The sequence below is a fragment of the Hirundo rustica genome, chromosome 5 (assembly GCF_015227805.2).
Source record: "Hirundo rustica isolate bHirRus1 chromosome 5, bHirRus1.pri.v3, whole genome shotgun sequence".
Taxonomy (NCBI): Eukaryota; Metazoa; Chordata; class Aves; order Passeriformes; family Hirundinidae; genus Hirundo; species Hirundo rustica.
The window spans coordinates 18,340,121-18,484,299 of record NC_053454.1 but is presented as its reverse complement, the minus strand read 5'-3'; the positions used below and the strand labels follow the sequence as shown (position 1 = coordinate 18,484,299).

At 38.5% G+C, this 144,179-nt stretch overlaps 1 protein-coding gene across 3 annotated transcripts; it reads right to left on the bottom strand.

Annotated features, from left to right (window-relative positions):
- Window positions 1-59,174: 59,174 nt before the first annotated feature.
- On the bottom strand, window positions 59,175-127,060 carry STIM2 (stromal interaction molecule 2). Of its 3 annotated transcripts, XM_040065620.2 has the most exons (13): window positions 124,163-124,222; window positions 88,086-88,216; window positions 77,798-77,912; window positions 70,028-70,139; window positions 69,230-69,345; window positions 67,794-67,971; window positions 66,686-66,863; window positions 65,949-66,116; window positions 65,412-65,512; window positions 64,930-65,168; window positions 61,159-61,360; window positions 60,737-60,885; window positions 59,175-60,344 (listed from the first exon to the last, which is right to left on the bottom strand). In XM_040065620.2, the coding sequence occupies exons 2-13, from the start codon at window positions 88,146-88,148 to the stop codon at window positions 60,307-60,309; spliced, it is 1,659 nt and encodes a 552-aa protein (XP_039921554.1). In that variant the 5' UTR covers window positions 88,149-88,216; window positions 124,163-124,222; the 3' UTR covers window positions 59,175-60,306. The 3 variants fall into 3 exon arrangements, with proteins under 3 accessions (XP_039921554.1, XP_039921553.1, XP_039921552.1); XM_040065619.2 differs by lacking the exons at window positions 60,737-60,885; window positions 124,163-124,222 and adding an exon at window positions 126,936-127,060; XM_040065618.2 differs by lacking the exon at window positions 60,737-60,885.
- Window positions 127,061-144,179: the final 17,119 nt, after the last annotated feature.

Below are 144,179 nucleotides of genomic sequence, written 5' to 3'. Positions count from 1 at the left end.
ACAACCAAAGTGTAGGGTTACAAGGGTTACCTTGTGTTACATGTGGACTTGTGTTCACTTGATGGGAGCACTCATCTGTTTTAGCTACATTACAAGAATGCATTCATATCCATAACAGAAAAGGATCATGACCTATAAGCTCTGGAGTGCTGTAGGAACATGTGTATGCCACACTGCGCCGGAAACCTTGGGAACTGCTGATGGAGTAGATTCTTCTAGTTAAAAAGCCTAAGCAGAGACATTATAATTAGCTATGGACTCAAAGCCATATTTGTTGGCAGTAGAACTCCCAGGAAGAATTACTCTGATTTACAGTAATTTTCCACGGAGGATTTCAAACTTCACCCAAAAAAAAAATTTTTATGAGTTCATAATATAATAGCAGAGATGAGAAAACTCCCCAGGAAAGTTTTCTGTGCTGGAATATTTTTGTAACAGTTTTGCATCCTTTCTCCACTATGATTACATGCAAGACTGTATTTGCTAACAAAAGCATCAGGAAAACTGAAAAAATGTTGTCATACTCTCTAGAACCAGTGATGAAAAGAAATGGCTGCGTAGTTTGAAAAATATTTCTATTTGTCAGATTTTGTTTGTTTGTTTGTTTTGCAGTTTAAAAACTGGAAAGGGGAGGGAGAGGAAAAAAAGAAATTAAAAAAAAAAAACAGTCTATCCTGTTGACTCTGGCACCTGCAAATGAAAGTAGAGCTAGAGGTTCGCTCTTCTGCTCTGAATTAAACAAAGGGACTTGAGTCTCCAGTTAATGCCGTATGGGTTAATTTAGTGGACTGTGTTAGGCAAAAAAAAAAATGAAAGTCCATGGGGCTAATATGACTTTACTATGCCTTTACAATATCAAGCACTAAAATAAATAAAAAACTGGAACACTTCGGCTCCTTAGCAGAAAATAACAATTATATTTTTAAACATATTATGGAAAAGAGAAAAACAAGAGAAAAGATTAAAAAAAGCAAAAAAGAAGCTGAAACCTGAAAGGAGGTATTTCTAGATGGGAGGTTGTTTTACCAAGGAATCTTCTCTATCACCAAGCACATTGTACAGGATGATAACAGTGCTAACAGAAATCCTTTATAGAAGAGCAAACCATTCTGTGGGATGAACTAGGTTAATTTTAAGAACAAAAGAGAACAAGACAAAATAAGTACCAACATCAAAAAGGTAGAACATATAATACCAGTTCATGAATGTTACACCACATGGTACAGTTATATGATACACATACACATACCTGGATATAAGCACAGCCATGTCCTGCATCACTCCTGTTCCCACAGACACACCAAAACAAGTTTTAACTACATAGTTATTGCTGTCAGCATAATCACAGCATCTCAGTGCAGACTAGAACACCTACTGGGGAAATTTACTCAGGACCCATTGGTAATCTCTGCCAAGACCAATACTTCCAGGGCACTACTAATCACTATATTTGATATAGAACATTTAACTTTATATATTGGCACAAGACATATTTATTCAATACTACTGAAAGATATTCTCTAGCACATAATTCATCATAGACGAAGAAAAGGAGCAGATTATAAAGCTGACAAAGCAGCAACCTTGTACATTTATACTGCTTTTACCATCACCTAAGAAATATATCTGCATCTCCATTCAAAGGTTCCCTGCACAATATTTCAAGACAAGCAGTCTCACCTGTCTAGGAAACAGTCACAGCAGAGGTCAGGGAGCCTGTAAGAGTGAGACATTAATTTCAGACAACCAGACATCCTCCAGGATCCCTTTTTACTCAAACTGTCTGATCAGTCTCTGTCTCTGTCCCAAGTCCAAAATACTCAAAGCCTCAAATGCCGTGAGGTATCCCAGGACATGCCAAGAGCCATGAAATTCAAGCTCTTCAACCTAGCTTTCCCTCCAGAAAGGAGAGAGGCAAATGGATCGGCATCTAATTGTTTCAACCACTGTGTTGTTTAATCACCAATTAGACCCCATTTCTCATCTGTTAAGTTCAACCTATTGATTTCTAGTCACACACTCTTCTTGTTTACTGTAAAGACAAAAGCATGCCTCCTGTCTGCTCAGAGGAAGCAGTAACTGTGGCCCCATGTGTACCCCAGCAGCCCCATCAACGCACATCTCAGCCTGTGCTGTTCCCAGGTTCCCACATCAGGAGTAGGGCATTTTGTTGCAGGCATAGCTGCACAGTAACAGGTCTGAAAGCTTCAGGCTGAAGCTGGCTCAGAGCAAACATCTGACTATGCAGATACTTCAGTCAAAAGCTGCCCTGGGGTTGTGCCTGCAGAGCTCTCTGTTTGCATTAGTTTTCTGACTTTCTCAGACTTTTCTTAGAATAATTTTACATAACAGATTGGGATGGCACTTGGGGTAGGTGCAGCTACATAACCCTCTATCTAGGGATTGTATGGAGGCCTCTCTCCAGCAGTACCAAACTAAAAGCAACGCTCATCTTCAGTGTCTGGCTGTCAGCTGTTCTTGGGTGAACATATTTTTAGCATTTTGTCAGTATTCCTGATACTCAGGCACCTTCCTGAGAAAGATTTTAAATCATGGTTTTGACAATATGTTTCAGTTTCAACAAAATAGTAATTTCTGACCAAAAAAAAAAAAAAAAAAAAAAAAAAGTGCATTAATTGATGCTGAACACTTCTATCAGTTTTTTAAAATAAAATTTTTAAAAAGTAACTATTAGAATGAATGAACTGCAGTCATATGCATAGCAGAAGCAGGAAAAAAGGCAAAAAGTGACAATGGAGCCAGCAAACTCCAAAAAAGGTTTGCATTTATTTCCTATTTTATATGCTGGCCAGTATAAACCTCCTGTTTTTGCAAGACATCAATTCATCTCAGCTATACACTGTACATTCTCTTGTTGCTGTGATCTGAATGGGTCATTCTTATCTATCGTTTCACACTTTATGCATCTTATTGATACCACAAAATCAAATTCTTAGCAAAAGGATGGTCTGTCATTTTGTGGAAAGTAATCTATACTAAGCTATGTTTCTGTTAGCTTATCTGTACCTATCAAATTAATCTGATTACTTCTAAGCTTCCCTAAACTATTCAGAAGGAGAAGATTCTGTTAGAATTAGAAGTTATGATTTTTATGTCATTCTAATGTGCTTAACAAGATAAATCATTGCAGAATTCAAACACTTTGGCAACACATATCCCTGGCAGGAGAATGGACATTAAAATGGCAACAAAACCAGTTTCTCATGCTCAGGAGACACCCTAGAGGGCTGTCCTGGAACAGAACTGCAGTTCTGCATGGGCTTAAGTCAGATAAAACCAGTTGAAGGAAATAAAACAATGTTGGAGAACAGACATTTCAGCAGTTCCTATGAAGAAATGTAAAAATTGCAAACCTACCATCACAGATAGCTGTTGAGACACAGGCTGATCAATGAAAAAATGTAGCACCTGATCCTGTGTTTGGCTAGATGCTGAGAAGCGAAGTCCATTTATTTAGACGAACAAGATGACAAAGATACAATCACTTTAGAACAAGAATGTAATTTTCAGTTGCATGTCCACTTTCAGCAAGTGCAGTTGCTGCGGGAAAAACAGAAATCGAATCGCACTTGCTGCTAAATACATATTTAATTGCTTATGTTTTTTTTATATTTTGTTTTGCACCAGACTGTTTACTCTGCTGATGATGTGGAATTAGTGTTGGTAAGTTTTCTCCTTCCTTTAACCAGTCTTAAAGTGCCACCTAGTGCACATTTAGGGCAACATCCCTGCCTAAGACAGCAGTGCCAGGGCTGAGCATGCAGAACATTCTGGCAGATTTTATTTCATGTAAAAACATTTCGTTATCTCCCTCCAGTCAATTTCATCAAATTTTAGGTGCTGAAGTGGATTCTGCATGTCTGGGAACGTGTATTAGTAGGAGCTAATCCAGTAAAACCCTGGATTGATGTAACATAAGAAGTTGTACTAGTGCTGTCTATCCTTCCAATCTGCACAGCTGTGGTGGAGGAGGGAGAGCTTGCCAGGGAGTCTGGAGCACGCTGGGACCAGCTCTCGGCACCAGCTCCCACCAGGATTCTTGCAGTAACATCAGCCTAACCCAGCAGGTTGGGCCCTGCCCAGGGCCATCAGCCCCACAGAGAGCATCCAGGCCCCAGACCTTCTGTCCTCTACTCGGCAAGAAAGGATGAGCCCTATGGCTCTGTTTGGACTTAGGAAAACAAACCTTAAGGAGTGGACTGATCTCTTCTGAGGCTTTGGAAGAGGGTGCCAGGGCCTGGTACCCTCCCTAGAGTCACAGCTGGCTGCATCAAATTAAGCGGCTACAGCAACAGACATTGCTGAAAACTGCAGTTATTTAACCACACACAGACATAGCATTGTACATCATCCTAACTGCTCGTGTTTTCCTCAGGAGTGAACAAATCACCAGAGCTCTGTGACACAGTGAAGGAAAAGAAAAGAGGGATTGTTCCCCTTTTTCTTAATCACAAAGATATGGAGCTGTGACTTACTTAGAATCCTGTCAAGAATTACATGGAAAAATCTGAAATTGCCTGAGCTTTTAGCTACCTGAAATTTGCTTGATCCACGGACTTCCTTCTCCCTTACAAAACCATGTATACTCAAAATGAGGTCTGCTTTTCCTTCACTAATAATCTTAACACTGCAGTGGTATGAAAGAACTTGTTTCTCAAATGCTAAATATTACTCTTGATGTATAGGGATCTACCTGTCTTTTGTGATATGTTGTGATAAGCTAATTTCTTCTGCAGAGCTTTTCTGCCAATAAATTGTACTGCAGGAAATCACAGAATCGCATAAGCTCAGTTGGAAGAGAACCACGAGGATCCCTAAATTCAACACCCAGCCCTTCACAGCATCATCCTCAAGAGTCACACAAAGTGCCTGAGAACATTGTCCAAACTCTTCTTGAAGTCTGTCAACTTGGTGTTGTGACCACTTCCCTGGGGAGACTGTTCCAGTGCCCAACCGTTCTCTGGGTGGAGAACTTTTTTCTAACATCCAAACGAAACCTCCCTGGACACAATTTCAGGCCATTCCCTTGGATCCTGGCACTTGTCACCACAGAGAAGAGATCAGTGTCTGCCCCTCCTCTTCCCCTCACAAGAAAGTTGTGACTGCAGTGGGGGCTCCCTTCAATCTCCTCTTCCCCAGGCTGAGCAAGCCAAGTGACCTCAGCCATTCCTCATACCACTTGACCTCAAGGCCTTTCACCATCTTTGTTGTCCTCCTCTGGACACTCTCTAATACCTTCCTATCTTTCTTACATTGTGGTGCCCAGAACTGCCCCAGCACTGGAGGTGAGGCTGCCCCAGCTCAGAGCAGAGCAGGACAATCCCCTCCCTCGCCTGGCTGGTGATGCTGTGCCTGATGCCCCCCAGGACACACTTGGCTCTCCTCACTGCCAGGGCACTGCTGACCCATATTCAACTTTCCACTGATCAGGACTCTCACATCCCTTCCTACTGCACTGTTTTCCAGCATCTTATTCCCCAGTCTGAACCTACATCCAGCCTTGTCCCATCCCCAGTGCAGAATCTGGCACTTTTCCTTGTTGAAATTCATATTGTTGGTGATTTCTCAGCCCTCTGATTTGTCAAGGTCTCTCTGCAGAGCCTCCTTGCCTTTGAGGGAGTCAACAGCTCCTCCCAGTATCAACATTTGTATCATCTGCAAACTTGCTCAGTCCTGTGTCCAAGCCATTCATGAAGGTCTTGAAGAGAACAGGGCCAAGGATGGAGCCCTGTGGAACCCCATCAGTGACAGGTCACAAGCCTGATGTCACCCCATTCACTGTTAACCCTCTGTTCCTGACCTGTGAGCCAGTTGCTCACCCATTACATGAAGTGTTTATCCAGCTGTGTGCTGGAAATTTGGTAAACTGTTACCACATTTTTACCTGGATTTATAATTATATAAAAAATATTAAGAGAGTCCTTTCGTCACCACTATCACAAATAAACCCAAAAGCAATTGAGGATCAATAAATACATCCAGCTGGCAAATCTCAGTGACAAGATGTCCTTATAATTAGAACAGCAGCATCTACTTTCCCGATCCTGCCTCACAGAAATCACTTCGATCTTGCCTGTTTAAATATTTAGCATTTACATTGACAAGATGAATCTAAATTCCCAGGTAGAAGTCACTGTACATATACATCAAGAATAGTTTAACTCCTCTTAGTTTTCTCTTCTCTTTGGGATGAAATCAGAGTTCATAATATGCCTCTGCCTTTTGTGGTTTTATTAATTTGTGCCTAATTACTTATAGAGCTATTTTGGTTTGACATTATTCCTACTTGGCTTCTGTTAAAAGATTTTCAACAGCTGTTCCAGATCAGTGTAAGCATTATTTCACATCCGTTTTATCAACACAATTAATGAAGAGAAAGAAGCACCTCACTTACTGTGTAGCCCACAGCAAGTGTTTTTTCTCTCTGCTTACTTTCTACATCAGTACCACCTTCACAAAGACTTATGAAGAATCTTTTTTTTCCATACATACAGCACTAATCACACCCAAAAAAATGCCAAGAAAATAACCAGCACACTTATATGATGTACACACTTCTAATGGTGTATTTAAAATTGGGGTACTGCAGACCCCAAATATTTTAAAGTGTCATTACACTAGAGTTAACAGGACCCAAAAGATCATTAGTCCATCTGGTCAAACCAAGACAATAAGACTTTGTACTACAAGATTTGAAAACATCCTATAATGTCACAGCAAGAACTGCTATGCAGTAATGAATTAATTTATTTATATTTGCCACAAGCAGCTTGTTCTCTCATTTTCTTCCCAGTAACCAAATTACATATGCAAAGTAGGATCTGGTAGGATTGTTTTTTCCTGCATAAATATATACATGCTGCTGTGTGCCTGTTTTAGAGAAGTCAAGGTCAAAAAAGTATACTTTCCATTTGAAGCAGCAACTCCCACTGTGGTTCCTATAGAAGATTATTTAGAAATCTCTACTGAAATAGAGCTGACTTGCGTGAAGAGTGACATTGTCTGAAGGCTTTCTTCTGAAACTTGTGCTTGGTGGAGTGCTGAATGGACCCAGCCTTTAAACACCTTCAAGCTCTTAGGGGTTCAAATTTGGTTAAGGAAGCTGAGAACAATATCACTGAAGGGTTGCTTGCAAGAGACCTCTGAAGCTGTCCAGTCCAGTCTCACCCTCCAAGCAGGATTATCAGCAGAGCTGAATTGGCTCATCAATAGAAAAAACCCCAAAGGTAGTCACCTGTCTGGGTGCTGCACTGCACTCCTGGGAAGAAGGGTTGGCTAACTTGACCATCCCCATGCAGAAATCATGGTCATTGCCTCCTGATACATCATCTGTAACATCTGAGGAATTTTGGTTCTCGCATTTTCATAACTCCCCATATTGAAGTACTTATAAATATCTGCTAGATCATGCCTCAGTCTCTACGTGACTGTATACAAGCGCACCTCCCTCAAAGAGCACATATCCTGCAGTCCATCTTGATGGCCCACTGACGGACTATCAGTAAATAATTTATGTATTTACTTAATTGAAACATGGCTGTGTTCTGAATAAAACATCCTAAGTCACTGGGATTTATGTTCAAACCTGCTGTAATGCTGTAGACTCCAAAGCTGCATCATCTGCTGGGCAGGACAGTACAGAGAATGACAGAGGGTCTTTCAGACGCTATTACGCAAGAACACACACAGAGAATTCATCTTCCCCACAGAGGAGGGAAATTACTTCAACATACACTTCAGGTCTAAACTAAAACTCTTGCATGCATCTTGTCAACATTCCGTATGGTTGTGGTTTGGTCCCCATCCATATGATTAGAGTCATATCACCTTATATGACTAAACAATGCACTATACCATGCATTACATTGCTCATATGTTAGCTCAGCTCTCTCTAGGTATCGTCAGGTTGCATAATGTCACAGTCAACTACACCATCCTAATGGATCCTAATGGATTTGTAATGACTCCAGGTAAAATTTCAGTAGAAGAAAGAGGATTGACCCTCTTGAGAGGCTGGAGCCATATGAAAGATCAGTTAGCAGCATTCTTCTCTTGATACTGTTGTTTGTCTTGGACCAAATATTTGCAATTTCAGGATTTACAACTATAATCTAAATTGAACACATCAGCAGAATAACCACAGCCACAGTTTCATTAACAAACTGAAAGACTAGAAATTAGAATGTGGAATGCATTTTCAATATACAATCTAGTGTTTAGCTCAGAGCAAGAGCAGCAGAATCTGGCCTGCAAAGTAACCCTTGAATACCACCTAATGCTTAGGCCAACACAGGACGTGCTTCTTACAGCTCTTGTGTCAGTCACTTTCTTTCCAGTCACTGGTCTAAAAATTGCCTTTTTATCTCAGAACATATTGACTTCAGAAAACCACTTAAGTAGCTTTAGTTCAGGACTGTGTCAGCTCCACTGTAGCCTGAGCTATATCATATTTTCCTCAGTCAGACCTTTTTGATCCAATGCATCCAGTTCACTGCTTGTTTTGACATCTACCTTCTGAGAGCCTTGCTATTCCAAAATGGCAACAAATAAACAAACAAAAAACAAGCCAGACCTCTGACAAATAAACATAGCGCTAGAAACTGAGATAATCTGAAACAAGACTGATGATAGACACGACACCTCAATATTTCATGTCAAGCATTGAAAGATGGAATTCTATTTGTAGGTTGTATGGTCCAATTTCTAGTTGCTGCTCTGTAATTTTGCACATGCATGCAAACAACTGAGAAAACAGTATTTTTCTTTTCTTTCCCAAAAGAAAAACATTTTAATCCTGGATCTGAAGGCACCAATGTACAAAGGCTGCTTAAAAGCACTGATAAAACCCTCATGCCTACCCTACCTGCCAATATCTGTGTGCAGATAACTCAGCTAGAATCATCCAGGGTTTGGCTTAGTTTTAATCTAGCAACTGTTTCAAAGTATTTCCATTACTTTTACACAAATGTGAATGTTTTCCATGCATCACTGCATACCAGCAACATTTTCCAAAGTCTTTCTTCAATAAATTTTTACAGAAGACCACAGCAGGAAATTCTGCATGCCCCATTGGGCTAGCAATCATTAAATATACAACATCCTACTGAAAGGCGGTTTAGAGTACCAGCAAAGAACTTTTCACACATTGACAACCAGTTTCTCAGCCTTTGAAAGCTTCATAAAAAGGCTTCCAGCTGCCATATAGTATTTGCAACCAAACAAAAACTAATCCTTGGCAAATGTCTTTGCAAAAAATAACTATAGAGGATAATAAAGTGGTTAAAAATGGAGTCACACCAAGAGTGAAAACAAACACTAAACCAATCCTTTTTAGACTTCATTCCTATTTCAAATTGATATGACTCACTCTTCCATATCATTCTCCCACCTGTGCAAACTTGGAGGCAATATACCAATTTTCAGTCCTTCAGCACAGACAAATATGATAACAACGGTCCTGTACTCAGCCAAATTTCACACATCTCAGCATTCAATAGTACAGAACCCAAATTTAGTTCAGCTAAAGCCTAGTACAGACTGACACAGTAGTATTTTGACATTCAACTATGTTTTCCATAAATTTATGATCAATTCATGAGTAAATCTCATTTCATAAATAAGACAAGGGAGTGCAGTTTCTCAAGACTCTTGCCTTCCCTTTCCACTTGACTGCACAGGGACCTGTGACAGCCCTCAGGGTAGCAGGGCCATGATTACGGTCTGGACACCAGCAATAGAGAGCAGAAACCTTTTACGAGGGCTTGCATTTCACTGTTTTTCGATTCCAGGAGCCAGTCAGCAAGGCACACAGCAGTATTAACCCCCTCCAGCACAGCCAGAGGGGGAGCACCAAGGGACAAGCGAGGCCAGGGAAGTTGAACGGAGAGCGTTTGGAGTTGTTATGGGCTGGGCACCAGCAAGGCAGCTGGGGCCATGCTTGGCAATGCACCAATGTACAAATCCAGCCTGGCAGGAGTAACAAAAGAGTCAGATGATTTGAATTGGCATCAAAGGCTTTATCACAATCCCCCATCCAAATCCTACCCAAAAAGTATCTTGGCATTTGGGAAGGAAACTTGAGATGATACTTGTGGCAGAAGGCCTTGTGTGCGCTGGACTACCATGCTGCACTCTCAGTAAAGATCAATCCTTCCCCCAGCCCAAGCCTGTGTTCCCAGACAGCAAGCTGCAGCTTTCTCTGAGAAGACAGTGGGTTTGTAGCTATGTGATATGACTCTATACACACCCAAAGGCAATGACATGTATCTGACCTATTTCAAACCACAAAATGTGGAAACAACTCTCAGCAAGAGAATATGAGCTTTACTTTCAAGAGCAGGGAGTCCAAAGTAGTCCAATTATTTACTACCCAAGATGCTAAGGAGGAAAATAAGTCTCTTGCTTCCAGTGTTGTTACAGAATCTCAGAAATATTCATGTCTCTAATTACTAGATGGTGTTCTAATATTCTTCACTAATGCTCCCCTCTCATTTTTTTCCTGGTCACCAGCAAGGTGGAACTACAAGTATCTTGAACTGACCCCATTTAATATAGGATTTTTTTTTTCTAAATTGTTTTACATTATTTTCTTACTCACTTTGGAAGTAATATATTATTTAAACATAAACTAGTTTGGGTCAGAAAAATACAATGTTAGAAATATTAGAAAGACAAATGTATGTTTAACTTTGAGCTAATTTTTAATTTTGTAGTTCCACAAGAGAAAAACAGGATTTTTCTGCTCCCTATCAAAGCAAGCAAGAATATCACTAATCCAGAAACCCACAAGTAGAGCCTTGTTTTAAGCATTTTTTTTACTTAAACTTTTTCCATTTTGCATTTTTAAGTATAGGGAACAAAATTTTCCAAACAAAATTTTAAGGAACATGTGCAAGAATCACCTTTTTAGCATATCTGCTGACCTTATTGGCCTGGCCATTTAAAAAAAAAAAAAAAAAAAAAAAAAAAAAAAAAAAAAAAAAAAAGGCACAGATGTCTGCCACTATAACTACCTAAGGTAGTTCTCTAAGCAAGAGTCAGCCAGAAGCCTGCCTCCAGTGACATCTATGAAGATGTCCTTTCAAAAAAAGGAAATGTTTGCACCCTCTCATAACTGATTTTAATAAGATTCATTGGCTGAGACAGCTATTCATGCTCAGCAGTTAAGATCCCCTCAGACTTTCACTGACCTTCAGGGAATTATAAAAGGAGGAACTAATTTCCATTCCTGGAAAGGAGGAGGGAGAAAGGCAAGCCCCCTCTCAACACGTAAAGGTAAATACTTCAACAGAAAGAGATCTGATGTTATAAAAGAATTCCTAACAGCAGGAAAGAAAGCATCAAATCAACTGCTGTCATTTTAAGTATTTCCTACAAAGGAGAAAATACACTTTACTGCAATGAGATATCCAGCAGTGGATTTTTATGTAGCATGCTCAAGAATTAATCTCCATGTTCAACCTTGCACTACTACGGCTGAGTCAGCACCATTCTTTTAAATGACCTGATTCTGCAATCGCATTATTAATATCATGAAAATTACTTTCCTCTTTGCTGTTTTGTGCTATCAATGGAAAGCCACAGAAGCAAAATGCATTAGCTCTCACAGGTCTCCTCTAGGATTATTTGCATCAATACAAACTGAATTAATCATGGAGACATTTGAATAATCACCAGTCGTGTGATAGTGCCAGAGCTGTGTCAGGAGCTGTGGTTCACTTCTGTAAAATGTTGTATTTTATTTGTGTTATAGTCATCTGAACCGTGCATGTTTTATTATTCTCTATCAGGATGACATCTTGCAACCTACACTGTTATTCCTTTTTATTTCTTGGCATATTTTATATACACTGCCTGCTTTGTGTTCCCTAATGTTCAATCCTAAATTTTTAAGTGGCTTATACTTAAATTTATGCATCTGAAGAGGGGAATTCGTTACAAGAAATATCAGCATAACAGAGACTCCCTTTCTTCTGAAAGACATTGACTCAACCTTTGATTTGTAGTGTTTTGTATAACACTAGGCTTTAACTGCAAAGATGAGAGCAACTAGAGAACCAGAGGGTTGCTCTGATGGTCAGTAAAGTTTAGCTCTTATTTCTGAGCACTGCTATCATTCAAGCAGACTGCAAATGTTAAGAGTAAAGTACTTTGGAAAAACGCTCTTGACAAAATTGACCAGTTCTAGTCCTACCAGTGGTTACCAGTGTATTCAAGGCAATTTTTACAGCCTATTTAGCAACCTAAATTCTAACTTCAATATATTAGAAAACATTTTAAATTCAAAAGAGATTCAGATAGCCAAAATCAACATTCTGATAAAAGTGCTATAGGGTTTGTCAATATATTTTATCTGCAAAAGGAATTTTAAAAGATACTTCAGAAAAAAAAGCAACCAGACTTCTCATAAGGCAAAGAACATACTAGGAACTTTACAAACACTGTGATATACTGCTAAAAAAAATACATCTAACTCAAAAATAGTACATAAAAACATATGAAAGAGATCCAACAGGCATGAGAGTGACAGGCAGTGTTACACACACAAAAAAGCAGGAGTCAAACAAATTACTTGTACTAAAAATTATTGTAGAAATATACATTTATGTCCCTGTTAAACATGGTTCAAGCAAGTTTTAAACTATGAAAGAAAAATATCCTTATCAAAGGGAATTCAGAATAACCCAGTGCCACATGGTTGCCACAGGCTTTGGAAGAAGGACAGCCACAATCCTATCCATCTTGCCCACCACTTTTCTGAGTCCTTCCAGCTTCCAGGCCCCTGTTGCAGCAGTAGGGCAACATAAACACAGTTTCCCAGAGACATAAAATTTCATGATGCAAACACCCTCTAAGCAAAACTATGGAAACAGTATCACCATACCCACAATAATAAAACTGGAACAGCCAAAAGCAGCAATGTACTAAAAAGCATGCAATCAAAGCAAACATTGACTCTCAGTGCAGTAAATATATTCATCTCTGCCCAAAAGGAGACAAGACCTGTCATTTGGGAGGGTAAAGGCATTTCATGAAAGTACCAGAGCCAATTTATCCAAACATTCAACTGGGCTATTTTTCATTAATTTTATTCTGAAATGCCTTTTCTTTTTTGTATGTGGAAAACAATACTTCACAGAAGTCCACATGGGGAAAAAAATCAAGTATTTAATCCTACCCTGTTACTGGACAGCTCCAGTTACCATAACAACTTGCTGTAGCTCTTCTCATAATAGGCTTAGGGTAGTTTGTCCATAAAATCATTTTGTGACTGGAACTACAACTAGTACACTATTCTGCCTCCATGCAGCCCCTCTGTTGCCAAGAGTCAAATTTATTTTACGTGTAAATATAGTTCACAATATTCGAGATTTTATGGCCAGAAAAGCCAGACTATAGGAAAGATAGCAATCACATCACTTATCAATGTGGTGCTGCATTAATCATTAAAAAAAACCCCAAAATGCAGCCTACTGCTGTTCATCAAATGCTTTGGTATTTCACTATGCTTATAACATGAAATAAATAAATTTTAAATATGTGTGAATTTCTAGCTGTATTTTCAGTTACGTCACCAGTTCATTTACAACAAATATGTGGTTCTTTCATTCCTAGATTTGAAAATTAAATGTTGTTCAAACTTGCTCTATGTATCAACTCTTTCTCAGGTATCTTTTATCTCTGTTCTTTGAGAAAATTACTGTGAAATCTGTCAAAATTCTGTGGGTAAAACTGGAAATCTGGTACTAATGGTTTTTTCTTTCATAACATTTATTGTTAAAAATCAACTTCCCTTTAACATAATTTTGGTAGGAAGTGTTTGTACGAAGGCTAAGATGGAACTTGATATCAAAGTACTAGGTTGAAAGATCCTCAAAATATCTTTCAGCTGTTTTGAGTACTTATAATTCTTTAATGAAATTACACTATCTATTCAAGATAATTATTCACAGTGCTTCAACACAAGGGAAAATATGTACATGCATGTTGGTCTGCTATTTGGTGTTCCCAGTTCAGTACATTGGAGTAAAGGTGCCAGGCAAATGCAACTTTCAAACTTAGGAGTCTTCTAGACACCCTCTACTACCAGGCAGGTTAAAAGACTAAGTTTAAATCTCCAGATTTTTTTCTTTTGAAGGAGAGAACAAACCTTTTTTTCCTGATGACAAATTTAAATACAGACAGCTCCACATTTTTCACTCTGCAGAAAGCCTTAAAACCTCCTTTTAGGCTGGTCATAAATGGGAAGTCAGGTTTGCCCCTATAGCTGATGATCAAGATCCATCCACATCCTCAACAAAATTTTACTCCTCTGGCTCAGGGCCTTGGAGAAAGCTGCACTCTAATCCTGTATCTGGATTTAGTGCAACAAGTTTAGCAAATTCCTACCAATACCAGGAATCTGCCCATTAGACCAAAGACCCGGAGGCAAAGTACACAAGGAGTGGTGCCCTCTCTAATTCTACAGGGTAGCTTCCACAAGATTTGTGTGAATGTCTCTGCTCTGGTTGCTGTCTATTCCCTGTGTGAGAGGATTCTCTCAAAATGTGTGTGTAGATGGGAACCAGGATGAAGGTGAGCAGTTGTTTTACTTACAGATATGAAAAATCCTCACAGTTTCATTGGTTTTCCATGTAGTTTTCTGTGCTTTTCATAAGATGTTTTCTGTACCTTGTCAAATGTTACAACAAAATTAGAGTCCATTTGCTGTTATTTTTAATTTCTTTGTTTCCTTTTTAAATACATTTCCTAATTTAAATCCTCCCCAGCAGAAGTTTATTTCTATCCAAATCATTTATATCTGCAAAATTCTTCTCTGAGTTATTCAAATTAGAGATGTGTTATTTCATGAAGTTTGAACTTTAAAGCATTCCTTAATCAAAGCCAACCATGTGGCGTATTTGGACTTAATTTGATGTGTAAAGACTGTTATTATCTAGTTAGCAATCTCCTCTCAATTTTAAGTATTTTTAAAAGATCACTAAGGGAAAAATTCTGCAGTGCTTCAGTCAACACATACAAGTCATAAGCTAGCAGAATGTCTGACCTTAACTATGGATAGAATTTTGTCTGTTTAATTAATGAGTAATGAAGAGCAGACAGAATTTTTGCATGTAAGCATGCTAAGTAGCTCTAGTCCAATTGATTAGTATTTCCTGAGCTGAAGTGGCAGGCCAGCAAACACCATTTTGCAGATGTCAGCTCAGCTCTGGCATCAGTAAGGTCTTTACTAAAAACTTACAAAGGACACCTAAGTACAATAAGTAGGTCTTTATTTCAGACCCATTAGAATGCCATAAATCACACTGTCAGCAAAACCAGCAAAATGGATATGAAAAGCAATTATTTCTACCTTTTAATAAAAGTATACTTGAATCTTCCTTGGAAAAATAGCAGTATCAAATTCTTGGAAAATCCCTAATCTGTTCAACATGGTCCAATTTAATACTGCAAATTCCTCAATATGCAGCCTTCTGTGGAGGGAAATTCAAAGCAAAATATCAAGAAGAGCTGATGAAATGACATAGTACAACCTGAAGGTTACCACTGCCTTGCAATTATAGCTAATTCTATGGTCAAGTTAACAGATTTTTACTGTATTCAAATTAATGCCCCGTTTCTATTTTAAAAGATCCATGTCAATTACTGGCCGGTCCATTTAGATGAGGGAACAAATAAACATTCCTTTAGGAACACATTGCAAAATCCAAAGCTGTTGTCCAAGACACAGTCTGAGCACAACTTGTAGGCAGGGCGAGAATGAACTTGCTTAGAATTCTGTGCAAATGCAGGATTTGGAAAAATACATGGGAGCTGTGAGGTTCTGGCACAAGGAATGGTAGAAACTCAAAAGAATTTCAGTTAGCAATAGTCCTAGAAGGCCTGGAATATGCAAACACAGAAACTGCTTCCTGTGCAGTAAAGCTAGACTTTCATACATCTTCATACGCCTGTCATACATATGTAGAGGACAATGCCAGAGAAATGCTTTCCTCATCTCAATCTTCCTCTGAAGAATCCTCAGTGGGGGCACTCACTAAAAAACAAGAATGCCAGAGGCATTCATACCCTGAGATGCTGTAACAGCTATATAGCTACAAAAAACATTGAGAAGGAGGTGCAAAACCACATCCAAGTATACATGCAAAGTCTGCTCTGTTGTCCTAGCATGAACAGCGAGTTTGGCCAAGTGAGCTTATCCTTTATGCTCTTCTAAACACAGGCTTTTTTCTGTATGTCTTACCAAGCTGCTGGGTGTTGCACCAATTCATAATACCCTGAGTATTACCACTTGCAAATTACTTCCAAGGGAATGAGTACTCAGGAATTTGTCGGAGACCTGATTAGATGGTGAAATGAATCAGTGTTAGAACCACAGTAGACTTTGATCAGTTTAAAAATGGCTTGTTTGAACATCTGAAATCATTAGTGAGGTGCAAATGGGAGTGATTTAATATAGTGTTGAGAGCAATTAGATTGGAGTTCACTTTGTAGCATCTATTGAGAACATTATTTTTATCTGGTTTAGAAACATTATAATACTTGCATAATAAATGTGACACCCATTCTCCTTGAGCATTATTATAGATGTCTTTTCAGTAATATTCTTACATGTGAAAGCAGCAGTAAAAATAGTATTTGCTCTTGATCTTTTTCTTGTAGAAGGCTGAAGATTTTGGTGGATCAAATACTTATTCTGCCTTCCAAGCTCGTTAGACATTTATCCAAAGATCTGCTAAAGCAGTCAATGCAGATGGAAATGAAACTTTAAGATCTAGCTCTACAAGGTATTTATATTGAACTGCTTTAAAAAAATCCAACTACACATATTAAAAAAAAAAAAAAAAAAATGCACCTTCCTTACAAAATGCTAGTAATCTGGAAGCTATGCCTCCAGTTTCTCCCAAAATTTATGGCATTACAACCTCTAGAAAGATCCAGTCCAGAAAATATAGTGCTCAAAGTCCCAGAGTTTTCCATTATTTATCAAATTGATTTCTATGTGAAATTCGGTGGCTGCCTCCTCTCCTCTTCCCAGCAGTTCTGCCTTTGTCTCCAATAACAGAAATTTAAAGCTCTTTCTTACATCATTTTGCAGTAAAAAAAAAAAGCAGTTGGGAAATATAGCTGGTTTAATGGCAGTTTGTAGAAAAAAAAGTATATCTATTGACTGTAGTGGACTGAAAATCAAGATATATAGCAGAAGAAGTGATCTAATGATAGACAACAGGGTTTTAAAAGTATCATCATTCCACATAGTTTTATAACTTCTTGCATTAAAGTAGATCGCATTAAGGGCCTGAGCCAAACCCGTCCAAACTCAAGAAGTTATTTGTAAGCTTGGAAGTCTATACACATGGAACAAAAAGTGCCATTTAGAAACCTGCAGTAGGTCTGCCGCCATGTGATTTATGTGCAAAAGCAAAACCATGCAGTAATAGACAAGTAAATGAAGGGCTTTCGTTTTTTTTTATAGTGGCTGTGTTCACCATGGGTCATTTCTGACACACAACACTTACTAATAAATTGATCACTTCAGGCTTTCAAGCTGTTTTCCTCATAATACCTGCATGTGATGTATAGTATTAATTTTGTCTTCATTCATATACAAAAATTTAAGGCCTAAAATATGCTCATAAACAGAAATTCTATGACAGTAAAGGAAGCTACTATGCCAAAATATGAAGTTCATGTAACCAGCTTTTTCATTCCCATCTATTAAGTCTCTTGTTTACTCAGGCATTGCTGAGATATTTGTCTCTGTGCCATTCCTAAACAAAAAGCTACAGCTTTCTTCAGGGAAGCGTCAGTAGTTCATATCAGTGGCATGAGCATGTTCCACACTGATTCTGGATGGGGATTCATCCTGAATCAAAGCCCTGTTTCTCAAAGTCCTATTCCAGGTTCCACGAGTAATTTTGGATTTTCTAGGGCAGCATTGACATGGGAATCAGCTTTGGCACATTAATCTTCACTATTTAATGTTGCAAACACTCTTCGTCTGCCAAATAATTTATGCTTTTTACTGATGATAAATCCTTAGAACAAACATATTAACTATATACAGAATCAGTTTCAAATAAAATTACAATTTCTGCCCCAATGCCAGGTTTTCACTCGGGAGCTTACAATTTTTGCCAGGCAAAGCAAGAGTGCTCTTCCCCTCATAAGCACTCCGCAGTTATTGAAGGATTACTTCTCATTCAAATACTTCTTAAAAGCTCACTTTGCTGAAACATGTGAATGTGGGAGACTGAGTGCATGATCTTTCACTAAACTTCATTCATCCTGCATTTTCAATCACATATTTTATAGGAGCCACATAGCATAATCTTGTCATATGTTTTATAAAGCACAGAGTAGACTAATATCTGATCTAAAAAAATAATAAAAGATCAAGAAGCAGAGTAAAACTAATGAGGAAAAAAGAGGTTGTTCCAGTATCATAGGAATTTCCAATATTTATTCTTATTGGTTTTCTCTCCTGCAGGCCATGACGACATAGAAGAGAGAGCAAAACAAGGCAATTCAGCCCATGAGTTACATCTAGTTCCCATGAGGAAGCTGATAAGAACAAGATTAAATGGAATCATCCAAAAACATTTGAACTATGAATTATTTTTCTGAAGCAAAATGTTTCACTGTACCTGTGCAAAACACACAATTGTATATATTTTTAAAATTCTGTAGAAAACTGACCATGTTGAAAAAGTAATAAGAATTATATTCTTCTTCTGCAAATGGCCAGATGGAAAATTAACAAATTAGCTCTCAATGCATTTTGTCCCCACTAAAGAGTATAATTGGTTTTGGGAAAGAAAGGGCTGTGATATTATTTTATTTCAAACAATCAGTCCTTCAAAAACATCAAGTCCCTTAAAGCAGAACCATTAAAATAAAATCAAAAAGAAATGAAACTAATTTCTGCCCTTGTTGTAAGATGGGTAATTACACAAAACCCAACAACAGTGAAAGCAAGATTATTACAGAAAGAGGTAAATAGAGAGAGGCTCCCAGAGGAGCACATAATAGATGTGGATGGTATATTACACCATTGTTATCAGGCAAAACTATTCTCTTTGCTTGTAAATTAAGTTAAAGTGTTAGAATTAATACTTAGGGATTTGAAAAATAAACCAGATTTCAATTACTATCACATTTCTGTACGTGGTAAGAATCGAGTCCCCTGTGTCAGGATGCATCCTGCAGAGTATTAGCTACTTAGAAGTGATTTCTCCAGGTTTTTACCTCCACTGCTTGCAGGATAACAGGGCGAGAGCATGGGAGGGAGGGAAGGCTGACATGGCGTGGCAGCAACAAAAATTCTGACTGGCCCCTCACTGAGACCCCACATAGGCTCCCAACACTACCCATCCATCAACCCAAGAGGGCTAAAGAAAAGCAGAATTAGGGCAGGCCTTAGAGCAGTCTGTTCAAAATATCCCTAGGACTGATCTGAACAGACAGTGCAGAGCTAAGGGCTGTGGCATGTGCAAGAGTAGGGAGAAGCAGCACCCAAGGGCCCCAAGTCTGACCCAGTCAAGAGAGGGAATAGAAACATTTCCTCACCTCCCCTGCTGCAGTCTCACAGCTCATTTGTGTTCTCCAGTTTGACCTCCCCATGGGCCTTGCCAGGAGAATCTCTTTGCACTTGGACAAAGACCCTGAGCCTTTGTATCCATCCCTCCCTGCACAACTTCACAGACCCCTCTTGTGCCAGATCCAAGTGATACAAACCAGGGCAGAAGGTTCCTCAGTAGCATAAGGAGCCCTTCTCCCACCTCTGCAGCAAGAAAAAGGAAACTTGCATAATTAGTTAATTTAGACCCTGTAATGAGCATTGTTTTATGTTCTGACATTAAAGAATGTAGGAATCATTTAAAACCTGGAAGGCAAACTCACTGTTGGTGCAAACAGCTGACTCCAGTGACATTCAGCTTGTTTATGCAAGCAGCAAATTTGGCCTGCGTGTACTTTTTGCTCAATGCTTCTGTCAGACAATGCAGAACAAACAATATTTGGCTTCATCTCACTCTGGGCAGATCAACTATTTGCACCCAGGACTTTTTTCTTTGCCTGCCAGTTTGAATTTTCCCCCAGCCCAGGCTTTGATGTACCTTTATAACAGCTGCAAAACACATTTCATGCCAAGGAGCAATTTGCAGGCACAGCACTAGACATTTCAGAGCATTGCTAGTTATTCATACAGTATTTTTTTGGCAGCTTTTCGAAATATAATACCATGGAGCTGTCGTCTCTCACAGTAACAAGTATTTTCATGCATTAGTCTTTTCTGTGAAAATAATTTATAATTTTTTGCCGCAACAGAGAACTCATCCTAGCAACACAGAAATTTCAAATTCAATAGTTTATTTTAATAGTGCTAATTCTAAAGCAGTCCAAAGTTATGTTGACATATGTGTACAAAACATCTCGAGTAACAGAAAGGAGGAAAAAAAGAGGCAAACCCATAAAAAACACCTTACATCCCCCACTGCATGCTTTAGCTGACCTATCTTTCCCCAGGGAAAGAATGCAATGCCTGATAAATCATATACATGCTGTGAAAGCAAAGGTTCATTTCTCTGTTCCTGATTTTTCTGTATAAAATGTACATAGAAATACTTTTAATTTGGGTAATAATTCCCCATAAGAAAAGATTTCTGTTAGGCAGATGTCTTATATACCTCATTTACTTGAAACTCCTAAAACTAGGCTAGGTAGGCCTTGCATTCTGTCTGAATTTATGAGTGATTATATAGCAAAGATACGGTAAATAGTATTTGTTTTAAAAAAACCCAAATGTATCTTGCCCTCATATTTTACTATCAGCAAAAATAAAGCTGCTCATATTAGCTTTGCTCAATGAAAACAGTTTCCATCACAGATTGGATTCTGGAATAGGAGAGGATGACTTGTTCTTCATTTAGTTGCCTCTTAAGACCCAAATGTATCAGCTACAAAGTCGTCCAAGGACAGTTTCATCGCAGAATTTAAATTCCATTGATATTCAAGTACTAGTAATCCACTCCTACAGGCCAAGAGCCCCAGGGCACCATTTCTAGCCTTCTATTTTTCTCAGCTCAGCAGGCACATCACTGTTTTCTTACTTTGTGTTTCACATCACAGGCAGACTGAGCCATCACCTTGAGCTACATTTTCTATGTAGAAATCAGACATTCAATGTAGAAATCAGACATTCAAATCTCATATTCTGGAAGACCTCCATCCCTGCTCACCAAATCGTCCTGTCTCGTTCACCTTGTCAAGAAGTCATCTCATCAGACTTAAAGGCATCGTGATATTCTGGCTTTTAGGAGAGTACTAATTCATCCCCAGGATCTGGGCTGCAGGCACTTCAAAGAGAACCTCCAGCGAAGAGCCACCTGCAGCAAGTTTCAGCTCACCAGCGCAGGTCCCCTCTGTCCTGGAAGGCAGGTCAGCCCTGCTTCTGCAGGAAGGAGTGTCTTTCTCCCGGCTGCTCCAGGCCCAGCCCCTCTTCGGGAAAGAGAGAAAAGGATAACCGCTGCCAATTCACCACTCTGCTCCTGCCCCCTCATGCACCATCCCCAGCTGCCAGGCAATTTGATGTTTAGCTGGCAGCAAAGCATCTTGTTCTCTCAGAGAAAGTAAACTAATTGCCTTCATTATTACTGCTGTTTCTCATCCCATTTCTGCTTTGTGCCACTTGGTTCTTTTGATCATTCATCTTAAATATACACAGACTTAAATCCATTTAGATTTATCAGTGTTATGTTCTGCAGGTTATTACTCTCTCAGAAGGCAAGTTTTCTCATAGTGTGATAGCATTCAGATAAGTAAGGAGTCAGTGTCTCCCTTTGCATCTTATTTACTTTTCCCCTCCCTTCACATGTCAGTTAATAAAAAAATATGGATGCGAAGTATAAGAAAATCTTATGAGATAAGAGCTCCTGCCCAAATATACAGAGAAATTAAACATTATCACCTAGGAAATCAATAGCAAAGTCAGAAGATCCAATCTCTTGATCCAAATCCAAGTCTCAGAAAAGTACTTTATGTACCAACATCATGTTGGTTTCATTTATGACATATTTATCATTGCTGTTGCTTGAAATACTTCAACGGGGAAAGAAAAAATAAAGGAGAGCTCTGATGAGTTCTCCTTTATTTTCCTGGTTTAGTTTTAAATTTAAAAGAACCTTGCATCATCCCTAATTCCTATATTTCAAAATTTAAATTTGCTTGAAGAAGAAAAGATCAAATGAACAGCAGGAATCGTGGATGTTTTTGCTTTAAAAAGAGGATTTTTGATTTAAAAAGAAAGGAAGATTATCTACAAGTATTTCTCAACTGTAACTTGCTAGGCATAGATACAAAATACAAGTATTTTAGTCCAATTTAGTTGACAGAATATGAAGTACATCAGAAAAACAGTCAAACCCTAAAGACTGATTTTCTAATATTTAAAACTTAGGAGCATTTTTGGCTATTTGGTAAGTGAAAGAGATACACAATCCAAAATGATCAGAGCACGTAGCGCACCAGCCAGGTAGCTTTCAAGTTGTCATTTAAGAGACCCAGACAGCAAAATACACAGCCAGCAAGGCAGCTGGATGCACAATTTATTTCCAGTCCCTTTTCTCATAATAAAGACTACTTTTCTGTCATAGCAGCAACATTCATTATATCTGAAGTAGTGAAACAATGAAAACATCATCACACTGTAATTGGCCCGAGGGATGCAGGCACATCGGTTCTTTCAGTCAGAGGAACATTGTGGCTCATTCCTCCAGTGATCCCCAAGCAGAAAGAGCTCTGCAGCTGAGAGCTCCCACACCTTTGTTATAGCTATTAGTCTGTCCCATCAGGGTTAGATATTCTAACCAGAGTAAGCAAACTCAAAACTAACAATCAGTCATCCCTACAGGATTCCACTCTGGCTTGTCATAAATTGTGGGGTTTACCAGCAAGTACAATTAAATCATTTTTTGATGAGACTGTTATTGAGAGATACAGCAGAAACAAAACCAGCAGCATAATTCAATTGGTTTTCTCACTAAAGATACATTGTTGATCAGCATTTTTCAAATCAAGGCCTTCTACCCTTGTGTCTTGTAAAAGACAGAGGACATTTCTCTAACCTCATTAAGTTCTCAACAAAGACCAGAAGGAATACTGCCTTCAGTTTTCAAAAGATGACATATGGTGTGTTCCACAGGATTGTCAGAACTAATCTCTGAAATCTTCACCTTAAATTGGCTGACAACTGTGCTAAGCTAAAGTTATTTTTGTATTAACCCTTAGGAATACAGATTGCCAGCAAATAGAAAAACTAGTAACCTTTACAATTCCTTTTCACTGTGGATCTGAAAGGCTCAAGGCATTACACATGTGCCAGCCCTCAAAACATCCAGTAGGAGAGACACTAAAGCCACTTTAAGGTAGAAGCATCGAGTAACAAATAGAATAAATAGATGGCAAGAGAAGATTGCAACTCAAGGACAGAGATAATTTCCCAGTCCTAGCTGCAGACAGTCTTGTCATTAAAGGAAGTTATTTCTTAAATGCTTTCCAGACCCACTACAATATCAGCACCAGCCAGTTTGAAAACTTCTGAAATCTAACATTTTTATATTCATAGGAAAACACACACAGAAGGCACTCGCTCCAGTTTTGCTGACTTTATGAAAGTTGTTCTGATCAAGACTCAGAAATATACTAATCCAACACTTCCACTGATCTAAATCAAGAATTTGATGAAACCTGGGAAACTTCTGCCTAAACAGAGGATTAAATTGCTATTGTCCTGAGCAAGGATCAACAGTGAGATGCTCAAAAATATCAAGTAACTTCCCTGCCCCGCCCCTCCCCCTCAAATCTATAAAACATCATTCTGCACTCCACAGATCCCATGGAGAAAGCTGATTAAACACTAACATGGTCAGTTATTACAGCCAGCAATCATGTAGGACAGGACTTTATTAAAAGGAAAGTTTTTTCCATAAAGTAGAGTCACCAGGTACAACTTCTCCCTCCATAATTTCAGATGGTCTCTTCTAGCTTTTGCTGAAGTCTGTATCTAGCATTACTCTGTACAGCATGTGAGGCTATCGAAAAAGATCAATAAGATCAGTGAACACTAGCAAAATCTGTTTTAACAACACATCCAGATTAATTTTTCTCAGAAACTAGACAATACAGGCATTCTTTATCTTAGTAGTAGAGAAAAGGAAAGCTCACTTCTCTAGAAATCATTTGTCTTTGATAATTTCTTGATCAGACACAAGATCTTCCCTCAACTCCATCCAGAGAAGTTGCCTTAAACCTTCCTAGATTTTCTTCGCACTAAGACATATTGCAGCATACTACTGCTCCAAGATTTGGTATTTTTCCCATAAAACATTTGACTAGAAGAAAAGAAAAGCCCTTTTGGAAACAAGGAATATCTATTGTCCCCAAGACATTTTTGTGTTAGATGCCTACATATTTTTATCTCTAAACCTTACTCCTCACAGCTTCTTCCTAACTGTATTTCCATAAACAGCTACAAGCCATACTTATTTTTGATCTGCATGTTCATTGTGCTTGACTGCAGTGTTAGAAATCACAGCCCATCTGGGTATGTCTTTTTTCTTTCTCTGACTACTGTTTACAAGAATTTGCCTCTGCATATTCCCCAAGCTGTGAATGTGGTTATCCAATCATGATACATAAAAATCATTTCAAAGATAATCTCAGATTCAACAAAAAGTTTAGGCAAAAAGATAGGCATTCCTTTCATGAACAACAAGAAAAAAATCTTCAGCTGGTTTTGTTCGGGCAACAACTTCATCTTAACACACAGTCTTTGGGAGACATCACTCAAATTCTTGTGAATAGAGAATCATCAGAGCCGGAGACTCTCTGGCATGCACCAAACATTAAGCTTGCAAGCTCCTCTAGGCAGAAAGAAAGAGACAAAGAAAGCATTCAAGTCCCTTTTATATCACATACACATAATACACCAGTGAAGGAGCAAAAAGAACACCAGTATAACCTCTTCATCTAGCAGCTCATCACCTCCATGGGAACTGCTATAGCAAAGATTTCGTGTCAGCTTCATATTGATCAGACGAAAATAAGTTAACCACTTTCTCCTCACAAAGATTCTCGTCATGAAACTGCAAGCATCTTAATGATATAGAAGTTTCTTTTTCGATAACAGAAGAGAAGCCTTAACTTCAACAGTCCTGAAAATTAGGCCAACAACTGCATTGTGTTGCCGGCTATTTTCAAAACTCACTGCATTCAAAGGAATTACAAATGTCTATCTGTCTTGGTTTGAAAGACAGGTATCTGCTAGGGAGAGGCGGGGACTCTCTAGGAATGGGGAAATCCAATCCTTTCCCTCCAAGTTATTATAATTTAGAAGATTAAAGAGTCTTTTCAGTCAGAGCTGTGGGGAAAGGAATAACAGTCTGTTATAAATGAGAGGACCAAATTCGATAAATCAAAATTTGGAATTTTATTAAGAGACAAAATAACAGTCTCGGACAGCCACAATTAAAAGGACAGCGTCGAGCCCGGGGTCAGCGCCGGGTGAACAACGATAACACACTCTGCCAGTCTGTTATCCCCAAGTTCACATCTGGGGTTTGTAGCAGTCTCTTTTTATACACTGGATCGCGGAGAGAGGCTCGAGATGTCGAAAGTCCTCCATACGAGGCAGGTTCATTAAACATGCAGGTTTCAGTTCTAAGAGTCTGAATGGATCAGCGGAGGAGGACAATGCTGTTAATGGTCGGTTCCAGGTGTGGTGTAGACATGTTAATTCCAGCCGGAGACCATCGAGATACAGATCTGAAACCATCATCGGGTTCTCCGGGCTATCATCTCTGTGTTCCGTTGCCTTTTGTTTCCTTTCAGCGATTCCTGGCAGTGACAGTCTTCTGTCCTCCTTTCTGGTAATTCCAATCAAGCTCTCTTCGTGTCCCTCCCAAACCTTTTCAGGCTAGGGACATTTTTGTATTCTATTAAATCCCCTTCTTCCCGAGTTAACCCACAAAATGCTAAAATAAAACTTAACTTCTAACATGCTAGTTTATACAGGACTTATAATCATACATTCAGTATTACATTTTATATTCTATTAACATGAAGTAACTTTAGAACAGATGTTACATTCCTTTTTAACGATTTGTAGCCAAGGCATGTTTGTTTCTATCTCCTGGTAGCCAAGGCATGTTTGTGTCTCCCTCCTGGTAATTCTTAATCATGTTGTGTCTCGTGCCTCCCCCTCCCTTGTCTTTTCAGGTGAGAGAAATTCCTGCACTTTTACTGAGCTGCTTTCTTCTGAGTTGACTCATAGTTTATTGGATTAAAACAAAACTTATATTTATAGGGATAATATTACACTTTTATCTTTTAACATGAATTAACTTTAGGACACATATCACAAGTCCTTTACTAGTAAATATAACAGGACAAACAAACAACAACAACTACAGCAGGAATAATAATAATAATAAACAGAACCAAGAACCCCGAGGGGCTTTGTCTCACAAGCCCCAGGCAGTCTGATCTCTTGGGACGCTGAGAGCACCAAGCTGAAGTGGTGGAAGCTCGGGGCTGATGGCTGGAAGCGGTGGGGTGTCCCGGTAGGCAAAGTGAGCAGCGCTGAAGAAGCCGCGGGGGCTGGACCTGGGCTGACCAAATCCAGCAGGGCAGGCGAGGGGCTCCGAATTCCTGGGTGCTCCAGCAGATGATAGAATTCCCAGGACCAGACCCTCGACCCTCCGTTAACGGTGGACTCCACGCAGCCGGCAGTCGCCCAATCGTCCTCTTCGATGCCGAGAGCAGGCGGAGGGCACCCTCAGCTCCCGGAGCCCCTGAGCCTTTCCTTCCCCCAAACTTACGTGATCTTCCCCCACCCTCGACGCTTCTTTTGTGTGGGTTAAGTACCCTTTAAGCATCAGTATTTAGTCTCTTAGCAACTTATGGGGGGGAATTCTGTAGGGAAAGAAAAAAAAAAAACTTAAACCTAACCCCCAACACTATCTATTGTTCAAACTTTTATCCTTTGATTTTATGAGGGTGGGGGTTTTTTTGTTTTTTGGTTTTGTGGGTTTTTTGTTTGTTTGTTTGCTTGTTTGCAGCTGTACAATTATAATAACATAATAACTTAGATTTTTGCAAACTTTATTTCAATTATTCCCTAAAAATTAATGTTGATCTTTTACAGTAGGCCAGTATAAGCTCAGAATCTGGAGACTCTCTTACAGAGGTCTGAGAAGCATTCTCAAAAGAAATACAGACATTACTGCAGAAATTCACATTATCAGAACACGTGAAGTGTTACACCTGAGAATACTATAAGATTCAGTCACAGTTGGCCTATAATTAATAGCACTGCACTGACAAGCATATGCATGTGCATATATATTGAAATTTTTATATGCATAAAACAGCTTTATCTTACATAATATTCATAGCATATAAATTAATATGTAATGTTATAAATGAGAAGACCAAATTCGATAAATCAAAATTTGGAATTTTATTAAGAGACAAAATAACAGTCTCGGACAGCCACAATTAAAAAGGACAGCATCGAGCCCGGGGTCGGTGCCGGGTGAACAACGATAACACACTCTGCCAGTCTGTTATCCCCAAGTTCACATCTGGGGTTTGCAGCAGCCTCTTTTTATACACTGGATCGCGGAGAGAGGCCTGAGATGATGTAAGTCCTCCATCCGAGGCAGCTTCATTAAGTACGCAAGTTTCAGTTCTAAGAGTCTGAATGGATCAGCGGAGGAGGACAATGCTGTCGATGGTCGGTTCCAGGTGTGGTGTAGACATGCTGATTTTGGCCGGAGACCATCTAGATACGGATCTGAAACCATCATCGGGTTCTCCAGGCTATCATCTCTGTGTTCCGTTGCCCTTTGTTTCTTTTCAGCGATTCCTGGCAGTGACAGTCTTTTGTCCTCCTTTCTGGTAATTCCAATCAAGCTCTTTCTGTGTCCCTCCCAAACCTTTTCAGGCTAGGGACATTTTTGTATTCTATTGAATCCCCTTCTTCCCAAGTTAACCTACAAAATGCTAAAACAAAACCTAACTTCTAACATGCTAGTTTATATAGGACTTATAATCATACATTCGGTATTACAATTTATATTCTATTAACATGAAGTAACTTCAGAGCAGATGTTACATTCCTTTTTAATGATTTGTAGCCAAAGCATGTTTGTGTCTCTCTCCTGGTAGCCAAGGCATGTTTGTGTCTCCCTCCTGGTAATTCTTAATCATGTTATGTCTCGTGCTTCCCCCTCCCTTGTCCTTTCAAGCGAGAGAAATTCCTGCACCTTTTCTGAGCTGCTTTCCTCTGAGTTAACTCATAGTTTGTTGGATTAAAACAAAACTTACATTTATTGAGATGATATTACATTTTTATCTATCAACACGAATTAACTTTAGAACATATATCACATGTAATATACATAATTCTCTCCTACAATGCTAAGGAGAAAGATTTCCAGTTAGACCTCATATACAGTAAAAGCTTACGCCTTTGCCAAACCACGTATCAGAACACACAACACTATCTGTGAAGCATTGGCAACCACCATGGCCTAGGTTTGCAAATATCTAGAAATCCAAGCCTATTTTACACCAGCTACATTGGTAAAAGTGTTTTGCTTTTAAACTGAAATCTTGAGCTTTCCAACGCAACACCACCTTCTACTCTGCACTGCCATTTTCAAATATAGGCAGAAATACTCCTTTCTGTAGTAGGTTTACAGGAAGGCATTCAGAGCATTTTCAAGTGAAATACAAATCTATTTTCCCAAGAAAGCAGTGAAATTCTAAGGTTAAGGGGAAATGGCTACTGCTGGCCTTCGGTAAGATGATGTCTGTTATGTGAAGACACATGGCTGACTGGGATCTAAGTGCCCCAAGGCGTGTTTGTTGGAATCTCCAAAAATCACAGAGTGATAAGATACTGTTTCAACAACATCTTCAGGTTCTAGCTCACACAACCTGTCCTACTGGTTTCAGTGGTCCGATAGGTTTTACCACGCCGGATTTGTGACCCCACTCTGGTGAGTTCAGACTCCCCAGGCGTGTCCAGCCCCGTCTCCTTAGGTGGGGAAGCAGCTCTGTAAAACAGCGGTGCACTCCTGCATGGACATGGAACTGCCATGAACACAGACAGCCCAGCACCAGGGGACACTCTCACTCCTCCCTCATCACAATTCTACACTTCAGTATTTTACCAAAATATTCATCTTTGCGACCATAGCATATTTAGAATTCCCCTAGCTGGCTACAGAAGAGCAGGACCCAACACATATCTGCTGCCTTCTCTCGACTTTTGATTCAGCAAAACTTTAATAAATCCTGTCCTTTAAATAATCATATTAACATAGCAGTTGCCACCACTATGTTGCTTCCTCTCCTTGTACCTCCATCAGGTCTTTATAACACATAGCATTTCTGAGATGAGGACCAAATATTGCTTTGTGTTTGCACTCCAACATAATTGAGCCCTACTTACAAGCATTTAAAATAATAATTGCATACTTTTTTAAATTGCCACACATAAAATTCAGGGACAACTATTTTTCTTCAGCGCATGTAAAAAAAAAGAAAAAAATCTCACTTTACAGTCATTTGGAAAACAAGATACAGCCCTGAAGACAATACAAAATGGCAATTTTGTATAGAGATATAGAGATAGATATACATTTAAATCCCTATCTAAAAACTTCAGGACCTAGGATGAACTTTTCATGCCTAAGTCTGTTCCCATCTCAACCACATTTCTAGTGAATAGAGAAAACAATTAAATAAAGGTCATGGAGGCATCCTTGAAATCTGGCTTTAAGACTAAATAATAAAAATTGCATGGAATTTCTTTTCCACTATTTGGGGTTTAATTATCTTAACGTTTGCAAGATATAACATCATTTAGTTTAAACTAGACACTACATCTGATCTGCCTCAAGTATCATAGACAAAACCAATTCCACAATATTTTTCCAGGGAAGCAGATTTTTGCCTGTAAAATAAGCTAAAGTGTTAGTAACTCCAGATTTACCCAATACATCATATAAATGATAGAGTATATTAATATGATATGAGCTTTCCAACAAGTTCATGAGAGAAACACCTCTGTGTTAATGCATCAGAGTGTCAAATTCCTTTCTAGTTGTAGCAACATTCATTGTTCTCTCCACCATACTATGAAGAGTTGTGCTGGGTTTGTTTGGGGTTCACAGAAAGCAAAGAACCTGAGAAAAAGTGGATGAATATCCACTATCTGTGATCTATGCAAATATTAAACTAAAGAAAATTATGATGAGACTGTTAAGGTGATACAGGTAATGACATTAACCCACCTCAGCAACTCATGAGGAATGAAAGCTGGGCCATGAAACTCAGCTGTAATTGCTTAATGTGGATGAAAACCAACAATTTAGAACTGATCACATAACTCAGTTAGTGCAGTGTTAACGTGCAACACCTATATGAGACAAAAAAGGCAAAAAATCTATTTTTTGATCTAACAATTTTTTAGAGAAATGGAATTTAAATCAGAATTTAGCATCTTAAAAATGCCAGCTCAGAATTTGAACAGGTTAGCATGTTATTGTACGTAATATCCCAGTATTTTCAGGGAACAGGAGTGTGTTTGCTTAATTTCCTGAGACATTATTAGGATATTAAAATTGCACAGGAAAGCGTTGTGGTGCCCACTTAGTAACATCATCATACAAAGATCTTGCACATGCGAGATCGTACCTCTCTGCCAGCTTAATTCTCAGTTTATGAAATGTTTCATAGAATTTAGTTAACTCTGGGAATAAGTCCATAACAAGTAGCACAAATGTGACAGATAAGAGGCAGCAAAGGGAGATGCACTGTAGGCCAGCCCTGCGTCTCTACCACTCATGAGCACTGTTTGCCCACAATACCCCGCAACACAGCTCACAGGCAGAGGAAATTAAAAACCTGAATTCAAGCTGAAGGGAAGAACACAGTACAATATGCCTGCAGCACATGACTCATTCAATATCACTTTCCCCAGGCCAGCAATGTTGGGGAACACGGCTACAGGCAGATTTAATGCCATCTTTAATATGCTTAGCATAAGCTTTTTTTTTTTTTTAATTGGCTATACTGAGTGATTTTTTTTTTTTAATTAACAACAATGGAGCACAGTCTCCAAAACTCCAAAGAGTTTTTCCAAATAAAAAAGTAGCTCTAATGCCAGTGTCTGAGCTTTGTTAATCTCAGAAATTGTCAGTGAAGTAAGTTAACTCCAGTGTCACTTGAAAATGACACTGGCTGCAGAATACTACCTGTCTACCTCTCAGAAAGAAGCTATGGAAAACCTTCAGGAAAACTTGTTCCCCATTCAGAGTCACATGATTAAACACTACTTAGATTAAGTCAAAACCAAAAGCTATTGATCCTCTCTGATTTTCAACAAGCTAGTTTTGAGGTGTCACATGGATAAACAGAGTACACAAGAGTCTGGCTGGATACAGCACTGGATTTGATTCCCTTCCTTCTCGCAAGTACTTAAAAAATATAGGATTTTCAATTAAGACAACGTATTTCAATTTCAGAAAATTATATGTCAAATAATAAGCAAAAGGAAAAACACATCAACAAGTTTTAGGAAGATTCCAATGTGTAGATTAGGAAATAAAATTTTTTGCTCCCTTCCTGTACTCACCAGAGTACTTATACTCTTTACACAATGTGACAGAGCAGTACTTTAATAGGTAGGATAACATTGCTTTAAAATATATTTCAGTACTGAATAGGTATGACTAGGATACAAACTCACCACAAGTGATGGTATCCAAATTCTCCACAGGAGAAAGGAGTCTTCATAGACGATTGCTTGACTTTCTTAGGAGGTTAAAGAATATTAGACCCCTTTCCTACCCACATATTCTGTTCTCCCTATTATTCTGTTTGGTTATCATAACTGATAAAAGCAAAGAACTTCAGGTTAAACAGCATTCCCAGTTATAGAAGTAACATTGCACATATTGGGATTAAGGCAATGAATACAGGCTTGTAGTCCCCAAAATCTTCAATGTACCTATAAATCATGAGAATGAGTGTGAGCAGATTCTCACATAGAGACATATGCACACAGAGAGAGAAGGTGATACCTAAAATACCACATGACTTTCAGAATTAATAGGATTTGACCCTTGAAAGAAAGAAAAAAAAAGGGGGGGTGGGGTGTGAGAGGGAAAGTACAATAGCCCACAGAAGCTGCTCTTGACAACTGTGACATTTTCTTCTCGGTGCAAATGACATGTAGAGTCTCTCCAGAGACACTCACCTCCCTGGAGAGGTGTAAGCTGTTCTCCAGACCGAACAGACACCCCTGCGCTCAGTGACCAACCATGGGTGCTGCTTCAGGAGCTTCATTTGAGACACATGGATTCAGAGAAACCAGAGATGACTGTGCCAGGTAAGCAGCTTTTGGCGCTTACACCAGGCTACTTTCAGTCTCCCCTGCTTTTACCTTCCCCATTCCGGCAACCATCACACAGGGAAGAATGTAAAAGGAGAAAATCCATGAAGACTACAAAAGAAATATTAACAAAATAGCAAATCTCTATCTGCAGTAAAGCAGGCAGAACCTCACTGCCAGAAAGGCAGGAGCCTGAGACAAGGTCAGCCATCCTCAGCATTAGGAAGGATAGGTTTCTTTGCTGTCTAAAATCCTTCCATTACAAGTACTATGAATAAATGTTGTATTTTAAGAATCTGTTCAGATGAAGTGCATGAAACTTATTTTTGTAATCAGATTCTGAAATGTTTGGGGTATTTTTTCCACAATGATTCAAGAACTAATATAGGCCTCTTCAAGTAAAACTTCAGGTATTCATATGTATTACTCAGCAGACATTAGAAAAGCAAAAAACTACCAAAATACAAGCAAATTTTTGTTGAGGTGCATCAAGAAACCCTTAAAAACCTATTTCAGCATGAGATGGAGAGAGTTTTATCATTTTGAACAAACTTTAAAATCCCATTCTTGTGCTGTTTGCAAAAACAACAACAACAACCACCAAAAAATCACAAAATATTCCCTGCAGCTAGAGCAGAGTCTGCTCTGATAAGAGTTTTATGAGACGAAGCATAATTTAAAATGGAATAGTCTTTTTTTTCTCTCCATATAATTCGCTGCTTCTCCCCATGCTCTATCCCATAACTTTATTTTTTAGAAGTAGTTTTCCTTTGAATTGGATCTTAAACTCTCAAAATTACAACTCTGTTAAGTAAGACTGCAAGCCCAAATGTTCCTTCCAGTCAGGAAAAATATCTTGTGACAAGTAAAATTTTGAAGTTGCTTAGTTCTCAGGTAGCATCTTTGCTTAGATTTTTTTAAAAAAATACAGAAAAAAAACCACCACCACTAAACAAAAATTCCGTAACTCCTAGAAAATCCAGCCTATAAATGGGTCCACTTTGTTCAAGGATCTCCAATCCCCTGCTGACACAATAATCCTTCATGAGCCTTCAGTTTCCAACCTGCCACCTATCCAATCTCAACTTTGCCATTTTTAATCATTAATAATGTTCTAGTAGTAATCATTCTCTGACAATAGATGAATGATGCATCTGCATGGATTTTGAAGAAGGTTGAATCTTTATTAGCTGCAAGGTTATTCCTCCTCTTCCAAAAAACTTGTCACCTTACTGTGCCTAGGCTGAGTTAGATGACCTCTTTCAACAGACAAGGAACCACAGCTAGCGCTGTGAACTAATGATCACTACTAAGAATCACTTCTAAAGCAAATCCCTTGGCATCTCTCCTTCTTATGAGGATAAGAATAAATCAGCTGTCCCCTGAGACTGTTCATTATTTGCCCCTGGAAGCTGTTTTTCTCAGCATACCATCCTTACAAAAGTTGTAAATTGCTAAATATATCCCTGTAACATGGCAAACCCTATTTGCACTTCCCTTTGAAACAAAACTCTCCCTTAAAATGGATGTAATGACATAAGCTGTTGCCTTTTCTTCCAGATAGTGGAAAACACTTCAGGCCAAAAATTCACAGGCAAACCTGGCATTAGGGTCTAGGCAATATCTCCATGGTATAGGAGAGGCAATGCTAGCAGAACCACTGTGATTCTCAGGATGCTCAAATGCAAAAAAGACTTGTCAGATTGCCAGTGGCTGCAGGAAAAAGACCAGGCCCACTCCTCCTTCAAAATATGAGGAGAGTTATATCTCATAAACAGTACATTTTAAGGGCAAGGATATAAGGTAACGTCAGCTAGGGACACATTTTAGGTAGCGATGAAATAGTGATGAAATATTACAATTAATACCTAAGCACAGCACATTGGTTTCAAGAAGGCAAGCAAATCTTTTCAATCACAGTTTGAGTAGTGAAATGCTGAAATTATATTGATGGAGGAAAATGAGGGGAACATTGATATAAGGGTCAAAGCATACAAACTGACAGCTCAGAGAGAAGCTAAGACACTTATACCTAATGCTATGTTAATAAGGGTGGAATAGATACCAATACTGTTTGCAACTCATGTAAATAAAATTGTGCACAGTACTTGGTAAAGTGGTGGGTGTTAAGGTTTCACTTACGCTTTCACCGGGAGAAAATGCAAAGTCAAAAACCTTTTGTATGATAGCTTCATAAAACACAGTCAAAACCCCTTTGTACGATAGCTTCATAAAACACAGCAAAAATCCTTTTGTAATATAGCTTCATTAACATTAAAAACATGTAAGAGTATGACATTCCTCTTGTACAGGGAACAGCTACAAAGGTAGCAACCCTCACCTCCTGAACATCACTTTATGTTACTTGATAGAAAACCCCTGTGGAAAGCACATTAAACAATATTAGCATAGAGCTTTCTGCTTCACAGAGAACAGAATCTCCTCACAGTGACTAGAGCAAGTAGAAGAAAAATGATGTCACAAAAGGTGACCTCTGAATAGTTTTATAGAGAGGTGATAATATAAACCTATTCTCCCAAAATAGAACAGCACAAGCATTGCAGTTACTACCTAAGGAGGATTAGTTCAATTCTCCTATAGCAAGGGGAAAGTATTTTGTTTAAATTTAAGAAACTACAAACTAAGAAATATGATTACACTGGGAAAAATTCAGTTTTGTATGACCTTTCCCATTGACAACAGGGTATGAGTAATCTATAGAAACACCAGTCTTGTCATATCAAGCAGTGCATAGCAGCATTAGTGCTGAAGACCTTCAAGAGTCCTTAATGATAAATGGTTGTATTGCAGTAGCACTTGTTAGTATGCAGAGTGCCAAAATCCCTCAAGAGTCGAAGTATTCCAGAAAATATATATCACAAATTTTGGAAAGTTTTGAAAAGTAAACACTAAGTCATTGAAAACGAATATAATCATGGACAAAGACCCTCTAACTAATTAAAGTTAGAAAGTGGTATGTTTATTCAGTGGCAGGCAGCATGGGAGTCATCTCCGAAAGGCCTGGCCACCCCAAACAAGGCTCTTTGCTCTCTATTTATTTTCCAAGCTCTTACATACAATACATATGCATAACCCCAGCACCTCCCATCCCCGCTCTCTATTAAAATGAGGCTATCAGTCCTTCACGCGTGCGCAGTTCTTCTCTTGAATTGGGTCGGTGGTCTCGAATTGGGTCAGTGCTCTCAAAGGATGAAGTCAGGAGAGTCTTCATCAGGTCTCTGTGACCCTCTGGCACTGTCCAAGGTCCCCTGCTTTGTGATTGATTGATACCAAGTCCAGGTGCTGGCCATTGTTCTTAGTGGTTTCAATCTGTTCTTATGACGGTTCACTTACTCCACTTTTTCTATAAACAAGCTCATAATACAACAGTTAGCTCTAGCTTGGGCATCTAATAATCATTAACCTACCATTTAATAATCTAACTTACATTTTAATCAATATAAATTGCTTCTAACCTTTAGCTAAAATCTTAACTATTTAAAGTCATGATTCAACACAACAGATTTCCTACAAATGAATGGAGCAATTGAAGGCAGTTTTCAATTTTATTTAGTAATGGGGTTGATTTTTTATTTTAGAAGCAGTAAGAGAGCAAATTAGGAAATTCATACAAGTTTTAGTGAATAAAATGCTGTTTTTATAGTTTATAGAAATGCTAAACTTATAAGCTTCGAGGATGTACACATAAATAAAGATGAAGCTCAGAAACAGGCACAGCATTGTTTCATTCCTGTTTAAAAATATTTAAGAGCCTTTGAGCCAAGCTGAACGATGGATTTTTCATAAATTCAAGTATTTATATTTTCCTGAAACTTTTACATTAAAGTCTTTAGTTATTTATACATACTTTTGCTTTTAACAGTTAAAAAATAAAAAGGCGGGAAACACCTCATCAGGATGGGTCTCCTGATATTCCCTTTAACAAAAAAGCTTTGTTAAGGGGTGCTGGGAGCAACAGTCACCTCCAGCTTCTCCGGCCCAGGACTCTGTCCTGGTCCCCGGGGCCCAGTCCAGTGCCTGGGAACTCGTGTCCATGCTCAGCCCAGGGATGTGGCTGCTTCTTTTCCAGTGGCAGGCTCAGCCACGGGCAAAGCTGCACACACATCCAGGCGCTGACATAGCTGGTCACACAGGCTGCCACAGACAAGGTGCTGCCTTCAACACCTCCACAAAACACAAACCAGACAGCCAAGTGCCCTCCTCCTCCTCATCTGCTGGCAGGGACAAGAGGTCACTGGTGAGAGCACACACACGCCTTCGTGCACCTCCAAGTACCGGCACAGCCCCTTGGCCACCCGACATCCCTGCCCACGTCCCCCACGTCCCGGGCTCTCCAGCCCTCCCCACGGGCCCCTCCTGGGCGGCTGGTGCTGCGCGGGGTCTGCAGTGAGCACAGCCGGGCGCTCCTGCTCGGGGTCACTCACACCAGCACCAGGGGCAGGTGCCAGGCACGGAGGCTCTGACCCTCCCTCCCCCTCCAGCTGTGGGGCTCCGACTCTTCCTCCCCCTCCAGCTGTGGGGCTCCGACTCTCCCTCCCTCTCCAGCTGTGGGGCTCTGACTCTCCCTCCCCCTCCAGCTGTGGGGCTCTGACCCTCCCTCCCCCTCCAGCTGTGGGGCTCTGACCCTCCCTCCCCCTCCAGCTGTGGGGCTCCGACTCTCCCTCCCTCTCCAGGTGTGGGGCTCTGACCCTCCCTCCCTCTCCAGCTGTGGGGCTCTGACTCTCCCTCCCTCTCCAGCTGTGGGGCTCTGACCCTCCCTCCCTCTCCAGCTGTGGGGCTCTGACCCTCCCTCCCTCTCCAGCTGTGGGGCTCCGACTCTCCCTCCCTCTCCAGGTGTGGGGCTCTGACCCTCCCTCCCTCTCCAGCTGTGGGGCTCTGACCCTCCCTCCCTCTCCAGCTGTGGGGCTCCGACTCTCCCTCCCTCTCCAGGTGTGGGGCTCTGACCCTCCCTCCCTCTCCAGCTGTGGGGCTCTGACCCTCCCTCCCTCTCCAGCTGTGGGGCTCTGACCCTCCCTCCCTCTCCAGCTGTGGGGCTCTGACCCTCCCTCCCCCTCCAGCTGTGGGGCTCCGACTCTCCCTCCCCCTCCAGCTGTGGGGCTCTGACCCTCCCTCCCTCTCCAGGTATGGGGCTCTGACTCTCCCTCTCTCTCCAGGTGTGGGGCTCTGACTCTCCCTGCCCCTCCAGCTGTGGGCACCGAGCCCCACTCGCTGCTCCTGCACAGTGGCGGGGACGAGGCCTCCCCGTGCACTCTCGTGGGTGGCACAGAGATGCCACTGGCTCCAGTGGGGGTATCACAGGCCAGGGCAGCCCACACCCCACTCTGACTCCAGCTGCTCCAAATCCACTCACACAGCACCCCAGCAGCTGGCACCTGGTCTTTGCAGCACTCCCACACAGGCATTTTACAGAGAATCTTTGAGACGCAATCTGATCAGCAGATCAGACAGACTGTGATCAGTATAGGGTTCAGTCAGGCAAACGTTCTGACCATCCTTGTTTTACAAGTGACCAATACCTTTTTAACCCTTTTCTGTCCACACCCACATTGTTCTGTTTTCACTCCCTTCCCCTGCACATTTCCCCATCAGTTTGGGCAGTACCAACAACCATTTACAAGATCCCAGACCCTCAGGTTTACAACCCGATTAGCTTTAAAGTGCCAGTTTGTTTGCTTCTTGTCTTTGCCCCATTATGTTTGTCTGCCAGGTCTGTCTCTGTGTTTCAGTTATTGCTTCCCTCTTTTCCTTTTCATCATGTTTGACAAGGTCCTTGACCAGATAATCTTATAGAAATAAGTGTTCTCATGTTCCCCGCACTATCAGTTAGTTTGACGTACCTCTAGATAGTCTTACAAACTGCTGATTGAAATCAAGAAAAAAATACACTTCAGAAATATCCAGGGATAAACTGCCATGGGAGCCTTCCACCTTCTTGCTTCTGGTGTGCTCAGGCAAAGACTGCATTCACACTCTTGTGGAGAACTTATGTTCCCTGCATTTACAAGCAGTTCCATTTTATTTCAATGGGTCCTCCAGGAAGGAAAGCTACACTCAGCATGAGTAAAGGGTGCTTTCAAAACAAAACACAAAGCAGATTATACTGCAACAAGGCAATCAAATAAAAGGGAAAAAAAAAAAAAAAAAGTCTAGATGGTCCGCAAACCAAAGACAAGCATGTAGTCAACAATTCTACTATGAGAAGGAGGAAAAAAAATTAAACTTTCTCCAGCTTCAAGGAGAGGCTTACAAGCCAACATTATAATTGATTTACTCTCCTTTTGTCACTGAAAATGTAGAAAGCTTTTGGTAAATCATAGTATAACTTTGAAAGAAAGGATACATTTTCTTTCCCTCATATTTCAGTATTGACATTTATGTGCCCAGCTAAACTGCCCACCATGCAAAAAAGGGCAACATCAGTCTTGGCAGTAGCACTACAAAATAGTGTTTTAAATCCCACAACACCAACCCTGCTACAAAATCCAGAACAACTGGTAAGCACTGAGAAGATTTTTTTCTAAATAGATTTCATTTAGGAGTAGCAATAACATACTCACTGCGGGTGGAGAGGAAACCTAACAACATGGGCAATGAAAGCACATACTAAACAGAAGAAGTAGTGTCACTAAAGCTGGGGAAGGAAGAATATGAGCATCCTTGGAATTCTCTATGCCCTCCACTGCTCCAGAATGATTTTCTAGACTTGAAATGTCTGACCTCCTAAAGAGTCTAATTTAAACCTCGCTCCTTCTGAAAGTTTTCACTCTCCCCCTTTTTTCCTCCTATAATATAAAGTTCAGAAAAAGTGTCAGGAGAACACAGGAATTTATGCTTAAAATAATATTACACTGGCCAACAAAGAAATTATATGCAACTTTTCAAAATTCTTGGAATTCGAATATCTAGGGTGGAGCTTTTGTCAAAGTGTTTATGTAGGTCACCATTAGAGGGGCTCAATCCTTCTAGGCTCTTACAATGCAGTTACACAGCAGTTTACACAAATGTATTTCAGCTTGAAAGGACAGCTTCCTTACAAACGTGTTTAAAGTGCCCCATCTCCCTGTTTAACTTGTGTTTTGTGTTACAATTTAATCCCTTCATATGCAAAGAATTTGACATAGCATTGCTGGAAAGATTAGCTCTTCCCCTAGCCTCAACCCCTCCTAGGAAATTATACACGTGCAGTAGTTCATACACATTACTTCAAAGTTGCTTCAAGTATCAGCATTACACAGCAATTATACTTTACAAAAAATTTTGCAGCTTCTAATTGAGACAGGCACTTTTCATATAAGAAAACATTTTATTATTTTTTCCCCTTTAAAAAACACAGCTTATGAATTCTACCTGCTTACTGATACATTTGACACTATTGGAAAAATAAGGCGGCTGATTTAGGAAACAGGAATTATTCACACTAGGGAGATCTATATCATTAACCATTTTTTGTTTCTTAATCTGTTCTTTGTGTGCTGTAGATAGACCAATTCTGCCACCTAGAGTAAAATCCAGGTCCAAGATAAAAAGATTTTGGTGAATGTATCTGCTTGACTAATTTGAAATGGAAGAGACACCTTCTCTGGCAGATAATTAAATGCAAATATTATGGGTTTATTCATTTATTTTTTAAAAGCATGCTACAAAATATTTATTTGACTGCTTGCTATCAAAATCAGCAGCATTGCCAGAGAACCAGGTGAAATACATAATAAATACAGTTGAGGTAATTTACATTTTTATTGGCCCCTTCATTACGCATTTCTCCAAATATTTCCACAAATTCACATAGAAGTTATATGTTTCTCCATATAAATAGAAGAGAATTCCCTTGGCCAGGTTTTTAAATTCGGAATGAATCTATTTGGGCAAATCAGAAAATTAAGAAAAATATAATCCAGCTGAACATAAAAATGGTTCCAGTTCATTCATATATATATGTGTGTGTATGTATGTATGTATATAGATGTATATGTGTGTGTATATATACATATATATGTGTGTGTATGTTATATTTCCAAATATTTCTATTTTGGAGCCCAAAAACTTCTGCCAGTTGATACATAGAACACTGTGTGTCAGCTGGGAGGGGAAAAGTGAGGCGATGGCAAGGCAAATTCTTTACATAGAGCTGATGATCTTTAGTTTAATTTATATAAAAGCCAGGATTTTAACATCTCATTAGTATGAACTAATACCTCTACATCCAGTTGTCTCACTCACAAGAATGAAAAATTTATGTCTCCTCAGATAGGAATCTGTGGTTTTAAAGATTCTGATAAATTTAAAGCAATAAATCATCCTTTTCTGGAGGCTGAAAGGATGTATGCTGAGCTCTTCCATGAGCAGTTATGTCGAAGTACCAAATAGCACCTTTTTACTCTAGTGCCTCAAATACATTTGTCATCCTGGTGGATGGAGATTTGCTTGCAACTAAAAAGACTAAAAATAGTATTTTTCTTCCTCTGTTTTCTCTCTTTCGGTCAGGGGAGAACACCCTATAGAGGGTATGAAAGGCTAATCCCTTGGCTCCAAGGGATTGGCTGAAAAGGCTGGGACAAGAATTCCCTTCAGGGGTAAGTGTTGGATGTAACCTTCAGATCAAAAAGTCTTTAAAAATTTGTTTCTAGAAGCCAGGAGAGTTTGCCAGATAAAGCCTCGGTCTTTTGTGCAGCTCTGTTCCTTAAACACCTGCTACTCCTGAAGCTGAGATAGTGAGATAACAGAACCTTGGCATGACCCTTTCTGGCCATCCTCATGTGGTTGGTCTTGTGATAAAAAAAGCACCAAAAATTAATTGTTCCTGAAATTAAAAATAGCCTCTGCTTACTGGCAATAATATGTTGCACCAAATGCACATAGCGAACTTCATCCGAGGATCTAAGTGTTTTGCAAACATTAATTAAGCTCTGCACTGCTATTATGATTCACAGAATGCCATTATCACACCCAAGGGAGGCAGGAAAGAAAGCCATTGAAGCAAAGTAGAGGGAAGCAAGCCCTTGAAAGCACAATGATTCTGGTTCCATTTCAGATCACATCAAACTACATACATCCTAGGACAAAGAAAATAAAGTCAAGGATTAGTTAGAACAGTGCCGTTGATTTTTATGTGATTTATGAAGCATAGATACTTTTAAAAGGTACTGGTTTCTTCTGACCTTTATTCCTTTTCTTGTCATTTGCAGGGTTATGTATTATTAGCATTTCCCAGTCATACTATTATTTCTGTATGTTCTGTTATCTTCCTAACCTTGAATACATTCACCTTTCTTTTCAAATCTGCTAGTCTTAACCTACTTCCAATCATTTGGCCTTTGAACATCACATTTTCTCCAAACACCCTATCCTTCAAGTTCTTTCACTTGACATTTCCCTCCTGAAGTCAGAGAACATTTTTTCTCTCACAACCTGTAGCACATTTTTCAATACTGCACTGATCATTGCTGCCTCCCTGGGGAGCAAATAATTTTCTGTTCTAGGAACCAGGAGTAAACAGGCAGACCCTGGGAGCCGAGAGCAGTAAGCTTTCATTGTCTACCACTACATCTTCTGGCTCATCTCCACTACGGCAGAAACGCACTGAAGGACGTGTTCTGAGGTTCAATAGCTGGTGTGTTCTGTGTTGTGATAGCTCTTTGTGGCACCAGTCATGCTATCAACAAGCAGCCGGGATGGCTGAGTGCCTCTCTGAAGTGCCTGTGCACCGACGCCCAGGGTGCAGACACGAGCACTTGGAGGCCTGCACACAGCTGGCAGGGCTACAGTCTCACTGGGACCATGGGTCATGGTGGGGTCACTTACACAGCTTCTGCATGGGATGGATATGATGGTGAGGAGCTGGAACTGCCCTTGAGGCAAGAACACTGCAGGGGGTGGACAAGAGTCCTACCTAGGGATGAATGAGGAGACGGCTGACAACTTATGGGCCCAGAATCACTGCTTAGACCAAAACTGCTAATGCCGTAGTGAATGTCTGCTACCAACCACCTGATTTAAAGTATTGGATTTTTGTGGACTTCTTCAGGCAATTGTAGAAGTCCCCCATGCACTGGCCCTGCTGCTCATGCAGGCTTTGACCACTCCAATATCTGGTGGAGGGACAATACAGCAGAGTACAAGTAACGGAAGTAACTGAGGATGTTTCAGGAGTGTCTTAATGATGACTTTCTGATGCATTAATGAGTGCATTAATGATGAAAAGTGATCAACCAAAAGCCAGCCGTAAAGGGCAGGTGCTCTGCTTGACTTCATCCTTGCAAAGAAAAAACAACTAGTCAGGGGTGTTGTGATTTAAATCCCACAGGCATCTCAGCCCCATACAGCTGCTCACTCACTAACCTCTGCAGAGAGCTGAGGGAAAGAATTAAAAGAGGAGGAAAAGTGAGAAAAATTGTAGACTGGGGGGGAGGGGGGGGGGGGGGAGTTGGGGAGAGAGGGGGGAAGGAAAGGGAGAACAACAAAACCAAAAAATTGGCAAAAGCAATTATTTAGCACCAGCCAACTAATGCCCAAGAAAATTCCTGAGCAAAAGCAACCCCTGGAAAATTCATTCCCAGTTTTATGGCTGAGGACAATGTTACGGAATCTCTTTTTGGTCAGGTGTAGTCAGCTGTCCCAGCCTTGTGCCTGTCTCCAACCTCCTCACTGCAGCAGAGTGAGAAACAGAGAAGGCCTTGATAGTGTATTAGCACTGTTCATCAGTAGTGAAAATACTGGTGTGTAATCAGCATCACTTTGGCCACCAGTCCAAAACATGACACTTAATGTGTATTTTCTGCACAGGTACAGAAATTTACTCTATCCCAGCCAGACTTCGTACAGGGAGTGTGAAGACTGGGGGCAATCATGAGTTGTGGAGTTCGAGATCCAGAAAGGAGGGGAAAAGGCAAATAACAAGACCCTGCACTCCAGGAAAGAGTACTTTTGGTTTCCTCAGGGGCCTGCTTGGAAGAGCCATGTAGGATACAGCTCTGGAGAAAAGAGGGGGACAGCTGTTGGATTTTTGTTCAAGGATCACCTCCTCCAGTCACAAGATTTGTGTCTCCCAATGTGCAGAAAGGGTTCCTGCACAGATGTACAGGGAGCTCCTGACAAAACTCATCTAAAAAGGAAAAAAATAAGACATGACAGCAGGGACAAGAGACTGGGAAGAATAGAGACACTGTCCAAGAATTTAGTAATGGAGTTAGATAGATCAAAGCCCATCTGAAGCTGAATCCAGTGAAGGACACAAAAGGTAATATAAAAGGCTTCCGCAGGCTTATTAGCAAGTTAGGGAAGATTAGGGGTAGTGTGGACCTGCTGAATGGGCTCTGTAGTAGCAGTCAACACAGATAAAGCTGAGGTACTCAATGCCTTTCATACTGTGGTTCTTCCTAGTAAGATCTGCCTTTCAGAACTCTCAGGTTCTTGAAATCAGTAAAAAAGTCTGGAGCAGGGAAAGAGGTGTCAGTAGAGAAGGGATACACCCACAAGTGCTGAGGGACCCAGCCACTGTCATCATGAGACCATGATCAATGATGTTTGAAAGGTCATAAGTGATTGAAGAAGGTTCCTGAGGACTAGAAGACAGCAAGTGCCATCTTCCAGAAGGGCAAGGAGGCAGATATGAGAAGCTACAGGCCAACTGGCCTCACTTCAAACTCTGACAAGGCAGTGCACCAAATAATCCCAGAAGCTATTTCCAAGCACAAAAAAGGTGATGAGTCAGCATAAACTTACAGATCAAGACACATACCTGAACAGCCTGACAGCCTTCCACAACAAAGTGATGAGCTCAGTGGGTGAGAAGAGAGTCATGGATGTGGTTTATCTTTGTTTCATCAAGGCTTTTGACAGTCTCACATAACTTTCTTATAGATTCACTGACAAAATACAGACTAGATAAGTAAATAATAAAGTAGATTGAAAACTTGTTGAACTGCCAGGCTCAGATGGTTGTTGTGATCAGCAGCACAAAGCCTGGCTGAAGGACAATCACTAATGTATCCCTGAGGTTGATACTGGGGCCAGCGCTCTTTAACACCTTCATTAATGAACTGAAAGATGGAATGGAGCGTGCCAACAGCAAGGTTGCAGATGATAAAATTTGGGGAGGAGTGGCTGATACACCAGATGGCTCTGTTGCTTTGCTGCCATTCCAAGGGACCACAACAGCTGGGAGAAATAAGCAAACAGAAACCTCATGAAGTTCAGGGGAAATCAAATTATTAAAGTCATGTATTTGGGGAGAAATAACCCCATGCACCAGCACAGGCTGGGCAGGGCACATGGAAGGAAAGCAGCTCTGGAGAGTAGGGCTGGGGGATCGTGGTGGACAAGGAGTTGAACTTGAGTCACCCTGCACCCTTGAAACACCAGTGACACACCAGTGCCAGAAGCACTAGGCAGAGCCAAGGCAGCAGGCAGAGGGAGATGGTACTTCCAATGGTGATACACAACACACGTGCTGTGACCAGCCCTGCCCTCCGCAGTACAGACATACAGCATAGATGAACTGGAGCAATTCCAGCACAGAGATACTGTGGAATCTCCATGTGTGGAGGTATACAAAACCAAACTGAATATAGTCCTGAAAAACCTTCTGTAGGTAACCCTGTGTTTTGATCAGTCAGTCTCCAGTGGTTCCTTCTGACCCTAAAGGTTCTGTGACTCTGTTACCCATGTTCTGGTAACTGAATAAGATGTAAATAAAATAAAATGTTTTTCTTAAAAAGAAAATGATCTTCCCCCAATATGTTTAAAACTCAACATATAGAAAAAGATCAGAGATTGTCAGACATTCTCATATACTAACTGCAGTCCACCAGCAGGTTAAACCTGCAGACATCTCACTCACAGTAAGAGCTCAGAACACTTTTGAAAAACTAGGAGGGCTCACTGAGTGCATTGAATGCCAATTAAGACAAGCCATGAGACTTTTTCAAGAATGGAAATACACACTACAGAAACAGGGACTATGCTCTAGCAGAATACTTCATGTTGTCAGCTAATGAGCAGAAATGAGGGGATAAGCTTGAACACCCCACTCTCCTATTTGTGTGGACTCCATTAACATATACAGGGTTTTAGAATAACTAGAATACTGATGTGAAATACATAGAGAGCACTACTGAAAGTCTTTTGGATGTTTTCATATCACTTAAGTTTTACATTCTCAATACTTTTGTATCTTTTCCATTGACCCCACCATGTCACTTTATGAAAGTCCCTGTCTAAGATGAAGAAAGGTGAAACCTGCTTTTTATATTATACTCTTTTCTGGATTTTCATTTTACTTTCCATTCACTCCTCCCCACACCCCCCACCCTATAAAATTTGAATAGGTTCAAGTATCTTGAACAACAGAGGAGAATTTAATGTAGCCTTGAAAATCAACACTTTTCTTTGCAAGAAAAAATGCCCTCAGAAGTTCTATCCCTTAATCTGGTGAATTACTAACATCTAGAATTCAAAATAGTACTTTTAATTACCAGAAGCTTAACATTCATCCAACCTCTTGCAAGAAGCCAATCACTATTGCCTTTATTTTACCAAATAATTGAACTAATTAAAAGGCACAAAACAAACAAGAGATAATGAGAACTAGATTTCAGCTTCTGAAGCTTAGCTAAATGTATTATGATATCTATTTATATTCATTAGAGCAAAGATCTAAAGGCACTATCTTTGTTGATACTCACCTTTGAAGGGCCAGAAGACAAAAGAAATCTCTCACTTCAAAGTGACAACAGACAAAACAACAGAATTTTTCACTTGAAATATTCATTGTTCTAAGGTGTTAGTGGGAATTTATATAATACTTAGCCATCTATTTATTTCTAGATACATATATATGTATATATATAAGAAACATACACACACAGACCAGCTGATGTTGAGCTTGAAGTAGACAATGTCAATTTTCTTTTAAGGAAGCTTCTAGGGTTTGGGTTTTTTTTTCCCCTGTCACACTAACGTGAAGATTGCCATGCTAGGCAGTAGCTATTTCATCTAGACAGAACCTGGCTGAGCTGCTCAGGGTTGAGTCTTATCAGGTACAGCCCTCACATCACACAAAGCACAGCCAGCAGCAGCCTAGGCAGATCAAATACTAAGCTGGGGTGCAGTGGGAAACTGCAGCAAGGACCGCTTTATCTGTCTCCTGAAACAGAAAGAACAAAGTCCTACCAGTTCATTAAAAGCAGCTTTGAAAGTCCTGTAGTTTTCTCAGATATTTCCACTTAAGATGAAGAGGGCTGTAAAAAGTTTTGTAAGATTCATGAAGCAAGCTTCTTCCCAGTTCAGAGCAAGACATTACTGTTATGTATTATCACTAAAAAAAATGGAGAAATAAACACCACAGCACCTTATTTTCACTAATGCAGGTAAACGACTTGCAATAGTACAGAATATAAGTAATAATAAATTATGTTCTTCCATAGTGAGATGGCACCTTTTGTTTTCACACACAAGAGATATTTTTTTGTGTATTTCTACAATCCAGTTCTACAGTGTGGTGGAAAGAAACTGCTATTAAAGATCCAGTGATTAAGGTTTTAGTTGCACTTCCAGCAGGACTTAGCAAGAAGTTGACCATATCATACTAACAGAGATGGGGGGGGCAGAAGTGCAATGGAAACATTAGTAATAACCTAACTGGAAAATATTATTTGGAAGAAACTCCCAAGTTAAATTGCATGAGCTATAATTTCAAGCTGGCAAGTTGATGGAGCACTATTTAAGTGTTTCCAATTTATAGGATAATATTTTAAACCAACTTAAAATTCACAGGTGTTGATAAATCTCTCGTGTTCATACCAGTAAGCTATAAAATTCAAGGAGCAAGGAGGCTTCCAACTCTAGATCCACAATCCAACAGTATTTTCCTGAAAAGTAATACCAATGTGATCTTTGAATGCCTGTCCTTTCTGTTATTCTCGGTCCCCCAAATTCTCCATTGCTTCAATCACACCCTACAGTACAGTACAGACCAAAGCAGGTGTCCCTTACTGCTGCAATCCCTTCTTTTCTTATATATAGAAAAGCATCCCAGTAGGACACACAGATTTCCCCAAGTCTTCAGCAGGAAAATTGTGAGTGTGCTCTGTCATGAGCACAGCACTAAAACAGTCATTCACTACTGCAAGACCCTGAAGAAAAAAGAGGAAACAGCCAATGTTTCAGCAGAGCTCAGGCTGTACACCTAAAATGAGGGAACTATTTGTCTAATTTCCAAGCATTTCTGTTTAAATGAATGTTTGACTTCTCCCAAACAGGGAATATAGTAAAAAGTAAAAGGCTTTTTTTCACAAAAAGCTAAGAAATTGAGCTGCCTGCCAATTTATGTAATTCTTTGCAGAGAAGTCATCCTCTAATGTGAATACTAATTTCCCTTGTGAAAAGGAGCAGCAATAATAACCAACAAGTTGAATGTTAGCATATTTGCGACCTAACTGTCAAATGAAAATGTGTGAATTACAGTGCTGCTTTCTCCACTGATGTTCAAAATCTAACATATGCCAGTTTACACAGTGCCTGGAGATGGAGAGCATCTTTTAAAGACATGGAAAACATACACCCCCTTCTCCCTCTGGAACAAAAGAAGAAAATTAATGTTTGGTTGTAATGAAAAAAAAAAAAAAAAAAAAAAAAATCACAGCTCTTTGACAAAGGTTTATCTGAGATCCCCTGGAAAATAGGACAAATTAGTGCCAAGGAAGGCTGAATTATTTCCATACAAATCTCAGAACAGTTTGGTTCCACGGGAATGCTGAAAGATCTGGCAGAAACCAAGGAAGATGATCACCCAAACCAAGAGGCACCACCTTTACCACAGATGTGTATGGCAAATAAGTACCATGGGGCAAATATTCTTCACAATTTTGGCTAAGGGCACATTCAAGATAATCTAGAAAAAGTAGTGAACAAGTGTTATTGGGAATCTTATACTTGATTTCAATAGCTCTGATTAAAATGAGGAGCATGAGCAGCAGAACTGTATTCTCTGCTACACACCCAGGAAAATGCTATCTAGAGTTTCTGCTTTTGTGGAGCTCCCTTTCACAGTATTCCTGTAGGATCTTTATTTTTAAAATACAGAATCTCCAAATATTTCTCAAATGATCACCATACAATGTTACTAATGAGGTCTGAACAGCAGGAGTCTGGTCAGAAGTGTGGAGGAGCCCCATTTGTGTTTTTCTTTAGATTGCTTTACTGCTGAAGTGTATATTACATCTCTCAATATGATGATTCAAAAAAGAGCTAAGTTAGCTTTTACAATATTACCACAGCAGCTAATGATTACCCTGCACAATTGGCCACACTATAAATGTGCTTATCACTGTATTTGTACACATCCAAACCCAATCTCGATGCTGGGCAAATTCAAATTGATTAGCAGCTCAACACCAAATTCTGCCTGAGGCTGCCAAGTCTCTATCCTCACATCTAGACTACATCTAGAGCATTATACAGGATAAAGTAGTTGATATTAACAAAACTAATAATCTAATCACTCTTGTACACTTTTTTATGCACATTCCATCTTTAATGAAAATAAAGACCAACACATCTAACAAGTTGCCTTCACTGTTCCTATCAAGTACACAAACATATTACTCCTTTTAGTTTCGTAATTCCTGGCTGCTATGTCATGAACACTGTCACAAAGGGTTTGCAGAACTCCAAGAGGAACTACTGTGTTTCCTTTTATTCACACTACTTTGGGATATTGAAGAATAAAATATTACTAAATTTTTCTTTTCAAGAGAATAACCTGATTCAAGACTGCAGTAACTAGAGCTCCTTGAAAGCTTTTCCTTAATTTAAATTTGTATGATTTTGGTAGAAATTGGTACCTGCAGAACCTCGGTTGGTTAATATTAGCAATGGTACTGAGTAGCTACAGCAGCTCTCTCAGATACACGATCGATCACTAGCAATGCACAGCAGCTCTGGCCAGACCTGCCTGGGCTGCAGTATTCCAGGCTCAACAAAGCAAAAATCCAATAAAAAACCCCAAAAATAAATTTTTAAAAGCCTTAGATTTGCCTGTAGCAAGAGGAGATACATTGCCAGCAGCAAAGGAGCAGAGGTGTCCCAGACCTGCTTTAGGCACCAGAGGCTGCACAAGTCCATTGAAGAGCATAAGGCTGCACTGCAGAAACTTTTCATTGCATTACACAAGACAAAAGTCAGATTCACGACAAAACATAACTTCATATTGAAGGTGATGCTGGGACTGATGGGTTGAGCAGATGACTGAAAGAAATTAAGATCACCAATACACTATTAATTGTTATATTTAGTTAGTCTACACTAGAAAACTTGTCTTTAAAGGACTTATTCTTTTCTATTAAAAGTTTTTAAACTGAGGTGTTTGAAATTGATTTTTTCTTAAATTTTACATATTGATTTTGGAATTTTTACTGTTTACAAATCAGAAGTCGTACATCAAAGCAGAAACTACAGACTTAAAGCACATCTGTGGATGAGCAATGAATGTCTAGATGCAAGAACTCTTCAAAGTGACAGGAACCTTCTTAGAAAAAGTTCATATTCAGTAGGTCTTTGGTTTTTAGGTACTGGAGATAACACTGATTTTGCCTATTTTATCAAAACTCAGTGTTGTGTTTCTCATGTCTCTACTTCTAAAATTAATCAAAATCTCTGACAATGTAAACTGTATTGATACAGGCTGTTCTATGCTCCAACTAGACAACAGCAATCTGAGAAGATACTTTAAACACAACAGGGTCGTGGCTTGGGGGGGATTTGGAAGGCAGAAGCTGTTGGTTGGCTTGTTGGGAGTTTGTTGTTGTAGATATTTAGGGTAGTTATCTATCTTAGAGTGTTCCCAGTAGATGACATTCTATCTCCAGAGGTATATCAGATGTTATTTCTGATGTTTTATCTTTCTCAAAGTATTGTATCTAAAACTGATACCAAAAAAAAATTTATATACACTACTGGTTGAGCAGAAAGCAGAATTGACCTTTTAAAAAAAAAAACATAAAGCAATGTTTCCATTGACAATTCTCCTTAGGATCTTATATCTACACCTTAAAAAAGGGTGTATTCCATAAGAGCAGGAGTAAGGGAGGGGGGAAAAAAATCCAAATATCAATTATATAATCTGTGTTTGAGCTTCCTTCATACAAAACTTGTACTTTCAATCATTATTCCAGACTCCTGCATTTCAGAGTACAAACAATTCATGGTACACCCCTTCTTCTGCTGTGCCCCGTCCCCTGTCTCTTTCCTCACCCATACAATTATTCATGTGTCTTCACCTCCAGGCTGTAATTGTGACAATTTCTGGAATATTTCTCTATTGCTAAGCATCTTCTGTATAAAACTGATAAGAAAAACTGGAGAGTGAGTAGTTTAGTAGTATAGAGAACAACAGGAAATCCAGCATGAGGTTCAGAACTTACTTCTAGAATATGATTAGCCATAGGCTGAAAGGTAAGACCTCTGAGAATACAAACAAAACCTTGCCTTTAGAACGTAGTTAACTTCTTCTTTGTAACACAGAAGAGGAAGGATTGAAACAGACAAGAATTGTAGCACTAAGAGGACAGAAAAATTCAGCTAAACTTCTCTTTGAATACAAATAAATTCATTGAATAAAGAAATATTATCCACTGTATTGATATATTTGTGGATAATTAGCACCTCCTTACAAGGCACTCAAAGTAACAGGGAGAATATGATAGACATTCCTGAAACTGTTCCAGAACCAACATAACCAGGAACACTCTATGCCTAGGAACAGCTAAATGCCCAAAAGGTCTTTCAGGAGATGACTTGTCCCATTTCAACCCTATTTCGCATCCTCCATCTCACTTAGGGCAAGCAGGATACTATAGAATTTCACAAGTGATTCCTAACCCAGTGAAATTGGAAAAACTATCAGTTTAAAAGCCTAATTTTAGCAGTGTAAGGGAACAGATTTTGATTTAATAGTAGTCAAATGCAGTTCATCAGGAAAAAAAAAAATCAAACCCTGACTTCACTGACTGCATACCAGCTTGCTGAGCCTGTTAATTAACCAAAGCTCAGTAATGTCCTTTGGGATTAGAATGCTCTGCGTTCCACTTGCTTGAGTGCCCAGTCTTGCAGTAAAATAAGCCATTTCTTATAAGCTATGCTATAATAGCTTGATCAACATTTGCAGGAGAAATTAACAGCAGGTTCCCAATAATTTAGCTTTCTAAAGATGCTGATTTAGGCTTTGCCAGCCTATATGATACCCCATTGATAAACAGTTAACACTGTTTAATCAGGAACACTAAGGACAAATTGAAGTGAAACCAGTGACCAATTCTCACACACTAAATTATTGCTTCTGAAGTGGGCTGTATTAGACAAGTACCGTTGAACATAATTTATATACAGATTCAATTTTCAAGATCCATTTTTATCTGGAAAAAACAAATTTAAATTCTCTAAACATGATTCACATTGATCCTGTGGTTCACCCATGTTGTCACTCACTGATTTACCCCATCACCTCCACATAAGTGGGATTTTGGTTACAAGAAAAGCTGCTTTGAAAAAGCTCTTCCTGAGCTTCTTCCTTCTCTGAGCTAAAATTAAAAGGAATATTAAACAAGGATTTTTTTTTTTTTTTTCCTGGTAGAGAGCCACAGACTCTCAAACCAGTCCTCATGCTCAAAACCACAAGGCTACATATTATTCCAGCAGTCACTTGGAAAGGCTTTTCAGAAGGAAAAGGGAAAAGGGTGAAAAAAAACCCCAAAACAGCACAAGCCCAAAAGCCCAAATCTTCAAAATGCTAAACAAGTCAAACTTAGAAAGGCTCCTTCAAGCAAAAGCAGTAAGATTCAGAATTTATAAGCCTGACTGTAGCACCCTAGTTGCCAAACAAAACGGTCTCCACCTTTCCCTTCACAGTAATATTGCTGTCAAGCTTTAGTAACAGCATAAAAAAAGAAATACTGGCCAGAACCCTAAGCAGAACCAAGAAAACTTACCTTAAGATTAAAAAAATAAAAATAAATAAATAAATAAATAAAAATTTATATGCTTGGGGAACAGGCTAGGATCAATTAAAATTACATAACATTTTCACTAACACAGTTTCACTTTTCAAAATGAAAGTCAGATTTATTCAACATTAAGTGCAACAACACATCAGAAATCAATAAAATCAATTTTCACTTATAAAGTAAAGCAAAGTAACATGAATAAACACAGGAAAATACTGTCTGAGACTCTCCAAGCAGGACATTTCTCATAAGACTCACAGAAAAGGGGGAAAAAGAAGGATTTTTATATGCAAACAGACTCAATTCCAAAAAATTCAGGGGTTTTTCCAGTTGTAAAGTAATATATAGCTAATGGGAGGTAAACTAGAAAAGGGAATGAAATGCATCATGCTGTACAACACCAAAGAAATACTCCAAATGCATTTGTGTACAGCATTAACAACATGCAATAGGTGAGATTAAAAGCAAGTACAGTGCTTATATATTAGAGACAGAAACTAGTCAGTCTGAGGGCTTTTTTTCTTATTTTAGTTCAACTAATGAAAACAAACAGAAGCCAAGAGCAAACAGAGGAAGAGCAGAATCTGCATGGAGAACATCTCTTCCCAGAACAGTAAAGCATTTTAAGATTAAAATCTTGCACATATTTACTTGTCTTGGTCCTCTTCTTGCTATGTCATTAAAACATATCCAGATCCAATGGGATTTTTGCAAGTTTCTACATTTTTATAAAGCAGTAATTAAACAAAACAATGCAAGTCATTCAAAAATCTGCTAATCTTTTAAGTCAGGCATTAATATGCTGAACACTCACTACAACTCAATGTTATTTAAATTAAAAATAAAAACAGGGCAAGACATCTCCCAAACAGCCTTGCTGAAGTCTAGGGTATTCTAATTATATCTGTTGCTTGGAGGAGAGCAATGTGAAAATGGACTTGTTACCCAATTCATTTCATTAAGAATTATTTAAATGATACTTTTTGACAACAGCTGGTCTCTTTGTTCATTCTATTCAGTTCACAGCCTGACAGATTTCTCTTGCCAGTCTTCTGGATTTTTTAACAATTTTTTAAGACAAACTCCCAAGATCTCCTATAGATTTTGTCAGCTATTGAAAAGCAAGCAAGCATAGCACACATGCAAGTTATTAGAATTAGAGAGCCAAATATCATTAACTACAAAGTTCCAAGCAGTAAGTACATCCACATTCGCCTGGGGAGACTCCATCTCACTGGGAGATAGATTTGAAAGCTGACAAAGAACACAGGTTAACCAGTTCACTTTGCAAGTTCTCTGCCTTCCACCTGAAGACTTACCAGAATCCATACTATCATCCAACAAGCTAACAAGCTAGTACAAATATTCAAGATTGTCATTGATTTCTCTAAGAATGGAGTGATGGCTAACAACTGAAGATTGAGTTTTGTAGGGTTGAACATACTGACCTTAATTTTAAATGAATTCAAGTCTTAAAATAATTGTGCAGCATTAAATTAAGATACAAATAAACTATCAAAGGATAACTTTGCTACTCATACACAAATCACACCAGCCAATGCTCTGTCTTATTCGACTGAAGTGCAGCAGTGGTTTTTTTTAAATATCCAACTGTGACAGTCTTTAAAAGGCAACAATTTACCATTTATCTATTAGTAATTCCCAACTGAAAAAAACCTGTAGTACTCTAAACAACTACCAGTACCTGTTTATTTTTACAACAGCAGAGGGATCACAAAGAACTGAGTTGAATTAAAACAAAAGGAATGTGAAGGACAAAGTATTGATTCAGATGTCTTTACCACATATTAAACCAAAACTCACATTAAGACATGCTACTAAGTTATCTGAAACTGCTAACTGCTCTGAGGTCCGGCAATCACCCAGTTGGCACGGTAACTACTAAATTTAATGCTGGGTGAAAAATAGAAATTAGAAGGTAATGCCCTAAAGAATACACCTAAAGAAGAAAGTGGGGGTTTTTTGTTGGATAAAAAGCTACTGATCTGAAAGCCTTGAGACTGAATGTACCTCTTATCTCCAGCAATCTAAATTGTGAGTGTTCCTTAGGAGGAGATTAAACACCACTGACCATTTTTCACCCTCTCCAATGAGCAAGAGGCATTTCTTTTTACCTTGCTCAAATGCGTTATCCTTAACATCTAAGCAGAAATCAACCTTCCCACTTTCATTTCAGTGAAGCATTAAATACACAGAACACACACACATAATTTGGTAAACTTGAGATTTAAAGTTGTAAAGAAAAACAAAAGATAATACAAATCTACTTCATTTTGAATGCCTGAAGTGTATTGATAAGTAGTGCCATCTGCTTAAGCAATGTCAGATGCAAGAGCACCCAGGAATAATAGTTTAAAGTTTTATATTGTTACCATTTATATGAATTTGTGCATTCTGTTTATGTAACAGAGGACTAAGTGGAGAGTCAGAAAAACACCGTCTGTACTGGGCTGGAAGCAAAAACTACCTGTGGAACACTTGTATGACACATTTGAACTGCTACTGAAGCCTAAAAGAATGGTCACCTAAATACCTACAAACTGTCAGGCAGCCAAACTGTGCAGGCAATTTTTGGTTATTAATTATCCCATCATCTCTGTCACTAGCAGAAAATGTTAGCAGCACTTAGAATCAACTAGGCATAGGGGGCTTCACCATGAATCACTGAAGGTGCAACATCCAGGATTAAAATGCCTACAAGAAATTTGGACCAGTGATTCAAACATGAGATAGTAACACACCCCTATAGTAAGAGCAACTGGAACAGATTAGAAAAATGTGTTCATCCTACTTAACTTATTGCACAAGGAGATAAGCAAATAGAGAAGAGGTCCAAGAATTAGTAATTCCTCTATTTGTCTTAAAAAAAAATTATTTATTCTCCACTGCTTGTAAATATGCTTGTAATTAAATGGAAAAAATAGATTTCATTTTATACTTATTAAAGTAGCAATCCCTCTCCAGCAATGTATCATGGAAATGGAATGAAACTATCCTGAAAATCTAAAAGCTGGTGATACAAGAAATACTAATCAGCTCCTTTTCCTCCTGTGCATGCCATGTTTTCATATTTTGGGAAGCAAAAGGGCAAAATCTTGAAAGCTTTAACTTCTAATTCACTTTATCATTTTAGGCTTTCAATCAGTTGTAAAGTACTGCCTAACTCCAGGTGGCATCCATAAATATCATAAGAAAACTGAAATCAAGTATTCTTGGCTTCATCATCTTCTAGGCTTCCAAACAAGCAACTGTAGTCTTACTACAACATTATTGCTTGGACTATGACTGAGAATTTTTCCTCTTTCAGCAAATTGCCCTTCAGGAAGTAGAAATCTGCTACCTAGGTACCAGTGGGGGAAGAAAAATTGACATATGGCTGGAACTGTCAATGAACAATTTTAAATTCCCTCACTGAGCTGTGGTGATGAGGGATGGAGGGGAACCAACCAAAATGAGAAACCAAAAAACCCAAACACAATCAACAGTTTTTAATCTCTAAGTCCACTATAAGATGGTAACAAGTATTCCCCATGGCAACCAAAATGCCTTTCCCAAAACTTTTATGCTAATCAAGCATCATGTAGCTTTATTAAGAATTGTGCAAATGCTCGGGTTTGTTTAGCTTTGGAAGATTTGGGATTTTTTTCTTCTTTATATAGAACCATACATTTGACACTTCTTCATTTTTACAAGTGACTTAAACAGCAACCTTAAACAGGGAGAAGTCTTTTAGGCAATTTCCACAAAGGAGCTGATGTCTTGACAAAGTATTCTAAAAAAATGTTTAAACAGCAAAGAGCCTCATCTTCTGAAATACCAGAGATTTAAAAATAGAACATAGATTTTAGCAATAAAAGTGAGAAAACACCCAAAACAAACAAACAAAACAAAAACCCCACAAAGCAATCTCTAATGACTCCAGCTGACAGTCTTGAGTGACGGATGTGTCCTATGAATCCTAGTGGGTGGAATCCCGGCTGGACTCCCTGACCACCAGCGAGTTCAACTTACACTGTTAGCAAATGGAGCCAGACAAAGAACCTTTTGAGGCGCAGTCTCACTTCTTAGATGTGGACTTAAGCCACGTACTTCAACGCTAGGACTGGATTTGATGGCTGCTAGTGAAGATCTACCTTAGAGCCAGGGCTCTCAACATCCCTCGGTAAAATGACTCAAACCATTTCAACATGGGAATTTCTGCAGTAGGAGCAACAGAAGTCACTTAAATTGTGGACAAATTTAAATGGCAAAAAATGCAAGTGGCTATTAAAATATAAAAAATAAACTCAATTAACTTAAAATTAGTTTGTGCTCCAACATATAATACTCATCACTTCTGACTGCATTAATTTAAGCTTTTGATTCTCTAACACTTATTAAGAAGCAGCTATAAAGTTACAGGACAGCTGCTGATACACTGAGTGTTGAGAGTAGTCTGCACTCCAAAGGTTTGCCATTTTGAAGCCAAAATCTATCACTACGATAATCTCATCTGATTTGTTTGTATATCGTCATGAAATATTTCTTCCAGAAAATAGTTAAATTGGTATTTTAAAAGTATACTTAACACTAACTCTCAGCCAATGAAGAGTTCAATACCTCCTCTATTTCACTTTTAGTTATACTTACTACAGAAAACTGAATTTGTCTGTTTTGGCTTCCCAGTATTTGAGTTTGTCGAATTTTGATATCAGAATTGAGTGCTGCCCTTCCATTACTCAGTATGAGCTTTTTTATCATGTGTAAATGTTTACTCTCCAGTACCAAAATGCCACTTCATCTTTGTTGGTAATGACAGAGACAGAGTTACTCAAACCTCACATCAAGATCTACTATCCAGCCCCAGATCTTATTTTAAACTCAATTATTGCTATAGCCTTCTCAAGTGCATCAAGATTTTTCTGGTAGTAGTCTTCTCCATGTTGTTTGGGAGGCACAGTAAGTTCCCTACTTGCATAAAAGTAATTGTTCCCTTTGTAGATGTTCAAGTACTTCATCAGGCTTTAAACTACAGCTCTTGAAGGCTCAGCATTGCCCTGGTTCTTCAGCACAAGTCTTTTCTCATCGCTGCTTTTTGTTGTCTGCCCTGTACAGAGAGTATAATCTTTGTTCAAAGAGACCAATGTTACCTTGTGGTTACATTTTCTTTTGAAGCTAGTTCAAAATTGAACAGCTGTTCAATCTGATGATTCAGAGAATAATGGAACAATATAATGTTCTCATTATTTTCTATTCCACCAATTTTTTCTTTTCCAAACGTTATTAAACAGTTGATTTGTCCCATGCTTTTCTGCATAGATGGCCTACAATCAGTCTCTTAGACAACAAAACTCTGGATCATTTCTGTTCTCTTAAGGAATTAACCAGTGTACCAGGACATTTAAAATAATTGCACATGCAAGGTCTCCACCTCGTTTTATAACCATTCTCTTTCAACCATGTCACTAACCACAGTAAATCCGTTACAATCTTCTCTTTTGAGAAGAGAACACATTAGGTATGTACAGCGGAACCTAAATAGAAAATTATAGAAAAGACATGTATCACTTGATTTCAATTAGCTACAGGTTTTGAAGACTCCTTACTAGAAAAAAATGTAGGCAGTCCGTGAAATAATTCTTTCATACAGTACATCACATACAAATTGGCAAGAAGTGAGCCCCTCATCACAAGTCCCTGGCAGTGGCACCTGCTACTGAGGTAACTAGAACACCCCTATGGAAGATCTGAGACTGTTTAGTCATCGCTGGATAAATTGCTTCTGTTGACTAGAGCAGGAGATATTTCTTTGGAATGTATCTCAGAAGAAATTCCTGCTCAGTATTAATATTTTCAAACTGAATAAAAGGCACTGTTGCTTAAGCCAAACATTTCTTGTCTCTTGTTTAAAAAAAATAAAAAGATGTTTTTGAACAACTAGCTACTGCTACCCTAAGAAGGCTTCCTTGTTACCTCACAGTAATTTCATCTCTCCCTAAAAAAGCTTCACAAAAATTGCTTTTATCTGAAGCATGTCATCTCACCTTTATATCTATCTTTATATCTAAAATTATGAGTTAGTATAACAGTATGCATTATAAAATTATACCATTTACTTCAGACATCTCTGAACAGCTAAATCTTCAAACTATACAAAAATAAAGTGTATGAAATCTTACAAAAGGAGGACATTAAGACAATAATAGCTAATTCAAAAAATATAACTTATACACAGCAGTAAGCATAAGCAATGTAGCCTGCAACAGTTTCCAACTAACAGGACCTCTGAAACATGTCTGAAACAAGCATTGGCTAAAATTGGAACATTCCCAAGCACAATAATGTTTCCAATTTATTATCTTTACCACAGTACAAACTTTCACAACCCAAATGTCCATTTTCTGTCAACCTGTAAACAAAAGCTACCATTCCCCCTTCTGATTCTGAGAGGGTGAATTTTTTCAGTCTTCAGTCAAGTTTCACAACCGTCTTGCATAAGGAATCAAGAGCCTGTTCTCTTGGTAATTTACTTTTTTTTTTTTTTTTTTTTTTTTTTTTTTTTTTTTTTTTTTTGGTTTTTTTTTTCTTTTTTTTTTGTTTGTTATACAGCCTGCAGTGAATTAAAATCACAGTGAAAGTCCTGGGAAAAAAATGATCTTTACAGCAGGACTTGAACCATTCTAATAATAAATGCATCTAACAAAGCTTCCCATAATAAAAGCATGACATTTCCATTTCCAGAAATCAAGTAATTAGAAATGCTAAATTCTACTTAAAAACCCCAAAAGATCTAAAAGTGAAAAGATTCATCTTCTCAGTCAAATACAAGTCTTTCAGTTTCACTTGCAGAGACTGTTCCAGTCTGTAAAACAGTAGTGCAATTCATTTACTTCTACTTCTTTTATTTTTGTTAAAGTCCGGTAGATAAATGTCCTATTTCTATGGAAAGATAGGAAGATGCTCCAGTAAACAAGAAACTTTGGCAAGCCCAGGAAGGCTTACTAGTCCATTAAAGCTTTGGAGTCCAAAGTGGCTTAAAAATGGTTTATGAATAAACTTTAAAAAGCCCAACAAATCAAATTTAAAAAAAAAAAAAAAAAAAAAAAAAAAAAAAAAAAAGCTGAAAAATACAAACTAAAAAAATAAAGGAATAAATAGGCAGAAATGAATGTAAACTGTCTGAACTTTTTAATGATTTCTCATTGACAGCTGGCACAACCGTTGACAGTAGAGTCATTAAATATAGGAGACCTACAGAGTATTCCATTAGGGCATCCAGTCTGGAATGCTCAAATGGAATTACATTCCTAAAGATTTAAAAAACAGAGTTCTTATAATATTAGGTTTTCTTCTGCCCACCTCACTTACACTTCTTCTTAAAGAGGTTTTTTATTTTTGATGGCTTTTTATTTTTTTCACCATTCTGGTAGAGGTCCTGTGGGATGCTGCTTATCCTCGGGACAGAAGCAGCTTCATGGCTGGGTTTACTATCACTGCCGGTTGAAGAACATGAGGTGTGACGAGGCTTTGGGACTGGGATCCCAGTTGAAAGCTGGTTCATGCTGCAAGACTTCTCCAGGATTCCATTATAAACTTTGCTTGCAGGACTAAAGATCATGCTCTTAGTTTCTGCCATGCCTACACAGTCAGGAGAGCCCCTAGAAATATCTGCAGTTAGAGAAGAGGAGTCTCCTGTAGATGATTCCTCAAGTGAGAATTCTTCTGGCGATACTTTCTGAGGAGAAATTGTCTGGTACATCTCAAGACTTGCTGGAGGAGACTGTTTTCTTCCAATGGATGAATTTAAGGAGTCACATTCCGAACCTGTTTCCTGTACTTCCCTGAGTCAGAGCAGAGAGAAGAAAAAATATAATGAAACTACAATTTCCTTCATACAGTTAAAAAGGAAATTAATATAGAATCAATAACATTAGTCTAAAAGCACCACCCGCACTTTTCCTTAGTAGTTAATTAAACAAAAAACAAAAATTTAAGTTAAACATTTGAAGTTACAACTTGCATTACGTAATTTTATTATCTAAACTTAAGGGAATTAGTTTGTGCAATCTTGCTTTTGTGGGCAGCAGCATCTGCCCAGAATCAGTCATTTGTATCTCACTTCAAAGAACAAAATCTATCTTTCTGGCACGTGAAGTCAGAAAAGTTATGAAACGAAAGAAGGAGATTTAAGCCTATCATATACAAAAAGTTTCTTCCGGACAAGTGTCCCTACCTTTCAACAAGCTCATTTGCTCCTTCCAAAAGGAATTTAACCTTTTCCTATGAGGCCATGTAACAAGAGTAGGTACACGCTCAACATGCTGTAAGAATTGTGTTACCATCCATCTCCTCTTCGCCCAGTAGCTGACATTGCTTTTGATCCTAGTTTCAGATGTAAAAGCCAGTAACATATTGTAATGGAGAATCAGGGTTAGTTCAGTGCACCCTGGATTGTAACATTACTTAACTGTATATGACATGCTAGCTATTTACATACACATACCAGACAAGAACTCTCTGCTCCATGTAGACTATATTAATTTATATTATCCTATAGATTACTTTAACTTTTGGCTTGCTTTAACCTCTAATTCTAAACTGTTAGTCTCAATAATCCTATCAAGAGTTCCAAGTGCTGTTTGCTAATCTCCGTACCATTGTTTATCAGCAGAGAAGTAAATGGCTTCCTCCTCCTCTTCAGTTCGATAGAGAGCTGGGCAGCTCGACACAGAAAGGATGTCAGGGTCAGGGGAGTGCAAAGCGTGCTGAGACTGTGGAGATGATGGCACAACACTGCGTCTTGATCTACACAAGCTACTGCTTCTTGCCAGTGTGCTGGGAGGTTTTACAATGGACCCTGAGGCAGAGAAAAAGCAAACCAAAACCCTCCAAGTGACATTGATGTTAACAGTATCTACTCTGAAGACTAAGTAGCAGATATCTGCTTCAGTGACAGTGATTTGTAAACAACTTAGACATTGCTTGACAGTTTCAGAGGAAGAAAGACTGGCACACCTCGTACAGTCTACAGTTAGATGAAGCAGCTAATCAAAATGCAACTGCAGAGATTTTGTGCCTGCAAGTATTACCCTGACCAAGTACACCAAAACTCTGGCCCACTAAGCTCTCTTGAGAACAAAAAGAAAGATTCTACTGAAACTCCCAACCCTTCATAAACTAAAAATAGCAGTGCTGAAATTAGCATGTTACACAATGTCCTGTATTTTAATTGTGTGGTGATTTGGAGATTAGAAGAAAATGTAAAAGTTTTGCAATGTCAGTATGACTAACTAAGCAGCCAACTGATCAACTACACTAGTTGAAATGTAGGTTAGGTAGAGAAGACCAATTTCATTCGTGTAACATGACAGAAAATACATAATTCAACCTCTTTTTAAGCTCAAGAACTTCCTTTTAGAAAACATTGTCTCTTGCCAAGCTAACTATGAATTTCTGGAAGCAAATATACTAAGAATGGGTGGAGACAGCCACACAAGACTTCATCAGCAAAGTACCCAACAGGAAGTGAAAAGCTCCAATGTTCCTAATCCAATTCCTCCTTCAAAAGATTATTAGGCAGCAATACTTGTACAGAAATAAATTTAGAGACCTATTTTCAGGCTAGCTGTTACAAGTCTCAGGATGTTTCATATCCCTCCTCAAACTGTCCCATGGAATGCATCACTGCTTATGTAAGATACACCAGACCCTTACTGGTGGTTCAAAATTGCTTAACAAACACAAAACACTAAAAATCCCTTCAATTATTTCTGTAGACAAGGATGTTTAGCCTGACAAAATACATTTTATTTTCTGCAATGCCAGTTTATCGTCACGTAAGTTACTGTTTCCTTCCTGGAATCTCAGAAAAGGACAAGTTGACCACTCTCTTTTAGTACAGGAAATCACAGCTTTCACTAAACAGTAAATAACTGCCCATTAGTGAACACGTAGATTTATTTCCACTCCTGAGCAGGAAAGAAAGGTTAGCGAGTCTCAACATGAGAGTTGTCATGTAACTCAAACTTCTAATTTTACTTTTGATGAATTCCCTACTGATCTTAAAAGCATGTTGGGAACTCAAATATCTTGTGTCATTACAAAAAAAATTCCTCAAAGCCCAAATATGAACTGAGATAAGAAAATAAGAATCTCTTTAGGAAATTTGTGCTACAGAACCGGGTAAATCAGATGCCATCCTACTTGCTGATATTAAAAAAAAAAAAAAAAAAAATTTGCACCATCAGTGAATTTCAAGAGAAATAACAATCATTTTGATTTTTTGTAGGTGTATATACACAGGAATATGAAGAATTCAGCTATGACAATTTAACATGTAGAATCTTCCAGTGCAAATGAAACTCACAAAGTCAAGGAACCAGCTGAATCCTATTCAGTCAATGGAAAAGTAGAAGTTTCACAATCACCTTCCTGCTGCAAGGACTTCTGAACTTGACTTCCAGCTTGAGATTGATCAAACAACTACATTACTTGACACAATATTAGCCTATCAACACAATTGCTCTGGCACAAAGAAGCCTGCCCAACAGTCCTCAAATTTTGTAAATCTTTTGAGTCCAAAGGATGCTGGAGCAAGGCAACAGCCCAGTCCACTTCAGATCCAGTGACTGGAATAGCCCCTTTCTTAGGTGACTTCCTGCACAATGCATTTTGCCTGAAGCCTCATGACCAAGACAAGCCATTCTGCTTCTGTCCTTCCTCGTGTGCATTTGTTATTTTTATCTAAAGGATGGGAACAATTCAGCAGTTCCTGAACTAACCTACAGTAATTTGACTCCTCAACACTAGTTTCAACAACAGATCATTTAGCATCTTTTCCTCTCCTTCCCCACTTCTAAGTGTTTCCATGTTTTATTTAGCAAATAGAAATTTTTAAAGCTAGTAAACTAAGGACTGGCTACTTCCTTCATCTGATAACTTTGACAACACCAGGTTCTCGTGCCTTCCCAAAATTCAGAAAGAAAAAAGGTTTTTGTAGTATTACTAAAATTCAGATTTACTTTCATCACTGAGAAAGAAAAACCTGCAAATGAACTGATCTTTGGCAAAAAGAAATTAAACCATAATGGCAAAAGCATACAGTAAAGTTTCAGCTAAGTATGCTCTTACAAACAGTACAGTTCTTTCCTAATTGTAGTTCCTTTGAATCAACTGCACTCTCTTCTCTGGCTTCACTTCTAAGCAAGAGCTAAATGAGAAGAGTGAAAAAACCCCACAAGTCTTTTACACTCATATCCAAGTGTTGGTATTGTAGACCATCTGGAAAATCATGACAATAAATGGAGCTCTTCATTCTGAAATCAGACCACAGGCTTCTCTATATAGAATTGGAAGCTTAACTCCAGGTATCCATATTTCATTAGGTCTCCAATAAATTTGTTGCTAGGGTTTAAATCAAAATATTTGCACTGAAGACAACTAGAGAAACAGCATTCCTTAAAAGTGATCAGAACTTGCAGTAAGTAGTGTTGCAAGAGGATTAATGAACTTTTCAATGTGGTCTGCAGAAAAAAAGGTTGGTACATTTAGAAGAAAAACAAGTGCCCAAGGCACACTAAGTGAAGCCAGCAAAGTGGTGACCTTATGCTATTTTAAAATACAGTTTGAATTTCTTCTGAAAATCCTATTCCTGGAAGAAAAATGTACCCACATGACAGTTTTCCTTCCTACTCCTACCTCAGCTTAAAACAGCTTGTTTGAATAGCTGCATGGGAGCTCATCTTTTTGACTTGCCTCTAGAGTCCAGTTAATCACAACCTCCACAAAACAGGCTCTTGTTCTGACACAATGACTCATGATACAGGGGTGGTCTGAATCCCCAGTGTATATCTTCTGATCATAGTTTAAACAAAGCTGGATTTCTCTCCCTCCAGAACTAGGCCTCTCTGACGGACACTCACAGTATCCAAACACAAACATTCTGCCTGAAAGCTTCCCTTGAACAACAGGATTTTGTTGCAACCACTAAAGGATGTGTGCAAGGCTATGTAGCATGGGGCCTCCCAAAGGATGTGATCTTCCTCATAGCTCAAGGAGCCCTGAACTAACTCTGTCCCTTCCACATGAAAGAATAAATGAGCTAATAAACTCAGCATTATTCATTACAAACCTTTGTCTAAGTACCAATCCAAGATTTATAAGCACTTTAAAAACCTTAGCTGAATCTGTCCCACTCTCCCACTGAAACAAAATAAAGGCTTTTTCTTCATGTTATCTTTATTGCAAAACCCAATTTCCCATTTATGTAAGTCCCACTAGATCTAGTATCTAAAATGCTACAAAGAATTTTGGTCCTTTTGACTTTGATCTAACTCTGTTTGATTTCAGTACTCTTCTCCCACTTGACTTGAAAATCCCATGCCCCCACAGCTTTTCCTCTTTCTTTTTACTGAGCTCATCACTTACCATGAAACTGTGAAACTATTGGAGGAGTGTCTTCATCTAAGTCATCAACTCCCCCTGCAATTGGATAGGGAGGAATGGAAACTCGAGGCATAACTACCCAGCTGTGATCAGAGTAGAGAGAGGAGGTCAAGCTTGGTAGCCCAGAATTGTGTGCGATTTGAAACCCGCAAATCTTCTCAATCTGTTGCCATCGATAAAGACGCTCTCGCAAACACGTTGTCAACTCAGAGAGTGCTTTCCTGAAGAAAGGCACATATTAAAATTACACACACTAAATTGATAAAGCAAAGCAACACATTCATTCCAGCATACCAGAAGATCCATTACAGCTGTTGAAATATTCACATTTTAGTATTCTTTAAATTGCTTTTCTAAAGTGCAAAATCACTAAGACACTCAATTCCATAACTCTTTAAAATGCCATTGTTCCGGAAGCAAATAATCACAAAAGAATATGCATCCTGTCCCGGTAACCCTCTTACTTTGCTTCAAGAATTTTATGGTCCACTTCATCCAGGGAGGAGCTGTGTGCAACATGTAACGTTCCAAATACGGTGCTTCTCTTCTTTTTTATCTTTTCTGCCTAAAAAACAAAATTAAGTGAAATGCATAAAACTAATAGCATACTTAACAGATGACAAGGGTTGATTACACTGGTTACTGATGTAATACGAGCTACCTAAATGTATGTCAGCTATAGAATAAGGGCCCATCCATTTGTTCCACTCTTCATCAGTGGAACAGTATCATAAGTCTGAAGCAAGACAAAACCTGGTTCCACCCTCAAGAAAAACCCATTCTCAAAAGAAGGGTGCACTCTACCAGAAGTAGGAGGAAGAAGCAGCAGCCACTGCAATTCACTTATCTTTCTAGAAGAATGTACATTATATTAAAAACTAGCAATTTTGACAGGTAGCAAACAATTCAGACAAGAAAAAATATCTGCATTGTGTTTACTATTTCATAGCTCTAGCAACAGATCAGAAAAATCTTTAAGTAGCTGAAGAATAATTTATTACCTCATCTTTAGCAATTGCTAATTGCATTTCTGCATGCTGTCTTTTGATATTGTAATATTGTACTTCAACTTCATGCGTTAACTGAAGCCACTTCTGCAAAGCTTCAGGAACAGACCAATTACTTCTCAACTCAAATTCCTTCTCAGCCTTTTTTAAAGCCATACGAACCTAGCAATCAAGAAGAAATAAAAGTGTCACCAAAAGTATCATTAGAACTAGCAGGTGAATTATAAGCACCTTTATAACCCACAGCACCACCCCAAAGCTTGACACTTGTGGTGTGTGCCAGCTGTTGTCAGGTATGCAGATCTGGCATCTCTGAAATCTAGCCCATGACCTTCCATATTTTTCCAAGGATATATAGCACTTAATTCGAAGTCTAAATATTTTTGTAAGATGATAATTTTTTTAGCATAATAAATCAAAATGTATTGGTGTTCAGATGAAACAAAGTGTCTCTCTCTCTTCTAATAGCAAGATTAAAAAAGCTTTTGTATATATTTTTGTTCAGTGAATCCCAAAATATTATAAGCTAATAGACAAAGTTTACAGCTTCTAATATTTTCTGAATTATTTTACTAGATAATGGCATGATTGACAGACAATCATTAAGCGCTCTCAGAATTTTTCCATTCAAATCTAGCATTTGGGAATGCTGCCTTAAGAACTACTGAGGATCTAATAAAGCTAGGACTGATTTTAAGTCAACACTAAATTTATAAACAGCTGGCAGATACCTGTACTAACTCTTCCTCTGCATATTTGAGCCTGCTGAGCTCACATTCAGCTCCCTCTCTCAATTCCCTTAGGCGATGAGCTTCACGTTTTGCATCATTGATCTCATCCATCATTTTGCGCTCCAGATTTTGCTTTTCAACAGCAACGTTTCTATTCTCTTCTTGTGCCTTCTCAAGCCTTCATAATTGAACAAAAAATATGAGAAAATACACAGCATATTTATTAAAAGTTGCAGTCCTCAGGATAACAAAATACATCCAGCAACAGGACAAGAGGCAATGGGCACAAACCAAAGCACATGAGGCTCCATCTGAACATCAGGAAACACTTTCACCATGAGAGTGACTGAACACTGGCACAGGTTGCCCAGAGAGGTGGTAGAGTCTCCATCCTTGGACATATTCAGAAGCCACCTGCACATGGTCCTAGGCAACCTGCTCTAGGTGATCCTGCTTGAGCAGGAGGGGCGGACAAGATGAACTCCAGAAGTCTCTTCCAACCTCAACCTCTCTGTGATAATAAAGACTCTGCAAGCTTCATGAATCAGCAATTACATCACACAATGTGATATCCACTCCAGGCAAAATACCCAAACTTTTAAGAGAACCATCATTAAAAGTATAATATCAAAATACAAGTCTCTATAGACAACTGTGTTACAGGTGCACCACAGACTATCAACTCTCACACTGCTATATACACAACAGAAACTAATCAGTTCAGGTCTGTTTCAATCTTAAAAGCTTAAAAAGACAAAAAATGTTCCCATTCCCATGTATCTAACTATTTAAAGTAAACTGTAATTATATGACAATAATAATACATATTTGCAAATCTGTAGGAAAAAAGACTGAGCCTCTATTCTCTGTCTTCATCCACAAGTTTGTATTGCCTGCTAAAATATCCAGGAGCAATCTCTACCCAAGAAATCAGCACCACTGAAATCACAATTTCCATGCAAAGGAAATATGAACAAAATCCAAAGGTAGTTAATGCAAAAAACCTAAGATTGTAAAGGGTGTCCATTTTTGTTTAAACTCAAAACAAAAGGACAACTTTTTTTTTTTTTTTTTTTTTTTTTTTTTTTTTTTTTTTTAGGTTTTATACCTTTCCTGCAAGTCAAGAAGACTTTGCTCTGCTGTTTGGAGACTTTCTAAGTCCTTCATCATTTTTGTGATATGTTCTCTTGAGGTTCTGTTCTGTGTATATGCAAACCAGCAGCCTCCAAAACCAATAACTATAGAAACTGTTAATATAAAATCCTTCATCCAGTTGTGAGGGGGACCTGTGCAGAGAACAACACCATTATTAACTAGTTCATTGATACAGACAACAGACTAAAGACTTCCCCCCCCTCTCCCCAGCTTAGAAAGTTTCAGAACCTGATGCTAAACAGAATTCTAGCTCATTTACCTCAAACCACCTCCAACAACTACCTTTCGAATGTATTCCACAGCATTTTCCGTACAACATAAACAGCTGTGCTCTAATACAATTTACTTAATCTATACTAAAACATTCATTAGACTGAGAAAAGCTTACTAAATCCCTTTACAAGTACATACTCTATATCTTTATTTAGAGTTATAATAGAGTGCCTCAATTGCACTTTATCAGGCCAGTAGGAGGAGTAATTAGACTTAAGCAAGTTCTCCCCAGTCTGCACCCTCTTGAATACCCTCTGCTGAGTTAAAAATGAACTCAGAAAATATAAAGTACATTTTAAAATGGTAACAGCAGCATTTTTTAAAAGTAAAAGCTGGATTGTCAAATTATCATATCCAAGATTCACGTAACATTTTTGTTAGTACAACTTTTATAATCATTTGCAACTCCATAAAGACAGTTTTTGCAACCATTAAAGGTCTAATACAAAGCTTTTTTTTTTCCCCAAAAAATCCCCAGCTCAGATCTGGCCTGACTAGTTCAGGAACACCTGACATGCACAGTACCAGAACAGAGCTGTAACTGTGTCCAAGCAGGCATGCTGAGCATGCAGAGCACTGGTGATGTGGTATGGACATGGCTGCATAAGGTAAAGTGGGTCAGATGTGGAACTCCTGCATTAAATTTAACTGCACTTAAACACAAGTATGCACAAAAAATGCAGATGATGGATTTGCATCACCATTTCCTTTTTTCTGCTTGGGGAAGGTCATCCCCTCTCATTTCAGCATCCCAGCTGCGCTGTCCAAGCTAACTGAGCAGTGAATGTAACCTTAGCTATAAATGTAATTTAAACTGTCAAAAATATTTAGAGGACACTTCTTGTGACACAAAAGCCAACATCCATCTGTCAAGTGGGGTTATACTAAAATTTCTACGTGATCTTACATACAGAAGTGAACCTTTGTTCTTCAAAGCACCTAAATAACCTTTTTTAATTCCTTGCAGAGTTTCACAATGCATGCCAAGCAATCAATCAGCACATCCACAAAATAGATATGCTGTCCTATCTACAGTATCAAATGTCATGGAAAATATGCTTTGTTGAATTCTTACAATCAAGAGATAAGAAAAAAAAACTCCAAAAAGTTACTAACGGGTGAGAGGTCCAAATAAAACAACATCCAAGGCTTTAAGCTGAAGCTTCTGTCTATGGCTCCGGTCAATTATTTTCAAGTGAGAGATCATGAAAGCATGTTCATTTACTGCTATCCTGTTAATGACAAGACAAAACGTTACCTATTCCATAGACTACATGCAGAATCAGCCTATGCAAAAAAAAAAAAAAAAAAAAAAAAAAAAAAAGAAGACATCAATAGCATTTCCCACAGTTATATAGATTACAGGTATGCAATTAAGAGTGAGAAATACAATACAACAGTAATGCTATAAAAATGCATATCAGCATGTGGCAAAAGAAGAAAATTAAATAATTTAACTATTCTTTTCTTTCCAGAAAAAAATCATTAAATAAATCCATTTAGCATAGTTAAAGGTATATTTACAGACTTGTGACATCAACTCCTAAATACATACAATTCTCAGGTGTGGTATTTATGCTCCAGGAAAGGTACTTTACAGTTACATTGTTGTATATGCCCCTACAATAGATCAGAAGATGTTCAAAAGGAAGTTTGCTACCACAAAGAATCATGTGACCTTTGATAAGAGCTTCCACAGAAAGAAATAAAACTTTTATGAAAGCTGTATTTTGAAATATTCCAGCAGAAAAAAAAAAAATGCAGCCACCTCTTCAAAACTGCAGGGACACTTCTCTTTTCTTGCATAGGACTGTATCTTGTTAGACTTTAGGTTCACACAGTTGTTCCTACCATATAGATTAATGCAGCAACCTATGGGGAATTATCTGAAACTACTCCAGAAGATATATTCACCTGGGAAGTGTTGTTCCATTGACATTGCTGTCTCTAAAATTCTTTTCATATTGGGGCAATTCAACAAAATCTGAGAGCCACTGAAGAGTGTCTTCTTGAGTCCAGTTATGAACTGAAAGAAAAATTTAATTACCTCACATTTTTAGTAAAAATCAACAGCTTAGAAGACAAGCAGTTAAAAAAGCAGATTACAAAAACCAAAAGAGTTTAGCCAACTATAATTCCAGAAAAATTAGCATTACCAAGGTGTTTCTGGCATTTTGCCTTTTTCATTACATGCTCCCCTGTGAAAGCTTAGGCAAACTATAAACAAGCAAGCATGGAACCAATAGAAGTACTTCTTTATTGAAACTTTCACAGAACAATTTAGTCTTTTGCTTTAGTTTAAATCAGGACAGGATCTTGTGACTTTCATCTGCTTAAACTGATTTCAGCCTCAACTCCTTTGTCCGTGCTATCCTTGCAGAACTAAATACACGAGCTGGTGCTGTAACCATTTGAGGCAATATACCAAGATCTTTCCCAGGATGATGCCTTAAGAACTTGTTTTGACAAGAATTTTCTTAGAGGCTTATGCTTATTAACCACAAAATGGGAGCTGACAAGACAAGGAGAGAGGAGACTGAAAGACAACACCAAGAGACAGAAGAAATGGAACAGGAAAACTATTAAATCTCTCTCAAACATGGCCAAGAAGAGTAGAATTGCATGCAAAAATGGTCTAAGAAAAAATACGTAGCAAATAATTAACAATTTTCCTTAATAACGGCAACACTCTACCTAAACATTCATAGGTACAGACATACTAAGAAAATATTACCCATAGATAACACCAAAAAAATTAAAAAAAAAAAAAAAAAAAAAAAAAACAAACAAACAAACACCACAAAACACCACATTTCCGTCCCTTACAGGCCAGCTGCTACAGTTTACAGCTTCACACTGACAAAATTGAAGGGAAATTGTTCACTCCATTTATGAGTCTGTAAACTCTGTCTGCATTTGAAAGAAACAGGGATAGCCTCCTTCTGGACAGGCATGTATTCAAATGAAAAGCTGAGGGGTTTTTTGAACGTTTCTTTATCTAGAACTATTTGCATGTGAGTGCTGGGCAGAGATTATCACTAGGACACATTCTCAGTGGTGACTTTTGACAATAATCCTTTAGAAAGCACTGCTGAAAGCTTGACAGGTAAAGCTGCAGGCAATGGAAATTTTTATGAGTTCAGATTCATATTTCAGTTCACACTGCAACTGAAATAAGGACTTCTAGGTCTCTTGTCTACACTAGCACAGCTGCAAAATAAGCTTAAATGTTTCAGATTAACATTCCAGATAGAGGGAGAAAGAACACATTTCACAGACTCAATTACAGCTTCAAGAAACAAACTCACAGTACAAATCTCTTGTTATCTATCCATATGAATGGCTACACAACCTTCCCAGTATGATATCCCATTTCTTTCTCTCCTTGTGAGCTACAGTCAGGTATTGATTTTAAACAGATTACGTTTTGTCATATTACTCTAAGACAAAATGTCTGGGCTCCATTTATAAACAGGTAGTTTTCCCATTGCAAAGATTCTTAACTGTTTTGTGAATAATAAGCCATCAGATTAACAAATCATTAAAAGTCATTTGACTCTTCATTACAAGTCTCAAGAGTGGTAAAATCATCCAGAAAAATATTACCTTAACTGCATTCTAGAAATATGTTCATAGACTGGTCCAAAGTAAAAGCACTGATTTGTTGTGACATGATGTCTTGGATTATGTAACCTAAAAACGTGTATTTGATTTCATCTGTTGAAAGCTGGTTTTTGGGAGATGTTTTATCCTTCTGACTCCAGGGGGGAGGGGGGCGGATGCCTTCTGATAACGGCCCAGCCATTAAATCCAGGTGGGGCAGTGTTTCTTATGTCTTTCACCACCCCTCCATCCTCCAGGGGGACATCTTCTGATAATGGTCCATTAGGGCCCACCAATGACATGACACATTCCATCATCCCACTGTGAGATGCTCCACCCAGTGGGGGAGGAGCCAGCTGTTCCTAGCTAGATAAAAACTGGGACTGAAGAACACAAGGGATCCTGTTTTTTCACTGGATTCCCAGAGGAACACTGGACCCATCTCATCACCACTGGACTTTCTACGGGACCATCTCTACTCCACAGAACCACATCTGTTACTCCAGGAGGATTTATTTGGACTGCTTCCAACACCCTGACCAACAAGGTGCCAGGTTGTATCCTGACTCTGTCAGGGTTTTCCAGGATTTTTGTTTGCTACCTTGCTTGTTTTATTGTACTACTACGTTTGTATTTTCTTCTTTTTTTTTTTTTTTTTTTTAATATATTCCTAGTAAAGTACTGTTACTCCTATTCCCATATCTTTGCCTGTAAGCAAATTTGCCCTAATTGCAAAATTATAATAATTTGAAGGGAAGGGTGTTTACATTCTCCATTCCAAGGGAGGCTATACCTTTCCTTGGCAGACAACTGTCTTTCAAAACTGAGACACATGAGGAACAAAAACACCTAAAGTAGCCACTACGCACTATCACTGACAGGACAAAACACTCAATTTCAGAAGCCACACAATTCACTGAGCTTGTAAGTTGGGGAGAAGGGTTAAAAACACCATTGAGACTTTTCACTTCTACTGCTGAAAGATTCTTGTAGACACTCTGCCAAATTTTACATAAATTTATAGGCTTCTACAATCCAGTAGTCATATTAAACATATTATTCTGGAAGAAATGAGGGACACATTTAAGTGGCTTACCATAAAGTAAATCACATCTGTTGCACTGCTTAGACTGGTGTGACATTTTCTTTATACTCTATCATGGAAATTTTCCCAAACAAATGAAGTTATATTCTGGAAAAAGTACTTTATTATTCATTATCTATCACTGTATCAGATGCCTGCATGAGTACAGAAACTGCAAAAAGAAGCAACCACAGTTTATCCTAAATTAGAACTGAAACCTATATTTTCTGTGCTCTTATACTTTTACTCATTTATTAAAAAATAATATCATTTACTTCTTCATTTATGTTGTGTTCCTTTAACTGACCACTCAACCATTTAAGCTATGAATATTTACTGTCATTTCTTATTCTGGGATGTCAAGATCTGAATCTCTTCTCACATACATATTTTGCAAGAACTTTAGATTTATTATGTAAACTAATTCTTCATGCACACAAGTCCAGTGCGAGTGACTCCCAAGTTTTCCAGGTGGACTCAGACTCTAAACTAGACTGTTCTTCCTTTCCTATTCTATCAGTCAATGAAAACACTCAGATTGTTTCTTTTTGTTCATAATTTCCATATGCCATAGATGGGAAGGAGTATTACTTGACTTGTCTCCAATGAAACTTCATGACATACATACACGTTTCTTCTACAACAGCATGGAGTGTTGAAAAGCAAACTGGCCTTTCTCCGCAAGAAGCACACATAGTCAACTGAAACACGACACAAGGTAAGTGTGATATACCAGATGCACTGAAGGGCAAGCAGGCCAGCTGAAATTCATAGTGATTAGCACTAGCAATTAGAATGTGCCAACTCCCACTTATTAGCTGAGGCTGTAATTTTTCCTTAGTTTAATCACCAAAAAAGAAAGCGGTACTTCAGACAGCAGAGTAGCAAGTCACAATTACTATAAGTTAATGCATAAGGCATTACAGAGTAATTATGACATCCTTCTCTCTCACACCTTGTTTCACAAAGAGATACCTTCAGAAAGAGAATGTCAGCAACATGCTTTGGGCAGGCAGGTATAGAAAGCACAATGTTCACACCCCAAAGCAGCACTCAGTCTCTAGACCTCCATCAGATATTTTATTTCAGACCACAAGTTTGAGTTTGGGGGGCTTTTTTCTACTTCTTTTCAACTGTTCTACCAACATACCTGAAGGTGAAGACAGCAGAAGTAGTTTTAAACTGGCCCTGTATTAAAGCTTCTAATTGTTAACCCACATTAATTAGATGATCATGCTATTTACCAGTTTTTTGTGTTAAGTTTATCATATCACACAAAAGGAATCAAAACTTAGTTTTTAGGACCTTCAGCAGTATGCAGCATTATGTAACGCATCCTTAGCCAAGCCAAGCTGCTTGCATGTAATTCCAACTTCCAGATATTTAAAACCTGAGACAGCAAATGATTAGAGAGCAAGGCAACCACAACATGTTTGTGGTATGCAGTTTAGTCCCAGTTACTGCAAGAACACTTGTGCAGTAGTACATCAGAATACAACAGGTGATCACACATGCAAATATAGAGCCTTTTTTGTATCATTTTACCCTAATAAATAATGTACCAGACTTTAGTTCACCTTCTATTTTCCACAGAGGAAAAGAGAATTGGGGGGCAGGAAGGCAAGGAGAATGTTTCTTTGTATTATAGGGCAGTCTATAGGAGATACTATACATTAAAGCTCCAATATGCCATAATGGTAAAAAAAGCTACTTTTTTTTTTTTAAAAAAAAAGGTTGTTTGTGACAACTAGGTTTTGATAGGATTCAAATTAGTCTGACAATAACCAAACATTCATGAACTCAAGGTTTGACCTCAACAGTTTTTACTTCACTGCAAAATCAAGTTCCAAGGGACAATCCTACATCACTAAGAATGCAGTATCCAACCCCACTCATTGAGACAGGTCAGAGAACTATCCATTTGAAGGCCCTGGACTGATTTTACAGCCCACTTGCTACTGAGACTGAATACCTATGCCCCGCTCTTCAGACAGCAATTTCACATGACCAGAGCCCATTACAGGGGCAAAAAGAGAAGGCAGGTGCCATTGAGTGAGAGAACTTCCAAAGATAATTGCACAAAGTCTGGTATTCAGACATCAAACCAAATGCTCCCCTGTCCCCTTTTCCACACTCAAAACTACTTGCAGAAAAAATACTGGAGATGCTCCCTTGGTATCAACCCAACCCTAGCTACTAATGCCACTACTGAATAGCTGAAAAGACTCAGTACTACATGTATAAATACTGCTTAGTTAGAAGAGGAGGCAATCAAAGAATACCATACAACAAGCATATACTGGCATTTACATTTAAATAACAGCAACACCTAGTAACAGAAGTCAGAAGACTTTCAGAGAGCAGCGGCTTCTACATTTAAACAGCTATGATGGTTCATAGCCACTCCTCTAGAGCACTCTGTAGAATTAGATTATGACATTAAAAAATTCAAAGGTCACAAAAATCACATTCTAACTAAACCAAATTAAATTACAGTCTTGTTTTGTACCAAAGGAGTAATTTAAACCGAGTGGCAACACAGCCACGATAGGCCAGATGCTGATTCAAGGTATGACTCCTTCCATGCAGGTAAAACCTATTAACAGCCTTCGACTTCCTTTAATTTGCACCAGCCTAGACTATGCTTTAAGGATTCTGCACCAGGCAAGGACATCAAAAACCTGCCCAGTGCCAGAAACATTAAACAGCAATACTTTGAAGCCCACTCTTTTATTAGGCATTTTTTAGAGCTTTGAATGCCATCTATCCTCTGTTACATTCAGCGTATAAAATCCTTCTCAATCAATTATTTAAATGCAACCTCTATTTTCCTTAATCCTAAAAGGAGACACCAAACAGCAATTTTTTCGCTTTCTTCCCTCTTTCTGTCTTGCACCACCAATATGTTGAACAAAGAACACCTTTAAGCTATTTGACAAATATTTAAGACAAACATTCACATAAAGCAAGCTTTATGGCAAAGAATGGGCAAATTCTACTCAGCATAAACTATGCAGCAGTAGATCAAAAAGATGTTTCTCTATATACTGCCAAGAGCACTAGAGTTTGTAATTCTCACACAGATACCTCAACAGATTGTTTAAAAGCCTCAAATTACTGATACTGTCATTTACACTACCTTCCATCCTCTTGCTTAATGTTTTCAAATTGCCATAAACTGGTGGCACATAAGAAACAAGTAAATCAAAAATTCCTAACGCATATAGAAAGGAATGGCAACATTTTTCATGTTATCTAAAATCAAATTAAAGTAGTTCATTTTCTGAAGGGCTTCATGCTCTCTAACAGAGAGCAGACCACTGTTAACACTGCTCAGGAGTCTCATTCTAAAGGTCTCCCTGTGGTGCAATTTTAGTTCTCTCAGCAGGATACACAAATAAAGCCACTATAAGCAGACACAATGAGATGAGACATTCCTCTTCAAGCCTTCTGAGTCTTACTCACTCTATTCACTACATTCAAGAAAACTCGAAGTAAGATATACACAACAGAAAAATTATACTTCTAGAATCACTATAGCCTAAATTTTTGAAGAGTTACTCATGACTTAGATCAACAGTTTTGAGGAGATAATTTTTTCTGATAATTTAGTTGCAATACGTTCAGGGAACAGGATCTTCAGCCATTAAGTACTTAAAGAATATTTGAAGAGATGAGGCCAACAGTTACTGGTTAAAACAGATATTTACTACATAGCAAGCACTTCATGCATTACCTCAGAGTGCACTTAAGTGACTTCCTGCATTAGCAGAATGAACCAATGCCATATTCCTGGTTTCATTCCACTCCTGTTCTTACTTTCAGTTGTTTGACCCAAACCAAGTTTTAGATGTCTCTATGCCCACCATTAGAATATGTTGTGGTTTAGGAATGGTATTCGCAAATTTAGTAGTCCTTCTACAAACACGTGTGTGGTTTCCCCACTACCTCCAACTGGAGGGTACAAAGGGCAAAGATCACAGGTTGAGATAGGAACAATTCACTGGAAACAGCAATGAGATGAGAAAATGAACAATAGTAACAATACAATAACAAAAGGTAAAAGAAAAATAAACTACTCACATGGAAAGCCCCTGACAATAAACAAATACCAGATGGGTCCATTCCCCATGCTTCTTGACCAGAATGAACCTCTTCTCCCCAGAAGAGAGAGAGACTCCCATTCCCAGGCTCCCCGCAATGGTGTGAGGTGGTACAGGACAACACCCAGGCCTTAGCCATGCCCACTTCTGACTACTGCTGAAAATTAATCCTAAACCAGGACAGCACAACACCTTGGGAATGAGGGGTGGGATGGGGTGGGATGGGGCGGGGAAGGGGGTGAGGAAGATAGGTATTTTTCTTCTAACAATTCTAATATTCCAGATCTCTCTTTTAATCACTATATCCTGGGACATATTTGGCAATGAACACTGTACTGTTGACTAAACACTGTCCTTTGATATTTGGAATAGTTGGCTCAACTTATTTATTTCATTTAAGTCAAAGGGAGGGTTGGTGGTGCTGGGTTGTCAGTATATTTTACTGTATCCCAAGTTTAAGAAGATTTTCAAAAATGTTTTGGACTAAGAATTCTAGATCTTTGGAGCTCAGATAAAATCAAAGTAAAAGTGCATGGGATTTTCCACTTAAAAACTATATAAAAAATATTTTAAAATAGCTTGAGAGAAACCCTTAGGGATTATTAAATTAAAAACATGCTAAACTGGAATACAGCACTTGCACCTGACACCTTGAGAAAATAGAACCTCATGCAAGCTATCTTAGTTTACTCAATACACAAAACACATGAAGAGGAAATTAACTCTAGCTGGACTAAATGAGTTCTTATCAGGCTTATGTGTGCCTATAAATAACAGTGTCAAAACAGATTCATGAAGATGCTTCAAGAGGTCCTTCATGCACTACTCTATACTTCGTGGAAAAATTGTTCAATTATGTCAACAGCCACCATCACTTTCAGCTTCTTTACCTACCTTCAGACGTTTTCCAGCGTTTCCACAGATCCTCAATGGTGATATGCTTGTCTTCTCTGTGCAGGTGACTATGTTTATTTGAGGCATCCTTGTATTGCATATCTTCCCTTAGAAACTGAAGAAAAGGGAAAAACATCATCCTAAGTGCCTAAATGACAATTTCTGAAGAGAAACTACACAGAAATCAGGTAGAGTCTTTCCTACCTCTTCCCCATGCAAGCAGCAGAGAACTGATCTGAGTTTTCTAATCAAAGACTCAGAAAGTAAGTTAAACACTCTTACAAGATTTTTTTTTTTCACAATTATTAAATCCTAGAAAAACCTATGATGCAGTTTCTAGTGTACTAACTTTAACATTGTTAGTATGCCTCAGATTTACACTGATTATAGGAACACACCACACAGTCACACTGTACACTTCTTTATTCTGATAACATTTAACCAACTTCCCCTCCTTGAAAATAAGACCATGTAAGATTTGAAAGTGTGCCAGTCATTTTTGGATGAGTAATGCCTGAATCCTGCCATACCAGTTAAATGCAACTGCCTGAGGGATGAGAGTAAGCTGTTTACTAAGTAGTACTAAAGTCTTTTGATTAGACAACAAAAATTTGACTTCTATTCATCAAATTAAAAAGTAGATGTCATCAGAGGGCCAATTTTCTGCTTGCTATTCATTCCTCAGTGGTTACACTCCAAATGCAGAAGCATTACATAAAGCTACTTCATTTTCAGTAATTAATAGGAAGCCTTTTAGCAAACATTATAAAAAGGAAGATCATGCAATCATGATATACAGAGTGGGTGGTGAGGCACTGGCACAGGTTGTGCAGAGAAGCTGTAAATGCTCTGTCCCTGGCAGCATTCAAGGCCAGGTTGGATGGGGCTCTGAGCAATCTGATCTAATGGAAGATGTCCCTGCATGCAACAGGGAAGCTGGAAGTTAAATGATCTTTAAGGTCTCTTCCAACCCAAACCATTCCATGATTCTGTGATAGAGTTTTATGATGGCAGTGTTGTATCAGTATCCCACAAGTTGCTACAAACAGTTCTCCAAATACATACCCAGGAAAAGCCATGGAACTGTAAAATTCATCCTATTTTCTTATTTCATAAAGGCCTAGAAGACTTGGAATACTGGTTGGGAAATCACCTCCTGTTAATAGTGGAAACCTTTCATAAGCATCAGTCCCTGAAAGCACTGTATGAACAGTCTCTGTGGATGAAGACTTTAGTATTAGTATCAGAAAAGTAGTATCCGGTACTAACAGTACCAGAAATAATCTAAATAATCTAAAAATAAATATAATATTTCTAATCTAGAAATAAACTAAATAATCTTCCACAGTAGATAGCTTGCTTTTTTCAGTTTGTGAAGGATGAAGCTGCTCAAACAAAACCAGCTATAGATAGTCATGACAGCTAAGTCAAAAAACAGCCTTTTATATGGCTGGTCATATGTCATCACCATTTCAAGAGAGGTGAGGAGGAAAGCCAAGCTAGTGAGGTACTACAGAAGAACTCAGTTTTTAAAATTCAGTCCAGGTAATAATTTAAGTGCAGAGCATCCTGCAAAGGCTCCATTTCTAACAAAAGCTTCATTTCTAATAAATCTAGAGATTATACCATTCAGAAACTGCAGGAGATACTGAAAAGCAACCAATGTTAAAGAATAATATTAACTCTTAATAAAAAGAAACATAATACAAAAGTTAAAATATGCAAGCAAAAGCTAGCACTTACCAATTCTCCCTAACTAAAACCTTTTTACTAACATGTGAGGGAGTGTCAAACTATGAATGGATTCAAATTTCTCCTCTGATGGGCTCGGGATAAAATACTAGATTTCCTCCTTAAACAAACCACAGAGCCATAGTATGGAAACACTGATTGGATGTAAATCTTCTCGTATTTATCTATTATTTCAAAACTTTTTCTGACTGTCAGATATTAGCTTTGTAAAGCTGTTTGATTCCTAAAATAGCTCCATTTAGCCCATACAAACTGCAGAAGCATTTTTAGCTCCTCTTCCCCATGTGTATAAAAATGGCAGAAATTAAGATATAAAAATATATATGCACATGCATGCATATACATGAGAAATCTATGAGAAACTTACAAAATATAGGAGAACTGAAAATAGCAGCCTTTTGGGGCAAAGGCAGTTACAGAACTTCTGAAAAACCATGGATCAGCAACAGTAAAAAGGTTTAATAAGCACAGGACTGCATGCTGTAACTGTATGCAAATGTAAAAATATCTGCTGTATATTCCATTATCCAAGTGGGAACTCTGAATACTTCCCATATTGGCAATACTACCAGAAAGCTGGCAAATTCTACAATTGTCATGCAACAAAAGATGGATTGTCTTGTTCATTCCCATTCCATGTTTATTAGAGGCTAAACTGAAGAGCAGGAACTAAACGATAAGGAAAAGAACAAAATAATTTTCTTATCCACTAATGTCCCTAAGCCTTTCCAAATTATAGTACAATCTTGCAGCTGGAACAGTAGGAAAGAACTGATGTTTTCCCACCTTACTTTTTCCCTCCAAGCTGCAAGCATCTACCATCAACTGACATCCCCAGTACATACGTCAGGAACTTGCAAAAAACATATTAAAATACAGCAAAAACGTGTCTTATATGTCCCTCTCCGTAAAGATTATCTTGTTTCACATGGGAGCTAAGGTAAATGCTAACGCTCACTCTTCAGCTGTCGAGTGACTGATGATGCACTATCCTTGGAGAGTCCAAATTCCAGGCACGGACATTTTTTTTCAAAACAAGTGTTGTAGGGTGATCGAGTTGCTGAAGAGGGACAGAATATATTGTATATACATGCTTGGGCCAATTTTGCATCTTCTCAGCTAAAACTCAGATCACTTTCGTTTGTGCAAACCTGTTACCTTTACTGATAGTTGTCAGTAAAGGCTGTAAAATATCGAAGGATGAGAACTTTTGTTCAGTCACAGGCGCCGTCAAGGAAAATCTGAACTGCTGTTAACAATACTATTCACATTGTTAGAAGTAAAGAACAGAAGGAAGATGCCAACTGTACACAAAGCTTCAAGGCGTTACGCCTCCGCCCATCCTAAGGCGAGCGGGCCCTACGGGAGCGCGTCCCGAGTTAACAGCGGGCGCAGCGCGGGCTCCTCGGCGCCCGGCCGGAGCCCCTGCTGCAGTTCCGCGGCGCCGCCCGCAGAGGGCGCGGCACGCGATTCCCGGAGCGCGCCGGGCTCGTACCGCCACGCCGACTGCCGTGGCTGACTGCGTCCCTTTGCTAAAGGAGAGCGTCAAGGCGCACGCTGGAAAGCAGCTGGCACTTAGGAACCGGCACCGCTGCTCCTCAGGGAACCTCGTCCAAGTGAAAAGCCCCTCTTCCGTTCTGTCCTACCCGTACTGCTCCCAGGTCCTGTGAAAATAATCACGATAACTTCCTCAAAGAGGTTCTCTGACACTGCAAGGTCACAACACTAAAGTTACAGTGCACATATCTGGAAAGAGGTCATCTTGTTTCAGAGAGTAAGTGCATTCACTAACAAAGAGGTATGCAGCAACATCAAGCTTCTTTCTGTTGTATAAAAGATCTTTGTTTCAAAAGTGGCCTAATATGGAAGTGCTTCTTTAAGAAGAAGAACTGAGACCTAAACTGAAGAAAGACAAAAACGGAACAACTCTAGTTAAAAAGAGGATTTTTCTGTCCCTTGTCATGGCAGCTAATCTCTCTTCTGTTGCCCTGGTCATTAAGTATACAAAGAAAGGTTAGAAAAATAACTCTAAATAGGGAGGTTAAAAGAATAATCTCTAAGAAAAACACATCTAAGTATTATCTTAGCCAACATAATTACTCAGGAAGGAGAAGTCCTTTTCAGACTACAAAGTTGAAACCAAGAAAGCAGAAGATAAGTTACCTAAAAACTCTGTATGAAACAAAGATAACCATTTGTCAAAAGCAGTTACTTCAAAAACAAGTATAGAATTTTTAAAAAAACACCACACCTAGACTTGAAACTATAACAGCTGCACCTCTACAAAGACTAACATCCCAAAGCCCAAGATTCAGCAGTGTAATAACTCCAAAGGAAACTTTCTCCTGCCTGGAGGGGACAGGACCTGTGGAGCCCTGGAGAAGTCCCAGGATCAGGTCCACAACCACCTTCTTTTCTCTTCAGAAAGCCTTTAGTATCATAACTTTCACTAAAATCCAGTCAACTAATAACTAAAGACCCATCTGAAGGAAGACCACAAAAAAGTTAAAATATCGATGCTGCAAGACACGCAGGGCAAACAAGGAATTGCATATTTTAGAGAGAATGCTACCGGAAAAGTAGAATTAACCACACTTACTAACTGCAGCAGGAAGCACTCTCAGGTTGTTTATGATTTGTTCTGTGTGAAGGCTCAAGTTCATGATTTTCAGTTTCATCAACTTCAAATAGACCCTTTAATGGACAAGTGTACTTTAAAAGCACTAAGTAACATCTCCTGGCCAGGTATTGCCTCACCCTTGAGCATCTATTCCTCAAAAAGTGTTATTTCCTTCAGATTTATTCCTTTGTAGGGAAAACCTGCAAAAGTTACAACTTCAGCCTTTTAGTACATTTCCTCACATCTGTTTGCTACAAGATTTGTTGCAGCTATCGCAATGTCATACACACTGATTGAATTATGATGGCAGATGTGCTTTTAAAAGGCAACATACTATGATTTGGGTATGACTGCCTACCCTACAGAAATGGCTTCTAAAGATGCTATAAAGTAAAATAAGAAAACATATCTAATAATATTAATAATATATGACTAGAAAAATGTAGGACCAGCAAGGAAAGTGTTACCAAGTATATCTTAAGTAACCTACACATTCTATTGAAAAAGTTCCTACAGCTCAAAACAAAACTGTAGCTACCTACTGCAAAGTAAACTGCAATCTCTGCAAAGCCAAGATAGAATTTCCAAGGGATCATTTCATTGTAGCAGGACTAAATAAAGAGGTGCAGACAGCTACATATTAGCTTAAGCATATCCAAGGAGGCAAGGCGTGAGGTAGGTCTAGTCCAAACCAGGTTGGAACAGGTTTCTATCCAACTGTGCCCATGATAACACGTGCTGCCTCTCTGTAGGGCTTCTTTGCACAGGCACAGCTGTGAACTAACACCAGCAATGTTTTCACACAAGACCTGGCTCCTTAGCCTGCTCTGCAAAAACAAATTGTCTACACATGTTCAAAGTTGCTTACAAAACTTCAGGAGACTAAAACACATTCTGCCTAGGGACAAATACATTAGCGGTTGAAAGCACAAAAATTAATTCAAAAAACACCCCTATTAAGAGAGCGACAACAAATTAAGGAATTCAATGTAACCCAATACCTTTGGGGGCAAAGGTTTGCTGCACTGGTTAGGAAGCTCAAAATCCTTGATTGAAAGATGAATGCTCGTAACAGACAGTCTTGCACAGTGAGATGTAAAACACACTCAGGAGTCATCCCAGTGTCACAAAAAAACAATTGTAATGTCTTAAGTTTCTGAACCACTGCAGCCATATTTTTCCACATGCAGAATTTTGCCTAAACAGCTAACACCAAATGTTGTTTACAGAAATATGAACTCCAGTTCATATTTCAGACTTTTATTACATAAGTGACAAGGACAAAACCAAAATACTAAGGGAACTTGAAAGGACATTTAACATCTTGCGGACAGTATTTCCAGAGAACATAATGAAGACTTATCCCTGTCAAACTTACTACAGCCAAAGTGCCACAATAGTATTACCATTCCAGACCATGCTAGCTACTTTTCCTGCTTTAATCGCTGTATAGAAGAGAGTCATCTTCCCTGGTTTCGGCCACTAAATTTAGATTCTACTTGATCCTTGCCTCCAGAAAACATTTTTAACAACTTTGGCTTGGTGAGACATTAGACACACACACGAAGATACTAATACTTCAAAACATCAACTTAGTAAAACAACATCAAACATCATCTAGTACTGCTGAGAGATTCCTTGAGGAAATGACTTTATGTAGGGCCTGCTTAAGGAAGTTCTTTGGAGACAGGAAAAACCTATGTAAATAGTGAACATAGGATAAGCCTGTTTTATTGCTTGTGTCTCATCATTAAAACAAAACACATTCCCATGGTGCAACAGATGCTTCCTGAGGCAGACAGCCTCCCACCAACACATGACTAAAAACCTCCGTTCATAATACCACATTCTCCCTTCCAGTTACCTGTTTACAGCCTACCTCTAGTAATCAGCTTAAACAATTGCAATCCTTGACATATAAAGTAATAATATCAGCTAGGTCTGATAGGAAAATTCATATTAGCCTGCCCTCATAATAAGTATAGAGAGCTTTTTTCCTTCCTTTTTCCTTTTCTCTGCTGTACCATACCAAATAATAAGGAAGAAGTACCCCATGTTCAGACTAGAGTCCTTCTAACTTCCTTAGAAGACTTCAACAAAATCCCTCATGCTTTGCTCACTATTAAATCCCATGCTAAAAATTTAGATCAGGTTTCTTCACATCAACTTTATCAAGGTCAAATACAAGTTTCTTTCCAGTCTGTACAAAGTACATCCAAAGGTCTTCCAGTATCATACAATTTTTGAGAAAATAAGAAATATCTTCATTCAAAATTCCTAATATCCTAGAAAAACTCGTTCTTTAGAGAGTGGTTTTATGTGGGCCTTCATTTTACAGAGGAAAAACAACCTACAACCTAAAACTGGGCACAAAAACATTAGGAAAAATAAATCGCGTGCGGATGAAATGTCTGGAATCACTGTTGGGAGTTAACTGGATTAGCAAATTAAAATAGTTAAAATAAATAGTTCAACATCTTTAGCTCTTTTTACCTTCCTGTCTCAAAATAACTTATTTACAAGAACTTCCTTCCTTGGTGTAAATATACCCCTGTAACACTGTTGTAGTGCTGGTAAAACAGCAGAAAGTTATTCTACTTTGTCACGTTCTTCCTGCCAAGTAAAAAGCTAATGAACATCTAATCAACATACTCAATATGCTGCTCTTCAGGAGTCTTGCAAGTAAAAACCATGCAGCATAAAACAGAAAATCCATTCCCTGCTGTTAAGTAAAATCCCTGTATTTCATGTAAGCTTTATTTCTAATAAAGTGGAGTTTTTTAATTATCAATCCTCATTCTTATTCAAGATAAGCAGCTTTACCCACAGACAGAAAAAAAAAAAAAAAACGGATTCTGAAATATAAATAGGGCATATTTAGTACATATTTAGACCTACTGTAATCAGGTAACTATGTAACTATGTTGTATAAATGTAGATATTTTAAGATAATGGTAAAGATTTAGTAAAAGCACTACAAGAAAAACAGAGGTTACTAGCTGAACTTGCAATTAAATTGCATTTCTCATTAACTTCAGGTTTGCATTTAATGTCTTAGAAGAAAACACTCTATGTAAATACATATTCATCACTGATTTGCATGGAAATTATAAGTAGAAAAGTACAACTTTGCCGGGAGTGGGTTATTAACTATTTCTGCAGTAATTAAAAAATGAACTAGCAGAAACAAGGGCTACAATTAAGTCGTCTTATTTTATGCACAATGTGTAGTTTGAACATACAATTTCACTCATCTCTAATTACCCCAGCTGAACAGCACGCCTCATCAACTATTATAATTTCTGCCATTTAAACAGGTTTTTAAGAGTAGCTTCTGTTGCTTTCTCTGGAACAGGAAGAAACTTAAGGTCGGATATAAAGAAGGCCCACTTGAAACCAGGACAAATCTTCTGAATACTAATAAAATGTTTCCAATGTATTAATATTATATTTATAATTTCTATAGTATATATACTTTATAAATACGTTATAAAGTATTTTCTTTTAACTTTCTCAACTTCAACGTATAAAAAATGCCGTACAAGAAAACAATCAAAGTACTGGGAAGTTCTTCCTCAGGAAGCTCACCCTTCATCACTAATGTTTCAGTTTTCAGACTGAACTGTGCCTGTCCCAAACATTCTGCAGTAACAAAGGTAGATTATATGATTTATTTTTGAAAAGCCATGGCAGTCAGGTGAAGTCTTTGCTGACTAGGAAAAAGGAAACATCACTCCTATTGAAAAAGAGAGGAAACACAGACCTGAGAAAATAAAGACCATTGAGCCTCACCTCTGTTTTGGAAGATCATGGAGCAGATCCTCATGGAAGCAATGTTACGGCACGTATGATGAGGTGATCTGAGACAATCCAGCTTGGCTTTACTAAGGGCAAACAGTGTCTGAGTGATCTGGTGGCCTTCTATGATGGCATGATTGCAGTGGTTGATGAGGGAAGACCAAACAAATGTCATCTACCCAGACCACTGAAAGGCCTTTGACACTGTGCCACATAACATCCTTATCCCCAGACTGGAGAGAGTTGGATTAGAAGGGTAGATCATTTGATGGATAAGGAACTGTCTGAATGGACATAGCTGTCAATCATTCTATGTCCAGGTGGAGGCCAGTGATGAGTGGTGGCCTTCAGGGCTCTCTCTTGGGACAGGGGCTCTCTGCTGCCTTCATCAACAACAGACAGTGAGATCAAGTGCACCCTCAGCAAGTTTGCAGATGACATGAAACGGAACAGCACAGCTGAATTAAAAGAAGGAAGAGATGTCATCCAGAGGGATCTGGTCAAACCTAAGAAGTGGGACCATGAGAACCTCAAGAAGTCCAAGGGCAAGGTGTTGCACCTGCATTGGAGAAATCCAAGACGTGAACAGATACTGAGAAAAGTCATTGAGAGCACCCCTACCAAGGATTTGGAGGTGCTGGTGGATGAAAAGCTGAACATGACCCAACAGTGTGCACTCACAGGCCAGAAAGTCAGCTGCATCCTGGGCTACATTCAAAGAGGAATGGCCAGAAGGTTGAAGGAGGTGATTCTGCTTCTCTATTCTGCTTTTGTGAGATCCCACCTGGAGTGATGCCTCCAAGTCCGCAGCACAAGAAAGACATTGACCTGTTGGAACAAGCCCACCCAACCAAGATGATCAGAGAACCAGAGCACCTATCTTAAGACAGGTTGAGAGAGCTGGGCTGTTCAGCCTAGAAAAGGTTCCAGGAAGATCCTATTGCAACCTTCAGTACATATAGGAGGGGTATAAAATAGAGGGAGAGCAACTTTTTACACAGGCAGATAGTGACAGGACACTGGAGAATGGTTTTAAACTAAAACAGGAGATATTTAGACTACATATTAGGAACAAATTTACTCAGAGGGTAGAGAGGCACTGGAACAGGTTGCCAGTTGAACAGGACATTATGGATGACCCCTGGAAGAGTTCAGCATCATGTTGGATGGGGCCTGTTGATGCTGTTTGCACATAGGCACACAGAGAAGTAAGTAGCATCACATTAAATTTGACAATGATAATCCATAACTCATTCAGGGAGAATGATAACTCATTCAGGGAGAAAAAGCATGACAAAATGGAGCTAGATTCTTCTCCCATTCACCTACAGTGAGAATGGGTGTCAGAACCACACGGCAGTACCCTCATTTTTAGCAGACATCTTCACTGCCCTTGGTTCTCAAGCATGTGTCTAACAACAGCCAGAAAGCAAAACAAGCAAGCACAATGAAATTACATAGACATTTCCATTCCTACCCAGCAATTCTGAGAATCCCAGTGGTAAAGTTGAGCAAATGCAAGGGCAAGTCCTTTGACGGGACCACCAGGAGCCTACCTATCAAACTCGTTCAAGCACAGTCACAAAAAACTTCCTTAGGTTGTAGGACTTAATTTATTATTAGTAAGCATAATGTTCTTAACACCTGCCTGTAAAATGTAAACAAAACCAGAAATCTTTCTTCTAGACTGCTTTCTGTAACAGGTCATTGTTTTACACCTCTAAGTGCCTGCAACAGATCTAAGGTAAATAGGATAGCCCAGTGATGCCTAAACCAAGAAAATTTTAAGTAAAGAAACGGTAACATCAAGCAATCGATCACATCACTGCCTTACTGCAAGCTAAACCTTTCACCTCTTCCCACCTCTTACACCAATCACAAAAGTAACAGCCTTTATACACAGTCATACAAAACTTTCCCTTAGGTTAGAACAATGGACAGTAATATCCCATTTCAGACAAATACAGAAATAAGACTTTCCTTCCACATTTGTCTGAGGAAAGGGTTGAATGAAGAACAGCAAAAACTACTCAAGTGCTGAAAGATAAAGAACATCTGTAAAAAACAAAAGGCTAAAAAAACTTCATGTATGCACAAGTAAAGCTTTTTTACTCCTACCTCATCACTTTCATCTACTTCGATACCACCATCTTTGTCATCATCCATTTGCTTATGGATCATGCGGAGAGCTTCTAGGCTGAATCGGTCCTCCTCAGTAAAGCACGGTGGGCTGAGTGAGCTGCAGGGATCTAAAGTGAGGAGGACAAGAAAAACCAAAACAACACAACAGAAATGTTATTTACTTTCACTTTAGAATATAAAGCTCCCAAGCAAAAGAAAGGGTTTAAAATTCTGTATTGTGTGCATGTACTTCACTGCACATAATCACCAGGTAACCGATATCAAATTTAACCATAAAATAGCAATCATACAAAAAAAAGTAAAAGGCTTGTGTGTGCAAATCAACTCTTATTTTATTCAGGAAGGAGTCCCAAAAAATAGGCTGGAATAGTTTTGACTCTTCAATTTATTTCTTCCATCCCAGCAACTTACTATCTCCATTTTTTCTTTGATCATCACCTTTAGTTTATGTCAGTGCAGTGGAAAATAAAGCATTTCCCGCATTTCCCAACCTCCTTTTCTGAAAGTCTGAACAAAACAAAAGAGCAGTGGAGGAAAAGAAAAGGACTTGTCATATCATACAATCACAGTTTCAGAAACAGATAAAGGGATGGTAATCACACTGCAGATCAAATCTAAATAGGTAGTACTACTGAACACAAAATACTCAAGGACTGCAAGAACAGAAAGCACACTGCAAAGAAAATTCAGCTGATAGTAATACATGATGTATTAGTCCTGTACACTCTGATCACTAACTGCAGACACTGTAGAGCAGGATTCCAAGTCAAAAATAGTACATTTTCATTTGCATTCATTACTGAAGGCTCATGATGTGAGCACATCTGATGGCTCAGCTTTCACCACATCAAATTGCTAAATCTTTCCCTTCTACAAGACAAATGCCAAATGTTCCAAAATTCTACAATGCATGATGATCAACCATCACCACAGCGGCCTTGTGCAGACCTTGTAATAGCAGCTATTACATTAATTCTGATGTACTGAACACCAGCAAAGAACAGAAGGTGGAGAAGGATACAGAAATCATTTTTTCAAAGTTCAACTTTAACAAGGTAGCAAATTCCCACTGTAATAGCTATTATAAAAATGCACTGACTACTTCCATAAACTACACAAGTTACACTATACCTAAATCATATCAATGCAAGTAAAAATTGAGGGCATATGAGTAATTTCTGCTTCTTCCAATCTATTATAGAATTAAGCTTTCATGTTGCTATAGAATTTATTAAAAGGCTCACTTATATAAGTAAAGGAAGCACATCTAGAAAAAGAGAGGAACCAAATGTTTTCAGAGAAAAATAATTTTTTGTTTACAATTTCATACCAGATGGATTAGCATGATTCTGATTTTTTGTCTAATATATTTTTTTAAATAATTAAAATCAAAATAAAGGAATGCATATGGTTAGAAAGCAGGAAGTGCAAAGATAACAACCACGACATAGCTGGAATCTCGAGACACAAAATTAAAAGGACTGGTTTCCACAGCTAGACATGAATCAATGCGTTCTTACTTCATTCTTAAGTTTTATTATGCAGAAGTTAATGGAAATCTGTTATCTGTTCCCATGCATCAATTAAACAAACAAAAGAAAGTCAGCAGAAAAAAAAGCAAACACTTCACTGACACTGTCCAAGAACTGATAGGCGTTGCTTTTAGAACTACTTCATGTAATTCAAAGACAGATTTCTATATTTATTAGTTTCTGGATTATTAAACATTAAATATTAATGAATAATTAATAAATTGTAATTATTAATATTTATTACTAAATATTAAACCAGACCAATCACAAACATTATAATTTTCAGCTTTGGAATGCAACCGATGCTTTATGAAGTGGGGGGAGGGTTTTAATTAAAAAAAATATATATTTTATTTCTCCATTCTTGGTTTATTACAAAAGGTTTAATTTGCACAATATTCATCCTTTAGACTTTTGTCTTGCAATGAAAAAATTACTATCATTGGAGGGGTTAAAGGACCTATCCCTGCAATTACAGGGTGCTTTGTGTAGAAAGGTTTCCCTTGCAATAATAATGAATCATCTCAAAGCTCTTCTAATAATTAAATTCCTCAGGCCATGAACATAAAACATTATTTTATTAAAATACAACCATATCAGAAGAACAATCTATTACAAGTTTTGATCTACCCAGTATCTTATGCTAGAAAAAAGTGTAATTGTCAAAACATAAACAGATTCTTCAAACACACCCAACTTGTTTAATTAATACTTAATTCTATCCTAACATGGAATTAAATTCCAGATACATGTGTTCAGTTTGCAAGCACCCACCCAAATGTTTTATTTTTTCATTTTGTTCAGCTGAAAACCCAGTTTTTCAAATCAGAAAGGTCTTCTTAGAGTACATTTTCTCACAACTGAGGTTGATCGGTCCCTTAATCAGGGTACTTATCTTAAATATGCCTTTTTAGGATATTTAAGCATGAAGACACTTTAAAGAGCTGTGGCTTTTCTTGAGAGAAGTAAACAGGCTGCTTGTGCTTCAAATGTCCCATGTGTTGGCTCCAAGAACACTTGATCTCTCTCTTAAGAGCCGATAGAGTGCCAATTCTCTTTTTGGGGCTGAGAAACAGAGTAGGACTACACGTCAACTGTAATAAAAAATTAACCCACTCTAAAGGGAATCCAGATTTATTTTCAAGCTTATTTTCATCTGGTAAAACTAAACATTTAGACTGACAACACTGGTCATCCCTTTCCTTAGAGAACAATCTCAAAACAAACTACAAAGCCACAATCTCATTAAAGAACAAGTGAAAAGCAAATCACAAACATACCTATGGAGCCCTACCAAATCCAAAAAACAGAAGACAGAAATTTAATCATCTGCAGTTTTGCAGAATATTCTATCATGCAGTAGTTTGGCTCAATTGCACAGCAAAAACAATTCAAATTAATACTAGATGGAGTATGGCTAGTTAACTAGATGTCTGGGAAGTTTTTAAGACAAAAGCCAAGAGAAAAAAATTTCATGACACAACACCATAAATACAGTCCTGAAGTTCCACAACAAATCATAAGACTAGCTGATAAAACTTCACTTTGAATTGATGCTATTGAAGACCTTCTGGGATTCCAAACCTGCTCTTGTACTTTAAGGACAAGCCTAATTTAGTGTCTAGACTGATTTCTCCATCCTAGTCTGGTGTGTTGTCACAAATACGCTTAGTCCAAAATCATCGCCACAGGAAAGAACAGAGATGATAAATTCACTCGGGGAGTAAACCAACAGCTTGGAATTTGAGCTTTTCTTTAATGAAAGGCACAGAAGAATTAGCAAAGGAAACAAGAGGCAAGGTGGGCAAGAGGCATAAAAGCACAGCAGGTATCACTCCAGGCATAAGTTATTTTATACCTCAGTTTTTCATTGTTGCTCAGAAGCAATGAAGTTTCAGAAATACTGGTCATAATAAGAAAGGAATTTGTTCCTAAAAACTAAATGTCAGACTCGTGGCTCAACAAACTTGGCAGAGGATTTTAAAACAAACCTTCCTCCCACCTTGAGGCAGTAACTGTCTCCCAGCCCTAAGGCAATGGGGGAAGTCCTCACCAGTCCATAGGAGACTCCCATAGGAGTCAGTCTGACAGTGAACGATGCACAGTTATCCAACCAAAGACAAAGAAAACATTGTATTTATAGATAAAGAGAAAATAACACTTCATACCCTTTCCCCCTCACCCCTTCTTTCCCCCCACTTCAATCTTTTTCAGTGAGACTAAAATAAGGTGAGACTACAAAAAGAATTTCAGTTTGAAATTCCCCTAAACTTGAGATTCACAGCTCTTTATTCCATTTTGTATGTAAAGACAACAGAAGTGAAATTTAAAATGTGACATTGTCAATACAAGCCAGTAAGGAAAATTAATTACACTCTTATCTTCAAGCACTCATTTCAGCAAAGCCTGAAATTTATTTAGGAATACACCATCAGAAGAGGTTCCAAAGCAAAAGGTATATGCACCTCATAGTCTTTCATCCATCTAGTATTTGCCTCAGCAGCTGCAAACGTTATAGACTTCAGAATAAAAAGGACTAACAGATCAGCAAATGGGGAATAAACCTGCAGTTCTCACACACACACCTCCTTTTGCATACAGACACCCAAGCAGAAGAGCTATGGCTGTGCCAAGCCTGACTGAATGACTCCAACCAGGTGTTCGCAGTTCCAGTCTGAACTTTTTAATGCCTGAAAGAGCCTTTTTAAGAACACAGGGACACACAGAAGTGTCATGATTTTTCACAAGTACCTGGAATCAGGTAGACACTTCCAAATCTAAAATTTAAATGCCTTTAAATTTTCTCATTAGTTCACTCAGTGCAATGTAGTAGTTGGGAGTTATTTCAAGAGACTGACTACCACACATCATTTTTGCTCTTTGGGGATGTTCAGCGTCCACCAAGAAAGAAAAGCATGTTTTCTATAATAATGTATGGCAGTCCTATGGAAGCCCGCAGGGTTTCCATGCCTTTCTTTTACTGATGAATTCCAAGAACTGAACCATGTTGTGCTAGGTTTATGATTCCTCATTCCTAAAAAGCCATGTGGGATAAAAGGAAGCCTACAGAAAAGGCAAGCACTATAAAGCATCAACTTCCTAAGTACGTACTCTCATCTTAAAATAACTATGCTTCCATATGCCATAATGACAGAAGTGATTTGCATTTTCCAGAAACAAAGGAGGTGTCCACATTATGTCCAAACCCCTGCCAAATGAATATTCCCTTAACTGGCATTCCTATTTCCTTACATTTCTATTTTACAGATACATTAATATACTGCAGTTTCTTAATCAATTCAGTAACACCTTTCATAGCAAAAAACCTTTATGAGAACAATTTTGAAGACCTGAATACAAATTGGAGTGTCAGATAGAATAGGGATTAATGAAAATACTGAAAAGCAAGTGTTTTCAAGAGTTCTACCTGATGTTCAAAATAAAATTATTCACAGTAAAGGCAAACATATTTTTATGTTAAATCCTTACATAAGGTGTCAGTAAAATCTTCAAATGCTGGAGACAGCTTCAGTGAGCTTCTTTTAATCTTTCAATTAAAAGCTCCCAAAGCAAATCACTCCTACTCTTAATAATTAAACTCCTCCATATGGCAAGTAGGCTGAGCAGCATCTAACAGTTAACTTGACAAAGTAATTCGTGACATTATTTTTCACTCTAATTATTTAAATAAAAGTTCAAATTTCATCATTACAGCATATATCTTTCCACTAAAGTAATTCAATAAAAAACCAAACAAAACAAAAAACAAAACAAAACAAACAAAAAACAGACAAAAAGTGCAGAATACCTTATCTTCTAACCACAATAGTGATGTTATTCAAATGATCTTCCTGAAGAGGAAAATGTAATAATACAAATGACAGCAGGGTAAGGGGAAAGGGTTCAACAGGAAAGGAAATTCAGAACACTGCTGTCCCCAAAGATTTTGAAAATGTTTCACATGAGGCTTTTCCATTGTTCTGTACTAGAATTTTAGGTGACTTCTATAAGCTTATGCAATAACAGTAATTAAATTCATAGATGAAACTCCTGACTTCTAAGTCTGGTATCTGGAGCACTTCTTTCTGAATACATGTGTAATGTTTAGTGACTGGTAACACTGCAGTTTAACAGAATAAAAATTTAAAAAAAAAAAAAAAAAAAAGCCCCAAACTATTTACAGATAAGCTGCCTGAAAACTGCCATGATTCTGTTAAAATCCACTAAACACCTTCAGTAATAAAATGCCATTCCAAAGAGCCTTAAAAGAAATCATTAGGGCTTCAATACCTAACAAGTGATTTTCACATGAGATTCAAATTTGATTTTGTTGCTATTCAAAAGTGTCCATTTATTCTGTTGTTTCAGTATCTTTTCAAATATACAGATCAATTAGATTCTTTCCCCACATAGAAACTTGATGAGGCAAGCAAGGCTTTGATTTTTTTCTTAAATCATCACCAGCTCATCTCTGCTTTCTCCACACCCACAAAAAAGCTGTCTAATTCTGATCTTAATTCTCTATACACTGGGGGGAAAAAAGTATCAGTGAGATCAGTTTATTTAAAGTAGAAATTCAGTCAAATAACATTATTATCAAAATCAAGTGTTAAGACAGGTTTATTAAAGCTTTTCTAATCTTTCCAAGATAAAAGTTTCAAAAGAAGCAGCAGGCACATAATTTTCTGATCACCTGTTAAAACATTCAAAACATCACACACTATCTCAGAAAAATGTTTAAGAACTTTGTACCCAAGTAAACAGTAACTAAAGGAAAATATATAACAGGAATTCCCTAGAGAATTAGATTTGATGGCAAATTAATTTTGCTTTAATATAGCTGCATTAAAAGCAACTATTCCAAATCAGCAATGCTTGTTTAAAAAAGAAGTTGTAAAAAGGAGGTTGAATATGTTAATCGTGCCAAGGATCATTCTGTCAAGATGAAAATATCAGTATAAATACTTCATTTAGACCAATAGGAAATTAATTATGAAAATTACAATGCTGCTCTATCTGACTAAATAAAAATCAAGAAGATGAGTTCATGGCTTTTCCATCTCCTTCCCACACCCTCCCTGAGCAATTACACAGTTTGAAGGGAAGAGGAAGTTCGACAACTTTTGTATACAATGGTCAAAGTAGACTGATTTAGAAGAGGAACTCCTGCCAACCCTAACAAAGCAGGATGAGAGGAAACTGGGAGATGCATCTTACGCAAGCCCCTAAAATCCTGGTTTTTTCCTCCTCCTAACTTTCCTTTTACTTCTGTGATATTTACTATACAAACCTACAAGCACATATAGATGGATATCCAGTGTAAAAAAAAAATATGCCAAATGTCCGATACTTAGTTTCAGTAACAGAAAAGTTTCTTTCACTTTACTTACATTTATTAGTACAAGTCCAAGAAGGGAAATACTTAAAGTAGTTTAAATCTAAGTTTTCATGATTTGGTAGTAAAGACTGTTTAATGCACCTTCAGAAATGTATAATGTACTCTGTATATTATAGTTATTATCAACACTATAAAATTATATAGCTCCAAGGAAAAAAAAAATCTACCTTTAAATATGACCTGAATTCACCTAGAATAAACACATCCTCACTCTAAACAAAATTTAAAAGGACAGTCTTAATTTCTGTATGTGTTTAGAAGAAATGTGCTTAGAGAAAAAGGATTTAGTGAATTTTGACTTCATTTGTCAATAGAATATTCATTAATCTGATGAAAAAAGTTACAGATTTGTATTCATATGTCCTTGGTGACAAGGCATACCAGACATCTAAGCACATATAAACACACTTCTAAGCTTTTTGTGTATTTTAAGTCTGATATTTTAGGTTCTTTACTGCTCTTCTAACAACTTTCTCCCTTTTCTAACAGCAGAAAGATGGAAAAGATGCAGTTTATCCCTGATTATATACTTTAATCTGCCCAAGAATTTGTCAGCTCTTAAGAAAGACCAGCAGCATAGCATTTAAGTCACTTTCTTAATTTGGTCAGGAAATGAGAAAAGTGTTACATACAGGTGACCTTCAAATGTCTGATAACATGTCCATGTGATTTCAAAAGCAAACTTGCTGGTAACCATTTTCATACTAAAACCTCATTTTCTTGCTTATAATTCCATCCTTATTAACACATTAATCTGGAAGCCTGATCTCCAGATGCCTGGTAAAAGCCTATAATCAATACTTGAGTGTACTAATTTCTATTCAAGTATGGCTCAAGAGCTAGAAGGAGAGTGAACCACTAAATTCCTTTTCGGAAGACAGTATCTGCAAAATATAGCAACCATGATAATAAGGCTGATATTAAAAATTCACAGATTTTTTCATACTGAAAAGGTAGTTCACAAGTTCCAAAACTGAAAAAGGAGAAGGTAGGGAAGCACTGGAGAAAAGGATTTTAGCACCTCTTTTTTTTTTTTTTAAGTTTAATAAAAGGCATAGAAAGTTTTAGAGAGATGGGTTTTAAATTTAAAAAACATCTGATCGTTTCAGACAAACTGAAATTTTCTAAAATTAGAGGAGTTTATTAAAGTCTAATTATTTTCATATAAATTTTTATACGTGTATATATCTTTAAACTTAAAGTTTTAATCACGTCAGTGTTTCCTCTGATATATTTTTTATTTTCACATGTGATTCATAATCATATCCTATATCCATGAATCAGGCATGTAAGCATGACATTGCTGGCATTACTGAATTACTTCACTCTTCTACACCATCTGATCTAGTACGCATATTATTAACTGTTCCAACCAAGGAATCAAATTTAATCCTCTGTGAGCACCATCTGTAGCATCATCAGTTCCCTCACAGTTCCTGTAACAACATGTTGTCAAGATGTATTTATACTTTGAGATCATATCAGAATTATACAACTAAAACCTATATTAAAAAGACGTAACATAGTTACATCTTCCTTACAATAAAGGAAGATTAAAATAAAGCACTGGGGCACAATTTTTGAAACACACAACCCATTAGAATTCTAGCATTTGAGTATTAAATTTGCCAGCCTATGTTTATACTTTCAGAAATACAAAGGCACTGAATGCATAGATTCACTTTATTTAATAACACCATAATGAAACACTTCCTTTTAGACCCATTTAATAGATCAGTAATTTTCAGTGTGTACAGATATAATTTTCTTTAAATAGTCCTATTAGCTTTTTGTGAAAATTTAGTAGTACAGATTGTTGGCTAGTTAAGGACTATCCTACTTCCAGAAGCTTACGTGAACTGCTCTGCTGTTAGCACTCCAACTCCAGATTGCATAACTGGCAGTTTTGCTCCTACTAATATGCTGCTAAATATTTTTCTCATGATGAATTTCACCAAGTGATAAACCAGGCTGACAAATCTACTTATGGTGTCTCAGTTCGCCTTGGCTTATTTGATGGAAATTAGATTTGAAGCACCTTTAAAAAAACTCAACCTTATAAAGAAGAAGAAGGAAAAAAAAAAAAATCATTAAATAGTCATGCATCTGGATGTATCTCGGGACAAACCATATAATCATTATGCTCTTGCCCAAGCTTAGCACAGATAGTAAGACGTACAATTATCAGAATGTTAGAAGAAACCATAGCTGCACACATCTTAGATACATCTCGGCTGATACCATTCTGGCAAATGTATTTCTGGGCCCATAAAAACAGAGCAAATGGTGTACTTATCCAGTATGTATTTCATAGATGTTAAAGTGGTCAATAAAATAGAGAGCAGTTCTTACACAATGAATACACACTGAGCATAAACTCTGTGCACAAGTCATGCAATGGAATCACTCAGAGTAGAAAAAGAGTGATCTCGGTAATTAAACAAGAACTCCAAAACCTACAATAAATTCTATCATGTCAGATTTAGCTCAAACTCTAACAAAAAGTCCATGCTACAAACACATGGCTCTTGCCATCAAAATGATCTAGATATAATTTGCATAGAAGTTTGAAGTAGTGCTATTTCACCTCTAGACAAACCTCAAGTCATTAGACAGAAGAAGAAAACAATAAGGGAAACCACACTTGCTTGAACAGCATACCTTGTGCAAATACTACTAGTACAGCTTCAAACACTGTCAGCTGCTTCCCAACAGCCTGAGCGTATTTGGGATGCAAGGAAGAGCCAAGCCAATAATTCCAATATGCTCTAAGGCAGAATAAGCCAAAGACTAATGCTGAAAGGATTTCTAATTGTTCGTGCCCCTGCTGTTCATTTCTGGCCCTGTACTGTCTCCTTCCTGGTACCAACAGAAGCGCGTTTGTACAGTCCTGCTGGCAGGATTGTACAGGAAACTGGTTCTGTCTGAATTTGTTCTCTCTGCACCTGCACAAACACTTTTGACAGCAAAGGTGCTGGGGGGGAGGAGGAAGCCCACGCAGCGGCAGAGATATGCCCTGTACAGCCACAATGCTGCTGCTCAGCCCTGGTACTGACACACCCCATGGTACAACTGCACCTAACCAGCAGCGCGGCAGGGGATCAATACACTGAAAAAATGGAACGGAACAACATCTACGCTACTTGAGTGGAAAACTCCACCTCATTTTTCAGATCTTGGCTTTCACAGCTAGGAGGTACAGGACAAGGATGTGTCCTAGACAACTTGTTGCAATTAACAACTACCAAGTGTTTTTCCAAGTTTTTTTCTAGCGTATTTTGTAGCCTTACAAAACCTAAACCAGACCTTTGCAACACTGTAGCGGGAGATGAAGTAATAGCAAACTCAAAAAAAACCTCTCCACAACATCTCACGGAACAGTTTCAAACACCACTGCCAGTAAGCTCACCGTCTGTCCTTTCTCCAAGGCCCTCCGCAAGAGCCTGGAGCAGTCCCATCTCCAGGCACAGCCCCTTTGGCAGCAGTCAGCCCACAGCAGAAGCAGCAGGCCTTGACAGACATCTCTACAAACACACACCGACACGCTCAGGGTGTCTGCTAAGCGCACGTCTGCCCCAAACACTGCTCTGATTTATGTTGCGCCTGCATTTAAGCTCCATTTAAGTTTTTTGGATGCTTTTCCAAAACCCTGGCGCCAGAACATGCATTAAGAACTAAATACACAAGGCTATAAAAAACCAGCATAATAGAATCTGTCCCAAAGCTGACAAACTGTGACACTTGGCTACACAAAGCCAAATGAGTCTGTGTTTCAGAGTATTTTGCTTTCCTTAGGTGCTTTTTAAAAATTTTATTACTGGCAAACAAGATGACAGCTTTCTGAAGAGAAGAAACAGGCAGATATACTTAAGGAAAGCTCAAAGGAAAGAGAAAGAAAGTACAGATCTTTATAATATAAGACTGTGACAATTGAAGTTATAACCAATTGCAAGAGAATATTGATACAAGATATCCTTAAAGATAACCAATGACATTAAGTGATATTTAATCTACTCTTAAGTCCTCATTTAAATCCCATTTTATCTTCCTAACACACGCTGCGAAAAGTCGAGAAGAAATGAAAGGCAGTGTGCTTTTTCCAGATGATGACACTTTTACTTCTGAGATTCATTACAAGTACTTTATGACATTTCTACATATAATTTATTTAAACATAAAATTTTAGTGTATAGTTTTGTCACATAAGAATTGAAAAGCTAACACTAATTTGTGTCTATCATATCTGAAAATACTAAAGCATGAAAAAATAATATTCTAGATTTTTTTTTTTTAAAAAACTCTCCTGGACACTGCAAATGGAGCTGTATCTCTTGCACTGCGTTACCAAAGGTTCTGTTGCTGTTTGCTCTCCCCACCACAGTAGTAGGAAAACAGGCACTGTGTCAAACTGCAACAGACAAGTGTTTCCACTACATTACCTCTTCTTAATGAATCAAGTATCAACACATACAGGCAGTCCATCATTTTCAAGATCAAAAAGGAGGCAACTTCCTAAAGGTAAAAAAGCCATTTGCCTGCTGTTAAACATAAACAAAAATAAACCAGAACCATGAATGATTAATTCTACTTCAATACATTCAATTAGACTCCATTTTCAAAAACCACAGGAAGGTGATTTCACATGAAATTAATTGTGATTCTGCTTCCCACATAAACACACTATAAATAGAACATACAGAAAACAACACTTTTAATAAATCAGAATTATGAAATATAATGGGGTTTCTGTCTTGTTTTGTTAGCTGTCCTGTTGCTGAGCTATGGCCTTCATAGGCAATAAAATACATCTAAAGTTCTTCATTCACATCTCCGAGAAACATGTTTATACTATTCTGCCTTGTAATTTCACTTTGATTTAATCAAATATAAGGACACACATACTCCAGGCTTTATCTCCTAGGTCTGTTCTCATGCTCTAAATGCAATACCCAACAAAGCTGACATCCAAAAAACAACTATTCCATGTCAGTCACGTCCTATCAATCAGCACAAATGTTATAATATTTTCTACACCAACAAAGTGATTTGTAAGCTACAAACCATTGCTTTAAATCTTTTTCTGTCTGTAACTATTTTAAAGCGATTTTTATACCAAGCCATCTGCTGGGAGAAGAGGGACAGTGCTTTTCTATTCTGTATTTCTGAAAAATACTGAGCACAGTCGATATATAGCTGATACCAGAAAATGGGTAGCATATTTATGCCTTACTGCCCATAACATTCTCTATTTGCTCTACTAAACAACAGAAATCATTTTCTCCCATTGTTAACTTCTTTACTGAAATTTCAATTAACACATACAAGGTAACACTTGAAAAATTTTCCAGTCCCTATGAAAACAGAGAAACATTTAAAAACTCCTCTTCTGACATTTAAAACTTTTGCTGAAGTTCTCTTCATGCAAGTGAAATTTTACTACCAATGTCAAACCAAAGCCTCTAAAATATTTTTAACCTTATTGAGTTAACACTATTTAAATATATATATATATATTATTTTTTTCAAACTAGGAGAATACACTTAGAAAAAATTCACTCCTATTCAAAAATTCTCTCTAGAGAAAACACGCTGGAGACAGATCATTGAACAGCAGTATTTGCATATGTGACAAAGATGAGGCTATCATGAAAAGAGAATCCAACTTTGAAAACTATGGCTTTAACAGTTTATTTCAAAGTGGTATCATTGTAAATGGAAAGCTTAGTACACTCACCATATTGTAAGCAGATGCAGGTTTTCTCACTTCCTTTACCTATGATAACATTACACACAGCCTACACCAGACTATGCTACTGACCCACTTTCCTACTAGCTTAGTAATAAACAATTAAATTCTCAATTTGTCCTTCCTTTCTTCTTTAAAATTTAAATTTGGTATTCTTCAGATTTGTTTAAAGAAGAAGGTGTCAAAGCATTAAAGGAAAAGTCTTCCATCTAGGCAGTCAGAAATTCAATTTTAAATCTTTCCTTTAAGCAAGCCTATAAATTCACTTCTCTCAGCGTTTGGGAGCTGGCCATATTATGTGTTCTTGCAATGGTGACATTCCTGCCCAAAGCACAAGTTTGACATTCAGTGGTCCCTTTTCCATCAGCATCTATCATCTCTTTGCAAAGGCAGATCTCACAATGACAACTGTGTCATCATTTCCTCCCCTACCCCCTGATAATGAGGGCTCCAATTCACAAATATAAATAAAAATGTCATCCTTATTTATTAAATCTTATATCCTCATTCTATTTTCTTACAATGCTCCTACGAAGCACTCTGCAGTAAAGAAGCTGTTGACACAGCACATTTTACGTTCCAAAGTATTAAGTAAATTACAACAGAAAAAAAAACAGGTAAAAAAAAAAGGTAAGGCTGAAGAAACCTCTGAAAAGTCCTGATCAAATTCCAAACAGGATTATCTGTGCACAAGTTTTACTTCCTTTCAACATGTATCTCCTGTCAATAGTAAAGAATGTCTGTTTGCATTCATGCATATAAATAAACTTCTCCTAAGCAATGCCTTAGCAAAATCTGTATGATTTTACCATCACACCAGTTAGAACCAATACATTGTATATAATGAAGAGAGACGACTTTCAGCGGAACTTAAGGCACGCTAAGGAACAGGGTGTCAAGCATTGGTATGCCTCTAGAAGCCCAGAGCTTGAAAATAAGGCAATAACCACCCAGAAGAAAGAAATCATCTCAACAAGAACAGGCATGTTCGTTCAAGAATGTGGATTTCTGTAAAGCTACACTAAGTTGTATAAAATTACTTTGCATCTTGCAGTTCTTAAAGAACTACTTTTTACACAAGGAGACATTTTGTATGCACAACCTTATGAAGGCAAAAACCTAAAAATCTACCTGTATGACTATGTGTAGCCCCAAAAAAATGATAACCCACACTTTTAAGTGAGATCTGTTGCAAAAGTCTACACACTTGTCCCATAGCTAGAGCAAAGAAACTCTCTACACTGCTAGTTTTCTAAAGTTCCGGTAAATTCCATGTTGTTTTGGTAAGAAGCATCACCTTTGCTTTCAGAGATTTAATAACTGAGACATCTGAGATTCTCTGGGGATCAATATATTTTAAAAGTTTTATACGGCTTCATGACATTTACCAAGTTTTAAAATATTTTGAGAAGAATTAGCAATTTTCCTGTGCAGAAGGAGAACAGAAGACAGGGTTTTTTCAAAATGTTTTTACAAGCCAAAAAAGTAATTAATGAAAAAGTGTTACATAAGTTACTGCACTACAACTGCAGTTGTGATCAAAAATAAGATTCAAGATGCTGTTAGCTACATTGCAGTCAAAAGCAGGGGGAAGGGAAAGAGAAGAATACAGCAATAGTAGAAAAAGAGAGAAGATAATAAACCATCAGTTAGTTTTATTGATCTACTTAAGGGCAGTGTAGCAAAAGCACCTCACAAAAAAACATTCAGTGTATTGCAAAAATTATTTGCAACCCTAGATAACCTTTGACTTTATCCATTTGACTGGGAAGCTGTAGAAACATCTGCATATATGAAATGCACCAATAAAGAGAAGCAACAAAATCAGATAAACTGAAGTGAAATTAATATGCAGAATTAATGCAACTAACACCCTGAAAAACCCAAATCTATCCCAATAGAATTCAGCCCTTAAAAAAGTTCTGCCTTAATATGTAAAATACTTAGCTCAGAGCTCACTTTTGCAACACTTTACAGAAAGTGCAAACTCTGAAGCAAATCCTGGACTTACACAGAACAGCAAAAAGAATTCCACCCTTTTCTGAACAGCATCAGCTGTTCCATGGAACTACACACTGAACTTGGGCATTGCCTAAAGGTAGGCTTTAATGCAATCCATCAACCAAAAACTTGTGTCTCACACTTGCCAGGAGTAGCTTACCGAGTAAGCAGAGTAAAACTATTAACATTTTTAAGTAAGAGTACTTAATCAGTCTCAAGCAACAAATTAACACAGAGAAATCAATGCAACAAACATTGCTTAAGTGTACTAAGCGTAGTGGTGTAAACAATTCAAGTTTCATTGGACTTTTAAATCCACAGGTTTTGAGAATATAGAAGTCAAGATAATACAAATCACTGGCAGTAAAATTCAATCTGTGAACTAACAGCTTCTTTGTTCTTTTTTTTTTCCCAAGAAGTGTAATAATTTCAACAGGAAAACACAAACTTACTTACACTTGGGATATAACAAGTTATAACAAACAAATTTAAACGCTTGTGTTCTTTAAACTCCCTTGTTTGATACAAGACCACGTGATTATTGATTTACTGATCCCTTACAAAGGTTTAGCCGTTGTAGTAAAACCTGATTAATAAAATTCCTTTAGTTTGGCAATTAAAATAAATACTAAATCATTACTAAAAGCCAAAGACAGAACAGCAAGAGCACTAGACAGAGGCAAAAATTAAGTATATACCATTCCAAGTACAGATAACCAAAAAGTTACAGAAACTGTCAAACAAGTAAAAACAAAAAAATCCACAACTTTCATAAGAAGCAAGTTGAAAGCCAAATTTAATAAGAAGCAAGTTGAAAGCCAAATACTATTTTTCAAATTGCAATAAAATTTTGAAATACATGCAGAGAAAATTAAAAAATCTACTTTACTAAAAGTGCAAGCTATGATACTACCAAAGCACTGCCTTTAAATGAATCATTCCTTTTGCCATCATTTATGTGTGCCTTTCTGGGCTAAACTAGAATAGGCAATTCCATAAACACAGATCAATGCGGTGACAAATTAAATAACTAGCTCCAGAACATGAATTTTCACAGCTTTTTACTCTAGAAGCATGTATTTCTTTTATTCTAGAAGCAAGTAACAACTAATTCGTGCCTACTCTCTAGCATATTCAACTTCATATGCACTTCAGAAAAAAACTCCTTTAATAAACACAAGCACATGCTTTTCTTCGTCCTGAACAGGCATTCTACCTGCAGGCCTATTTGAAATGACTCCTAAAAAGAGAGAGCCAAAGGGTAAGGGCTTTCATAAAAGGAGATAACATTTTATACGCTTTAACATTCATTTGTACTTTTCAAATCAGATTGGCCTTTGTCAGAACTGTATAATTCTACACACGCACAAAAAATAAGTACACCCGTGAGCACAAATAAGAGTTTACATAATTAGTAAATAAAAGATATTTGAGGAAACAAAACACAAGCAACTATAGAAAATTAAAACAAGTAGGATTTTAGCCCCATTTTTCACTGAGACATCTTGATGCAAATGGGATCTGAAGATTTACATTTTCTCACAATAATTTATTTTTATTCCCATATGTATTGCTACATAATAAACCGCATGCTTATATGCCAAGTTCATATAACAATGCCTGAGCACAGGCCCATTGACCTACATATGACAAACACCTGAGGTAGCCCAGTAAAACCTAGAAGAGAGGAAGAGTTTTTCAGCAGTTTTCTACCTTGTTGAAAATAAGCCAGATGACAACTTAAAAAGAATAAACCTGGGCAACTGTTTCATGTTACATTTTTCCTTAAAAAAAATGCCGGTTAGAATTTGTTCAGTGATCCCTATTATCTTGATCCAAACCTAAGAGTGCCACCTGCACGTTGCTCTGCCTGCACACTGTACAGAACAGATTCATCTGTTCCTGCAGTGTACCTAATTACTCACCCACATGCAGATGTGGCTGATAGAAGCCACACCTCAGAGAGGCCTCAAGCAGAAACAAGGAAATCAGGTCAAACATACGGCCATGTCTGCTGCATTGCCTTCCTGTCACCTCTGAGACTCCAAACTAACTCAAAAACCTCTCTCTTCTCATGAGCATTGTCCCTACCCCGATGAAAGATCCCCTGCCCAGCCACCCCCCGGTCCCTCGCACAAGCACTAAACAGGAGAACACACTGCAGCACAAGCTGAAGCTGCAGCCTTTGGTGCATCATCAACTAATCAGGAAGATAGCAAAGATGATTTCATAAGTCATTTTTGAGATTGTATGTATGGGTGCAAATATTTAACTCAGCTTGCACATGTCTCAGGCAGGACTTGCAAAGTGAACGTAATCACGTTTAGCACCTTGCTGAGCAGTCTACAGGGAGCGTCACCAGCCTGTGGTTTTGCACACTGAATTCACAGCCAGGAAAATATTTTCCTTTCTGATAGGGGACAAGAAAGAGACAAAAAATGTGTTGAAACTAAAGAAAATAATATCTTCATAATTACATATTCAACTGGAGATACAGTAACTCACTAGAATCTAAGCAACATTACCAAAGAAGGTTTGTGTATAAATATGCATAATGCATAAATAAAATGTTGTTTCTTAATAAGAGTTACCCCCCCAAAAATGTGATATCATTCATCATTTGAGGTGTAAAATATTTTAGCAGAAATCAGGAAAATTTTGCTTTGTTTGGATACACAGGAATGCTTGGTCACATGGAGCCAACAGATTCCTGACACAATGTCCTCCAATTGTTTGCTATTTCACATAACACGTTTACCAAATATGAGAAAATTACCCCTCCCTGTAATGGGCCTTTTTTAACTCAGCCTACCAGAGCGCCTTGAGCTTTCTCTTCCCTCATCAATATAATAAATATTGCATAAATATGTTCTAGGAGAAAAACATTGAATTCCGTCTGAAAAATGCTGACTTTGTTTCTGGAAGGTAAGCTAGTATTTTCCCTGCAGACAAATTCAACAGCCAGTAGATCATACAAAATCCTTTCCATAAGCTGTTGTACTCAATAGAAGAGACAGCACAACATGTAAAACCAAACAAAAACAATCTTCAGAGCCAGGATACAAATGTATCAGAGAAATGTTGAACACAATGTATGGAGCACTCCTTTTGTACTCAGAGGCTTATAACCAGTTTATGCCTCAAACAAACACTGACTTCCTTTTTTCCTGCTGAAGAGCTACAAGTTCAATTGCAGAAATGACACTGAGCATAACAATCTTCTTCCTTCCTACTGAATTTTGCTGTTGGCAAAGGAGAACATGTTAGCAGAAAACACCATCTATGACACTTTGCAGAGAAATTCAAGTCTGAGCTGCAGAGGGAGATGTGGAGGGGAAGAAGCAGAACAGCTGACCATTGCTGACTGGCACACTAAGTCACCTGAGGTAATTAAACATATTGGAATGTTTTTGAGAACTTCTTACCAGAAAGATTGCTAATTGGTGTTAACTCCATTAAATTATTTGCTTCAATAAGCAGCTATTAAAAGTTGCTAAACAGAGAAAAGCAGAAGTAATTACACCTTCCTTGCTTGAGTACTGCATCTGCTCATCTCTAAACAGAGTGAGTATAATTTCAAAGGAAGAAAGGGAAAGTCTTCATAGGCAAAAAACATAGGATAGAAAACAAAGTGAAGAAAAACAAACCAAAAATATACAATAGAAAATAAAGTTATTCTCTGGTTCATAGTATTTTGAAAAGCTACCAGCTTAATATATATATATATATATATAAAAACTAGATACAAACTGCCTTTACATAAATGCCTTAATACACAGTTTCAATAACGAGTTCTGTTGATCATCATGTCCAAGACTCCAATATTTTTCCAAGTGAGATCTACATGAACATAAAGCCATGTTTATATCGGGCAAGATAAAAATCAAGCAGTCTGGAACACATCTTCGCAGTTCAGGACACAAGGCAATTAGTAATTGTTTTTTGTCAGGAAGAATTATATTAAATTGCTGTGCACTAGACTTCTTGCAATACCCTTTCTCAAGCCCCAGGCAGATGGTTATTTCCAGATATTAGATAAGCTATTCATTTCTCTGAATTTGTAAGGTAATGATTAGGCTGTTAAACAAGGTTTTAACCAGTTACTTATGGACCAGTGTGAGGGGAGAAGCACACAGTAACATGCCTAAAATCCTATTTGTGAATAGCATCAGTTTTTGTCTGAAAGAGCAGTCTCTGGAAAACATACAACTCCATAAAGAGCCTCTGTGGATTTCTACATTACACCAGCATGGATAATAAGCATGGCTTTTTGCTTACAAGAGCAAACACCAAAGTTTTAGCTAGAGTTTATCCCACAGGAACTGAATCCTCTGTCCTGCCAGGAAGTGAAATTTTAGCAATATGTTTCTGAATTACAAATGACAGTGATAGATGCTCAGTAGAAATGCAAGTAAGTTAATCAGTTTATGAAGGCAGTAAAAATAGTACCCAAGACCACTCTGAATACAATATTTTGATAGTCCATTAAGATTTACAGTTTCATCCATAATTTGATTCCATTAATTTACTTCTTTAAAATGGGTTAACAGAAGAAAATGATACATGCATCCTCCTTGTCTCTTATCCAAGTCTTTGGAAGAAAACAAATAATTGTAAGTAGGGCTAAATTATGTACAGCAAAGTGAAAAACCTTTAGGGTTTCCTGCAGCATATTTTCAGTACTACTGATTTTTGGACAATCTGTTCTCATGCGTGCACTAAAAATAAATTCTGCTAAACCAAGTTTTTTTAAAAAAGTAAACCTACTCTAAACACAAAGGTGCTTTGTCAGTGAATTAGCTAAGAACTTTCAGGCATGTAACAAAAGTATGCAAGAATATGCTGTGAGTGGAATAAAAAATACACAATGTAACCTGTCAGGCACCCTCAGAGTGGAAAATTTCAAAATCACTGTATTTCTCCTATAAAAATAAACATAATTAAAGATATTTCTTAATTTAGCATGTTTTGCTTTGTAATTCTTTCTTATACAGTTATAAAAGTTATGCAGCTAAAAAGTATTATTTACGTACATGAATAAATACACCAAAAGAATGGGAGACAAGGAATAATCCAAAGCAACATTTCACAGCTCCCTGACTTGTTTACTGCTGGGAACTGCATATGCAAATCTTTAACCCTACACAAAACAAATCTGTCACCTGAACGTCTTTAGGATAGTATGACATTAATGGCCAGGATGTTTTTTCCTAAACAAATGCAAAAATTACTCAAAAAATTTTACAATGGATTGTGTAGCATGGACAATCTTTGCTACCCTCCCTTGACAGAGCTTTTCCCAACCCATGCCTTATTCTACTGGCAACTTTTACTGAGTTGCTCTGCCTGTGTTCAGTCAGTATCCATCTTCTGTTGAGCATTCCTAAGGCCAGACTGACCACCTTTCCTTAGTTACTCTCTTTTTTCTACAATCTGATTGGGCAACAGTGACAGCTGGTTGGGACATCAGATACTGCAGCAAGCAGGTGCATGGAGAGAATAGAAGAGTTAACTTTGACATACCTTTTGCTGAAAGTTGACTATGCTGCTTTTAATAATGGAATATTTCATATCCATGGAACATTTAGTTATTTACTAGCATCACTACACACAAGCAAGGTCCCCGTTCGGAGATATTAACACTGTCACACTGCATAAAACAGTCTTTTTGCATACAGTCCATGATACAGGCACATTCAATAATTGGGCAGAAATCACAAAAAGTCAAAATAAATTCAGACAGTAATGCAGCCTTAACTAATCTAAATGGCTGTGCATTGTATTTACTAAGAACAGATTCCTCAAGTACTCACCCTTACATCATTTACCCTCTATCTGAACCGAACTATTTTATAAACAATATAAAAGGAAAATCTGCACAGAAATTTACTTCGGGAATTTTTTTAACCCATTGCTTAGCAAGTTCCATCGGACATTCAACTGAGGAAAAGACCAAAAGTCAAGGCAATGATAGATAGGTATCCAAATCCAGAGTTTTCCTCAAACAAAACCAAAAAGACATATATTTTAAAAATTACACGACAAAGTAAGTAGTCGTATACTAGAAAAATCATTACTTCTAAAAATATTTAGTTACTAAAATATCTGTGAATAAAGACCTGCCCCAGAAGATTTCTAGAAGTCCTAATAACATGAAACATATTTGCTCTGCTCAGAATTACAGCGCAGAATTTAGGCATAAATGGTCATCTATGACAACCTGCACTAAAGATAACAGGCAAGAGTTCTGGCAGATTCCAATGTTAGTCCAAAAAAGTGAATAGCCACTCAGGAGAATCCCATCAGATATTCCCAACAACTGCTAAAAGATCATCAAACACAGGACAACTGTAGCCTCCTAACAAGCGGTAAATAATATTACCAAAAATTCTTGAAGATTCTGGGTTCTTTCTGTCTCTCTGATAATCTTTCAAAGACAAGCCTATGCCACTGGGAAAAAAAAAAAAAAGGCACTGCCTATAACTCTCATCCTTCTGACTGCAAAAAAAAATTACACAGTAATAAACCACTCAGAGCATCTCTAGCACTATGGTAGCTTCAAAGGCAGAGTAGGCAGCCCAGCATTCTGCCTGTGACTAAACCAATCACAGCTGCATGCTACTGAACAATTGTGGGCGAGCATATCACAATTTCTAATTTAGCACAACATTCTGCTACGAAGTACAAAGTATAACTTTAGGCTCCCTGATGCAATTAATGCAGAGGTGGAATTATTCTTTCTTTTTTCCATAGCTCTGCTTCAGTCCTATCTACTAAGAGTTTTCACATTTCACCACATTGGCTGATGGCAGTCTACTCTTTACTTCTGACACTCTTTATGAACATAAGCAGAAGGGTCTAAAACCAGCTCTGCATCTTATATGCCCCCCCCAAAAAAAGATCTAGTAAAGCAGTGAAATTCTTTCTGGAATCTACATGGCATTTTCAGTTATGTACACTTGCACCCAGCATTTTACAAGACCTACACAATTCCTGCATCAAAAGTTTAGCATTAGAGAAATGCTGCCTTTACCTTTTCAGTATTCCTGTTCCATTCTTAGCTTGGAGCAAAAAATAAGTGGTAAATGAAACTGGTTGAGAAGGCCTGTTAAGGATGTTAGGAGTACATGATCAGAACATATAAAATATGTACAGGATTTGCTGGGGTGAAGAAGGCAAGACAAATGCAAAAGATAAGACTTTTTAAAAAGAACTTACTAAATATATTATGAAACATTACATCCTAAAAAATTCTGTTACACTGCAACTCAGAGGGAGTTTGTAAAACAGCTCAAAAGCTGAAGCGAATTCAAGAACTGCTGTTCTCTACTAAATAAAGCATCTACTAGGAAGTATCAAACCTCCTGAAAGTAATAAATTGTTGCTAACAAGGCCATCAAAGATGAGAAGGAGTTAACACCACTTCCTTTTCCCTGAGTAACATATTAACTACGGCTTCCTAGGTAGTATTACTGATTGGCTGTAACCTTATCCTGCAACATTTTAAAACTAAATAAAAGAGAAACAAAACTTAAGCACACTTAGTAAGTACTGCAAACATACATATAAAATTAATTATTCATTCTGTAGCATTCAAAAAACTTAAAGACATTAAAGAAATATGGCTAAAATACCCGACTCAAAAAACATTCAGGGTCACATATAAACATATATCCTTAAACAGAATAAAGCACTGCTTTTAGAATAGTTCTCATATAAAGCCAGGAGAACAATATTTTTTCCTCTGTATCTGAACTAAGTGCCATCTTCACACTCAACAGAAATCTGACACAGTGAGCAGACTTAGTGGCAAGGGCTATGTGTCCAAACAGCATTTCCCATCTCACAATAAAACAATTTTAACCTATTATAAAAGGAGCCCAGGTTTGTCTTGCTGACAAACCAAGAGACATGAAATGAATCCTATCCCTAAAGATTCTGGTCAGTAACACCGTGGGTGTGCACTTCAACACCTCTGGACCAAACTCAACAATGTTAAACAGAAAAATTAAAATAATATGATTAGGTGAAGCAAGAAACTGCATAGTAAATGCTACCCAAATAAGCTTTTCCAACCACATCTTGAAGTTTGCATTTTCTGAAACACCAGTTCCCAAATGATGCTGCATTCTCAAAGTCCAGCATAACAACAATAGCCTTGGCATGAGCAACAGCCATTCAGAAAAGCCAAGAAGGAAGCAGGCTCACTGCTGGATATCTCCAGTGTGAGAAGTAACAGCTGCCACTGGTCTGGCTGCTTTCCTCCCTCTGGGCCCACCAGTAACCGCCACAAATGCTTCACCCAGCATTGCAAAAACAAATCTTTCTGCTTGCCCCGCCAAATGCAAATCATTATTTCCCTATTTCCTCTGAAAGGAACAACAACAAAGAGAGAACTGGAGGATGCCTGAAAGCCATCCTTTGGATGGTGACACCTTAACAAAAATAAAACATCATTTCTGATAGAAGTATTTAACCTTTATACAGATATTTGGGTACACCCATTGTCTTTAAAATCTTCTTGGTTAGAAATGAAATATTGAAGTTGCTTTCATTAGCTTTCATTACAATTAAACCTCTTATCCATTTCAATTGCCAACAGAAAAGTACAGTTGGTAAAATCAAGGGATTTTGTGTATTTAACAAACAAACTAGCTCTAACTTGTACTTTGAAGTATTCTCTGTTTAACAGCAGTTTGAGACTGGCCAAAGTAGCAAGTTTCAAAATATTTCTAAGTGAGAAATGCAAGACTATCTGTTGAGGCTACTTCATAAAACAGGTGAACACGTCAGAGACAATGGCTCATAATTCATGCAAACATTACTTCAAACTCTTTGGCGAGATGCACAGGATGAGAACAGCAATTACCTTGCCCAAGCACTGCAATACATTGAGAACTTCGGTTTTGGTGTTGGCACCTGTACTTGACACCAGCATCAACGTCATAATTCACCTTTTACTATGTCTCTAACTTACACCTAGTTCACATACTAGCACTAAGACTCGGGAACTATCCTCTCCACTAGGTGTCAAACAAGCCAGGGTTATGCAGAATACTTAGGGAAAGTCCTCATATGCTTTAGCTCCACACAACACAGACTGTTCTGTAGTCAGGCACCGAGGTCAAATTCACTACCTAGCCAAACAAAATGAGCTTTGAAATACCCAAGCAGTAGTGTAAATGGCAACCTCTGAGTTGATCCTAGGACATAAGGTGTTGCTTTCCATAGTGGTTTACCACTGATTTTTCCAATCCTCATCTATATGCATAAAGCAACAAAGAATTTCATATTTAAATCAGTCTTTTTCAAAATTTTGAATGCAAAGCTTGCCAAGAAAAACAGTTATAGGTCTGCCTTGATAGTTAAATACATGCTCCTTTCCAGCTTCTAACCAGACTCTTCCTGCATTCCCAATTAATACAGGAGAATTAAGCTTGTCCTTTATGAGCATTTAAACTACAGCACAGACTGGAAAAACAAATACAATTTTCACCCCTCTAAACATCCTATTTCCCTTAATTTTAATGTGCAACAAGTCCTTGCTACCAGCAGTGTTTCACTTCCACTTTCGTTTTAATTGTGTACACCAACAAAATTTTGAAGAAGGCAAACTGAATTAGACATACTCATGAAACATTTCTACAGTCAGTTTCCAGAGCAGAACCCAAGACAAGACCAGATGGCTTCACATCAAGTATTCACAATCATATGAGAAGCAGTGAAACAATTCTTTTCATTCCAATAACGCTTATAAACCTTTGGGAGCAGGGCAGGTAGTGGACTGAACAAAAAAATACAAGAGGCCACAAAGTCTGAAAAGTTAGTTATGTTCCCTCAGTGTTCTACAAATGAGTGGTCTGGTAGTAACTACAGAGCAAATACCCATTTTCCAAAGCAATTTGGATGAATGACCTTCAAAAATTAGTTGATCAACCTGCAAAATCATTATTGTCACCTAAAATTTAGGCACCTACAGCTGCCTAAGATCTCCACTCACGGTCAGATCTGAAAGCAGAAGACCAAAGACAGATAGCAAGCCACAACATCTAGTCTTAAGCAGTCACACTATTACTGTATTCAGAAAATTCAGTTGGTGTGCTTAGTTCTCTGCCTAAAGTCCTCCCAAACACTTCATAGACCCCAGAAATACAGTACCAAACAATAAATGACCAGAATTAAAGAAGCACTTCTTAAAACATTTCTACTAAAGTGTAAAAAACATCTATTCAAATGAATAATCAACTATTAAATTCATATTTAAAGAATAAAAACAATCATTTGGGCAACAAGGCAATGGGTGTCTTGTTCTTCAGCTTTTGTAAGAATGTTAATGTGCTGTTGACAGCTTTTTGAGCATAGAAAACTAAGTATGATAAAAGAAAATCAAAACAAAAAAATCGTTGTAATTTTGCTAACTTCTGGCAGAAAAGAAACTTCAGTGTTAGGAGACTGCAAACCAATACAAATCAACAGCAGAAACACACTTCAATAAAATCAATTCTAAAAGTGAGTCAATGCTAGCAAAAATTTTGCCAGTCCTCAAACTGAAAACACCAAATTAGTTACACCTCCCAAAAACGAACCAAATTATGGATGCAGCTTACTGCAACATTATGACATTCTCCTTTAAGTACTTTATCCTTATTGTTCCTACTTTAGCAATCACTTTAAACATCTGCACAAAAAAGAAAAATGAAATGCTAATGGAAATGGCAACTATACTGTCAAATTGTATTGTCTCAAACAACGCAATCGTACCTTGCAGTTTCACAGAAGACTACCAAATGGCCACCCTTAATCAGAGGTGCCCACCCAATTCAGTCTTGCCAAGGACTATCTAGCAGCAAATGGTGCAGTAGAGAGGGTGCTGGCAACAACAACTTTCCCCCAAAACAACACATTTCTCTTTTACAAAACAGTCCACTGTAATGAGATTTCTAACTCAATTATACCTGTTCATGCAGACATGTTCTCTCACTTCACCCTGGGAAGTGGGGCAAAGAAATAGCTATTTTCAAACATTCTGCTGATTTTACAATTAATGTCTCATAGCATGAAAATAAGTACCAGTTTTCTTACGGTTGCCTGCTTTATAATACTCATTATTTCAAAGAGCACACAGCACAACAGCCTACCACACCCTTGCTATCTCCCTCCTAAGACTTGAAACCCATCTGGCTGCCACAGTGCTTTTCTAATCCTCCCTCCACCTTCTTGGCCTTCCTTGCTTCCAGCCCAGTGTTCATTCAACCTCTGCTTAGCTAATTTCAGCATATTATTCCAGCAAAATGAACCCAACAATGAAACTGAAATAGCTCAGCATGAGGAAGAAGGCAGACTGAAGGCCTAAATTGCAGCTTCCTTTAGCTTCTAAGAACTACAGCCACAGGGCAGGTCTGTTAATACTGAGAAATCCTGTTAGCTCATCTTACACAAAAATATGTGTTTAAAAGCATGGATAAGCTCGATTCAAGTATCTTAGCTCAGCTGGTTTGAGCATGACTCTAGTAACATCAAGGTTGTGGGTTCAGTCCCAGTATGAGCCATCTACTTAGGGGCAGGACTCGATGATGCCTCCAGATCCCTTCTAACTCAGAATATCCTGTGTGTTTCTGTACCTGCTACATCCTTTCAAGGGACAATGATTAGTATTCTATTTCTCTGTATTCATAATTTGTAGTATTTCTTCCTGACCAATACCCAGGTTTTTTCTCAAAGAACAATGCACAATTACTCCCAAAAATCTCAAGTATAATAGCTAATCAGAGATCCATTTAATCAGTTAAATCAACTCTAAGAATACACTTAATGGTATGAAAGCACTCATTAAAGTAAGCTCCTTCCTCTTTTCTCTCCCTGCAGCACTCTTTTGCAAATCAACACTACCATCTCATCACCCTGTCATACAGCATCACAAAATACTTTCAGAGACCTCTGCAAGCAACTGCAGCTTAGACTGAGAACCAGTTCATCACCCCACTACACGCCAAACTTCCAGTAATTTCTGATGTTCCATTTGTAACCATCTAGTACTGTGAAGATGCATCCTTTTTCTTTCCAGTATGATAACATGGTACCTGTGATTGTTCATCACTGTTGTGTAAGAAAACAGTGATTTCTGTGAACTTGATCACAGGGCAGGTTGCATACAGACCTTCCACTCCGTTGGAATAAGGAAGTCTTATCACTCATCAACATCAAGAGAAATTAGAGCCTTGACTACTGTTCATGGGATACTATAAACAGACATGAGGCAACATTAAAACAAGCTTCCGAGTGCTTCAGAGACAAAACACATCATAGGTGCATAGTTTCTTAGGATGTTTACTTAGTAAACAAAACAAACTAGTTTTACTTGGATTCTTTTAAAAGTGTTTAAAAGTAGTCAGTTGCATGCATTTAGAGTTCAGATAGGTGGGGTCCTTTAGCTTTCAAACATCTACAGCCGAATCAGAACAGCATATGTTCTTATTATCCTGTATTAATAAAACCACATTTCATCAGTTTCACTTTACAGAAGTAAATAATTATGCCTGGCAAGCAATTTTAATTTTGAGATATAAATTCTCTTACAATAAACCAATAGGCGGGGGAGGGGAAAAAAAAAAAAAAAAAAAAAAAAAACAAACACCAAACAACTCCTGAAACAAAAGTTTCATTCCATACCACCCATTTTTCTGCAAGCTAATTTACGATCATCTACACTAACTAATCTGTTTAAGAAGCCCCACTAAAATCATGGCTTGATTGCTAATCTAAAAGCCTCTCTCTACAAGTGTTATGGATTACTGAAGTACTTCCTTATCAACTTATCAATATTGAATGCGATTTTTCAGATTCACAGTTGGTAACATCTGGGTAAAACGTTGCTTTTTGGGAGTACCTAAGTCTCCCTTACCTACCCTTCTCAATTGCTATTTACTTGGCATGTGAGGCTTCCACTAAAATAGTTAATAATAGTTTCCCCCAACACTTTTATCTCCTCACAAGATACTGTTGAGCAGCCGCACACAGAACTGAAGCAAAGACCTGATACTGATGAAAAACCCCAGCTTTCAGCTGAATGAATTCCCCCAAGTAGTCCACCTCCAAACATAAGTGAGCACCCAGAACACACAAAATAGGCAGGGAGGGAGAGAAAGCAACAAGCACAAAGGAGGAGCATCCCTTCCTGCAGAAACGGGCCATTTCAAGGTCCAGTTAAACCAGTCACAAGGTTAACATCCTCTAAAGCTACAGGTCCCCAACCCCTGCCTGCAACACCATCACTCTGAAACCAGTTATGGGCAGTGGAGCCTCATGAGACCAAAAGCAAAACATTACTTTACTTTAAATGCAGTCTTGGAATGAAATCCCAGTGAATAAATAATACAGGTTCATACACTGAAGTCAATGGAATCCTTTTCAGTGGCTCTTATCTGTATTTTAGACTGACATATTACTGTGCTAAAGTAACTAGAGTAGCCTCTACAGCACTGATAGTTTCAGTAAATATATTCAGGGAACATGAACCAGGTATGAACAAGAGACTGAGGCAGCCAGGTTCCAAAAAAATACTGGCAAAGTTAAGTTTTTCAAATAAAAATTAAAAGTATACCCTGGGAAAGACAGAACAGTCTCTATACATTTCATTTGTAACTAAAATCCACCAGTAGGAAAGGATATAAATATATTTTTCCTTCCTGACACTTAACAATATCAATTTTGGAACAATATATTATATAATCTAATTTTCATATTTAGCAAAACAGTAAAAAGTACTTGGCACTAAAAAAAGCAATTTCATTTTCACTTCATAACAATTTTTAATACTTCAGGCAATGAAAATAACTGAAGCCAGCGGTATTTTCACATAGACATACAATGTTACAGCAAGAAGCTACCTTGCAACCTTCTATATATAGCGGAAGGAAGACTCCTACTCAGAATAGCCACCTTTCATATTTGTTTCACAATCATCACGGAACACCTGATTTGCATATGCTTTTTATTTGTTAACACTATAGTATTTCTTGTTGTTCTTCAAATGAAAATACTGTGTAGCATTTCAAAATGAGGAGAAACTAATCAAGCTTATAATTTCCAGACTATTAGAGAGAAACCATGTAAGATTCTTTTTATATGTTTTAGATCTAGGCATAAAAAAAGAAGACCCACCTACATAATGCAACTAGACTAGTGAGGGTAGAAGGGAGGAATGCGGTTCAAGTAAAAGCCTATGGCTGGGACAAAAAAAAACTCAGCAGATTGACAAAAGTTATTAGTCAAAGCTCACAATTTCCTAGCAAAGCTCACTGAACATACTTCTACATGAAAACTGGGTATATCTAAAAAGTAATCACTTACTGAGCCATTCACTTATTTGTCAAATGATACATGTATTAAAAAAACACCCACCATATACCATTCAGGAGTTATTCTTGACAAATCTCCAGGGGAGCCATAAGGAGTTATTTACTATTAAAAATAAAATAACATTTGTGTGAAAATTTCCTTTCTAAATAACATATTTAACTTGCAGAATTTAAGTAATTCAGTTCACAGAGCCACTAGATGGAACTGAGAAAAACTGTTTCTTTATCTCTGTAACATTATTACATTGTTTAATAACTGCATAAAATTAACCCTTTCCTTTATTCTAAACCACAAAGTGAGAAGGAGCATTCAACCACACTTTCATGAGGGGAAAGTTTCTCCTTTTAAGGAAAAAATACACAGAGCCTAGAAAACCAAAACGTCTTCTGCAAATTTTTATTCAACAAAACTTTGCTTAAATTAATACTCTACCACAAAGTTTGTTTGCTTTTAAACACAGCTTTAAATAGGTTAAGGTAAACTACGGTTTTTAGTAGTTTAGTCATCTCAGTTCTAGAAGCTGAGCACATGACAATTTCTTACAGATGAACATTAACTACAGAAACACAGTACACACAGAAAAAAATCAATCAGGTTTTAAAATTTTAGCTAGAGACAGTACCAGAGGGCTGGGCTGCTGACAGTTTTTAAATGATTCAGGATGCACAAGAAAAGGTAGGAAATATAAATTGTTGCCTAGAGGAAAAGGATCAAAGCTATCTTTGCATTCCTATAAATTCTGAGCTACTGCAGAAGTTAAGTTTCACACAATCCAAGTAGCCTCAACAACAATTCCAATTTACACAATCTTCTGTGGTGTTGCTTGTGGTTTGCAATACAAACTGCAGTAACTCAGTGATGGGTTCCCTTCCCATCTCAACATCTAGAAATCTCTGGAGAAGAAAGATTTACCTGCAGTAGCATAACACTGTCTGCACAGAGAGAAAATCTCCCGATATACTTAAAGATCTTGACTAGAAACCACGGGAATAAGATCAAAAGGTCAGTGGTTCTTACCTCTTAATTTGAATCCTGTTGAATCAAATGAGTCAACAGTTCTGAGTGCTGTGAGCCCAAATTCTTAATTGTACTGACAAGCACATTATCTTCAATTTCCAAGATGAATTTTAGTTAAAAATCTACAGTACATCTCATTATACAGATCTAAAGAAGCCCGCCTCTACCAGTTCTTTGAAAAATGCCGTGGATTTTTGGGGTTTGAAGGAAAATGAGCAAGATCCAGAAGAAGGGGGAAGGGGGGGAAAGGTATAAATAAACTCTCTTCAGTTAAGTATGAATTGCTCAGAGAAATCAAGTAAACAAGGGCAAATTTTCTGACAATCATCCCATTCTGTTTGTGCTGATTCTAAATTTTAACAGCACATTATAATTTTATTCACCCCTCCTCTTTCAGATATGCAGTTTCCATAGTAACTGGAGATACTTAGTAGTAACCAAAGGCAGAATAATAATAACTTATGTAATAACTTGAAACTCACCTTGGTTTCTAAAAATATGTATATGCTTACTTTAGGACAACAAACATTGTGGTTATTTATTTTTTACACACTCCCTATGTGGTCAAGATAAACATCTCAAGTTCCTGCATTTTAAAAAGCCAGTTTCACAAACAGGATGTAACAGACTAATCCCAAAATCCCAATGAAGTCTTCCCATACATCAGGATTTCTGCGGTAAATTAGTCAACACAATGTAAAATAATACACTTCTGACTTCTGAAGAGTATTTGACCATGCACTAAAAATCTTTTTAAAAATTAACACTAGCTTTCCACAGCGCTTTGCTGTGCATTCTTCTCCCTAAATGCTGATTGAGTATGAATACTAAACACAAAAAAAAGATGTAAAGATGTACAAGTTAGAGAGCACGATCTAAAAATCAATTAGAAGGCTATGAAACTGCTTACATCATACAAATGCTAAAAAACCTCAGTATTTTTAGGTGATTTTCATAGTAGTAGTATCATCATGGGAAATCTTATCAAGACCAACGGCTCCTGTCACTGGGTACAGTCCTCTTTTGACAAATATATGGCAGCTCAACCTAGTTATGATAGCTCAGTACCCCGGAGTTAGGCAGAAGAAAATGAGTCATGCCCAAGTTGCGTAGGCCTGGCTCGTCAGAACAGGGTAGGATGTCCTGAGAAAAGCAGAGCTGCCTTCAGAATGCTTATGGCTGAAAGGGCAACACAAAAACCTGCTGATGGAGACATGACAGACTTCAAACATTTCAGGGAGTGACACTGGGGGTATTAAGAAAGGATCTGCTACATACTAGTACTACTCTAACACAAGAAAAAAATACCAGCTAAATAACCTGTCTAAATCATGACACTAAGACTGAATCCTCAGAAGAGGTGAGGGAAAAACCTCACAGGATACCAGGAGGTGCAGAACACACTGAAGAGTTACAATCAAAACACTGCAAGGCTGTAAGGCAAAAAAACTCAGCTAAGGGCAAAGGAAGTTACAAGTGCTTCATGTCCTATCTCTGAGTGGGAGTCCAACGCCACTCAGCTACATAAAGGCCAAGATTTTTCCTGGTTAATTGTTTTTTAATATTTGTTTCAAAACTGTCTACAAATCCAGCCACTCACAGCTTTTTAAACTGTATCTCATAGTTATGACAATGCAACTGCTGAATGAGCTATCAAAACATAGATCTCTCCTGAATTTCTTCTATTCTTCGTCATTAAAAATAAAAAAACATGCTAAGAAATCAAAAACTTAATTTAACTGAGAAACTAATTATATTTCAAAGACAGATGACTGCATTGAGATGCTATCAAAAAGTAAATTGTAGCTCCAAGTCAACACCCTTTAGAGGAGACAGGACTTGAAATTTCTGTCCTCCTACTCAAAATAGTAAAACCAGATTACAAGGAGTTTTACTAGAGACAAACAGAAGAAATGGATTTGCAACAAACAAACAAACCAACCCCTGTAGTGCTGAGTCTCCATCACTAGAGAAATCTATTAGCAGTTTACTAGGAAAGCAACAGAAATGTCATAGCTCACAAACTTTTAAGACCAGTACATGCCAAACTAGTCATGCAAAAACATTTTGCTATGTGCCCAAATTCACCATCCTCTTTGTGTTAGCTCACCATACATGAAGTCTCACACATAACCACCAAATTCCAATTATTCAAACCCCAAAAATGTCACTGATGCAGTTTTACAGTCAACTTAGTGATGAAATTCTATGAACAGCTCTGTTCAGATTATCACAAGGTACCATCACCTTAGGAAGCAGACCATCCTTGTTCCCCAGTCTTGATACCATGGTCCTCCCTCTTCTTTGCACTGGTCCTAGGCTTAACGCAAACCAGGAACGAGTCTGGTAAGAAATTCATAGTTTTACCTGCTGCCTGTGTTCTTGTCACATTCCTGCAAGCCAAAGCAACAGACAGTGCTCAACCACAACATCAGGGCAAGTCAGGAGGTACAAAGCAGAGAGGGAGCATGAAACTCCTTCCCTCCTCGTGGGTTTCCAGTAGTGGGATGAGCATGCCCACTCCTACTAGCTCTCTTGTGGCAACAATATTGCGTGCGTGGCCAGCTGGGGTCAACTCGACAGAAAAAAGCCCCACTTAAACAGCCACCCACATTAGAACAGCTTAAGCCAATCGTAGAGCTGCAGCTAAAAACACATTTTCCAGAAACCTTTGCTTCTCAAATGCCAAAGTCTGATTAATTTGAAGAGTTCAGAGTGTTAAGACGATGGCTAAAATCCAGAATAGAAACGTAGTTAAAAGAAAAAACTTTGAATTACTAAAAAAAAAAAAATTACATTACGTTGCCTATTGTTTCTTCAGCCAATACAATGCAGTGATGTAGTTAAAACAGGTCTCAAATATTATAAGATATAATTTGAGAGAAATTTATTAGCCAAATACAGGTGCAGGTTCTCTCTTTGGGCGCCTTTGGTCACACCCAAAGGCAGACAAGTTAATCCATGAACATGGATTAAATTTAAACATGAAAAGAATCCAGAATTATCCAGAATTACAAAGCAATTTAAAATTGAGTGAATATGAAAATGTGAAAACCCAGTGTTATCATCAAGCTTAGAACAGAAGGTTCCTTAAAACCTTCTACCAAATTAAGTAGTGAGCAAGCAGAGCCAGAGTGAATAGCAAACAACCACATGATGTTCCCTCCAAGGGAGACACAGTTCTGTTGGTCCAATTTTCATAATCGTGACTAAATACCTTCAAGCACAGTGTCACATGTTACATATTCAGCTGTCATTCAAGAGTACTGTTAAAAAGGCACATACACACAGGCAAGACAACAGTAGTGATAATCTATATACTCAAGTAAATACCTGAATATCTGATTAAATATGTCAAAAATAGAATCATAGGCTCTTTCCTAGTCCTAAAACTCATCACACATCCCTTTTCTGTCAAGTGTCTAGATTATCTTTGTCAGCTTCTTCTCTAAGCCAATCAAAACCTCTAATACTGGGAACCTCTTTAACAATCTGTTATTTGTCTGTTTTAGGTAAAACCTTTCCAGCCTATATTTAATCTAAATCCCACCCACTAAAATTTACTTCCTCTAAACCTGCATCTCAACCACCATCTCAACTGTTAAAAAAGAAAAGAGAAAAAAAAATTTAAAAAAAATTAAAAAAAAAATTTAAAAAAAAAGAAAGGAAAAAAGCTTTTAAATACTCCCAGTGCTTCTGTGAACCATTTCTTACATACCCATCCCACAGCCTTTTCCACCACATCAAAATAATGCAATACTTTCATGAAAAAAAAAAAATTCATAGGTCGTGAACCTCTCAAATCACGTCGCTACATTCCTCTGTACTTTTTGGATTTAATTTTGGATTTAATACTCAAAATTAGACACAAAGTGCAATCAAAAAGGGGAAAAAAAAATTTAAAAAAAAAAAAAAGCCTTCTGTAATTTAAACTTGATCAACATATCCAAGGACGGCATCTACTTTCACCAGCTGCATGTTGCTCATTTGAACCAATTTGTGACCAGAAGTCTGAATTACTTCCTACAGTTCTGTTTCCCAAACATCTCTATCTGAGCATGCCATAGCCTCTTCCAAGTGCAGCATTTTGTATTTAGCAGCTTTTTAGTTCTGGATTGTATTTCTCAAACCAGTCAAAATAACTGTTTGTTTATTCTGCTGTTCTCCAGATGAGTGTTGGCACTCTTTCCTAACTCAACAGCACATTTGCAATTTTTACCTTTCAGGAAAATGATAGATAATATAACTAAAATCACTCCCTGAAGAAGTAATCTGTTTTTTTCCAAAAAAACAAGAGTTCTTCCAGCTTTGCAAAAAGTAACTAAAAACTGTTTGGGAGTTAGTTAATTAGGCAGGCAAACAACCTCCATGACAAACTGAAACATGTATTTAATAAGTGGACGAACATAGAACTATGTTGAAGCCTCCTAAAATTTGAAACTGTAAGATGGCTTATAAGCATATGTATTTTTCAGACCATACGGTCATGTAACACAATAAATCCACTTACAGCATGTTAGATTTCTCAAATAATTGTATTTCTTCTTCACCAGAGTCACTACTAAGTGGGAGAAAACACATTTGATAGGCATCTTAGTACCTTTACAGACCATAAAACATTAAAAAAATTGGGTTTTTCCATGCAGACTGACACATCAAAATTGATTAAGCACAAAATGCAGACAGCATCAGCAGTGTTCATAGTAATAACAGCTTAATACCATCTACAACCAGATCAATCATAATCAAAAAACAAAGAGAGAGCTGTTCTGACACAGCACTTCCACAACCTACTCTCGGTAGGTACGACTGCTGCTTCAGAGACTCCAGATGTTCCAACTTCCTTAGTTTACACAGCAAGCCAACAGATTGGACAATTCAGATTTCAGAAATGTCGCGCCCCCTAACAGGACCGCTAGATCACGTAGCCTTGCATCTCTGCCTTGGGGTTATTTCATGACTACTGCTGAAGTTTCGTTAATTATAAATTAAAATTCATGTCTTTAAGGTGTTGGGCTGAGAAAAAAAACCCAGGTATGTGTCACCAGTTGAAGTTCAGCACTTTCAGCTGAGGGTGTAAATACTATTCCAACAACATCAGAAGTTTTTCTCTGAGAAATGCACGCTACTTTTAATTCTGAAGGGATATGGATTTTTCTTGTTTTGTCCACCTTTCAGGTTCTTCCTTCAAATTACAGAGCTTTTTGAAAAGCACATTATGAGACAGGACAAGCTTCTAAATGTTTCTAAGAATTTCCCAACACGCAAATCACATTTTCTTAAGTGAACTGTCTAAAGCCAGTAAAGCTTCCTCCCGTTCATTACAATATAGATTCAGAATGTGTATGAGCAATTCAGAGCCATCAAAGCCTGCAGAAATTAGATTATTTTAAATGTTTCAGTACAACCGCTGGTTTTAATCGCAGGCATTCCCAATTGCCCTAAGTACAGTAATGTGACTTTTCTTTAAAGAATTAAGCGAAGGCCGGCATGCCTTCCCCTTTCCTGGAGAACTGAACGCCCCTGGGGGCAGGGACGGACACCTCTGCCTCCGCAGGCGCCGTGCTGCGATACAGCGGGACCCGCTGGAGGCTGCGGGGGTTCCTCGCCGTCCCCGCGGCTGCGGGGCCGGGGCGGGCGCGCTCGGCGGGTCTCGGCCGCGGCCGGCGGCGCCCCGGACTCCCGCAGGGGCGGCACCGCGGGAGCCGACGCGGAAGCGGCGGCTCCGGATCTCGACAATATCGCTATTCAACAGGATCCTGCACACATCCTGCGGCGGGCTCCTTTCCCGGGAAGGGCCGCGCCGAGCAGTACCGCAGCGCCGCCGCCGCAGCCGGACCCCCTGCGGACCGGCCCGGCGCCCTCTGCAGAGCCGCACCGCGCCCGGGAGCGCCGCGGCGGCGGCTCGGAGGCGCCCGGGAGCGCCGCGGACGCCGGGCGAAGAGCGTCTCGTCCCTGCACCCACAGCCCGCCCGCCGGCGGGACGCGCGGGGGCCGTTACCTGTCACCGGCTCCGCCGCAGCGGCGGCCGCGCCTCCCCGTCCTCCCCGCCGGCCGCCGCCGCCGTCCGCAGCCTCCAGCTCGCACCCCGCGCCGGCGGCGGGCAGGAGCAGCCCCAGCAGGAGCAGGCAGGTCGGCAGCGGCCGCACGCCGGCCGCTCGGAGCCCGCTCATCGGTACCGCCGCTGCCGCGGAGCGAAGGCAGGAGCACAGGGACGGAAGGAAGGAACGCAGGGCCGGAGCTCCGCGCTGCGCCGCTGCCGCTCCGGCGGCACCGACCCGCTCCGCCGCGCGCCGCCTCCCGCCGCTTCCGGCGGCCCCCGCGCCGCCGGCCACGCGTCACCGCGCCGTGACGTCACCGGGGAGGGGGCGGCGAGCGGCGCGCGGCCCCGGCCCTGCTCCCCCGGCAGCGCGGCGCGGCCACGACGGGACAGGACGGGGCAGGGCCGGCGGCAGCCGCAGGTGCCGGGACCCCGCCCGGGCCGCCTGCATCGCCGGGTGCCGGGCCGCTTCTGTCCCGGTGCCGGGAGCAGCCGTCTCGCGGCGGCACTCGGGGAGCGTCGGCTCCCCCGTGCCGCCAGGCGTGTCCCGGGACCCCTCAGGTCCAGACCGGCTGGGCCGGATTCAGGAAAGGCACGTGAAAATAAGATATTTTAGCTACAGGGTAAAGCGAGACCTTGAACTTTGTTAAACTTGCCCTTATCGCACCACCAATGCAGACACCTGAGGCGAGCTTTCTGGAGTTTAGGTTCGGTGCGAGCTACAGCACTCTCAAAACATCAGTAAAACGAGAAAAGGAAGAGTTTCAAATCTAATCCCACGCAACTGAAACCAGGAAAACTAAGTCTTCACAAAAATTCAACTACAATTTCCTTGTGCTTAAAATCTTGACCAAAAAAAAAAAAAAAACTTTTGCGTATTATGTTTCCATCAAGCCGCTGAAGTCTGTGCTTTGTCCTGTCCAAACCTGTGGTACTTTACATCATTCCCTTTAGAAACATTTAACAAGAATAACACAGCCTTTAAAGACCAAATTCAATCTAGTATCTTAGATACACAATACGTGAGAAAATAGTGCAAAGCAGCTGCATAAAAACTATATATGCTAAAAGCTATATAAACATTACACTTCCTATTAACTATTGCAATTACCTATGAAATAACAGAAGAAGGGTTGAAAGAACCTTGAGAAAAGCCTTTGCCTGCTATGTAGACCCTAAAGGAGACAAAATGTGAGTTGCACAAGCTGCTTCTGTGTGTCAGCAAAATCCGAAAAGCTAATTGTGAAATCATTATAGTATTATTAATTGCAGGAGACAATTTCTCTAGTGATATAGATGGCATGTAAACTCCATCCAAATTGAAGCATATTTTTATGGGGGAAAAAAATACCAAAATTTTAAAGTAATCATATAGCATATAAGAATTTGGAAAGTGTGTCTAAATCTAATGAACTCTGATTGAATTGTGAAGGCTGTGCATAACATTATCATTTCTGCTGGTGAATACAACAGCTTTTAAAGAACAACACTATCTGACCAGGTCTTGTGCAAAGAGAACAATGAAAAGCCTGTATCTTAAGAAAGCTTGTTCAGTGTTGTTTAACTTTAGGGAGGGCAGCTGAAACAAAGTAAATTTCCAAGATGGAAACAAAGAAACCGGCTGTTAATTTAATTAATTAGTTAATGTTATATTACAAAGAGAGAGGAATGCATAAAGGTTACATGAAAGAGGCAAGTTTCCTGGACAAGTGTGAACTGTTTTAACTGAGAGTTAGTGAAGTCAAAAGATCCAGACTGCACAATTACTGTAAAGAAAAGCCTATTATGCATCAGAATAGCTGCGAGAAGGGGACACTCCAAGAAAACAGTGTAGGCCTAAAATAATACATGATTCTTACTAAAAGTCCTCTTTCAATATTGATTCATTTTCACCTCCTGCTTTTAACTACAAGTCCCCAAATCATGAAGCATGGGATTATTGGTTTCAAGCAATGCCTGTGTTCTGGAGATGGGGGGATGTCACTGCTGGTCAGGACAACATAGCAGAAGATCTAGCAGTGAGAAGATTCTTAGCTGGAAATACCTCATGATGCAGTGCCATTTCATATTATGAAGAATCAACTGTGTGAGCTCAGAATCAAGGAAAGGCTGCAGCATAACCCACTAATCCACAGAAACTCAAATAATTTGTGGTTTCAATATGAGGACCCAAATTCAAAGGAGCGCCCTGCAAGGCTTCATCACAAAATCAGAGAAAAAATGTATGATCTCTAGAGCTCATCTAGTCTAACTCTCCTACTCAATCCTGAGGAAGATCACTCATAACCAGATGCCAGTTTCATTTCAGATTGGTCAGCACTATTTTTTCCAGTGGAGTGGTTCAGACTGCCATCCACCTTGTCTGCTTACCCAGTCCCAACTGAACTACAAAGATGCCGTGGATGTCACAGAAAAGGTAAAATCAGTATGCGCTGCTCTTATCACTTCAGTGTAGAGCCAACTCTCGCATGGCCGAAGGCAATTGGTTTGGTGGAACTATGCGGGGTTTTTCTGAATTGACTCCTCCTTTGTGATCCCAGAAGTGGCTTCCAGAAACATTTCCTTCATGACTTCTGAGAGAGATACTTGGTAAGGATGACTGCTCTGCAGTTTCCTGCACCTTGCTTTGATGATGGATGTGACATCATTTGCTTTTTTTCCAGTAACTGGAAATACCATCTGATTGCCGCAGCCTTTAGAAGGTGATAGGAAGCAGCACAATGAAGTTACTCACCTTCCTCAGCACCTTTACAAGCAGCTCCTGTCCAGTCCTAAGAACTTGCAGACATATAATTTGCTAAAGCGTGCTTCTCCAAACCTTGCCAAAGGGGCCATAGAGCTCCGTGAGCCCTAAGGGCGGAGCCTGCTAGTAAAGAACAAGGGGAAAAGGGCTTTGAGCACCTCAGCGTTTCACAGTTCTTCATCACTAGTGACCTGCCCCACTCATCAGCAGAGCTGTGTGGGTTTTGGGTATGCTTGCTATTTAGAATGTTTTCTCTACCTCTGGATGTAGACTGTTGTAATGGAAAGGCTGGGATTTGTTGTGAGTGGAGAATGAATGGAAAATTAATGACATGGGGTCGCTGGATGAAGCGCACAGCAGCAGAAGAGTTCTCAGCTTGACTATTCTATTGGCAGGCAAATTACCCAACCCAGCACAGCTGTGTGCGTTTTACAAGACACACGGTTCTGGAGAAAAGGAGCAACGAAGAAATCCTGATGACTCACAGAGGTGAGACAGGATGGAGACACTGATCACTATCAGCTGCTAAAGGTTACAAAGAGGCATATGCAAAATCTCTGCATTGTTGTCAGGCAAGAGGGACCAGGGAGACATGAGGAGAACCTCTGAAGTGGTTTCTCTCCTTTGTAATTCTCATGGGTGCTGGACCCAGCACGGTCTGGGCAGAGGCATCACCGTGGCAGATGGGCAGCCTGGTGACTACTGCCTTCCTGCCCCACGGCTGTGTGGGAGCACATGTTCCCGGTGCTCCAGAGCACGTGGACACCCTGAGAGTGTGAACAAAAGTTAAAGTTGCTTTGTTTTGAGGTCTGCTCTAAGTACAACCACCTTCCAGGAAGAAGGTCTGGCACTGGCACATGCTAAATTGTTGATGGAATGTTGCAACAGCAGTTCCCACATGTGCCTGCCTTTGTCTTTCTGCAGGGAACAAACTGGCCTCGAAGCCTTGAGAGTTCAGCCATTCATGTTACTGTGTGTCACGAATCCTGATGAGTATTAGTGGACTCCCGATGTCTTGGTCGAATTTTCTGAGTGTTCTTGGCTGTATGGATAACCTGAGAGGCTTTTGAGTCCTGTCCTGCATCCTTCCATCGATCTTCAGAGCAGAAAGCTTTTTTTTCCCCTTTTATTAGTGTGTATTAACTGCTTTGAGTTGCCTTCCTTGTTAGCAATTTTATCATTCACCTAGCCTTAATCACCACATTGATTTATCTGAACAGAAAAAGGGAGAGGAAATAATCTTCAGAGTTGTTTAATGCCAACAGTCCTTTCCAATACATACATTCAGGCAGCTTTACAATAACCCTCAAGCAGGTTTGAACAATAGAGTAAAGGAAAACCAATATTTTTTTTCTGCTCTTTGGTGCCATTTGCAGTCTCTCCAAACTATGACCTGTGAATGCTCTGGGTAGATGAGAAGACTGATGAAGAAAATGAGCCAGACTAATAATAACAGATGAGAAAGAAACCTGGTGGGGGAAACAGAAACAAAGCACAAACTTATAAAAAAAAAAACCTACAAAGTCACCTTACAAGAAATAAAACTCAGAAATTAATACAATAACTTTTTTATTATTACTATTAAAAAACAGTGCAAGTACAAACTGGCAATAAGTTCAAATTCAGATAAGCAATGACCACCAGATTATTGGTAAATTGCCCAAGAAATATTTGATTCTATTAGTGCTGTGAAAAGAAACATTCATTTTTGAACAGGCTTGAGATTAAAATTCAAATATCTTCTCTTGATTAGTGAAGTTATTCATATCTGCACCCAAATTATAAAACTTTTTAGTTCTCAGATTTCACATGCTGATAAAATATCAAATGACGGTGGAATTTTATAAGATTTATATTTGCCAGGATGAGAGGATCAGTTTAAGAACCTCTTCTCAGTTGGTTTTTTGATTACTGAAGTTGATGTTTTGGGGAGGGAAAGCTGTTGGTTCAAGAGGAAACTATACAAAGTATTTTAAGTGGTCCTATGTTTCCAGCTGTTAATGGACCAAGAAACTATGGATCAAAGATGTTATCTCAGTCCAATAAGAAAATTGGAATGCAGAGAACAGAAGTCAGTGAAACATCATCCTTATCTGATGGGAGTATTAGCCCTTAGAATCTTCTTATCAGCGACCATGAGTCTAGATATCCCTCAAACAAGCAAATTATCTGGTAATAAGCTAAAATGCTGAAAAAAAATTACAAAATCTCTTTCAATAAGAAAGAAGGAGCAGTCATGAGGGGCAAAACAAGAGCTGCAGTCTGCAAAGAATTTTTTAATTAAGTTTCCTAATTTGAGGTGGGTTTTTTTGTTTGTTTGTTTGTTTGTTTTTTTAATCAACATTGTCCCCGGCATTGCAGAAGATTTTTTTTCTTCTTCAACATTTACGGAGCAAAGACAAATATAAAAGAACTCTTGGAACACACAATGTTCAGCAAGTGTTCATTGCAGCGGAGTCTTGTATTTGCATAGATTTGCTTATCCTTTTTTCAAATTGCTGAGTTCTTTATAGGAACAAAGATGACATTTCCAGTTAGAAGATGTTGGCTAGGCAGACTGTGGTTGGGTTCTGTTTATTTCAAAAATAAACAAAGACTCCATCTGTTTACACAAGATCTGGAGGCACATCCGGATATACAGTCTGAAGGAAAACAATTGCAGAATGAGTGAACAAAATATTTCAGGCAGCACTTTGATTTCTGGAATCTGGAGTAGGAGCCAAACAACTTGCCAGGACACAATCTTACTGGTGGTGCATGAGCAGGAAGGGATCTTGCTATCTTGACTATTTTGGCTTGTCAGATTACAACAAACTGATGGGTTGTTATATATTTAGGCAGCTAAAGACCATTTGGAGCAACACAAGAATGGTTGTGGAAATGTATTATATTACAGATTCAGGTGAACAGAAATATGTTACAAACTACCAAGGGACAATCCTGGAGATCATGATATGAGAAAGTTCGTCATCTGATCTACTCAGAACACACATCACTACAACTGATTTTGCCAAAATTGATTTCCAGACTGTAAAAGTCCAGGCATCTTATTAAATTTTAAGGAGACTTTGATTGTGGTAATTTTGCATTCACAGTAAAATCATAATGGGTTCATTTGTAGTTCAAACTGCCTTTACATGATCAGTGTAACAATTCCTGATGTTTAATGAACAGCAATATTAACACAACAAATCTATACATTAAAAATAAATTGCTGTCTTTTTCACTTTTCAAGCAGTGTGAGAATTTAACCAACAGTGTGAGAATTTAATTCAACACAGAAGTGAGAGCTACAGACATGACTCACCAAAAAAGGCTATCTTAGAGGGAAGGGAGAACAGAGCATTTTACCACCAAATGAAATACACCAGTATGTATATAATATTTCTTTCACTTTCCCTGAATCTCAGCAAATCTCTAAATCTGCCATTACCTAAGCAGAGACAGTCAGTGCTTTGTGTCTTATTCCCTCCCTTCCTGCTAGACAGGAAACAAGGAAAAGCACAATCAAGAAGGTGATGAGAGTCACTACTGCACATTACTACTTTTTATCTTATAACAGACATATTGATTGACTGTGTGAGAAAAAAAAAAAAAGCCAGAATAAAAATCACATTTAAAAAAATATATAATTTTGGCACAGTCATTTAACACATTCTCGTGAGTGCAGCAAGTATTGAAGAGTGACTCCTGGGACATGTTTGGGTAAGTTTTGATCAGAGAAAACAGTTCCTACTCACGTGTAACAGGAACTGTCAGGATGGAGTCTGCTTATTCAGGCTGGTAGAGGCATTCTGGGGATCAGCTCTAATTTTGTGAGTAGTAACTTTCAGAATAATATTTTTTTGTTTAAATAAAGGCTTAGTTCATAATGTATAGAGTTGTTGTTTACCTGAATGAGCATGGTCAAAAAAATGCTGTCAGATTAATTATTTACAGTGGAAATAATTTGTCCCATTAAGACAATATTTGGGATAAGAACAGAGATTATTTATGACCTTCTCAAGAAGTAAGAAGAAAGTGGAAAAGCTTTTACTTCAAGTGTGGTTTTGATAGTTTTAGAAGCTGTTGATTGAAAAGTGGAATGAACAATCACTCAATCAGAGGTCAGAACTTTGGTGAGTAGGAGATTGTATTCTCATGATCTGTGACTAACAGAGAGTAATAAAAAGCATAGTGAACATGTGTATCATGTAAATACAATTCTATTGTCAGATGGTTTATGGTGAATTGAAATGGCTGCTCTGAGGTCACAGCAAGTAGACTGTTTCCTGGAATTTCTGCAGGCACATTGCACATCCTGTAAATAGGAGCTCTCTAGATCTGTGGCATTGCACTGCCAGGTACTGTGAGTGACACAGAGTCTAATAAATAAGATCATTTTGCAGAGGCAGAGAAAGTTGGTCTCAAATTACCCAGAAAGTTGAAGGACATATATAAACTACTGCTGAGAAAATCAAATAACAGATATTTTTTTCTTTGCCTCAATTTTTATGTTTTGAGTTGGGTAATAGAGAGAAAGCATCAGGGACTGCATCTTCAGTTACAAGGCCATGGGATACAGAGCATTTTCCTACTCTCAGAACACAACACGGGGCATTTGGTATTAACAGCTGTATTTCCAACACACACACACACACCCACACCCCCACCCACCCACAAAAAAAAAAAAAAAAAAAAAAAAAGAGTAAAATTTCATCCATTGATTACATTTTCAGAAAGAGTACACAGAGTTCATTTTTGTTCCTGCTTGGTTTGCAGGTTGGGGTACTTGCAGGATTGTGTGCAATGTGCTAAGTTTCTTGAGAGCAGGAATTGAACAAGCTTTCATGATCTTCCTTGGATCTGGACTTTTTTATTCCTTTATCTGCCCATTATGAAATGGTGACAGTTTTGGTTAGGGTGGGACAAAAAGGTTCTGCATTCAGTGAAGTTTTTCAGCTTTCTGATATGACTTCTATAGAAACAGGTCATATTTTTTATCTTCTACTTAATGAGTTTGAGAGCTCCTTTCTAAACTCTTCATAGTAGTTAATAGGAAATGCAGGGAAGGGCACAACCAAATGTCTAAATCAGAGACAGCCAATCCCTTTGGAATCACTAGAGAGTAAACTGGAACTTCAGGGTTGTCATTTCTTACTAAAATAAGCATCTATGATCTGAAGATTTTCAAACATGGAGAGGAGAGGCAAATCAACTTTCAGGAAAAAGCACATGAGTATTTTCTGTCTCTTATCCACTAGGAAAAGACCATCTAACAGGACCCCTGATGCCTTTCTTTATTTCATGTTCTTGGGATACAAGAATCAAAATTCCTTTTAGGCCTTACTGATATAACTAGAAAACAACCATAAAGGAAACTGCTCACTCCTTGAAGGAGTTGGAATGCACATCCCATGCAATGGGTAAGCTTTTCCTGATGTTTTAACATCTGCTTTCATGTTTATGCTGCAGTAATTTCAGAGAATATCTTTAGAACTAAAATGACTAAAGAGAGACTCAGAAGAATATTTGGTTCCTGAGATGTGCTCCCAGTAGGATTATCTGTGCTAACACCAGCAGTGTTCCTCTTCCCCTGGAATCAGTGGCTGTGATCATTCAATACTGAAAGTTTGAATATCACTCCAAAGCAAGTCTCTTCTAGACAATTTTGATATCACTGTAATCTCTAAAAAGAGACAAGTTCAAGAAACAGTTACCTACAAGATCCAAGAAAATAAGGTTCATAGAATCACAGAATGCGTTGGGTTGGTAGGGACCTTACAGGTCACTTTGTGTGTTGCTAATGGCTTCTGAACTATAAAGGCTTAAGGCAGAAGTGACACCTATAGAGAGTTACTGGAGAGAGATTGCAGTAAACTACAAACCATGGCACTGGGTGTTGTTCCTTAAGGCAGGGTAGTTGCCTTGTCCTGAGAGTTTTAAGCTGAAAAGAATGAGTGATGTACTTCTTAAATGAAATCAGCTTCTCTTTTTAGATCTAACTGATCTCACAGCCTGAAAACTCACAGTGAAATTAGGTGGGCTAGTGAAAATTTTAAATATATTACGTTATGGAGGAAATAAAAAGCTAGCCTAGCATTAATCCTCGCTGAAATCTTAATAAAGCACTGAGTCTTGAAAGAACATTTCTGTTCCATAATAGCCCTGCCTTTGAATGGCCCGGTCCCACCAAAAGAAGAGTGCACAGCACTGACCTGTTTGCAATGGAACAATCTCCTGAGCAGTATCAGTAACCATCTCTGTTTAAATGTCTGAAGTCAAAATAGAGTATTCATCCTGCACTTGTCATTTGAAAATCTCACCATGGTGTTTTCTAAGAAGGAACAAAACTTCCATCTAGAGAAAACGGAAAGATGGCTTACATTTGCATCAAGAACATAGCCATTTCATTGGGTTGTGCCCTGTTTTCTGAAAGATCTACAGTAAATTCTACAAACAGAAGACTAAAAATGTCAGTTCAATTCCAAATATTTTTTATTAAACTGTTTGCAACTTGTGATCAAAAAATCTCTTATCTATGAAGGGCTGTTTCTTCTATGACATTTTACATTGCATGTGTTTGTGCTGCTGAAAAAGAAAGTGATATTTTTCTTTATAAAATAAAACAGATTGAACCAAGATTTCATAATAATGTTCAGAACTGCCTAGCAAGAAGAATAGTAGCCTTGAGTTGAAAACACAGAGTAACTGTGAGAATTACAGTTCAAGCTTTTAAACTAGGAAAAGACAAACACATATAATTATATACAAATACAAAATTCATTATTTAATGAGAACAACAACAAAAAAAATCTCATCTGAATGGGCCAAGATGGACCTTACATGTCAGAGAGACTCTTGCTCTTTATATTTAAAAAAATCTCCACAATTTACTTTAAAAATATATTAAATTACAAATCTCAGGGGGAGAATTTCGTAATTTTGCACAGACCAGGAAAAATCTGACAAACTAGAAAAAAGTGTCAAGCCACTAACATTATGAATTACTATTGTAGATATCATGTAAGCTGATCCTTGGCTTTTTCTTTGCCCAGATTGTTAGGTTAACTTAAGCCTAACCTTAACATTCTCTGTCTTTTCTCTAGAAACGGTATTTTCACTTTCTCCTAGTCTCATGTTCTAGAATCCTGTGTAAAGATCTAGTGCATACAAAACAAAGAAGTTTATTTGTACAATCTACCATGTTGGTCCTTCCCTCATCCAAAGTCTAGTAGTAGGGATGAGTTTTCTGGAAATATTTTCCATTACTTGCTTGCAAGTTAGTGCCTAACACTCCTGTGTGTGTAATTTCATTCAAAGCCAAGGTGGCCAAGGTCTTTTTCACGTTTTTTCCAACTTTGAGTGAACAATAGATTATCATTCAGCCTGAGGAAATCTGCACTTACCATGGTGTCTGCGACTTCTCTGCGTCTCTCTCACTACTCCCTTCTAACTGAGATCCTGGCAGGCAATGCAGCATTCCCTTTGTCCAGAGCTCTCCACTGTCACTGTCTGCCTTTAGAATGGTCACCTAGGATGTTCAAGAAAACACCCTGGACATCACTTCCCGCTGTTTCTGGAGGACTGCATTGACAGGAAGGTCTTTGATATATTAAATATTTGGATTTCTAAGATGACAAACCTCTCTTTAGGTTTTTATTAACCTAGATTGTTGCAAAGCCAAACATCTACCACTTCCACCTTTTAACTGTGTGTTTTCAAGACTGAATATTGATTAGCTGCCTAAATAAATTATACTTGCCATAAACCAACTCTCCACTATAATACCTAACCCTTATCCCTATTACTACCTAATGTAGGAATGGACTGATACCGAATTTAAAGTTTTTCCAGGATTTCTTTGTAACAGAATCAAAACATAATTTCTTAGGGGAAGAGAACAACCCTAATCAGAAGGGTTCCTATTTTCTGTAAGAGGTAAACTGTAATTCCCGTAGACAGGAAGCCCAGATTAGACAAAACTACGTAAGGATATTTGCTGAAGATTGCAAAAATAGAAGAAAATAAAGCCCTGGAACAGAAAAATCTAGTGGTACAAGTCTGAATTTCAAAATTTATACAAACATATCAAAAAGACATTTTATCTTTTGTATGATTAACAAAACTTCTCAAGATTTTAAAATTTTTTAAAAAAATCATCTTTGAATAAAGATACAATATAAAGTCAGTAGAAGAAAGTGTACTTTGTTAAAAATACAAGTAGCAAATGATCGCTTTTTGTGTTGCAGGGGTCACAGTCTACAGCGTTTGAACTCCTTTCTCCACGCACCCTTTTTCCACACCTTTTCCCTTTCTTTCCAGGATTGCTTTCCCCACGGTGGAAGTGCATTGCTGAGGCAGAGGTCGCAGATGGGCTCTCCTGCCTCTGTGTTAATGGAAATGAGGGGCATTAATACTCCTAACACCCCTTTCCCATGTCTTATCAGTTAGCTGTAGTGCCTGTAAAAACTGGGCATGGTTAGAATGTATTATAAATTAAAACAGAACGTCTAATTATGTCTTAAGGTCAGAAATGATGGAGAGAATTTCACCAGTAATGTGAGTGCTGCTAGCAACTGGAACTTCCTTCACAAGCTGTAACTATGCCAGTTTTCCAGTAAGAACTTGATGTTAACATTAACGAACCATGACTGGGCTTCAAATAAGTGTTTGTTTTTGAAACCCAGATGCACTTAGAAAAAAAGGGAGAAAAGGGAAAATGTTGTGACACGAGAATTATTATTAAAAAAAAAAAATAGATAAGAATTAGCACTGAACACATAGAAAATTAATTATTGCTTTTTATAACGTATTTTCTGCTGATTTACTATTTATAATTAGACTTATTAGGGTATAATTATCCCAAATAGAGCTTTTCAGAAAAAAAAAACACCATAGAGTGTAACACTCAGAGAACATGATTTTTGAATAAAATGAACAATCAGATACCTACTAAAACATGTTATGTGAATAAAACAATATTTTGCCATTGATTATCAGATTCCAACTTGTCTCTTAGCAACATGTTACAGACTTTTTTGTTTAAAGCAAAGCACAGAAATTGGACACATACTTTGTCTTGCACAAATTGTATCTTTAACTCTCTTGTTAATATTCAGTTTATTTTGGTCATAATTCCAAAAGAAACAATTTGTTCAAACTGTTCAGCCAAACACAATGTCATTTGGCAAAGCACTGTGGTCCTCCATAAAGCAAATTCTCTAGAGATAATTGCACATATCAGTAGTCCAACATCTACAACATGCTGATTTTGAAATGTGGGCACACAGAGGCCCCACTGCAACTTTCTATGGAGAACCTGAAGTTCACTTCCTGTAACCAGCAATGTCACACAAGACACAATCAGGTGAACCTCCCTGGGCTTAAACAAGATGAAAAGAAAAAAAAAAAAAAAGAAAAGAAAAGAAAAGAAAAGAAAAGAAAAGAAAAGAAAATTTTAAAAAAAAAAAAAGGCAGTATTTCTCCCCTTGTAGTAATCTTAAGGCTGACCCCTGGTTAGTATTTAGCACAGTCAGATGGCAGTACCACTGTTTATGTGTTGCAGTCTTACAGAGCATGGTGATGAACCCAAGACAAACACCTTGTCCTAACCAGACTCATTCTGTCCCCATTAATAACTGCTGACTTGTGCTGCACTGTGTCTTCCACAGAAAAGACAAGTATCCCAAGATGCTTCTCCAAAGCATAATTGGCCAGTAATGCCATCATTTGGTAGGTATACTATTAATTGACCGCTTAAAAAAATACTGAGCTGAGACAGTTGAACACTGATTTAAGGCAGAGCACAGCTGTCACACTGTTGGGACAAAATTATCTTCCCTGCATTAACAATTTTGTTAAGGCACTGAAAAAGCGGAGCATAAAATGTACACACAAAAAAATAAATCTTTCAGTGATTTCAAATAGCAGCACACAATCTCTGGGTTCTAGAGATTTCAGATTATTTGTGGTTTTTAGCTGCAGTAAGCGGTTCCCATCACAGACGTGCAGCCCCTCACTGCATGTGTGACCTTGTGCTAAAAGCCTGAAGCCTGCGGAAGGGTTCTTTTTGCCTTCTGTATTAATTCCTAAAGCTGTAAATAAACCTGAATCCCAAGTGCTGGAGTTGCCCTTCAGCACTTCTGCCCAAAGTACCCACAAGAATGATACCCAGCATCACTCCTACGACTGGAGGGGGAATTATTAAACAATAATTAAATTATTAACAGCGGGGGTTGTTTCTCCTGCCGGTGCTGCCCAGTCCAAGGGGAAGGCTGGCCAGTGCCTGCCCGCCATTCCCAGGGGCCCTCACCTCGGCCCCGGCCCTGCTGCACTCCCTGCCCAGCAGCCGAGCTTCTGGGGCTGGAGGAAACCTGCTGGAGCCGGCTGGGGAATACAACCCCGTGCTTCAGCTGAGCGCCCGTTCTGTGCGGGCTGTGGGGATGGAAGCCGCTGGCCCAGCACATGCAAGCTGCCAGGCACGGACAGAAAGGGCCTGGAGGAAAAGAGCGAAGAGGAAGCGCCCAGCAGCTCCCACCGCCCCAGCTGCATCCGTCCCCTCCCTGCCCCATTTCCTCACATTAAATACTGGACAGAATATTTTACTGATTTGTTACAGTATGCTGAAAGGCTCTTCCCCTTCCTCTTTGAAGATACCGGCCTCAGGTCTTCAGTTTTGCAATGTATTTCAGTTTCTTTTATAAAATGTTTATTTTATTGTTAATTAACAACTCACTTGTATTACTTTCCCCAAAGTGATACTTATACAGCAATTCTGTTTCAAGGAATCCCTTCAGTCTGGTTGGAAACATTTTATAAAATTAATCAGAAAATAGTAAAATAGGAGCAAGATTCAGGTGGTGGAGTTTTTGTTTGTTGGTTTTGGGTTTTGTTGTTGTTGTTGTTGTTTCTTTTTGTTTTTCTGGCAACAAGTAGAAGTGTGTCTTAAACAGGCGACTCCTTGCAGTCTTTTCCCTTTACTGGGATATCTAACTATTTTACAGTCTTTATACTCTCATCATTTCTCATAATAAAATTTGTTACTATGACAAAAAAATCCACTAAAAATTATAAACTGTTCTAGTTATTCAGTTGTTCCATGACCCAGCTATCAAGATTTGAGCTTCAATATATTTTTGGGAGTACTGAAGGAAGATAACTTGGGTACATTTTTAGACAAGCCTATTTACTTTTGCATTTTTACAACAGTTGACATTACAAGATACCCTTGACAGACCATGGCCAGAATCCTAAGGTAAGCCACAAAAAATTTGATCATTATCTATAAATATGAAGACAACTGGTTCTTGTACTGAAATGTCTGTTTATATTGATTTCAGATACGGAGAAACAGACCAAAACAATATGACTAAATCGAGCCATTGGACATCAGGCTGAGACTGTTTAAACCAATGTAACTGTCAAATTAGATATGATTCTACAATCACATCTGGCCATTACTTAAAACATCAAAAATGAAAAACGAGTTTTAGGAATTTGGAAGTGACTACAGATATCAAGAAGTTTGAACTGACCTCTAAATTTAAAGTATTAAAACTTAAGTAATTGATACTACCTATGTCTACAAGACAAGTATCTAGCTGCAAGATAGAAACCAGTCACTTTAATATTAAAAAAATTAAATTTGTATTTATTTAAGCAAAGGAGATTAAAAATACAAGTATCAGCCAGAATCTGAAACAGAGTATTTTGCTGGAACTAAATGACTAACTGAGGGGAATAGGAAAACAATACCTCTTCAGTAAAAGTAACATTTTAAAATAGATTTTTAAAATATATATAAAATTCTAACAGCATTGTTGAAGCTTAAGGTGAGGATCTAGTTCATTTTTTAATCTCATCTCAGTCTCATTTTAAGGCACTTACGCTCAGTATTCCTGTATACGAGAAGGTGTGTGGGGCCCTCCTGAGCTGCAGCTTCCCCTGTGCAGCCATCCGGAGAGACACTGGTGCAGGTCAGGAACGGTCTAAGTACCCCAGTGGGGAAGATGGAGGGGATGCAAGGGAGATGGGAGATAAAAGACCGTATTCTCTTAGTCATGGAACCGCTTGTTCAAACAAGAATCCAACAGTCTCTATCTCTGCCTACTTATAGCATTTCCAAATTTATTGGAAATTGTTATAAATAGACAGGAGTCGATGTTATCTCCTTTTAATGCCTTTATTAGTGATTTCAGCAGAGGGACGGCTCGGGGTAGGGATGCCCTTGCCCACGCTGCACCAGCCGGACACTGCCGAGGAGGAGGTCTCGTCGGATCTGCGTCGCTGTCGTCGCAGAGCCGGAAGCCACGCCTCACGGGAGTCCCTAGGCTCGCTGATGGCTCGAATGTCTAGGGGGGTGACTCTTAGCAGGGACTTCAGAGGTTATGGCGACCCCTCTTCGGTGTTTATAGATGATACTGGCAGCTACCTTGGCTCTTTCCCCACTCAGCGCTGCATTCCGTCTCTCCGGGTCTTGATCAGGCTCGCTGTTCTGAGCGGTTCTTGGTTCTGGACTCACTTCCGGCTATACTCGATTTGCATAGAGGCGGTGACAGGCCCAGAGCAGGCGAGGAGTGGGCGAGGCCCCCAAGTTGATGGGCAGGCTGGTATGTGGGCGGTGTCTCGGAGAGCAGCAGGGCTTACAGACTAAGGTAGGGGTGCAGGGAAAGTACGGGACGGGATGAATGTAACATTCGAACCACAGAATCAGTGCATTTACGATTGGGTTTTAGGGTACAACAGTACATTAAACAGATAACTAACAGATAACATTGATACATAGAACAGAGGATACCCACAACTAACTACTAACTGCTAATAACTAATGGCCTGGACCCTTTGTTAAAATCTTTATCTTTCTCAATCCCCCCTCTTTTTCTTTGATCGAGTTTAACTCGCATCAATTCTTTTGAGTTCTTGGTATTGATTGTAAATTTCTTCTGCTGTACTTAGTTCCTTTATTTCTGATGTTAAACTCAACATATGTGGGAGCTTTTGTGTATTACCTTGGGATACTTGGAGACTTGCAAACTGATCCCTTCCCAAGGCCATACGTCTGCTACTTGAGTGCTCCCACATATCCAGCAGTTAGTTAAGTTCAATTCGTGGCTAATCCTTTCAATTAGATCAATGAATAAATTTTTGTTGGGGAGTTCACTTAATTCATCTTCTCTGATGGTTAAGAGTTTTTTCTTTCACTAGGTCTGAGGCCCCTTCCTGATTGTCTATCTTTTCTAAGCAGAACCATTCTCTCATAGGGCATTCTCCAGTCAGACGCTGCCTATAATTGGCTATATTCTTAGCAACCCAATATTTCTTACCTTCCTCTTGGCAGGAGGTAAGTTGTCCAGCCTCAAAACAAGTGGGGTTTACATTCGTATGAACCCTTATCAACTGCTGTAAATCCTCCCCATCATAGATGGGTGAATAGCACTTTGTGCAAGCGGCCCCTTCTGTATGTTTATTCATCGCTAGGACTAGTATCAGTCCTATCAGCTTCCCCAAGAGTCCAGTATGAACCATGATTGTTTTGGTCTCACCTGGGCTTGCCTCTTGGGACTTAGGGGCTCTCCGCGTTTAGTCCTTAGGGTTCTGTAGTTATCTTTCCTTCCACTCGGAGGTTAATTTGGTTATTTCGCCCTTCTAAAGATTGCTCTAGGAGAGAAATTTGAATATATGTTCTAATTTACTTATCTATTTGCTTAACTGCTTTTAACATTAACTGAACTTTATTACAACAATGTTAACAATTTTCAAACTTAATACAACAGCAAGTGATTTATAATAACTTTTCTTCACTTGAATTAATTTCTTAATCACAGTTCTTTAACAGTCTCTGGGGCTCAACTGAGTTGCTCCAGTCTTCTACTGAGTTTTTGTTTTCCTTTTAAACGTCAGTTTTAGCGGGTCCAGTTGCGGGGTTACCGTCCAATCGGAGGAGTCAGCTGGTTGGCTTAGGTCTGGGGGTTCACTTGGGGGTGACACAGGTCCTTTTACTCTAGTGATGTGGGTCCAGCCTCTTTCTTTAGTGCGTACCGCGGTATGAGTGGTTAGGAGTACCTGGAAAGGACCTTCAAATTTTGGGGTCAATGGGGTAGTGCTCCAAGATTTAATTAAAACCCAATCCCCAGGATTTATTTGATGTATGTTAGCGTCGAGTGGGGAAGTCTGAGGAATATACCCTTTTATTCTGAGGTTTTCTAGTGTTTTACCGATGGTCTGTAGATACTTTCGGGCGGCTGTATCACCTTCTATATATTCCCCGGTGCTGTAGGTTGTTAAAAGAAAGGGGAGCCCGAACATCATCTCATAGGGGGAAGCCCCTATATCCGATCTTGGCCTAGTTCTGATTCTCAGGAGAGCTAGGGGTAAACACTTTAACCAATTTAACTGTGTTTCTTCGATTAATTTTGTTAATACGTTTTTAAGGGTCTGGTTCATTCTTTCCACCCTCCCTGAGCTCTGGGGGTGCCAGGGGGTGTGCAATCTCCAATTTATGCCTAATTCTTTAACAGTTTGGCGCAGAATTTTAGCAGTAAAATGAGTTCCCCTGTCCGAATCAATGTTATTTATTAACCCATACCGAGGGATTATGTGCTCTAGGAGTATTTTTGCCACTACTTCCGCTGTTTCCTTTTTGGTCGGGAACGCCTCTATCCAATGAGTAAGGTGGTCGACTATGACCAATAGATGTTTGTACCCTTGGATTTGAGGCATCTCAGTGAAGTCAATCTGAATACTCTGGAATGGTCTCAGAGCTAGTTCCCTCCCTCCAGGTATGGCTTTCCTCGCTATCCGTTGGTTGACTTTTTGGCAAATCGTACACCCTTGCGTTATGGTTTTTGCTATGCTGTATATTCCTATGCAAAAATTTTCTTTTAGGAAATGATCACATAATCCCTGGGTTCCCCAGTGGGTTAGTTCGTGAATTTCGGTTAAAATCCTTCTGGCTAGGGGTTTATTCAAAAACTTCCTGCCATCCGGAGTTAACCATTCCCCATGCTCTCCCTTCCTCATTCCTAGGTCCTTGATCGCTTTTAATTCTGTTCTATCATACTTCGGTTTCTCTTCCCCTCCCTCTTCCTCTGATGTTTCATTTAAGGCTAATATTCTAATTGATCCTTTGGGGTCTTGAGCTGCTCTTTTTGCTTCTTTGTCTGCTAGTTGGTTCCCTTTCCCTTCAAATGTGGTTTCTTTTTGATGTCCTTTTACATGTACCACAGCAATCTCAATGGGTTTTAACAAGGACGTTAAAACTGATCTTATCATTTCCTTATGCACTAGGTCTTTCCCTTTTGAATTGAGATATCCCCGTTCCTCCCAGATCTTTCCGAAGGTATGGACTATCCCAAAAGCGTACTTCGAATCGGTGTAAATAGTTCCCCGGTCTCCTCCTAATAGGTCTAGTCCCCTCTTTACAGCATAAATTTCGCAGAGTTGGGCGGACCAACTCGAGGGTAACTTTCCCGTTTCTCGAACTTGAAGGTCTTCTATGGTAGATCCTTCTACCACTGCATACTCTGAAACCCTTTTCCCCTCTAGAACTCGTGATGATCCATCAGTGAATAATCTTTTTCCATAAGGTAAGGGAGTACTTTCCAAATCTTCCCTTACCTTCGTCTGGAGACTCATAAGTTCCAGACAATCATGCTCTAAATCTGGGGGTGGTTCCCCAGAGAGGAACTGTGCAGGGTTCAGGTTTTTGGAAACTGTTAACCTCAAGTTCTCCGAGTTTATTAAAGTGATCTCATATTTCAGGATCCGGGAATCGGTTACCCACCCCGGGGCTTTTTGGCTCAAAACTGTTTTGATATCATGAGGTGTATGAATTTGAATTTTTCCATTTAATGTGAGCTTTTGGGACTCCTCAACCAACACTGCGGTGGCGGCTACAGCTTGCAGACAGGCTGGCCACCCTCGGGCTACAGGATCTAATATTTTGGAAAGGAAAGCAATTGGCTTTTTGCACCCTCCCTACTCCTGAGCTAACACACCATAGGCCACTCCTCCTTCGGTGTTCACAAATAGATCGAATTCTTTCTTCAGATCGGGCAGGCTCAGGACAGGTGCGGTGGACAACTTGTTTTTTAGTTTTTCCAATTGTTTTTCATCCTCTTGTGTCCACTCTATGGGCTCTGGACTTACCAATTTATCATAAAGGAATCTCACATTTTGGGTGTACTCATCAATCCAATGTCTGCAATACCCGAAAAGGCCTAATAATTTTCTTATGTCTCTTTTGGTTTTTGGAGCAGGTATTGCTATTATTCCAGCAATCCTTTCAGGGCTTAATTTCTTGTATCCTTTGCCAATCAAATGCCCCAAATAGGTCACTTCTGGTTTCACGAATTGTAATTTCCTTTTTGATACTTTCAGCCCTTTTTCCCCCAGAAAATTCAGGAGTTTAATGCTGGTGGTTCTCACTTCAAGTTGGTTTTCTCCTGAAATCAGTAAATCATCCACATACTGGAGGATTTGCACCTGTCTTTCTGGGGTGAATTGCTCTAGCAGCCTTTCCAAAGCTTGCCCAAATAAATTTGGTGACTCAGTGAACCCTTGGGGTAGGCGTGTCCATCTTAGCTGCTGTCTCCTCTTTGTTTCAGGATGGTCCCATTCGAACGCAAACCAGTCTCTGCTCCCCTCTGCTAGTGGACATGCCCAAAATGCATCCTTCAAATCTATGATGGTGAACCAGGCATGCTCTTGGGGAATCTGGCTCAGGAGATTGTATGGATTAGGGACTACAGGGTGTTTGGTGATAGTCCTCTTATTAATCTCCCGTAAATCCTGAACCAATCGATATTTCCCTTCCGCTTTCTTCACAGTTAAGATGGGAGTGTTATGTGGGGACATGCATGGTTCCAGGATGCCTTCTTTTAACAGTTGTTCAATAATGGGGATCAACCCTTTCTTCCCTTCCAAAGACATTGGATACTGTTTTATCCTGATGGGAGGAGTTCCTGGTTGCATTTTAACCTCTATAGGTGGTATATTCAGGAGGCCGCTCTTCCCTCCTTCTGCCCATACCTCTGGGTTTATTTCCTCTATGTCTCCGGCAGTTAATTTCATAATCTTTACTTTCATTTGGCCGCCTTCGGGGATAACTCCTATTCCTAATAGTACTTGCAAATCGCGTCCCAATAGGTTGCTCTCTAGGTCCGGTAAATAAATAAAATCCGCTCTTATTTGTTTGGAATTCCCTTTGACCTCTATTCCTTCTATAATTGAGGCTGTGAATGGTTTCCCCTCCGC

Bases quoted from the DNA above. Each gene is read 5' to 3' on its own strand.
- STIM2 (XM_040065619.2), bottom strand. From the start codon at position 88,148: ATGATCCATAAGCAAATGGATGATGACAAAGATGGTGGTATCGAAGTA. The intron at 67,972-69,229 runs GTTAGTAACTTT...TTCTCTGCACAG, and splicing joins TTTATTTGGACCTCTCACCC to GTCCCCCTCACAACTGGATG. The intron at 65,513-65,948 runs GTAATAAATTAT...TTTGTTTTTTAG, and splicing joins TAGCAATTGCTAAAGATGAG to GCAGAAAAGATAAAAAAGAA.